Below are 142,080 nucleotides of genomic sequence, written 5' to 3' on the forward strand. Positions count from 1 at the left end.
GAAGTGTTTCAGGTTGAGCCATTGATTCAATCAAGCGACAAACTGGTTTAATGATTCTACCAAAACGTGTGGTAAGTCCCTGATCCATGTCCACTTTTCAGGTTCAAGAGAACGAAAACTGTGTGACAGGAAAGCAGCAAGGGAGTCTGGGGAGGCCCCATCACCAGCCAACCCACCAAGGTCAGAAGCACCCATCATAGGAGGGGTTTGCTGAATGCTATCTATGCCTGGGTCCGCAGCGGACTGCTGATGGTCATCACACTCACCAATGCGGGAGATGGAATCCACAGTACAGGCGGCGGTAGCTCCTGCCATTACCAGTGGTGAGGCATACTTGCTGGTGGATGGTGCCTTTCATCTCCATGTCTGACAGAACCTCTCTCAACTTATGATAGTGAGCCATGGCACTCTGCGATACAGAAAGGATGGTCGTCAGTGAGGTGCATACGATGGAGATATTACCATATAACAAAAAAAGCCTGACGCGCAGTTGTGCAAAACTTGACAAAACAATGAAATCTGGGGGGAACGAGATTAAAGTAGCCTAATGAAAACATCATGGAAAAGAAAAGAAAACATAGATGTCTCCTCTTAATTAAAACAGGCTGTAAAACACATCAGTTGCTCAACAAAACTCTGGCTGAAAACTACCATTAAGCCAATATCACTGGAAAGAAAATGTGTGCATCTCAGTACTATAATCTCTGCTGAAATTCAGAGATTTGGCTGATGCCAGTTGATTGGAAAGCATTTAACAGTACAACTCCATAAGGACCCAAAGTGTACTGCAGAAACAACCCAAAATATCCCAAGGCAAAGAAATGGGATATTCTTAAATGTTCAAACCAATCACATGATTTGAGGCCAACAGAGCTCCTCTTCAGTTACTAAAAACAAAACTGAAGGCAGAGACACACACACACACACACACAAACAAGCCCAAAAGTCCAGCAGAGCATTTAGACTTCAGTCAGCCACTGACTGCCAAGGATTTTCATCAACATTTTAAACACAATGATTTCACTTAAAATCATATCAGGGTGTCCAGGTACTTTTGAGCCTCTGAAATTGGGGGACAGTGCATGAAATCGGCTGTTGTTTCTGAACGGTTAATGCACTTTGTGAAAGTCCTGGAATTAAAGGAAGAAGTGTGACAGCTTAATGAGGGACATTCCATCTGTTGCTGCTTCCTGTATTTTTGAATGAAACAGACACCACGAGGTGCAGAAAGTGAAACAAAACACATCACTTTTTCTTTCTCTTCCAACCCACGGTCTGCTTTTCACAGAACACGTTATCACTTTGTCCATTTTTAATTTTTATTTTTGTCAAAAGACAAGCCGAGACCAGCATGAGCACTCTGAACCAGCAGTATGATGAGAAGGTCCGTCCCCTCATCAACCTCATTGACTCTCTCCGCTCTCTCGGTGTAGAGAAGGACCTGGCGCTGCCTGCTATCGCTGTGATTGGAGACCAAAGCTCGGGGAAGAGCTCTGTGTTGGAGGCGCTGTCCGGGGTGGCACTGCCGAGAGGCAGCGGTGAGTTGTCTTTTTTCCAGCTCAGAACCTTTCCGTACATTAGAAGTGTCAAAGTGAAGCATACAATGGAACTGTATGAGGAATCAAGGCTGGCAGAGAGGTGGGGGTGGTGCAGGGCACGGATGAGGCAGCAAAACACATTCTTTGGCGACTAGCCTGTTCCTTAAAATCTATATTTAATGATTTATTAATTTAATGACAGCTTACTCATTTTATTTTGACGTGACCATTCCATGACTTTGTTTTATTTTTTGAATTTTTTTAATGTACTCAATGGGAATTTTAAACTAAAATTACAAATTTGACACATTTTCAGCTGAAGTGTTGCTGGTCATCCATAGAAACAAACATGGGATCAAAAGATCAATCATGTCTGCGTTATAAAATGTGGCACACAGAGGAAAAACTGACACTGTCACATCCTGGGTTGGAGCCAATTCTGTTTCTTCTTTTAAATAATGGATTTTTGGGGGGTTCTTTTTCTTTGTGTGTGTGTGTGTGTGTGTGTGTGTGTGTGTGCGTGCGTGCGTGCGTGCGTGCAAGTTCAGTTATAGAGGAGGGTGGTTGGTCTGGGTTTGGGGACTATTTCCTATAAAACAAAGTTTCGAACAAGTCAAAGGAGGGAAGGAACTGGAGAGCACAGAAAATAACTGAAATAGATGGATTCTCCCCTGATCTTGTGAGAATCAAAATGTCTGTAAAGCAGAGTTACTCAAACATAGCATTACACTCCAACTAGAAAAAAAAAACTTGTTTCAATCTCTTACAATTCAGTTAAAATCTGAAATCATTTATTAATTTGTCCAAAACAATGAGCAACGGTCAGAGAAATTGTCTGACACTCAGTGTTTTAAAACACAGGTATTGTGACAAGATGTCCACTGGAACTGAAGATGACAAAAACAAAGGAAGGAGAGGCGTGGTATGGAAAGATAAGCTACCGCGACTTTGAAGAAAAGATAAAAGAGCCTGCAGTCGTCGAAAAAATGATTCGAGAAGGTGAGTCTACATAATTCTTTCATGTCACTACTAAAAACCACGTAAAACGTGGAAGCACAAAGTAGGCAAGTTCAATCTGTTGCTTAGGCATACGTGACATCATATTCTCTCTTTAGCTCAACTTAAATTGATCGGGAATGAGGTGGGGATCAGCAGTGAGCTCATCAGTCTGGAGATTGCCTCCCCGGATGTTCCAGACCTTACTCTCATCGACCTGCCTGGCATTGCCCGGGTGGCTGTAGGTGGGCAGTCGGCAGACATTGGTGATAAGGTATGATACCTTAGTCTCCCTCACAATTTTAAGGCCATTTCTTTGGTAGAAATTTCATCCAATGAAACACAAACCCAGAGTTTGATAGGTTACTAATAGTGTTAAAAAGGGACAACACTGACACACCAGTGTGACTGCTGGTTTTTGGTATTATATGTATTTATTGTTATGAGTTTGCTACTTTATCTGGACATTCGTGCTTACATCAGTTAGTTGGTTGTATAGTTCATAACTGCATTTATGCAATTTATGAAATAATATTTTTAATCTTTATACTTTATTTTGAATGGATACTTTCAGATTAAAACTATGATCCAGACGGTCATCAGTAAACAAGAAACTATCAACCTGGTGGTTGTTCCGTGCAACGTGGACATTGCAACTACAGAGGCTTTGAATATGGCTAAGCTGGTGGATCCTGATGGAGAGAGGACTTTGGGTAAGCAAGTGTCTCTCTTAAGTCATTTAGTTTCTTCACTGTGGATTCTGTTTCTGCTGCCAAGTGATTAACATCATATGGATGCAGTGAACCACAAACGCAACACATCAGCCTGGAAGTTGGAGAAGGGCCACAGATTGCTCTTCCACACAGGCAATCACCCCATGCACATTTCCAAAGTTGTGGCCAAATCACTTTAGTACAAGTTGTAGTGGTCATGGCAAAGCCCTGTTGGTAATTCAATAGAAAAACTGGGCAGAAAAGAAAAAATTGGTATAAAAAACTGAACCTACAAATTTGAGTCAGCAGTTTGACCCAGTTTCTGAGTGCCTTTTCATGGTGAGGGAAACTGTAATCACTGACACCTTGATGTTCTTTGAAATTTCTCCGTATGAAAGACCTACATTTAAGTGTTATGAGGGTCTGTCTCTCTTAAATATTAATTGCCCTTTTCAAGCCATTTTTGTAAAGGGGGTTGTAAGTAATCCAGAAAAGTGGGAAGAACTGTTCTGGAATGTACATTATTTTCAGTTTTGGTTAACTTTACCTTCTTTTTTTTTTAACATGTCCTTTCTAAACTTTGTACCATTTCAAACTATTTATTGGACTTGAACAACTTGAAATTTCTTCTGCACACTGATATCTGTGGCAATGTTTGAATATGAACATCTCAAGAACTTTTAAAGATAAAAGCATAAATGAATGGAGTGACAGCTTTATTAAACAATTTGAAGGTAACTGACATTAAAATAAAAGAAACAAAACCTTAAATAAACACTGCATTCTTGGTGGATTTTAACTGACTGAGTACAAGCAATCACTGCCAGACAAACATGTCCAGTAATGTGAAACGCTGCATTTAAATGTACTTTGTCAAAATGGCTGTACATTTCTGTCATCCACTGGATTTCTTTTGCAAACATCTGTGATCATGTTAAAGATCCCTTTCCTGCTGAGCAAACAATGTTGGCAACATTTGATGACTGGCACCAAGCTCTGACTGCAGCTTGCAGTGATCAATACAAATTATCAGTCTTCTCATAAGGTGGGAAATCCAACACTATCTCTCACTGTCAGGTGTCTTGACTAAACCTGACCTGGTGGACAAAGGCACAGAAGAGAACGTGGTTAAAATTGTCCATAATGAAGTCATCCCGCTGAAGAAGGGCTACATGGTGGTCAAATGCAGGGGTCAGAAGGAGATCACAGAGAAGGTTTCACTTTCTGAAGCACTAAAAAATGAGGAAGCCTTCTTCGAAGAGCATGCCCATTTCCAGTAAGTTTGCTCTTTTTGGAAATTATGCAAACAAGTGTTTGTGGTGTGTTAGGCTGTGTTGCTTATACTCTAACCTTTTGTTTGTGCTGTAGGACTCTCTTTGATGAGGGTCAGGCCACTGTTCCTAACCTGGCAGAAAAACTCACTCTTGAACTGGTGCATCATATTCAGGTGAGTACTTATTACTGTTTTACCTTTGTAGGTCACTGGGGAGAGCTTTAACCCACTCCAGCTTTGATGTGATTTGTCCATGTGATTTGTAGAAATCTCTGCCACGGCTTGATGAGCAGACACAGAAGAAACTGGAACAGACTCAGGAAAAGCTAAAAAAATTCAGGACTGGACCCCCATCTGATGCAACTGAAAGACAAAAGTTTCTCAGTGATGTGAGTAAAAGAGTAAGCAAAATCAATACGAGCTTCTGGAAACACACGTCCTGTTCATTTAATTGAACCTGTTCTATCGTAGCTTGTGTTAGCATTCGCACAGGATGCTATCAGTCTGACCAAAGGTGAAGAATTTAAATGTGGATACAACTCCAGCATCTTTTTCACAATCAGAAATAAGTTTGAAGCATGGGAGAAAATCATAAAAGACTCTGGATCATCATGTAAGTCAATTAACAACTTTTTCATTCATCAGTTTTTAAGATTCCCTCTGTTGCTTACAAGCTACTACATAAAGTAACTCTAACATTTAAAGTAAAAAACAAATTACTGTCATTAAAAAAACATATTTTACATCTTCACTTAACTTTCATTGCACTGCAGTCAAAGAGCACATTCTGAGAGAAGAGTCTCAGTTTGAGCGCATGTACCGTGGAAGAGAACTGCCATTGTTTGTGAGCTACAGTACTTTTGAGTCCATAATCCAGAAGCAGATCAAACAGCTGGAGGAGCCTGCTATCCAGAAAATCAAGGAAGTGTCAGGCATGTTTTTGTTTTTTTTCTCATAATACTTGAATCTTACTTTGCAGGTAATCTTTCATTTGGTACATTTTTTGACTAACTTATTATCGTTTTATTGCTTTTAGAGGTTGTGAGGAAAGAGCTGTTTGAACTGGCACAAAACAGCTTTGTGGGCTTTCCGAACCTCATCAATACAGCGAAGGTATCGTCTTCTTTATAATGTATTGCTGTGCACATATTACTAAACACTAATGAATATTTATTGACATTTTTTGTGTGATTTAGATGAACATTGAAACCATCAGGAATGAAAGGGAAGAGGAAGCAAAGTTCATTCTGGGGATGCAGTTTAAGATGGAGATGCTTGTTTACACTCAGGACAGCAAATACATCACGGAGATAAAAAATGGAATTGCCAAAAATGGCCAGTTGTACTTTGGTGGGATGACCTCGAAGGAGATGATGAGACATTTTGAAGCATATTACAATGTAAATGTCACTCAATTGCTTTTTTAATGCTTTTGTTTAAAGCATGTGATTCATTGTATCCACATGTATCCCATTGAAATAGTTGACTTTAGTTTTTTTTTTTTAACATATCAAGAAAAGCAAACACTGAAACCTCTTTGAGAAAAAATAATACCTAAAACTTACATCTTTTATATTTAATCACACTTTTAGATCCATAAAATAAGATCTATTATTTTATGGTGTGATTAAATATGCCTAGAGTGATCTGAAATATTTTTTGATAATTACATGTAATTTGCAATAAAACCTTAAGGAACGTTTTAATAAGCACACTAGAAAATGTCTCAAATTCAGTCCTAAAGCAGTGAGCTCTTTAGTACATCTTATTTTTGTCTTCTCTGCTTACAGATTGCTGGTCAGCGTCTTGCTGACCAGATCCCCCTGGTGATCCGGTATCAGATGCTGCAGGAGTTTGCCAGCGAGCTGCAGAGTAAGATGCTGGACACATTTACGGACAAGGAAAGAAAAGAGTACCTGCTTGAAGAGGATAGTGGCACAAAAAATAAAAGAGAAGATCTTAAGATGCGCCTTGAGCGTCTCTCAAGAGCTCACATTCTGCTGTCTGACTTTCAAAACTTTCAACCAGATTCCTAACCTGGCAGCACAAAGCACGAGGTTGGACCTCACTGCAATCTCTCCAAGTATTACTAGAATTGAAAGGGTTGAGTTTTGCACCTATAATCATTTATAAGAAACACTGAAGAAATAGGAATATTTCTATACAGGTATCATAAAAAACAGATACAGTTGCACAAGGAAGTCTTAAGTGCTAGAAGAAGAAAAACAGAAAAACAACACACATCCAGGGTTTTCAGATTTCTGCTCAACTAAATCAGAATCTGTGTTTTGGACAGGAATATTTTTGCATTATTATGTGCTCTGTATCTTCATGTGTTTTATCATCTGTTATAGGTTTCCTATTCATCTTCAGTTGTATTAAATACAAAAATTAATAAAATGCAGTGAAACAATAAAACTGATGTTTCTGACAGTATTCATTTTTGCTGAGGCTCCACATAACTGCACTGAACCACAGCTGTGTACATACAGATGTCACATTGCTTCTGGACAAAAATCAGGCCATGCAGTCAAAGGAACTCTGTAAACTTCAATAATGTGGTCATGTTCCTAGAATCGATAAACATGAACTAAAAAAAGTCTGAATTAGCCGTCATCTTTCAAGATAAAGTGTCACATTCCCTCTTGACATCTGATTTTCCTCTAACTTTGACCCATTCCCTTAGTGGCTGGTTGAACCCTTACATAGTGAAACTTGGCTGAAATGTATTACAAACGCTTGTGTGCAGTGATTTATGCACAGCTTTTGAGGACTCTGACCACACTAAACTATTTTACAAACGCAAATTTCAAATTTGAATACATAGTGATCCCTCACGCTTTTACAATAGCCCATAAAGGTTAGTATTTAAACTACATGAGCTGCTGCGTTTCTAACACTATTTATTGAAAATTTCTCTCTCTGTTGTAAAGTCAAACAAAACTGGCAAATTAAAGTAAATCTAGACCACACCAGCCTCTTTTATCCAGTATAGCCTCATAAAATCAGACAGCTGTGACATTAACCAAAAACACCAAGATGTACCAGAATAACAGGAAGAGTATATGTAACCGGTGTGTTCCTGCATTATGTCTGACAATGAAAGGTAAAAAGAAACACTTCCAAGTAAATAACTTGCCCGCACCAGCTCCTCTCCCACGTGAGAATTGTAGAAAAGGGGAGAGGCCAAAGGGGTACCTCAAATTTATAGGGTTGAACCAAAGAAGAAGAAAGGGATGAGGAAGGGCTCTAACTTATAATCAACATAACTACAGGCTTAGAGGTCCTAAAAGTCAGGTATACCAGGGACAGCTTGGGGTTTCGAACACATTTTGTGTAATTATAACAATATGTCATTTATGACCTGATTACATTCACCCCTCAAGAATTACATAAAATCGTGAACACACACACACACACAAATACAAAAAATATATGTATAAATACACCCACATTAACAAATAACACATGTGATAATAATAACAATACATGTGATGTCAAACAAATTCACATCACATATACAATGAATTAGATCAGCAACATAAGTACCTCCAAAGATTATAAATGATCTGAGACCTGCTCGGCGTCTAGAAAGGTCCCAGGACACACTATAGACAAAATGAGGTGCAGTTTACACCACACAAAACAGACCATAATATCTATGGGCATCACCATAAAGCAATCAGACCTCACAGAGGTGCAGACAACTCTGTGATGTGATTTTCCTTTTCCAAAAACAATACCAATTGGCAACATACAGTAATAAACAAATTCACACATCAATAACCGCTGCTCGAACAGGTTCAAGCCCAAGAAGTGTTTCAGGTTGAGCCATTGATTCAATCAAGCAACAAACTGGTTTAATGATTCTACCAAAACGTGTGGTAAGTCCCTGATCCATGTCCACTTTTCAGGTTCAAGAGAACGAAAACTGTGTGACAGGAAAGCAGCAAGGGAGTCTGGGGAGGCCCCATCACCAGCCAACCCACCAAGGTCAGAAGCACCCATCATAGGAGGGGTTTGCTGAATGCTATCTATGCCTGGGTCCGCAGCGGACTGCTGATGGTCATCACACTCACCAATGCGGGAGATGGAATCCACAGTACAGGCGGCGGTAGCTCCTGCCATTACCAGTGGTGAGGCATACTTGCTGGTGGATGGTGCCTTTCATCTCCATGTCTGACAGCACCTCTCTCAACTTATGATAGTGAGCCATGGCACTCTGCGATACAGAAAGGATGGTCGTCAGTGAGGTGCATACGATGGAGATATTACCATATAACAAAAAAAGCCTGACGCGCAGTTGTGCAAAACTTGACAAAACAATGAAATCTGGGGGGAACGAGATTAAAGTAGCCTAATGAAAACATCATGGAAAAGAAAAGAAAACATAGATGTCTCCTCTTAATTAAAACAGGCTGTAAAACACATCAGTTGCTCAACAAAACTCTGGCTGAAAACTACCATTAAGCCAATATCACTGGAAAGAAAATGTGTGCATCTCAGTACTATAATCTCTGCTGAAATTCAGAGATTTGGCTGATGCCAGTTGATTGGAAAGCATTTAACAGTACAACTCCATAAGGACCCAAAGTGTACTGCAGAAACAACCCAAAATATCCCAAGGCAAAGAAATGGGATATTCTTAAATGTTCAAACCAATCACATGATTTGAGGCCAACAGAGCTCCTCTTCAGTTACTAAAAACAAAACTGAAGGCAGAGACACACACACACACACACAAACAAGCCCAAAAGTCCAGCAGAGCATTTAGACTTCAGTCAGCCACTGACTGCCAAGGATTTTCATCAACATTTTAAACACAATGATTTCACTTAAAATCATATCAGGGTGTCCAGGTACTTTTGAGCCTCTGAAATTGGGGGACAGTGCATGAAATCGGCTGTTGTTTCTGAACGGTTAATGCACTTTGTGAAAGTCCTGGAATTAAAGGAAGAAGTGTGACAGCTTAATGAGGGACATTCCATCTGTTGCTGCTTCCTGTATTTTTGAATGAAACAGACACCACGAGGTGCAGAAAGTGAAACAAAACACATCACTTTTTCTTTCTCTTCCAACCCACGGTCTGCTTTTCACAGAACACGTTATCACTTTGTCCATTTTTAATTTTTATTTTTGTCAAAAGACAAGCCGAGACCAGCATGAGCACTCTGAACCAGCAGTATGATGAGAAGGTCCGTCCCCTCATCGACCTCATTGACTCTCTCCGCTCTCTCGGTGTAGAGAAGGACCTGGCGCTGCCTGCTATCGCTGTGATTGGAGACCAAAGCTCGGGGAAGAGCTCTGTGTTGGAGGCGCTGTCCGGGGTGGCACTGCCGAGAGGCAGCGGTGAGTTGTCTTTTTTCCAGCTCAGAACCTTTCCGTACATTAGAAGTGTCAAAGTGAAGCATACAATGGAACTGTGTGAGTAATCAAGGCTGGCAGAGAGGTGGGGGTGGTGCAGGGCACGGATGAGGCAGCAAAACACATTCTTTGGCGACTAGCCTGTTCCTTAAAATCTATATTTAATGATTTATTAATTTAATGACAGCTTACTCATTTTATTTTGACGTGACCATTCCATGACTTTGTTTTATTTTTTGAATTTTTTTCATGTACTCAATGGGAATTTTAAACTAAAATTACAAATTTGACACATTTTCAGCTGAAGTGTTGCTGGTCATCCATAGAAACAAACATGGGATCAAAAGATCAATCATGTCTGCGTTATAAAATGTGGCACACAGAGGAAAAACTGACAGACTGTCACATCCTGGGTTGGAGCCAATTCTGTTTCTTCTTTTAAATAATGGATTTTTGGGGGGTTCTTTTTCTTTGTGTGTGTGTGTGTGTGTGTGTGTGTGCGTGCGTGCGTGCGTGCGTGCAAGTTCAGTTATAGAGGAGGGTGGTTGGTCTGGGTTTGGGGACTATTTCCTATAAAACAAAGTTTCGAACAAGTCAAAGGAGGGAAGGAACTGGAGAGCACAGAAAATAACTGAAATAGATGGATTCTCCCCTGATCTTGTGAGAATCAAAATGTCTGTAAAGCAGAGTTACTCAAACATAGCATTACACTCCAACTAGAAAAAAAAACTTGTTTCAATCTCTTACAATTCAGTTAAAATCTGAAATCGTTCATTAATTTGTCCAAAACAATGAGCAACGGTCAGAGAAATTGTCTGACACTCAGTGTTTTAAAACACAGGTATTGTGACAAGATGTCCACTGGAACTGAAGATGACAAAAACAAAGGAAGGAGAGGCGTGGTATGGAAAGATAAGCTACCGCGACTTTGAAGAAAAGATAAAAGAGCCTGCAGTCGTCGAAAAAATGATTCGAGAAGGTGAGTCTACATAATTCTTTCATGTCACTACTAAAAACCACGTAAAACGTGGAAGCACAAAGTAGGCAAGTTCAATCTGTTGCTTAGGCATACGTGACATCATATTCTCTCTTTAGCTCAACTTAAATTGATCGGGAATGAGGTGGGGATCAGCAGTGAGCTCATCAGTCTGGAGATTGCCTCCCCGGATGTTCCAGACCTTACTCTCATCGACCTGCCTGGCATTGCCCGGGTGGCTGTAGGTGGGCAGTCGGCAGACATTGGTGATAAGGTATGATACCTTAGTCTCCCTCACAATTTTAAGGCCATTTCTTTGGTAGAAATTTCATCCAATGAAACACAAACCCAGAGTTTGATAGTCATTGTCATGTTACTAATAGTGTTAAAAAGGGACAACACTGACACACCAGTGTGACTGCTGGTTTTTGGTATTATATGCATTTATTGTTATGAGTTTGCTACTTTATCTGGACATTCGTGCTTACATCAGTTAGTTGGTTGTATAGTTCATAACTGCATTTATGCAATTTATGAAAAAATATTTTTAATCTTTATACTTTATTTTGAATGGATACTTTCAGATTAAAACTATGATCCAGACGGTCATCAGTAAACAAGAAACTATCAACCTGGTGGTTGTTCCATGCAACGTGGACATTGCAACTACAGAGGCTTTGAATATGGCTAAGCTGGTGGATCCTGATGGAGAGAGGACTTTGGGTAAGCAAGTGTCTCTCTTAAGTCATTTAGTTTCTTTACTGTGGATTCTGTTTCTGCTGCCAAGTGATTAACATCATATGGATGCAGTGAACCACAAACGCAACACATCAGCCTGGAAGTTGGAGAAGGGCCACAGATTGCTCTTCCACACAGGCAATCACCCCATGCACATTTCCAAAGTTGTGGCCAAATCACTTTAGTACAAGTTGTAGTGGTCATGGCAAAGCCCTGTTGGTAATTCAATAGAAAATTTGCGCAGAAAAGAAAAAACTGGTATAAAAAACTGAGCCTACAAATTTGAGTCAGCAGTTTGACCCAGTTTCTGAGTGCCTTTTCATGGTGAGGGAAACTGTAATCACTGACACCTTGACGTTCTTTGAAATTTCTCTGTACGAAAGACCTACATTTAAGTGTTATGATGGTCTGTCTCTCTTATATATTAATTGCCTTTTTCGAGCCATTTTTGTAGCAACACTACTTTCTGCAGTACAATACTGTTTAACTGATACTCACAAAGGTAAGGCACCACATTGTGTTCCAACGCTGCTTTTATGCAGACAGAGGGGGTTGTAAGTAATCCAGAAAAGTGGGAAGAACTGTTCTGGAATGTACATTATTTTCAGTTTTGGTTAACTTTACCTTCTTTTTTTTTTAACATGTCCTTTCTAAACTTTGTACCATTTCAAACTATTTATTGGACTTGAACAGCTTGAAATTTCTTCTGCACACTGATATCTGTGGCAATGTTTGAATATGAACATCTCAAGAACTTTTAAAGATAAAAGCATAAATGAATGGAGTGACAGCTTTATTAAACAATTTGAAGGTAACTGACATTAAAATAAAAGAAACAAAACCATAAATAAACACTGCATTCTTGGTGGATTTTAACTGACTGAGTACAAGCAATCACTGCCAGACAAACATGTCCAGTAATGTGAAACGCTGCATTTAAATGTACTTTGTCAAAATGTCTGTACATTTCTGACATCCACTGGATTTCTTTTGCAAACATCTGTGATCATGTTTTCCTGCTGAGTTAACAACTGTTGGCAACATTTGATGACTGGCACCAAGCTCTGACTGCAGCTTGCAGTGATCAATACAAATTATCAGTCTTCTCATAAGGTGGGGAATCCAACACTATCTCTCTCTGTCAGGTGTCTTGACTAAACCTGACCTGGTGGACAAAGGCACAGAAGAGAACGTGGTTAAAATTGCCCATAATGAAGTCATCCCGCTGAAGAAGGGCTACATGGTGGTCAAATGCAGGGGTCAGAAGGAGATCACAGAGAAGGTTTCACTTTCTGAAGCACTAAAAAATGAGGAAGCCTTCTTCGAAGAGCATGCCCATTTCCAGTAAGTTTGCTCTTTTTGGAAATTATGCAAACAAGTGTTTGTGGTGTGTTAGGCTGTGTTGCTTATACTCTAACCTTTTGTTTGTGCTGTAGGACTCTCTTTGATGAGGGTCAGGCCACTGTTCCTAACCTGGCAGAAAAACTCACTCTTGAACTGGTGCATCATATTCAGGTGAGTACTTATTACTGTTTTACCTTTGTAGGTCACTGGGGAGAGCTTTAACCCACTCCAGCTTTGATGTGATTTGTCCATGTGATTTGTAGAAATCTCTGCCACGGCTTGATGAGCAGACACAGAAGAAACTGGAACAGACTCAGGAAAAGCTAAAAAAATTCAGGACTGGACCCCCATCTGATGCAACTGAAAGACAAAAGTTTCTCAGTGATGTGAGTAAAAGAGTAAGCAAAATGAATAAGAGCTTCTGGAAAACACACGTTCTGTTCATTTAATTGAACCTGTTCTATCGTAGCTTGTGTTAGCATTCGCACAGGATGCTATCAGTCTGACCAAAGGTGAAGAATTTAAATGTGGATACAACTCCAGCATCTTTTTCACACTCAGAAATAAGTTTGAAGCATGGGAGAAAATCATAAAAGACTCTGGATCATCATGTAAGTCAATTAACAACTTTTTCATTCATCCGTTTTTAAGATTCCCTCTGTTGCTTACAAGCTACTATAAAGTAACTCTAACATTTAAAGTAAAAAACAAATTACTGTCATTAAAAAAACATATTTTACATATTCACTTAACTTTCATTGCACTGCAGTCAAAGAGCACATTCTGAGAGAAGAGTCTCAGTTTGAGCGCATGTACTGTGGAAGAGAACTGCCATTGTTTGTGAGCTACAGTACTTTTGAGTCCATAATCCAGAAGCAGATCAAACAGCTGGAGGAGCCTGCTATCCAGAAAATCAAGGAAGTGTCAGGCATGTTTTTGTTTTTGTTTTTTTTCTCATAATACTTGAATCTTACTTTGCAGGTAATCTTTCATTTGGTACATTTTTTTGACTAACTTATTATCGTTTGAATTGGCACAAAACAGCTTTGTGGGTTTTCCGAACCTCATCAATACAGCGAAGGTATCGTCTTTTTTTTTTCTTTTTTTTTTTTCGCCTGTCCCATTTGGTTCTTTAGCCATCAGAATTGTTGTCTGAAGACCAACAAGGATACCCAATGGATTTATTTTGCCAAATGGATCATCATGGCATTGCCGTATTGGTCCATTTGATCGACCTTTGTTTTTATTATTTATTTTATTTTCAGTTGTTACAGACGGGACAGACATGAGTGAGGGATAGGAAAGGGAGAAAGAAAGAGGAAGGAAAAGAAAAACAGAAGGGGAGAGGGACAGTGAGAAAGGGGGGAAGAAAAAATATCTCCGGGATCACCTGTTGAGAGAAAAAGAATAGAAAACAAGCAAAAAAAACAAAACAAAGCAACATACTATACACAACACCATCGCATTAATCTAGCTAAGTGTAAACAGCAGTAAATACTAAATATTGAATGTTGTTGTGCAGCACGCAGGACAGACAGCGCACAATGTGCTTTGAAGTAGCAGCCAAGAAAGGTGTGAGCAGCAAGTGTTAGCACGGCCCCTCCCGAGAACCCTCAATGTCTACATGGATTTAAAATTGAGAGGTGGGCACCGGCGCCAGAGGTAGGTTTGAATACACAGACCGTCTACTGGACGCCGTTAACGTACCCACCCTCAAGGCCCTATATATATATATATGTGTGTGTGTTATGAGAGTGTAAGTAATGTGGATGTCTAAGTTGTGAGATAAAATTGAGGCACAGGTGGCCAGAAGAGGACAGAGGGGGGGGGGAATGTCTCCCCTGCACCCTGGTGACACACCTGCACCCCAAAGCCCTACCTGTGTGGGTGGGTGTGGTGGAGCGGGAAGAGGGAGGCAGCCGGGGATGGGGAGGAAAAGAAGGGAGGGGAGGGTGTCCCTCCCTAGGGCCAGCTCCCCCGCTGACCCCAATATGCACCCCCGTCCTCCGGTATGCACCAAGGCAAGGGAGCCCAGGCCCATCCAGACCGGGGCCTACGGCAGCAGCACCGCCAAGCCCCACAGGACCCGGGGCAGCCCACCCCACCCCACCGCAGAGGAAACTGTACCCACCCCAACATTCAATCATCTCCCAGACTACACAAGACACAGACACCCAGGTTAAGTTTATTTTCCACCTCTCCTATGTCTCTCCCCCACCTGCAGAGTGGACTCCTGCAAAGATGGAACAACCTCCCTGCCGGTTCAAGAGCCCCCCGGTTAGGCCGATGCACAAGAGGCCCCCTGCGCCAGGGCTGAGCCCCCGTGCACCCACCCGCCCACAGGTATCGTCTTCTTTATAATGTATTGCTGTGCACATATTACTAAACGCTAATGAATATTTATTGACATTTTTTGTGTGATTTAGATGAACATTGAAACCATCAGGAATGAAAGGGAAGAGGAAGCAAAGTCCATTCTGGGGATGCAGTTTAAGATGGAGATGCTTGTTTACACTCAGGACAGCAAATACATCACGGAGATACAAAATGGAATTGCCAAAGAAGGCCAGTTGTACTTTGGTGGGATGACCTCGAAGGAGATAATGAGACATTTTGAAGCATATTACAATGTAAATGTCACTCAATTACTTTTTTAATGCTTTTGTTTAAAGCATGTGATTCATTGTATCCACCTAAAACTTACATCTTTTATATTTAATAATAATGGATTGCATTTATATAGCGCTTTTCAAGGCACCCAAAGCGCTTTACAATGCCACTAGTCATTCACTCTCACATTCACACACTGGTGGAGGCAAGTTGTGGTTGTAGCCACAGCTGCCCTGGGGCAGACTGACAGAAGCGAGGCTGCCATATCGCACCATCAGCCCCTCTGGCCAACACCAGTAGGCAGTAGGTTAAAGTGTCTTGCCCAAGGACACAACGACCAGGACAGAGAGTACGGGGATCAAACCAGCAACCTTCCGGTTACAGATGCGCTTCCCAACCCCCTGAGCCACGGTCGCCCATGAATCACACTTTTAGATCCATAAAATAAGATCTATTATTTTATGTTGTGATTAAATATGTCTAGAGTGATCTGAAATATTTTTCGATAATTACATGTAATTTGCAATAAAACCTTAAGGAACGTTTTAATAAGCACACTAGAAAATGTCTCAAATTCAGTCCTAAAGCAGTGAGCTCTTTAGTACATCTTATTTTTGTCTTCTCTGCTTACAGATTGCTGGTCAGCGTCTTGCTGACCAGATCCCCCTGGTGATCCGGTATCAGATGCTGCAGGAGTTTGCCAGCGAGCTGCAGAGTAAGATGCTGGACACATTTACAGACAAGGAAAGAAAAGAGTACCTGCTTGAAGAGGATAGTGGCACAAAAAATAAAAGAGAAGATCTTAAGATGCGCCATGAGCGTCTCTCACGAGCTCACATTCTGCTGTCTGAATTCAGTAGGAACACAACTTTAACTGAAGTCAACAACTTCAACTCAATGGAAAATTTTCTACCAAATTTCTAACCTGCCAGCACAAAGCACAAGGTCAGACCTGACTGCAATTTTTCCACGCGTTACTAGAATTGAAAGGGTTGGGGTTTGCACCAATAATCATTTATAAGAAACGCTAACCAAATAGGAATATTTCTATACAGGCATCAGAGAAAATAGAGACAGTTGCACCAGGAAGTCTTAAATACTAGAAAAGAAAAAAAGAAAAACAACACACATCCAGGTCTAAGGAGCTACGAAAGAAAAGCGTCTGGACCTCTCATCCAAGAAGCTTCTTCAGTTCTATGGTCTTCTACGGTGTGGAGTCCCAGATTTAAGCCCTGTGGAGACTCCACACCATTTGACCGTAGAACTGAAGAAGCTTCTCGGATGAGAGGTGAAACGTCTTCGAGCAACTTAAAGAAGTCCAGACGCTTTTCTCTGGATGACTGAGAACCTTCACAGACAACACACATCCAGAGTTTTCAGATTTCTGCTCAACTAAATCAGAATCTCTGTTTTGGACGGGAATATTTTTGCATTATTATGTACTCTGTGTGTTCATGTGCCGTGTCATCTATTTTAGGTTTCCTATTCATTTTCAGTTGGATTGTATGAATAAATAAGTAAATACAGTGAAACAATAAGCTGACGTTTCTGACAGTAGTCATCTTTGCTGAGGCTCCACATAACTGAACTGAACAAAAACGTACATACAGATGTCACATTGCATATGGAGAAAAATCAGGCCATGCAGTCAAATGAACTCTGTAAACCTCAATAATGTGGTCACGGTATTCTCTGAATGTTCCAAAGACCAATAAACATGAACTAGAAAACGTTTGAATTAGCCCTCATCTTCACATTCCCTCTTGACATCTGATTTCTTTACGACCTTGACCCATTCCATCAATGGCTGGTTGAACCCTTAAAATTGTGTATTCATCACCACCCTTAGCAGCAACAAATGCAATCAAGTTTTGCGAGAGCTAAAAACAACTCTTTTACAGTGCTGTGGAGCACAGTCATACTCCAAACTCCACTATGGCCAAAATCAATGAGCTGTCAAAGGACACCAGAAACAAAATTGTAGACCTGCACCAGGCTGGGAAGACTGAATCTGCAATAGGTAAGCAGCTTGGTGTGAAGAAATCAACTGTGGGAGCAAATATTAGAAAATGAAAGATATACAAGACCACTGATAATCTCCCTCAATCTGGCGCTCTACACAAGATCACGTGGGGTCAAAATGATCACAAGAACATTGAGCAAAAATCCCAGGACCACACAGGGGGACCTAGTGAATAACCTGCAGCGAGCTGGGACCAAAGTAACAAAGGCTACCATCAGTAACACACTACGCCGCCAGGGACTCAAATCCTGCAGTGCCAGACGTGTCCAGGCCCATCTGAAGTTTACTAGAGAACATTTGGATGATCCAGAAGACAATTAGGAGAACATGGTCAACCAAAATAGAAGTTTTTGGTAAAAACTCAAGTTTTCCCATAGATAAATCTGCCCAGCAACAGCCCCAAAACATCGCTGCTCTAGAGGAGATCTGCATGGAGGAATGGGCCAAAATACCAGCAACAGTGTGTGAAAACCTTGTGAAGACTTAGAGAAAACGTTTGACCTCTGTCATTCCAACAAAAGTATTGAGATGAACTTTTGTTACTTATTTCCACCATAATTTGCAAATTAATTCTTTAAAAATCAGACAATGTGATTCTGGATTTGTTTCTTTGCTCATTTTGTCTTTCATAGTTGAGGTATACCTGTATTGAAAATTACAGGCCTCTCTCATCTTTTTAAGTGGCAGAACTTGCACAATTTGCGGCCGACTAAATACTTTTTTGCCCCACTGTAAGTGTGACCAATATACACGAAAATAGAAACTCAGGAATGGGAAAAACACTTTTTCATACCACTGTTATTCCTCATGTTTTAAATTGGATATTAGATCTGTACATGTTACTTTTTTTTAATATTGTGAAGCATGTTGAAAAACAAACTAAGGCAGACTAGCTGTGTTATTTAAAGACTGCTTGAAAATAATCAGCAGTTTGGTGCATGACAAACAAGTTTCCTGTACTGTGATAGATTAACAGTCTTTTGGCCTGGTGCAGAGTGGTTGTGGTTTCATGGTCAGAGTTTGGTTACATTAAGTGTAGCAGAGATGAATTTGAAGTTAAACTGATGATGCTTACATTCATTCACTGAATCCCACCGTTTAACTACAGCATAAGCAGTCAGTGTGTAGAGGATGGAAATAGGCTAGGACGACTCATGAAACATCTGCTTACATATATTTTTTTTAATTTAAATTTTTTTTTTTCACAAATCATGGTCACAATACATAATGGAAACGTTGCCATTATACACAAAAAAACAAAAAACAAAAACAAACAAACAAACAAACAAACAAACAAAAAAAAGAAACCCCCCCCTCCCTCCCCACCCGAGGCTCATGTAAAGAGAAACAAAACAAAACAAACAAAAAAATGTATGTCACACATCTGGAAAATACGTTTTTATATAGTCAATAAATGGGTTCCAAGTCGCAGAGAATTTGTGTTGTGATGGGAGAACTCTGTATCTAAGTTTTTCCAGTGGTAAAAAGAAAAGCACTTCCTTTAACCATTGTATGTATGAAGGAGCCTTATCAGACTTCCAATGGAATAGAATAAGTCTACGGGCAAGCAATGTAGCAAATGCTATGGCATTTTCCTGAGATTGACTCATTTTGTATTGAGATGGCATAACTCCAAAAATGCCAATGCGGAAATCAAGCACTAAGTTCTGCGCACTGATATGAGATAATGCTTTAAATATATTTCCCCAGTAATTATCCAGGTTCGGACAAGACCACATCATGTGACCCTCATTTGCTGGATTATGTCCACACCTGGGACAGGCAGGATCGACTTCTGGGAAAAATTTTGAAAGCCTCTCTCTTGTATAATGAAGACGATGAAGAATTTTAAACTGAATTAAACCATGGCGAATGCAAAGGGAGGAAGTATGTATACGATTTAGACAAGATCTCCACTCATCATAAGATAAATCCACCCCAATGTCTTTTTCCCAATTATTTTTAGTTTTTTCCCAAGTAATAGGCCTTAAGCTCTGTATCAGTTTGTATATGACGGAGATTCTCCTTTTGCCAAAAGGATCTATTTCCAAAATGGTATCCACTTGATTTTTAGGAGGTAGGTACGGGAAAGAAGGAAACAATGTTTTTGCAAAACTTCGTATTTGCAAGTATCTAAACATATGTGAGGTTGGTATATTGTAATCTCTCATCAGAGCGTCAAAGGTGTTAAAAGTTTCTCCTGAAAATAAATTGTAAAAAAACTTCAAACCATTATTATGCCAAATTTGGAATGCTTTATCTGAAATGGAAGGCAGAAAAAAAGGGTTATAAGCAACAGGGAAAAAATTACTAACTTGTTGCAAACAGAAGTGCCTTCTGAATTGAAGCCATATTTTAATAGATGTTCTTACAACTGGATTTGTTATTTTCTGTTTTTGATTTAGAGCTAGGGATGAGGTTAGGAGGGGAAGTGGATTAGACATCAGTTCCATTTTTACCCAAGCCTCACCCTCGCTGTTCTCATAAACATATTTCCAGTGCAATAATTTGGAAATATTAGCCGCCCAGTAGTAAAAGATAAAATTTGGCAACCCTAGCCCACCAGCCTCTTTTGGTACTTCCAAATATGTTTTCTCTATTCTGGGATTTGAATTTTTCCAAATAAATGTTGCTATTAATCTGTCTAAATCTTTGAAACTTGATTTGGTTATAAAAACAGGAACCATTTGGAAAACATAGAGAAATTTTGATAAGACTGCCATTTTAACTATATTTATTCTGCCTGCCAATGAGATTGGAAGTGTTGCCCATTTTTTAAAATCTTGCAATGTTTGTTCTAACAAAGTGTCAAAATTATAAATCCGCAACTCGTTCATTGTGCTTGTTATATTTATTCCCAAATATTTAAACATTTCTTTTTCTAATTTAAAAGGGAAGGCAGAGAAATCTTGCTCTATGTTATTAATAGGGAACAGTAGGTTTTTTGAATAGTTCAATTTGTATCCAGATATGCATCCGAAGTGGTCTAATATCTTAAACAATTTAGGGATTGATGCCGTTGGATTAGATATATAAAGCAATAAATCATCTGCATACAATGATACTTTGTGCACTGTCCCGTCCCTAGAGATTCCGGCAACCTGACTGTCCTCCCTAAGAGCGACAGCTAAGGGTTCAGTTACTAAGTTGAGAAGATAGGGGGATAAACTACAGCCTTGCCTGCAGCCTCTGCCAAGCTGAAAAATGTCAGAGGTTACATTATTTGTCCTCACTGCTGCAACTGGAGAGGAATACAGTATTTTAATCCATTTTCGAAACAATGGGCCAAATTCAAATTTATTTAGGACCGCATGAAGATATGGCCATTCTATACGGTCGAAGGCCTTTTCTGCATCAAGAAAAATTATTATTTCTGATTTTTCTTTTGGTTCTGATGCATATAAAATATTAAATAGGCGGCGCATATTATAAAATGACTGTCGCCCTGGTATAAAGTCGGTTTGATCAGGATTAATAATTTTTGGCAGTATAAGATCAATTCTATTAGCTAAGATTTTTGTGAGAATTTTGTAATCGCAATTTAAGAGGCTCACCGGTCTGTAGGAGCTGCATTGTGAGGGATCCTTACCCTTTTTGTACAGCACAGAAATTCTGGCTTGTTTCATAGTATCTGGTAATTTCTCTTGAAAGAATATTTCCTGGTATACATCTTTGAGTATTGGTGCTAGTTTGTCTATAAACATTTTATATAGTTCAATAGGAAAACCATCAGGTCCCGGTGCCTTGTTACTTTGCATTGATTTAATTACTTCGACAATTTCACTAATGGTTATCTCTCTATCAATTTCTGTTCTGTCATTTACAGATATTTGTGGAATTGGTAATCTATCAAGCATTTCAGCAACCTTTTTTTCATCAACCGGATCTGAAGTATAAAGATTGGAATAGAACATTTTAAACTGGTCATTAATGGTTTTCGGATCGGACGTCTTTTCTCCAGAGGTTTTACAGATTTCAGAAATCATGTTAGCTGATATGGATTGCTTAATTTGATGTGCCAAAAGTTTTAAAGCTCTTTCCCCATGTTCATAGAACTTTTGCCTTGATTTGAAAAATAAACGTTCTGTTTGCTGAATGGACAGAATTTTATATTCTGAATTTAGTAATGATTTTCTCTTATAGAGGTCTGGTGTTGGATTTTCTGCATATAAGCCATCAATCTCTTTTATACTGTTGGCTAGGTTGTTCATTTGTTGTAAGTTTTGCTTTTTTTGAAATGAAACATATGAAATTATCTGGCCTCTAAGATAGGCCTTTAATGCCTCCCATACAACGGTCATCCCTTGGGTTTGATTTGTCTCTAAGAAAAACTGTATTTGCTCAGAGACCATTTTTTTAAATGAGTCTTTAGTTAGGAGTAAAGGATCAAGTCGCCAGGCCATTTTTTGACTTGAGCGTTCATAAAAATTTACATCTAATTGTACTGGACTATGGTCTGAAATAACAATAGAATTGTATTGGCAATCTAAAACCTTGGGAAGAGTTCTATTATCTACAACAAAAAAATCTATCCGTGAGTATGACCGGTGCACTGGTGAAAAAAAAGAGAATTGTTTAGATGTTGGATTTTTGTTCCTCCAGGGGTCAAAAAAAGCATAAGATTGCATAAAGGATTTTAGAACATTACCCGCTTTTGAAATTTTGCTATCAGGTTTAGGATTAGATCTGTCAAGTTGAGGATTAAGCACGCAGTTAAAGTCACCACCCAGAATCAAATGGGACTCTGTTAAATCTGGCAGGTGCTTTAAAAAGGTACAATAAAAATTTGGGTCGTCCCAGTTTGGTCAATATACATTTGCAAAAATTACTTGTTTCCCATACAACCTACCCTGTATAATAATATATCTCCCTCTGGTATCCGCCACAGTTGATAGTGGAATAAATGGAATCCCCTTCCTAATTAGAATAGCCACACCCCGTGATCTATCCTCAAATTTTGAGCTAAATATTTGGCTTATCCATGTTTTTTTTAGTTTAATTTGTTCACTTGATCGGAGGTGTGTTTCCTGCAGATATACAACGTCGGATCTCAATGATTTTAAATGAGTAAAAACCCTTGTGCGTTTAACCAGATTATTTATACCTTTAACATTCCAGCTTATAAAACGAAGCGGCAGATGACTTTGCGAGCTTGCCATTCAGGTACCAAAATGCAGGTGCAGAAAAAATATGTCCCAACCTCTGGAACCCCCCCCCCCCCTTTTTTGGGGGGGGGGAGAAAGAGAAGAAAGAAAAAAAAGGGGGGGGGAATAAATAAATAAAACGAGCCTCAAAACCCCATGCTGATCTACTATTATCCCTGAAATCGCAACCCTCCAGGCTAGGATAGCACAGTGACTAAACATACTGTTAACCCTCAAACAGCCCCTCACCTGGGCAAATATATAACATTTAATAACTAAACAAAACTCCAAAACGTATATTTTCCACTTTCCCCGTGTTTATTCTAATCAAATGCCCCAGAATAACAGCAATATCTCGAACATATCGAAAAATCGGAACAAAGGAGGAAGGCAGAGTATTCATAATAAATTAAATCAAAATCATTATACCTTCCGGCCTTTTTTGAGTATGGCCCAATTAATTACTTGACTTCTCCCCAACACCGACATAAAATTATGTCCCTTGAGTTCAAACAATCGCACATATGAAGTCCAATTTATCTCTTCTCACTCGGCTGTACCTCTCACGGCCGTAGTAAGTCTTTTTTGATAAAGTCTATTGCAGCCGCTGGGTCGGTGAAACGATTGTCCTGTCCCGTAGGTGAAGTGATGCGGAGAACAGCTGGAAACAAAAGTCCAAACTTAACGCCAGTGCAGCCTCGGAGCAAACGTTTTTTTTATTTTTTAATTCAGCTGTGTACATCTACACAGAGCAGCAGTAGCCCAGATCAGCTGATCACAGCCTGTCAAAAATCTACTGGAGTTCTCAATAGAAAGTTTTTGTGAGTTGTGATTCTTTTCCCTACACTCAGCCATTACAGACAGTTTTAGGGTTCCCACACATGCTCAATCCAATTTTAACCGTTTCTGGACTCATTTTCCTGTTTAGAGGAAAAGTCAACCTTCTACAATGTAGGCAAAAGAAAACAGAGCTTTTTTTCTTTCTCTTTTTAATCCTTCTTTTTCTTTGCTCATGTTCTGCTTACCTAATTCAAGCTGAATACCTATATTAGAATGAAAATTTAAAACTCTAAAGGATGTTAGCAGTTTACTACTGTAATTTGCATGTAATTGTGGGAAAATTCCATGAGATTACATTATTTTTACGGTAACTCACCGTACTCATGGAAACAGCTGTAAAGTACAGCAAATGTAACAATTGGTGATGTTACTGAGATTATACTATTACACCATCCGGATTTCTGTTGTTTTCTACTGTAGATCTAAGAGTAATTACTTAAATTCTCATTCAGAGTGTATTACTGTAAAATACATTCACTGTGAAAGTAGTATAACATATAAACTACAATATACAGCATAATTTTTAACTTAAGGAGTAAGTTGCAGCCACACTAAAATTTAATTCCTTGAACTGAATGGAACCTCATATATTAATAAATGTATTTGTTTATTCAAATAATGTGAAACATTATTAATACTATTAATTAATAGTATACTTGTAAGGTTAGTATTGTGATAAAGTCGAGTATATTTTAATTATACTCTTGTAGACATTATGACATTATGCTAGTACAATTATGGTGAACAAAAAGTACATCTAAAAATTAATTTCAAGAATACTGTTATGTACTAAAACGGGGGCCAATATAGTCACAAGAAACATTATTAGTATACATAGGTAAGGTATACTTAGGAAATATAATTGAAGTATGCTTATTTTTTGTATGGCCAGCAACAAAAACTAATGGCTACATTTAGAGTAATGTTTAAAAATGACTTCATTTAGCAGGGTGTTCCTTTTTTTCTCTTCTTATTCTTTCTTATACTGGACCTTCATTTGGTTTGTATAAGGTGGTACTTTTTAAGACACCTCTGCCTAACCACAGTGAACTAACCTAATAATATGCTCTGCTATTTTACACAAGTTAAGGTGTCACATCCATGAAACCTACACCACTAACCAGCATCAGTACTACAACTTCACTCTCAAAATTAATAAATTCTGGGACAAGCAGAAATTGTATTTTTAGCGGTGCATTTTGTTGCAGGCCAGACTGCTATTAAATGCACTCTCCTAAAGAAATAATTCCTTTGTAGCACCACTTCGTCTTGGTTCAGAAGAGATGTCCTGATATACGTGATAATGTCACACATTATCACAGTTTAGCGCGTTGGGTTGTTTTTTTAAAGCGATTGTTACGTTTTTAAAGCTTTTTAATGCGACAGGTGCGACAGCCGACACCACACCTTCACCTGACGTACAACGTGACGTATGACGCACACGTCGGGTATTCACTTTCTAAACAACAATGGGGATAGAAAATATTGCTCGAGTGGTTAATGCTCCTTTCGCTGGTTGCCAACCACCATTAAATAACAACAAGAAGAAAATATTGATCTGCTTTAGTTTAAGTTTAGCTCTTAGTTTTGCACGTTTAAGCCGCAATTCAGACTCAAACAAAGCTGCAAAGCAGGAGAACAACATGACCATCAACTATTCTGTGCCACAGATCCAGTTCGCTGCAGCACAGAGTGATGATGAGACCGTTAACATGTGCAACTTAGAAGTAGTCAGAGGTAACTGGATGTTCAATCGGGTTAAATGCAAGGTTGATTGGATTATATCTGAAGATCATTCGTGATAACTCTGCTAGACTCCAAATTGCTCATCCATGCAGGAGTATCTTAAAATTAAATGAAACCACTTAACACTTTTTCCCTAAAACGGACTGACATGGGACACATTAAAGTTGGATCGGAACCAGCTAATCAGTCTGAAGGTAAGTGTTTTGTTTTTTTTCACTTATTCGAGAGAAGTCCGAAATGCGTTCTTATTACCGTTTGTTTTGACTTTTAAACTACCATACCAGGATATTTTTATTCAAATGCTAAGACAAAATGTCAATATCTATGAATGTGGAGACTCAAAAGACTAGTTAGGTAATAGTTGCCGATGGATTTATGAGACTTGATAGAAACTTAGACGTTTGCAACAGGTGAATCGGTGAACTACCGAGGTTGCGCCCAAATGCTTAAAGCTGTTAGCTGGTCAGTGTTTTCAGGTGTGCTTGTACTACCTGTACGGTGCGGAGTGCTGACTAAGTCATGTTAAACCCATTAAAGCGTCGAGCTCAAATATCTTTTCATTATTGTGCACTGTTCTCTTGTCGGCACACATTTTCTGTTTATTGAAGCCTTTTGTGAATAATTTTGATCATGTAAAAACTGGGAATTGGTCCCTATTGACAATACTCTTATTTTTTGCATTGCATATGTCATTTAGGAAAGGTAATTGGTCACTGAACTTTTTGCAACTATGTGTATTCCTAAATTTTGTGGCTTCAGTGCACGCAAATTTATATTGTTCAGTTTGCATGTTAAAAGCCTGCCAAGCACCCTAAGGCTGATTATGCTTGGTAAGAAGTCATTTATAAAATAGAGCTGATTAGACCATATTAAAATTCCTGTTTGGCACAGGAGCTTTTCGTGGACACAGGTATCCAGTCTCTGTTTTGTTAGCTCAAATTTCTGTAATTTCCTTTATAAACCAAGGTTGTTGGACATGTGTCTCAGTGAATCCAGCAAAGTAACAATATCAAATTTCACATTACATATTACTGATCAACATAGTAGTCTAGCTACACCAACAGCAGAAATACTGAAGTCAATACTGTAAAGTTTAACAGCAGCACAAACTATAAACTCCAAAATAACCATACGGTTGATTCATCTCCAGTAATTTAATTGGGCTGACTCTTTGTTAGGTGTGTTTAATGTGCAGAATAATTCCCAATTATGTACAATTATAATACGTTAAAACAGACTTATGTACATAAGGCCATTAATAATTAACTGTACATAGCTATTTGCTTTATGACTATCTAGACAATGTGAAGAAGTGAAGTATTGAAATTATTTTATGTTGCATAATGACAATGACAATGACAATGTTGCCCCTATACATTTAAGGACAAAGTTCAATGACCACCACCTGCTGGATGGTGAGTGCAGAGGGGCGTGTAATTGTTGAGCTGGACAAAGAGAACATCTTTGCTGATGCAATGTCAGTCTTCTTTGGTTCATTCTATGTATTGAACCTGGAATACCAGGAGTCAGTGTGTGCAAGGTTTTTTGTAAGGATACACCCTGAAGAGGGAACAAAATGTACCTCCAAGGTTGGGACAAGCAGAAAGACTGGGACCACTGTGAAGCGAAAGGTTGTTCACATTAACCCTCATGTCACAACTTTCCCCGAGCGGCTTACTGAATTTGAGTGGAGAACTTCAAATTAGGTAACTGTTTTTGCCATTTTTAGTGAATTCCTTGTATAATTTAAGTGACCAATGTGTTGTTACCTGTGTCTCCACAGATGATCCATGGCCCATGCTTTCTGGACATTTACACAAGATGAACAACAATGAAGACAAGCTCTCTTGCCATCTTGCAAGACGCTGTCTCTGTCCAATAGGTTTTTTGAGTGCAACAGTTTTGTTTTGTTTTTCTTCTTTTACCCGTTTGTTAAAAATTATTTCAGCTACTTACACTTTAATTGTCACATGTATTGGCTCACCCTACAAATCAATGAACTCAGTCCACAAAGCAAGATCAGGGTTCAGTGCAGGCCAGTCAAGTTCCTTCACACCACACACGCTCATACATGTCGTTTTGGACCCTGTTTTGTGCATTGATTTGGTGGTGTGAGACAGTATTTTGAACAAAGTGTATATAAAGGCAGAAGTGTGGGGCTTGATATTATATTCATTACAATTCAGTTTGTTTGTATGGTGCCAACAAAATGAATGCCAAGGCACTTCACATTGTAGGTTTAAGACCCTACAAAATATAACTAAGAAAACCCAACACTTGAGCATATGTTATCTGCCATGATATGGATATGACATAATATCGTTATTGTTTGTACAACCATCTGAGAAAATAATGTATTACATGGTTTAGTAAAAACAAATGCTTCCTCAATGAAAATATGTTTTCAGTTTTCAGTTGGAAATGTGTATTTCAGCAGGGAAAAATCAGAATTGAAATAAAGTGGTGTAAAGCACATGAATTATATTTTGTATCTATCTATCTATCTATCTATCTATCTATCTATCTATCTATCTATCTATCTATCTATCTATCTATCTATCTATCTATCTATCTATCTATCTATCTATCTATCTATCTATCTATCTATCTATCTATCTATCTATCTATCTATCTATCTATCTATCTATCTATCTATCTATCTATCTATCTATCTATCTATCTATCTATCTATCTTTTTTGGAATCCTCCAGTCTCTTACAGTATGTTACTGTTAACTGAAATTACGGTAAATTACGACCTGTTAAACAGTAAATGACCGCCTGTTGGGACACGGTGTCCTCTAGCAGCCAGAGATGAATATTTTTGGTACTGATGATGCGTGATAACGGTAAGTTACTGGTTAATATATTGCAGTTTATTACCTTGCAGCGGGCTTACAGTGACATACCGTGAATAAACGGTAGTATACCAATTTCTTAATCACAGTATGATGTTACTTTGACGTAATTTACGACATAACGACATAACGGTATCTCACTGGCATCACTGTCGCCAGTGAGATACCGTAAAAAAGGCTACGGTGCGTTACCATAATTTGTCCAAGAGTATTATACCACACCAGCAAAAAACGGTATCATCCTGCAGAACAGTAAGCTACCGTAACACGGCGTCACGGTTTGACGCTGGCAACAGTGACGCCAGTATGTTACCGTAAAGTGGCGATGAAAAGTCTAACAGTGCAGTACTTCAACTTTTGCTCAAGTATTTTTAACACTTGTATATATACTGAACACCTGGTCAGATGTGTTCTTTTGCCACCTCTGACCAGTCTGCTGTGGTGAAAAGAAAGCTGAACAAGGCTATCGATCAATATCTGTCACTGATTTACGTCTTATAGTAATAGGGTGAGGAGCCTCGTCATTTGGAAGGGACTCAGAGCAGAGTTGCAACTCCTACACATTAAAATAGCCTGTTGAATTGGTTCAAGCATATTTGGGTCCGTTCTGGACACCACATAGATGAGGTGCTTTGGGCATGAGGGGACACACAAGTACACACTGGAGAGATTATGTCTTTGGGCTGGCTTGGGAGTGTCTTGATGTCTCTGTTATGACTGCTATGTTTAAATTTAGTGAAAAAATAATATGAATAAAATCAGTGAGTGTACATTTACAAAGAGTGTATTTTTTTAAATGATTAACAACTGTTTTTTTCTGCTTCCTCCCTCAGATTGCTGGTGGCCAAGTTGATGGCTGATGGAACCCCACTGGTGATTTATGCTGCAAGAGTCATCCAGCAATCCTACTGCAGAGCGAGATACTACAGATGCTTCAGGACAAGGAAAAGTTGGAGTTGTTGCTGATGGAGGATTCTGACACTTGCACCAAGAGGGCTGCTCTGCAGAGTCGCTTCAAGGTTTAGATGTGGAGGCTTTGCAGTTAGTGGTGATGGGAAGATGTATTATATGTACTATAAAATGGAGTCTTTTCATTCACATTCATTAAGATAATAAATCTGAGGCCATCAGTCCAAAATGTTACATATCTGTTCTTTGCTTAAACAGGAAATAGACCTAATAATAGACCTATAAGAGCTCATAGGTGCTATATATAGGTTATAATATATAGGTTTATGCTTAGATTATTTCCTTGCAGGAACTTAAACTGAATCACATTTTGTTGAAACTGTTTAAACTACACATTATCTAAATGAGTTTAAATAAAGAGTCTTTTTTGTTGTAATTTACCAGTCCGTCTTAATTGTATCTGTAATATTACTTAATTGAACAATCTGACTTCTTTATTTATTTTTTTGAAGAATTTTTAAAATGATCAGCTCATACTAAATTGCTCTACTTTCTTTTGGCTGAGATATAATGTTTATCTGTTCCAACTCCAAACAAAATTAAGTAAATCACTGAGATTCTATTTATATTATTGTATCTGCTTTCATCTCTCATGCACTTGTTGAAATACTGGAAACTTTTTAACTATTCAAACACTTGTGCACTTTAGCTCCCCCTTGTGGTTTTACACAAATTTAAAATACAATATTATCAGGACCTTGGTCTTTCAAAGAAGGTTAACTTGGATTTTGGATTCTGTGAAACCATCACTTTGCATTGATTAGACTGTTTATGTGCCTACTATATGAGAAGCTCTAAAGAAAATATCAGTGCCGCATAGATGCAAAACTGTGGTTCGGGAAAATTTAGCAGCTATTATTATATGTTAGTTTAAGCTAAACTCCTGAGAGTGTGTATTCACGTTGTACCAGATACTGATCCTAAAAAAATTGTGTTTTTTTAGGTTTGTTTATTTGCCATCTTTAAGTGATGACAGTAGGGGCAAGAAATTATCTGTATTGTTTTTTTCTCTACTAAGAAGCACATCTCTGCACTGAAATGTTTTGTCTTTGTCAAATCTGAAGTGGTGTTTGCCCCGCATCAGGCTGGTCACCCCCCCCCCCCCCCCCCCCCCTCCGGCGACCCTGATAATGATAAGCAGAAGAGGATGGATGGATATGAAATGTCCACTGTGTGTTTAAATCAAGTGTAAAAAAAACAAACAAAAAAACAAAACACGTACATATCATGCGTGCACATTACTATGTCCTGCTTCGTGTGGACACTGTGATATGCAGTTTCCTGATGTCCCAAATCACATTTCCCACACAGCTGCTGCAAAAACCAAAGATGTTGTCCCTTTTCAGCTTTAGAAAGTACAACCAATGAGTGATGTATTGATTTGAGGCAGTTCAAGTATTTATTTGAAAATCACCACAGCCATTTAACTTTAAATAGTAGCCTTTGTCAGTCAATTATCAATTATCATTTCATGATTGATCAATGATTGATCTGTTATAAATAATACAAAAGATGGATATGACATCATTCACTGTTTTGTGATTTCCCATTTTGACCCCTCAAGCTGAGCATCATGTCTGCTGACATCAGTTACATAGTTTCAACACCATGGGCATGGGCTTTCTTGTTTCCCTCTACGGAGGACTATAATACAGAAACGGAACATTGTGCCAAAGTAAATACCTCTGAAACTGATTAAGGTATCAAACTCATCAGCAAAGCATTTACTGAAGTTAGAAATCATGAGCTTCACTGTACTTCTCTCATAGATTTACACACACGCATACATACATCGAGAGAAAAACATGCTCAGGATAAGACTTAAGAATAAGTATTTTTCCTCTTCCGTGGACAGGATGCTGGATGACCCAAATCACTTTGGTTTAGCAACGGGAACTTTGCGTTTTGCCCAGCTTAAGGCTATCTCCCGTGATCTTGCAAGAAGTAGGGTAAAGTAACAGGAGAAATGAAAGAAATGAAACCTAACCGAACTCACTTAATTGCTGATTTAGGAAAAAATAATTAAAGTGAAGAATTGTAATGCCGCTAGGATAGGCTCCAAACCCCCTTATGCAAAAACCTGAAAAGGATAAGTGGAAGAGGATGGATGGACTCTATGTGCACACTGCACAGTCAAATAACCGCGAGTTAAAGAAAGTATCACTTTAAGAAGAAGCTGCCTCCTCTCCGTATGTTGGAATAAACAATGCGACAACAGGTGCGAAGAAACGAAACTTATAGCAAACTCTTTTCCGGGCTTTTCCGGGTTAAACCAACAATTTTGATAGAGCAGGTTACAGTTCACACTGTCATTTTTACCTTTTCTACAAAATCATTTTTCAGGAGACAAACATTAGCTACCATGAACTCTTTGAACCAGCAGTATGAGGAAAAGGTCCGTCCCTGCATTGACCTCATTGATAAACTCCGCTCTCTTGGTGTAGAGAAGGACCTGGCGCTGCCTGCTATCGCCGTGATAGGGGACCAAAGCTCGGGGAAGAGCTCTGTGTTGGAGGCGCTGTCCGGGGTGGCACTGCCGAGAGGAGTTGGTAAGAAGACACTTATTTCCAGCTGAGCAAACTCACTGTTCATTAGAATCGTGAGTCCAGTATATAAGTAATCCTTTCATACCTTACTTAAATAATATACCAAGGGCGTAGATTTGGCATGGACGGAAGGGACATGTCCCCACCAATATCCAGCGATTATTGAATTGTCCCCACCAATAATTTGTTCTCTTCGAGTAAAGAAAAACAAAACCGATAGAAATTAAAAAAAAAAAAACCGATCTGTCAACGTCTCATTCACCCAGCGGTGCAGAAAGAGTTAAATTACGTTCTCTGCTGGAATCCTACGTCATGTGACAAATATGGCCAATGTGACTGGCTGTGCCTTTCAAGGAGCTCTGTTTAGTTTTAGCAGCGGCAATCCTGCGCTGCGAGGAGGAGAGGAGGATGGCAGCAAAAAGAACCTGGATATAAGAAAGTATTTTTCAAAGAAACCTGTAAGTCACTTAAAGTCAAGTTCACTCATAAAATCTGCTGTCCATCATAATAACGTTACAGGCTGTGCAAGGCAATACATGCCAACCCTCCCGTTTTTTCTCGGACAATCCCGAATTTCAGTGTCCCTCTTATTACTCTTTCTGGGTTGCAAAATAAACTTTTTTTAAAAAAATTGCAGGCGAGAATGTAGCTGTGCAAACTTCAAATATCTGAACCGGGGAGAACAGCAAACTCCCAGCACATCGTTTTAGGCTTTGGCCCACATCAGTCTAAAATTGTATGTAACCATGAATAACGTGTTGCCATGTCCACCAGGAGAGACTGGACAGTATAGATGTAAAACAAATAATCTCAAATTATCTCAGTTAACGAGAGGAGCAGGCATGTGTTTGGCTCCTTCACATAGTAGACATTGAGTTGTTGTGTGGGGCACCAGTAGTCCATGTCTGTTGCTGTAACAGTAGTTCATGTTTAGAGTAAAACATCCCAGCTCACTGACTTGATCGGAACAATAGTGCCTAAAATGTTGCATAATTTTGCTAAGAGATCTGTTACTTTGTGGTAATCTTAGATGAGTAGTTTTATGGACAAAAACCACCAGGTCATTCAGTGTTCCCTTAGTGCTAATGTATAAGAGATGTTGGTGTAGTATAACTGAAGTAATGTTGTTAAGTCCTTAAAGTCATATTCTTTTATTGTCATGACTGTATTTGAAGCTATTTTTATTTTTGTATGATATCTAATTTATATGGAATATGGTTGAAGTAAACTAAAGTATAAAATACTTAGTCAGTCATTTGTTTAATAGTAACTTAACATTATATAATTCACATATAAAACTATGAATTATAATTTTAAATGGTTTAAAAGCATGTAGAATAGCATATGTTGGCAAGTATATTTCTCCTTTTTTTATCAAGAAGCAAAGACAAAAAGGAAAAAAAGAAACAGGGCAGGGTTCGGTGGCTGAATCATCCGTCCCCACCAATGCCAAAACCAAATCTACGCCCTTGTATATACACTACCGGTCAAATGTTTTAGAACACCCTAATTTTTCCAGTTATTATTTGTAATACAAGTCGTTCAAGTCCAATGAATCGTTTGAAATGGCACAAACGTTAGAAAGGCCAGAGGTTAAAAAAGTTAATGTTACCCAAAAATGAAAAAAAAAAGTACATTTTAGAATTATATGTTACTCTGCCGAAATGGTGGGCCAACTCATCTCCCGTGCAACATATTTATTGGCCTTACCAAAAGAAAGTGTCTTTGAGTATAAAATAAAATGGGGGGTGGCTATTTTCATGTCTTTATCTTTATCATAGTGCCACATATACAAAAAGGCCTTTTTCAGGGAACACAAAATGGGTTAACAATTTAAAGATGTTCTGCAGCAATGGAAGTAGATCAAGTCTTGAAAGCTGGTGCTACTAATTCCTACAGGTGTTCCATCTTTTCTGGATTACTTACAATCCCCTCTGTCTGCATAAGGGCAGTGTTGGAACACACTGTGGTACCATACTGTTATAGCCCGTCTCGGGGTGGCCAGACCATAAGGGTGGTCCATCCCCGTCTGACCCCAAGCAGCACATCACACAATTAGTACAGTTTGATGGTGATTTATTTACAATGAGTGGATTTAAAACAAAGGAAAGGAGCGGACTATAACTTTGGGGTGGACCTAACAAAAAAACAACAAACAAAAGGAGCCTATCTCAAGGATATATCAAACTTGCCTACTCAAAAGAATTAAACCAAACGACAGGAACTTACCTCCCCAACTAACAAAAACATGAGAAAACTGTAATCAAAGAAAAAGGCAGTCCACCCCTACATGCTCCTGTGTAAAACAAACATCACTAGACAGGTAACATAAAGTCTGCCAGTTATGATGGGCCGTCCATGGCGGTGTCATCAAATACGGTGTCTCCCGGTAGTTAGCCAATCCGCAGGAACTGTCACACCTGCACACTTAAATTTGCATATGAGAAACAACATTACGACAGCAGTCGTAACACATACCCTCGTGAGCATCAGTTGAACAGTATTGTACTGCAGAGAGTAGTTTATTGTTCCAAAAAAGGCAATTAATAATGGAAGAGAGACAAGCCATCATAACAGTTAAAAATGCACAGAGAAATTGCAAAGAAAGTCAAGGTGTCAGTGACTACAGTTTCCTTCACCATCAAAAGGCACTCAGAAACTGGGGCAAATGCTGAAAGGAAGAGGTCTGGCTCACCCAAAGCCACAACTGAATCAGAGGATTTTGGTTTGGCTGTTATATCTGCCAAAGGTGGCTACTTTGGTGAGTCAAAAGTTTAGAATACGTTTTAGTCTATAAATTGATTCCATTATTTCTTTTTTTTTTAACTGAAGTTGCTTATTTGTACAATGCTTTCATTTCAGGGTGCAATGAGACATTAAACTGCATCATTTTCAATAAAAACTGGAAAAATTGGGGTGTTCTAAAACTTTTGACCGGTAGTGTATATACATTTGAAATCCCTTACCTTTGTTTAATTGGCGTTATTTCTCTGTTCAAATTCAACTTGTAACAACTTGTTCAAATCAAATCCTTACAGTACTACCTGACCACTGGTCTTATCCTGGCATGGGCTCTGACGTGGTTCTATAGAAGTGCGTTTGAATATATTTGGATAAGCCGAGACAAATGTGGGGCTGGCTGGATAAATTTCAGTTTCTGTTTCTGTTTTCTTAGTTTCTGTTTTCATTCTTGTTGCTTAGAGTCTTGGTCTATTTGAGTTTCTGTTTCTGGGACCTTCACTGTTTCCCTCTCTGTCTTGTTTCATTTAGGTTCCTTTGCCCTCCCTTGTTTCCTTTTCTTTCTCATCTTGTTTATTGAATAATTTCCTCTGTTTATTTTCCAGTTACAGTGTATCTGCAAAGTATTCACAGCACTTCACTTGTTCCACATTTTTGTTATGTTCATTCTTATTCACCTTAGTCTGCACACAACACCCCATAATAACAAAGAAAGAAAAGTTTACTTGAGATTCAATCTCTACAGACCTCCAAACATCGCCTTCAGATTAGCTCAAGAACAGAAAGTGAAAGTTTCATGGAATGGGTTTAGCTGGCTGAGCAGCTACATGCAAACCTCACATCATCAAGCATAATGTAAAGAGTCAGATGCATGGGTATAAACCACTGGACTCTAGAGTAGTGGAGACGTGTTCTCTTCAGGAAGAATGGTCAAAAATTCCCGTAAATCCAATCTTAAACCTTGTGGAAAGCCTTCCCAGAGGAGTTGAAGCAGCAAAGGGTGGGCCAACATCATGTTTAACCCGATGGATTAAGAATTAGATATTCATATGTACCTGCAGACACATAAGAAAATGTGTTTGGCAATATAGTATAATGACTGCTTTTTTATGAGCTTATCAAATACTCTGGGTATTCACTCAAATGTTTTCCTCTCTGTCTCACCATTCACTCATAAAAAACACAGGTATTGTGACAAGATGTCCACTAGAACTGAAGATGACAAGAAAGAAGAAAGGAGAGGCGTGGTATGGAAATATAAGCTACCGTGACTATAAAGAAGAGCTAAAAAAGCCTTCACTTGTGGAGAAAAAGATTCGGGAAGGTACAGCGTGAAGTATTCTTAAATCTCACTGTTATTGATGGAGGCAGAAGATAGGCTAGTTGAACTTATTGTTTAGGTGTGACTCAAACCAAATCCTCTTTTCAGCACAAGATAAACTGGTGGGGAATGGGAATGGGATCAGCAATGACCTCATCAGTCTGGAGATTGCTTCCCCTGATGTCCCAGATCTGACACTCATCGACCTGCCTGGCATCACCAGGGTGGCTGTCAGTGGACAATCAGAGGACATTGGTGAACAGGTAGCATTTGGAGCTCTGGTGGTAGAATGCATCAAGTCAGATTAAAACACAGCTCAATTCATCCCTGTTACATGTTTGCTGTTTTACTTTTGATTTTTAGAAAAGCAAGAAAGACCCCATCATAAATATATGCATGATTGCTATCACTACAGCCCACAGAACACTATCCAAACCACAGCTCAATAATATAATCGTATGATATATTTCTCTTGTGAAAAAATGAAAAGTATGGCTGCGATCTTTTATGGGTATTGCATTCATTCACAACTTGATTTGAACAATCCTAATTTGGGCACTCCATTTCGTAGATTGATATTGGTTAGTTACAAGCTAATACTTTCAGATAAAACATCTGATCCAGAATAACATCAGAAAACAAGAAACCATCAGCTTGGTGGTTGTTCCATGCAACGTGGACATTGCAACCACAGAGGCTTTGAGGATGGCACAGCAGGTGGATCCTGAAGGAGAGAGGACGTTGGGTAACTAAAACTGATTTTAAAAAGCGCCACCTGGCTTATAAGCAAATGTCTCTCTTAGGTCATTTGTTCTCTATCCACTGAATAAATATAGTTACTATGTATGCTTACTGCATACATTTATCATGTTGGTTCTGTTTTCACTGGTGAGGAAACTGTTGAATCTTATTTAATCTTTTTATTAGTTTGTCACAAGTTTGTTGCAGGTTGTATATAGTGCTTTGAGTACTCCGTGAGAATAGAAAAGCGCTATATAAGAATCAGTCCATTTACCATTTACAATGTGAGCAATATTTAATGGCTGGCACCAAGCTCTGACTGGAGCTCATTAATGATTACTATCATCATCATTATCCAGCTGGTTTTCTCATAAGGTGGGGAATCCAACACTATCTCTCTCTGTCAGGTATCTTGACTAAACCTGACCTGGTGGACAAAGGCACAGAAGAGAACGTGGTTAAAATTGTCCATAATGAAGTCATCCCGCTGAAGAAGGGCTACATGGTGGTCAAATGCAGGGGTCAGAAGGAGATCACAGAGAAGGTTTCACTTTCTGAAGCACTAAAAAATGAGGAAGCCTTCTTCGAAGAGCATACCCATTTCCAGTAAGTTTGCTCTTTTTGGAAATTATGCAAACAAGTGTTTGAGGTGTGTTAGGCTGTGTTGCTTATACTCTAACCTTTTGTTTGTGCTGTAGGACTCTCTTTGATGAGGGTCAGGCCACTGTTCCTAAACTGGCAGAAAAACTCACTCTTGAACTGGTGCATCATATTCAGGTGAGTACTTATTACTGTTTTACCTTTGTAGGTCACTGGGGAGAGCTTTAACCCACTCCAGCTTTGATGTGACTTGTCCATGTGATTTGTAGAAATCTCTGCCACGGCTTGATGAGCAGATACAAAAGAAACTTAAACAAACTCGGGCAAACCTGGACAAATTAAGCAATGGACCCCCATCTGATGCAATTGAGAGACTTGGTTTCCTCATTGATGTAAGTTCACCAGTTTTTTAGGAGACAAAAAAATGCCAGCTGCAGGTTTTGCACCTCCTAAACAAAAGTGTAAGAAAAATGAATATGAGCTTCTGGAAACAACATGTCCTGTTCTTTGAAACCATTCCTTCTTAGAGAGTGTCAGCATTCACACAGGATGCTATCAGTCTCACCAAAGGTGAAGAATTAAAATGTGGATACAAGTCCAGCATCTTTTCCATACTGAGAGGTCAGTTTGCAGTATGGAAGGAAGCCATAGAGACCTCTGGAACAAATTGTAAGTTCATTTAAAACTTGTTAATTAGTTACCTCTAATATACCTACTGTTAAAAGATGAAATTATTAATACTATTATTTTTTCCCACCACAACTACAACCATATTATAGTCAACTGGAATATTCAGAGAGAGGTTTCTCAATATGAACGAAAGTACCGTGGAAGAGAGCTCCCAGGGTTTATAAACTACAAGACGTTTGAGGCCATGATCCAGGAACAGATCAAACAGCTGGAGGAGCCTGCTGTCCAGAAACTCAAAGATGTGTCAGGCATGTTTTTTATGATACCGCAATCATTGAAAGTCATCACAGAACATCTTACTTTGCAGGTATTCTTTCATTTTCTAATTTTATATATCGATAATTTTCTCTTTTTAGAGCTTGTGAAGAAGGAGCTCTTTGAGTTGGCACAGAGCAGCCTGGTTGGCTTTCCTAACCTCATCAGAACAGCAATGGTAACATCTCCTTTGCTGCTTGCTGTATATTTATTACTAAACACTGATAAATATGTACTGACATTTTCTGTGTGATTTAGCTGAAGATTGAAGACATCAGAACTAAACGGGAAGCTGAAGCAGAGGCCATACTGAGGATGCAGTTTCAGATGGAGCTGATCGTTTACACTCAGGACACAACATACAGCCAGATGTTAGCAAAGAGGAAGAGGGAAGAAAAAGAGGAGGCTGTAAATTCCCTGGTGAACAACAATAGCAGTGGGGCCACCCTGAAAGAGATGCTGAAACACCTTAAATCCTATTACAAAGTAAATGTTACTGAAACTCTGTTTTTTATGTTTGCATTTAAAAACATGATATAGTACATAAACTCTTGCCATGTCAAAAAATACATCCCACTGAAGTTTTCAATATAAGAGAAAAAGTAGACTCTTTGAAACAGTGACTACAGATAAGCAACAACAAAAAGAAAAGAACAAAACTAAAACTAAAGCTGAAATTTAGAATTTATACAGTTAAATGAAATGAACACCTGTTCTATTTATGACACAGTCACATAAAGCAACAAACAGGAAATTTGGGTTAGAGCCTGAATTTGCTCACTGCCCCAACAAATTCAGCTTGATGGGACAAAAATGGGCCACAAAGTAGAAACAAATCCAGTTTATCTGCCCATGGACATCGGTACAGAAGCAAATCTCTTACTTAGAGATGTTTGGCCTCAGTAACAGTAACAATGTTAGTTTGTTCCGCCTAATAATTTATTAATACAGAATAAATGTTTTAATGTCTTCTCAAAGCCAGGTCCAAATTCAGGTCTGACAGTATTAGAGACACCAACAATATTTTTGTGATGGCGGCACATGAAGGATTTAGCTTTTTAGCGCATCCCTATTATCTGCTGGGAGGGTGGTTTTAGTCTTTGTTTTATTTTGTTTTAAGAATATTACTCAACTTTATTAAGTCTTAGTCTAGTATGACTTTTTTTCTGTTTTTCCTTAGATGTGAACACAATGGTTACAAAATATCGAAATGTTCTATTATTTTGTTCACAGCTAATAATTTAATACAAAACAACAACCATGTTCAAATTCTGACATATTACAGACCGTAACAAACAAAAGCTTTTTACATCCTTATTTCTGTCTTCTCCACTCACAGATTGCTGGTCAGCGTCTTGCTGACCAGATCCCCCTGGTGATCCGCTATCAGATGCTGCAGCAGTTTGCCAACCAGCTGCAGAGGGAGATGCTGCAGATGCTTCAGGATAAGGAGAGAAAAGAGTCCCTACTTCAAGAGGACATTGGGACAAAAATTCAAAGGGAACAACTTCAGAACGGCCTTAAACGCCTCTCAAACGGCCGCCTTTTGTTGACTGAGTTTAGTATGAACACATTCAACTTCAGCTCAGCACAAGGGCAAAGCTTAAAACCAGATTTCTAACCTGACAAACAAAATGATGGACGTCACTTCATAGAATCATAGAAATATTTCTCCAGCATTCGCTTTGCTATACATTTTGAGTGCCTTTATTATAGATTGTAATTGTTTAGTGTGTGTGTACATGTATATATATATATAATATACCATCTTAAAGGATCATACGCATGTATGTTGCTGTTGCAGAAGGATATTTTTTGTTTATTAAAAAGGTTTTGAGTGTTAGAAAGATCACTGGTAATAGTATGCACTCCATGTGCTATTTTGTTATATTGTGTGTTACAGTTTGCGTATACATTAACGGGGGAAATGAATAACTAAAATAAAGTGAGACATATACTAAAAGGCTGAATTTTTTGAAAGTGACATTTTTTTCTGCAGAAATATGATCAGAATGTATTAAAAGAACATTTCTCAACAACAGATTCATCTTCAAACTGGTACAGCCCCCAAATAAATGAGATTAGTTATACCACTGTACAAAAAATGGAAACAGATACCAATTCACAATGACAGGCTTGGTATTATTTGCCTTCCACCCTCTAACCTTTGTGCCATCCTTAAAGTTTTTTGGTCATATGAATGAAACTGTTGCCAGAAATTATGGGGAGGATAAAGTTGTTCTGAGCCCCCTTTTTAAAAATATTTTCTACTCATTAAAACATCACCATGAACTACATAATGTTAATAAAATATGCAGCAAAAGCTAGATAGAAAACAATACCTTAAATCCTGACAAGTGGCCTGACCCTCAAATGCCTCAGAGTGGTTATTCCACTGCCTACGGTTCTCTTAATCCTTTACTTTGCAAAGGTGAACTGAAAACCAAGCATGTGTTGGACATTATCCTTTACTTCTACTCAAAAAGAACAAATTGTGTTTACAGCTGTAATCAGTCTGCAGTTTTTGTTACTTTCAATACCTTGAAAACTGAATCTTGTCCTTCAGTGCAGTTGCCATACATAAAACAAGAGACCAACATTTCCTAACGCATGTTTATGTTCATGGTTTCAGGATTTTGTGCATTTGTGTGACTTACTGGAGCTGACACAATATCTGCACAATAAACATGTGATTCCAAAACCCTGCAGGTTTTTCTGGTTTGGTGACAATCTATTTCAGTAGATGTTTACGATTACAAACTCAGATCCCAACTTTAATTTATGCTGCATTTATATTATTTCAGGATGAGATCAGTTATTAATTTGAGAAATAAAACTTTGGATTTATCTATTTCAGTTGCATTTGACTCAAAATAATTGGTTTATTTTTTATGAGAGCCAAGAATCTTTTTTCTCCTTTTTTGTGTATTTCCATGGTATTGCTAAATGACATAATATTAGTGTACTTCAGTTTGCTTTGCAACATTTTTCACAAAAACATCATTCAGCATCACATCAATACCTGGTTTAAGAACTCTAAAACATATTGGAGCATTGTACATTTAAGCTTTAAATTTCCAGTCTAGTATTTGAAAATAATCTCCTGTTCTCTCTTACTTACATTTTTGTCTTCTGTATGCCCCCAAATATAAAAACTTACACATTTATGCATCTGGCTACCTGTTATCGGGCAAAGATTGAAGCCATTAAACAGGAAAACAAGGCCACTGCTGAATCAATGCTGAGAACTGAGTTCAAGATGAAGCTTCTTGTTTATTCTTAGAACAGGACCTACAGCAGCAAGAAAGAGGAGGACGAAGAAGAAGGCAATCAGAATAATGAATTTAGAGAATGTACACAATGTGTATTTTAGTTTGCTTCTTTTTTTAAAGCTTTTCATAACTCTCTAACTTTGCTCCTTTGCAATCTCACCTCGCACGGCTCGTGAAAGCCTATGCATTCCTGGTGGAGGTCTAGACATTGACGTGCTGCAGTCTGTGGTATCAGTTGATGTGGAGACCTATCACATGTACTGCAACATGTGGTCAAAAAATAAAAAAATAAAAAAAAACCACCTAATATCCAGTACAACTACAATAAGATCTATTATAGGTTACATACCATGTTTATGAGATATGCTTTGTTTAATTCCTTCCAGCTAAAAATCGAAAAAACATTGTTGGTGCTTCATGGCAAGCAAAAATCATATACAAATAATTTTGTCCATATTTGTTAAAGTTATTTTAAGTTAAGTTACAGCCTGTGGGTAGAAACTTTTATTGAGGCTGCTTTTGACCTGATCGACCTGTAAGGAGGGTAAAAAGTGAGTGTCCAGGGTGCGAGGGGTCCTTGATGATGATGCTGGCATTCGCTCGAGTCTGCCAGCATAAGTGTCTCTGAGGGGAGTGAAGCACCAGTTGCCCACTCTGCCACCCTCACTACCCACTGCAGTTTTCTCTTGACCTCCACAGTACAGCAGTTGAACCAGAGTGTACAGCAGTAGGTCAGAGGGCTTTTGATGGTGGAGCTGTAGAAGTTGATTAGCAGTTTTTCGGGTAATTGTGCCTGACGCAACTTCCTGAGAAAGTAAAGCCTTTGTTGTGCTTTTCCTACCTGGTGGGAAATGTTTATGGACTAGGTAAGGTCGGCTGAGATATGGACACTGAGGAACTTAAAGCTTTCTACCTTTTCTACTTCCTCCCTGTCAATGTAGAGGGAGGAGTGCTCAGATCGCTTTGTTCTTCTTGAGTCGATTACTATCTCCTTGGTCTTGGCTGTGTTCAGATGTAGGTTGTTGTTGTCACACTATCACTTCAGATGCTCTCTGTAGACTAAATCTTTGTACTCGATTTTATAATGGTGTTACTGGTATGAATTGGAGAACAGTCATGGGTAAAAAGTGAATATAACAGGGGACTGAGAACACATCCCTGTGGAACGCCTACATTCAGAATGAGGGTGGAGGTGGTGTGCTCTCCCATCCTGACGTTCTAGGGTCTATCGCTCAGGAAATCCAAAATCCAGGTGCACAAAGAGCGGAGTCCTCAGTTCCTTAGTTTTTTAACCAGTTGTGGGGTTGAACTGTAATGAAAGCAGAGATGAAGTTCACAAACAGCATTCTCACATAAGTGTTACGGCTGTCCAGATGTGTGAGGCTAAACGTACTAAACCCCTTAAAATAGTAAAACTTATACTGAAGTAAAAATCTGAGATTAATGAAATAGTACAAAAATAATATACAATCTGGTCCTACTGAAGGCAGGAGAAACGAAAGAGTAGGAAACAAAACCTGTATTATACTTTCGATTTAGCCCAGTCTCCATCAGTGCCTGCTCTATCTTTAACATATACATCCGGCATGTGACCGCTAGGTCTCCAGAGAGTCTTCTGCCTTTTTGTTTTCTGCAGCGTAAACTGTTGGCTAACGTTCATCATCGCTCAGTTTGACACGCCTTATTAAATGCATGCTCCGTCACTGAAACGACGGGATGGGCCAGTCTCTCTCTCATCATTTTTACACACCTGTAACGTACACGAAACTGAGGGAAAACGAAACTTACAGCCAGGCTGACGATTTCAGAACTTCTCCGGTTCAGTCCGTCTTCTTCCGACACAACAGCTCACAAGCCACAGCGACTTTGTCACTTTAATTTTAGCTGCATTCATTTGTTCTTTCGGGGAGAAAAGCAATCACCATCATGAGCACTCTGAACCAGCAGTACGAGGAGAAAGTCCGACCCTGCATCGACCTCATTGACTCTCTCCGCTCTCTCGGTGTAGAGAAGGACCTGGCGCTGCCTGCTATCGCCGTGATTGGAGACCAAAGCTCGGGGAAGAGCTCTGTGTTGGAGGCGCTGTCCGGGGTGGCACTGCCGAGAGGCAGCGGTGAGTAAGAAAGAAGTAAATAAGGAATAATTATAAAGGTTCAAATGAAGAAATAAAGGATAATAAGGGATTCTGAAGCAGCATTCAGAGATTTTTTTTAACCATGTCAAAAGACACACCGAGCTGATACATCATACTCCAGTGTAGACTGGGAATAATCAGGGAAATGAATAATCCTGGCTTTTAAAACGTTCACTCTGTTGTGCCTTCACTCAAGGTTCCAATATGCTTGAAACAAACTAGGTTTTGCAATGTCATCATGCAATGTGTTAGAGGTGGAAATAAAGAGCCACACTACAGCAATGGCCTCATTTACATTTGGAAACATTTATAATTGCTTCTCTTCCCTATTCATACTGTTACCAAATATTAAGATGTGCTATTGACAGAGTATCAAATAACTCTTGTGCTGTCTGACACAGACTACTGTTTTTCATAATTTCATCAGATTATCTTAAATTATTCCCCTCTTTTCTTATTCACATTTCATTAATCTAGGCATTGTAACAAGATGCCCTCTTGAACTCAAGATGAAGAGAAAGAAAGAAGGAGAAGAATGGACTGGAAGGATAAGTTACCAGGGCCACGAGGAGGAAATAGAAGATCCTACAACTGTGGATAAAAAGATTGAAGAAGGTACAATATACAAACACATAATTACTAAATCTGGTTGACTGAGCTACCGGATCTTTAAGGTTTCACTGATCAGTCCTGCAATCATTAGTTATATCATGTTATGTTTGTCTGTTTGTACCTTCAGCTCAAAATGAAATGGCTGGGGTCGGAGTGGGGATCAGCGATGAGCTCATCAGTCTGGAGATCGCTTCCCCTGATGTCCCGGACCTGACCCTCATCGACCTGCCCGGCATTGCCAGGGTGGCTGTAAAAGGACAGCCAGAGAACATCGGCGATCAGGTATCATAATTGAGGGTCCCCCTGAAAAACTTCATAGGGACTTCTTTGGTTTTCAAAGCACCTTAGGCAAATAACAGGTAAATAAGGCAGATGTGGTTTGCTCCATAAGTCTCTGGACGGTGACATTTTTGTAGTTTTGTCTCTGCACACTAACTACAATGCATATTAAGTCAAGCATACAAGTGCAGACTTTCAGTTTTAATTCAAGGAGTAAACAAAAGTATTGTTTAATAATTACAATCCCTCATTTTCAACGGTTCAAAAATAATTGGACAAACTAACATAATTTTAAATATAAGGATTATTTTTAATGCAAAGGTGAAAATTGTTTGCAGTCAATGACTGCCTGAATTCTAAAGGTTTGTGTGAGTTTAGGTTTAGATGGGTGTTTTCACTTTAAGAATAGGAAGTACCGTAGAAAGAACTACATGCATGGTGTGAATTTATGCTTTCAGATAAAAAGACTGATCCAGAAGTTTATCACAAAACAAGAAACCATCAGCTTGGTGGTTGTTCCGTGTAATGTGGACATTGCAACCACAGAGGCTTTGAAAATGGCGCAGCAGGTGGATCCTGAAGGAGAGAGGACTTTGGGTAAAAGGACCCCAGTTATAATGTTTCATAAAGCTATAAAACTTTATTCCACAATCATACTGGCTTCTTTTTTGAACATATTTGCAAACTGCAACTCAGTCTTGTAGATGTGACACGTCTAAGTTCACTTTAAAGTTGTCTTCTCTCTCTCATTATCTCCCTCTCTCACTCAGGTATCTTGACTAAGCCTGACCTGGTGGACAAAGGCACAGAAGAGAATGTGCTTGAAATTGTCCATAATGAAGTCATCCACCTGAATAAGGGCTACATGATTGTCAGGTGCAGGGGTCAGAAGGAGATCACAGAAAAAGTGTCTCTGACTGAAGCCCTAGAAAAAGAGGAGATGTTCTTCAAAGATCATCCCTATTTCCAGTAAGTTTTTTTGTTTTGTTTTGTTCTTTTTTTGTTGTAGGTTTGTTTGGGTGGGAATCATCTAGTAAAGTACTGAGAACCTGTTTTATTCTCGCTCCAGCACTCTTTACAGTGAAGGTCACGCCACTGTTCCTAAACTAGCTGAAAAACTCACCCTTGAGCTGGTGAATCACATTGAGGTGATTTTTTTTCTGATTTTGCGTTCTTATAACAAACATCCTGTACAACCGAGTGATTAGCTGTAAGGTGTGTGACCCTGCCGTTTGATTTACAGAGATCTCTGCCAAGACTGGAAGAGCAGATAGAGGATAAACTGGCTCAGACTCAGGCAGAGCTGGACAGATATGGTAACGGACCTCCTTCTGATATGGCTGAGAGACTCATCTTCCTCATCGATGTGAGCTTCCTTACCACCCATAACATTTATGTGACTACGTTCATTTCTGCTTAACAAACATCAAATACCTCTAACACGTGTGTGCTGCAGAAAGTGACCGCATTCACTCAGGATGCCATCAACCTGACTTCAGGAGAGGAGCTCAACTGTGGAGAGAGCTTGAATGTTTTTTCTACTCTCAGGCGAGAGTTTGGGAAGTGGAATGCCCACCTGGACCGCTCAGGACAAAACTGTGAGTCATTTTATTTTTACTGAGCTGGTGTATAGCAGTCCATTTTCACATCTCTGATGTATACCATTCGTGTTGCAGTTAACAGGAAAATTGAAAAAGAGGTGGAGGTATATGAAGACAAGTACCGTGGAAGAGAACTACCAGGTTTTATCAACTACAAGACCTTTGAGGTCATGGTGAAGGAGCAGATCAAACAGCTGGAAGAACCAGCTGTCAAGAAACTCAAGGACATAGCAGGTGATGTTACAGTCTAGGCAGTACATATTGGATAATGACTCACTTTTTGTCCTAGTTTTGTGATTTTCTGAGTAGATGCTACATTGAATAACCATCCAATGAGTTTTGATGCATTTGGCTAAATTTGAGCACACAGAATGCTTTTACATACCTCTGAATTTAGCCTGCTGCTTCAGACAGATATGAGATGGTCATATAGAGCAGCGTGTCAAATTCACAGTATACAGGTTCAGGCAAAAGTAGAGGCACTGCTGTGTTTTAACGGATTAGGTGGTGAACTTGAGACATTTCTATATAGAATGACTTTTGTTTCACAGCTTAATAAAACTTTGTTCCATAGATCTAATGGCTTATTTCCACATGTTTTTACTAAATGTAGATGTTTGCCAGATTTGGAATAAGCGGTCATGTATGCCTTCAATCTGAAAAGTGATCTCCACGGTTATAAAAACATTTTTCTTCACTGTTCAATGTTCAATGTTTTTAGTGCTGTCTATGTTTAACACTTACACTTACTACATTTTCTTGGTTTTGGCAAAGCAACTGACTTTGATATCTTGCACTTTTGCTTGTTGGACCTCTTTTTCTTTTTAATAATCCTCTCTCTAAAACTGAGGTTTGGCAGAAACGGAAACTATTGAAGTAGCCTGGATTACACAATAGATTTACCCAGAAATATGCTGCACCCATGATGCGATCACTTCAAGTTCAGTGGTTTTATTGTTTATATCTGTTTTCTCTAGATGCTATTAAAAGGGTGTTCCTACAGCTGGCCCAGAGAAGCTTCACTGGATTTCCTAACCTAATAAAAACAGCCAAGGTAGCAATCGTCTGAGTTTGCCTCTGTTTTACTGTTTAATCATTATCAGCACTATGTCAAAGTATCATTTTTGTCATTTTAAGAAATGTTCAGTCTGACTGAAAGTCTTTTTCCAGGCAAAGATCGAAGCCATTAAGCAGGATAAAGAGGCCACTGCTGAATCAACGCTAAGAACTCAGTTCAAGATGGAGCTGCTGGTTTACTCCCAGGACAGGACATACAGCAACAGCTTGAGTGAAAGCAAGCAAGAAGATGAGGAGGAGGAGGAACACAATCACAAAGGCAAGCTGCGGACACATGTGTACACCAAGGATAACCATGCTACACTTCAGGAACTGATGCTACACCTTAAATCATATTACAAAGTAAGTTTACTTTATGTTTAGCGGAAAAATATATGGACAAAATCAGTGAGCGTTTACACAGAGGCTATTTTTGAAATTATTCATAACTGTCTTTTCTATTTCCTCTTTCAGATTGCTGGGCAGCGTCTGGCTGATCAAATCCCACTGGTGATCCGCTACCACATGCTGCAAGAGGCTGCCATCCAGCTGCAGAGGGAGATGCTGCAGATGCTTCAAGACAAGGAAAAGTTGGAGTTCTTGCTGAAGGAGGATTCTGACATTGGCACCAAGAGGGCTGCTCTGCAGAATCGCGTCACACGCCTCATGAAGGCCCGTGCATACCTGGTCGAGTTCTAGATGTGAATGCTCTGCAGTCAGTGGTGCCAGGTGATGGGAGACCATTTATATGTACACATGTAGTGTAACATGTAGCACTCCATCCTAAATTATAAATGTCTTTTAGGGCTTAAGGGCTCTGTTAACTCTCTGGTTTACTAGTGTGAGTAAATTCTACTAAAGTGCTTTTTGTTCTTATTTGTTTAGATGATTTTGACATCACATCACATAAATTTGTTTAAATAAAGAGTTTTTTTCTAACTTGACCTTTCTGATTATATTTCAAGTGTCAGATACTTAATGACGTGTTCTAATTTCTGAGAATTCTATTTATTTAAAAAAAAAAAACATATCAAATCAAACTGAACTGCTCTGCTTCCGTTTGGCTGAGATGTTGAATTTATCCGTTTTAACTCAAAACCTGAGTAAATAACTGGGGTGGCTGTGACTCAGGAGGCAGAGCAGGTAAGTTGCTTAAAAGTGCTTTGATTATTCAGTAGAAAAACGAGATATAAGAACCAGTCCATTACCTTTACACTTTGTAACTACTTAAATAACTTTAGCTCCCTCTTGTGGTTTCCCACAGTAAATTAAAAACAGCAAAACAAAGTTATAATCCGAAAATTATTATAATATATTATTTAAGTTGAAGTAAACAGTTCTTTACTTCAACTTACATAAATGTAGATCAACAATGTTAATATGAATCTAAAATTTGGTGAATAAATTAAACAAAGCAGCTGTGGACAAGTCAGCTTTATTCAAAATACATTTTTAAAAAGTATCAGAGACAACAAAATCAATTAAAATCAAGTTGTTTTAAATTCAGGATCTCCACATATTCACTCTCCGTTCTCTGCAGGGCTCTCCTGACTGTTGTCGTCATTGTCTGATTTCTCATCGTCTAGAAAACAGAAAATTGATCAGCGAGGTGAGGTGACACCAAATGTGCTAAGATGCACACTTTAACAGCTACTGAGAATAAAAAGCACTCACTCTCAAGGGTCTGCTGAAGCTCCTGTATGGTACTGAGCAGCACATGGAACTGCTTCTTCCGCAACTCCAACTGAGTGGAACAAAAGCAAGATTTTAACAAGTAGGAATTTTTACTGCTAACTAAAAAATATTCAAAGTTAAAACTAAAGCATTTAAGAGATATTTTGGTTTTACCTTGGCATCCACATTCTCCTTAATGTGAGACAGCTGTTGGAGTTCTTTATCAAGTGCCTCAAGCTGCCTGCAAAGAACAAGGAACAAACAAAGAACACAAAAGCTGAAAGCACATACAGTTGTGGTCAAACGTTTGTAAAGAACATAATATCATGGCTCTCTCGAGTTTCCCGTTATTTCTACAACTCTGATTTTTCTCTGATAGAGTAATTGGATCAGATACTTCTTTGTCACAAAAAACATTCATGAAGTTTGGTTCTTTTATAACTATATTATGGGTTAACAGAAAAAAGTGATCACATCTGCTGGGTCAAAAATATACATACAGCGGTGCTAATATTTGGTTACATGTCCCTTAGCTATTTTCACTGCAACTAGACGCTTTTGGTAGCCATCCACAAGCTTCTGGTTGAATCTTTGACCACTCTTGACAGAATTGGTGCAGTTCAGTTAAATTTAATGGCTTTCTGACATCGTTTCTTCAGCATTGTCCACATGTTTTCAATGGGGTTTAAGTCAGGACTTTGGGAAGGCCATTCTAAAACCCTTATTCTAGCCTGATTTAGCCATTCCTTTACCACTTGTGATGTGTGTTTGGGATCATTGTCCTGGAACACTCAACTGCGCCCAAGACCCAACCTTTGGGCTGATGATTTTAGGTTATGTTGAAGAATGTGAAGGTAATCCTCCTTCTTCATTATCCCATTTACTCTCTGTAAAGCACCAGTTCCATTGGCAACAAAACAGCCCCACAGCATAATACTACCACCACCATGCTTGATGGTAGGCATGGTGTTCTTTGGGTTAAAGGCCTCACCTTTTCACCTCCAAACATATTGCTGGGCATTATGGCCAAAAAGCTTGATTTTTTGTTTCGTCTGACCACAGAACTTTCCTCCAGAAGGTCTTATCTTTGTCCATCAGCAGCAAACTTCCTTGAGCCTTAAGGTGCCGCTTTTGGAGCAAGGGCTTCCTTCTTGCACGGGAGCCTCTCAGTCCATGGAGATGCAAAACATGTTTGACTGTGGACAATGACACCTGTGTTCCACCAGCTTCTAATTCTTGGCAGATCTGCTTTTTGGTGATTCTCGGTTGACTCTTCATCCTCCTGACCAATTTTCTCTCAGCAGCAGGTGGTAGCTTGTGTTTTCTTCCTGATCGTGGCAGTGACAAAACAGTGCCATGCACTTGATACTTACAAACAATTGTTTGCACTGTTGCTCTTGGGACCTGTAGCTGCTTTGAAATGGCCCCAAGTGACTTTCCTGACTTGTTCAAGTCAATAATTCTCTTTTTCAGATCCATGCTGAGCGCCTTTGATTTCCCCATTGTACCATTTGTGGGCGTTTGTATCCAATGAGCCCTATTTAACTGGCCTCAGAGAAGTCTCAGCTGTATCACTCATAATCACTCACAAGAAGTTAAGAGGCCATGCTAAGAAGCTCATTTCACTGACAACATTCTAAGTCACCATAATTGCTAATTCATGTTGCTGTATGTATATTTTTGACCCAGCAGACGTGATCACTTTTTTCTGTTAACCCATAATATAGTCATAAGAGAACCAAACTTCATGAATGTTTTTTGTGACAAAGTAGTATCTGTTCCAATCACTCTATAGGAGAAAAATCAGAGTTGTAGAATTAACTGGAAACTTAAGAGAGCCATGATATTATGTTCTTTACAAGTGTATGTAAACTTTTGACCACAACTGTAAATTGGATGCATTTAATTTAATGCAAAGATCTGACTAGCCAGAAGGCAAGGACTGACTTACTTTAGTGTTTCATGTCGGTCTGGGTGCTGCTGGATAACCTTAGCTAGAGCATCATACTCTGGAAAAAGTAAGGAAAGAGAGAAGTTGGACAAGTTACATCTTATATACATAATGTACTGGTGAGTGAAACAGAGTTTTGTGAAGTAATAGAAGAATTTTAAGGTAATTTTATATTGTAATGGGAGCCAATGAAGTTCCTTCATCACTGGGGTAAAGTGGTCAAATTTCCACACACCAATAAGGACAGTAGCTGCTGCATTTTGAATCATCTAAAGACATCCTGATGATTGCAATAATCTGACAAACTTGACATAAACACATGGATCAAACACATGAGTCATTTTGAGATAAGAATTTTCTAACCTTTGATATATTTTTAAGTGATAGAAAGAAGTTCTGGTAACCTCACTCATGTGGTTATCAAAACTGAAACCACCAAGATGATGCCAAGGTCCCTGATTTGTAGGGGTGCAACGATACACAAAATTCACGGTTCGGTTCGGTTCGATACTTTGGTGTCACGGTTCGATATTTTTTCGATACAAAAAAAAATGTTCATGCTGTTTAATTTGTAATTTATTAAATTTTCACGGCACATTCTGCACCACATCTCTGTGCGTTCATCATTTGCTTGAAGCCAGCTAACCTCCTGCAACCACTTTTCCGAGAATACGAGCTTCTTTTGTGTTTCGGACTCCTTCTGACATTTCTTTGGAGGTGGAGGAACACCAAAGTAATTGCTTAAAGGAGCTTCTTCGACATCTTTAAGAGTTCTGAACAAATGTCTGTCCTCCTCCTGAAAATCTTATGGACGCAAACACGCGTTGCAACTTCTTATCTTGTGCGCGTTTTTTATTTTGACAGCGAATGCGCACCTGCGGACCACTTATGTGCAGCCCTGGTTATTTATCTCGTCATATTGCAGCCACGGAAATTCTTTTGTCCATGAAACCATAAAGCTGCACTTTCTTTTTGCCTTATAGTCTGATTTGTCATAACTTTTCCGTTTTGTGGTAAGCTTTTCTTTGGCTGTCACTTCTTCACCCTGACCTGTCTTATTTGGCTCAGCAGAACTAAAATATATATCCTGCTGCTTTTACACACGCACTCACATAACGCTCAGCGATTCTCTGCGCGATCAACCTCTCACATGTTTAAGCTGCAGGAGATTTCACTTGTCATGTTTGCATAGTAAGCTAACGATTGATAAGACGATGTCAGAGGAATTGGTGCGCAAATCATCATCACTCACCAATCAGTGCTGTCGCTCTCTATACACAGTTCGCGCGATTGCAAAGTGAAAGCAAAAAACAAGCGCAAATTCAAACGCGATTTCAATATGTCACATATTGACAGTGGCTCACCGATGCCAATGACATAATTACCCAGCTACATTTCCAAAAGAATGCAAAAGCATTGACATATATTTTTCCTTCCTACGATAGGCCGACGGGCAGGGCAGAGATAGATTTTGGTAGCGCAACTGGAAAGATCGCTAGCTGGGCTAGCGATTTTGCGAGCCCTGTATCTGATTGAGGAATCACTCATCTTTGGAAAAGAGTTTATTACAGAGAAATGGCTCTTTCCAAAATAAAAGCTATACTATACGCTTCTTCTGGGCTATATTCTCAGCAGCATATTAAACATATCAGGTCCCCATAAGGAGAATCATGTGTTAACGACTGTCTAAATGACTTGGGTAAAGTTTGTAGCATGCGTGCTTGTTGTTTTTGTCTGCTTCCACTTGTCTTTGCACTAGGATGATGTCGGTGTAAATGTGCAGTCATATTCGTTGTGTTCCCACTAGTGCTGTCAGCGTTAATCTGAAATGAGGTTAACGCCACAACACGGCAAATCTCCGTTAACGAGCTACCGCGGATCTCCCCGTGTGTGGGGCTGGACGGCCAACACGTTAACCAGCTAACTGCGCTAACACACTAGTTCCCACCCTTGCAATTGAGCATTGCTGGCACATCCAACATACTGTTTTACTTTAGTCCATGACGCGCTTACCTTCAGGGTCATACGTCACATGAAAACCAAAATAGTTCCAAACGCCACATCTGAATGAGGGTGGGGGAGGTTCAATTTGCCATGTTGCAACGAGAGCTTAGCTTCTGTCTGCTAGCTTGCCCTGCGCTCAGTGAATCTGCGTTAGACTACTCCGCCTAGGCTGCACTGTCGAGCGCAGATCCACTGAGCGCTCAACACAGACAGCATCGTCAGAAGGAAAGTTGATAAAATAAATTAAAAATGTTGTATTGTTCGATACATATGCGTACCGAACCGAAAGCACTGTATCGAATGGTTCAATATCGATACGAGTATCGTTGCACCCCTACTGATTTGCTCACTTTGTTTCAGAGAAACTATTTTTATGTCCCAGACTTTTGGGACCAACAAAAAGTGTTTTGGTTTGAGCTCTGTTCCGTTCTAAAAAGCTTTGAGACATCCAGCAGTTAATATCATCAACATAGCTCATTAGTTTTTGTGAACAGATGTTAGATCATCAGAGGAAAGTGATAAGTACAAACGTGCATCATCTGCATAACAATGGTAGGCTTTATTATGGTTCTTTAAGACAGCACCAAGTGGGAGCATGTAAAAGTTAAATAGTAATGGACCAAGGATAGACTCTTGAGGAACCTCTGATTAAATATGTATTTGTGCAGATCTAAAACTGCTAACTGAAACATTAAACTTCTAACATTTAGATATGATGAGAGCCAATCAAGAGCCCGACCTGTTAAACCAACTTTGTCCTGAAGCCTATGAATTTGAATCTCATGGTCAACTGTGTTGAAAGCAGCAGTGAGATCAAGAAAAACTTAAACTTTCAGGGAATCATTATTGATCCTCGAGTCTTTGATGACTTTAGTAAGAGCTGTTGCTGTGCCATGACTGGTTCTCAACCTTGATTGGTACTTATAAAAACTATGATTTGAAAGGTATTTATTCAGTTGTTTGTAAACTTTTTTTTCCCAAATGCTTTGCTGAAGAATGAAAGATTACAATTAAGGCTAGAATTATTAATGATCAATAGAGCCAGGTTGTTTTCTCTCGAGTAGCAGTGTGATTACAGCACATTTAAGGCAAACGGTGAAACACACATTTAAATAGTTTGGTGGGGATAGGGTCAAGTAAATAGGTGTAAGGCTTTAACTGATGTCAAGATCTTTAGAATTTACAGGTGAGAATTGACAACAGCTGGAGGTATAGCTTGTAGAAGGGGTACATAACAAAACGTGAGTCTTTTGTCAATAGGACAGCTGACTGAATAGCTTTCTTACCTTGGCGATTCTTCCGTATCCTCTTTGCCCTCTGAATTTCTTTTTTGCATTCTGCTATCTTCTCATGTGCAGATGCAATGTTTTGTTCTGTAGTATGGGGACAAATTAACGAGTTGGAAAAGCAGGTAATACAAAATGTGACTTGTAAACAGTTGCGAAGATAAACGGACAGTCTCACAAAACCCAGTCCTACCGATGTTGGAGTAGATTTTCTCATAATTCTCCATTTCCCGAAGATTCATGTCGTAAACCATCAACGTCTTCCCCATGGAAAATTCACACTGAGCCAGAATGCCCAGCATCCTCTGATACTGTGTGAATCTGAACAGAATTACAGCACTTTTTATGACTCACACCAAATTCTAGGCGATTTTAGAGAAATGCGTGGCAACCGAGTTGGGTATGTAGAGCTCGCTTACCCTTCCTCCTGGGTCCCGGGAGAGTTGCACCATTTCGTGAAACTCTTCAGGAGCAAATTGATTCGGCGGTCATCTCCGGCTCCATCACCGTCAATGAGAAGGCGTTTCCGTATAACTTCATCTGGAATACGGGCAAAATAACAGCCATTCAGGTACAGCAGGTAAAGAGAATACACCAGCTAACAAGGCTACTTGATGTTAGCTGTATCCAAAATAACCCCTGTCTCCATACACAACTGGTTCGTTTTTGACGGGTATGGGTATGTGCCTGGGTATAGTAGTATTTCTAAAGGTTTAGATAACTGTTACTACTCATAGGTGGTATGAATAGCTAATATAAATGAAGAGAACGGTTACTTACCATCTGTAACAGCCCCCATGTTTGTGTGGCGGCTTTGCAAAACTTTATTGAGCAGCAGGAAGTGTTCGGGCTCCTGCTCTTCTTCTGTGGTTTAGTCCTCGGTAGGCAAGCTAGTTTGAAGAATTACCGCCACCAACTGGACTGGAGTGGGCAAAAATAGATTGCCATTGGATATTTTATGAGACAAGTGAAACCTTTAGTTGGAAAAAAAATGCAGAGCGTTTTCTTTTTGATAAAACTTTATATGATGAGATTTTTTTTAACTTTGGGAAGAGCAGAACAACACGGAAGTATATTGTTAAAACCATGTTTTGGTGACGACATGATGACTGATGCCATTTATAGAGTCTCTTAATTTGTGTCATGAACCATCGCACTAAACTGATTTTTTTTTTTCAAACAGACGTATAGTTTTCTTATATGTTTTGGAATAAATTCTGCAAAGTGCTATAAGTGTGAGCTATTTTTTTTAATTAGCTTCCATATAATACTGTGCGAAACTCCTAAACCACCCCTCATTTATTTATATTGTGCTAGAGAAATGAGAAATTGCTACAGTTGTTTATTGAAATGTGTGCAAACATCCATGGAAATATAGTATATAAGGCAAACACTGAGTTTTACAACGCCAATTCCAATTTTACAATTGCAGTTGGCTTGTCTGTCAGTGTATGATTGCCTTTATTCTTCAAGATAGCCTGAACTCTCTAAGGTAAGGTTTCCTCTGAATTTCTTTAAGCAGTCTTCAGGAATAGTTCTCCAGGCTTCTTCAGAGCTCTTCTTTGGATGTTGGCTTCCTTTCTTTCTGTTCTCTGTCCAAATGATATCACACTGCGTCAATAATGTTGAGGTATGGACTCTGGGGAGGCCAGTGTAAGACATGATGGTGTTTCATTTTGTGTTTTTCTATCCAGGTATACTTTTCCTGCACTGAAAGTGTGTTTGGGATCAATGTCATGCCGGAAAAAAAAAAAGTTTGCCAATCAGACCCTTTCCATATGGTGGTGCATGGTGAATCAAAATTTGACAGTACTTTTATGTTTTCATATTTCCCTCGGTTTTAACAAGATTCTTGACACCACAGGCTGAAATGCAGCCCCAAACCATAACATTCTCCAATGTGTTTTACTGATGGCTGTAGGCACTCGCTGTTTTAACTCTCTCCTGGCCTCCTCCTTACATAGTGATGATTTGAACCAAAAATGTCAACTTTGGGTTCATGACTCCATAATATCCATGCCACTGCTTTTTCAATTCAGTTCTTGTGTAATTTGGCATATATCGTCTTATGTCAGGTCTTTGCAGTTTTTCCTATTTCTGCAGAACATGTCTCTTGTCCAGTTCTCTCTACTTTTTTAAGGACAGTGCACGTTTTGACACCCTGCAGCCATGTTCAAATTCCCAGAGACTGTTATTTGGGCAGGTAGTTTGAAGCATTCGCTGATATGAAAACTGCAAATAGAATCATCAATCAAACCTTGTAATAAAAAACTCCTTTAGGAGTGTGCTGACTTTGCCCCAAAACTAGGTTTTAACTCCCCCCCCCCCCCCCACCACCACCACCACCACCACCATTGCTTCTGTCATAGATTTTAGTTCAGGATTCTTTCATTCCCATATAATAGTTATCTCTGTTTTTGCCCGCAATTATTAGATAATCAATTTAAATCGTCTAAATCGAATTAAACATATGTTTGGTGAACATGTTGTAGTATTTTTTTATTTATTAATTTTTTTATATTGCAGGTGTTAATTGTCATGTTTCCCCCTATCACATATCTCCCTGCTTCATGCAATTGTAAATACTGCATTTCACAGGGGAATAAAATAAAATAATAAATAAATAAATAAAATCTCCTGGTGGAGAAGTTCGGCGGTGCCATGCAGTCATTGGTCAGTTCGCGCTTGCGTCGTGGCGCGGTGACGTTTTTCTCTGTCCCAGAATGCAGTCTGGTAAACAGACATGGAAGCACCAGGTGAAGACCTCCACAGAGGCTGAGCACTAAACTCGCTCTTTTCCACCGTCTTCTGTCTCCTTCACCCTGTGCATCCAGTTGATATACATCAGCCAGGTGTCAGACTTACGTCTACAGGATCCAGAGCCTTGGTAAGAGTGAAGTTGTTGTCGATATGTGACCGCGGCTAATGACTTCTGCTGGGCTGTCAGGCTGCTGTCAGCTTCCTCGCTGGCGCTAGTCATGGCTGGCTAACGTTAGCCAGCTAGCAGGCTAATGTTAGCCATCAGTGCTGTTTAGTAACGTTTGTACCAGTCACAGACCCACACTAGATTAAGCTTAATGTCACGACACAACGGCTTATAGACATTTGGTCTGTTTTCAAATACCGTATTTCCGGTGAAGGTTAATGTTGTCTTTTTTATTCAAAAATAATAATAACTACGATAGTGTAATTAGTGTCGAGTAGAAGTGGCAGCAATTCTAGCCAATACGAATTCTGGTTCCTGTGTTCTCTCTTATCTATGTGTCAGAGTTGCACCTGTCTGCCAATGACAACAACTGTTTTTCTAAAGAAGTGACATAATGCTGTGTTCTTCCACTCATGGCCTTTAACATACTCATTTCATAAAGTCAAAACCACAACCGAACTAAGGCTAAGCTACGGGTACTCGTATGTTTATATTCCGTAAGAATGTTATTAACATTGTTCTTAACCGGTATAGGCCTTTTCAGTGAATCTATATAAAGGTGGAAATCCAGGATAACCAGTTCCCCATTCCAGTCATTGTGATAATTGGATCATATCTTTTCTGTCTGAATCTCATTTTATTTCTCATGTTTTTATGAGCTTTTGTTATTTAGCCACCCAGTTGAGAAAGATAAAACAACAAAAAAGATTAAATAAATTAAGCAGATAACACAACAGATGACATCGGCTGCTGCCACCGTAAACATAATCTTACATGCTGGTCAGAAGTCAGTGTTACTGATGTTCAGATGATATATTAGTGTATTCAAGGCAATTTTTCTGATCTAATTATAAACATGTTATAAGCCCGTATTAATACTGTGACACCGTAGAGGCCAACGGCTATAATGGTGGCACTAGCTCTTTGCCACTTTATCAGTGTTGGCATTTATGACAAAGATGTGAGAATTGTCTTGTAGTATTGTTTGACAGCACATGCATACAGAATCAAATATAATACTAATATTTTAGTTCTGCTGAAACTTTTCCCTTCTGCATTGTCACAAGTCAGAATTTTTGTTGCTGTCGAAAGGTTAAATATCATGTTCCACAGACACCCATATGCCAGCGTTTACATAATACTCTGTAATTGTTTCCCACTCTAACTTATTGAAAGTTAACAGGAAAGTATTGACTTCTAGATGTCTATACATATAGATAGATAGTCTATATGTATTACGTGTTGTCAAATGTGAGAATAGCGCAGATAGTACTGTGGTGAATTTACACTGAGTGACTGTGTCCTGTGTCCTCAACCTTCCAGCCAGGCAGCTTGTTCACCTAAACCACACTAACTATTAACAATTAATAATCTTCTGCTGTGAGCTAGATGTGAGAAGAGAAAACACTGGACAGTCTCCCGACCTGACTCTTTGAACATTTTCCAGACTTGATGTGTGAAAATAGTTTCGGACTGCCACTTTTGCAGCAGTAAGATTCTTATTTTTCTTTCTGCTTTTGCTAAAAGTTGTTGTGTATATTAGCAATACACCTTTTTTTTTAGCACCAGTAATTCCTGGAATTTAGGTCGCCTGCAGTGAATATATTTTGATTTCATGCTCATTATAACACATTTTTGACATTAGATAACTTAAAGTTAAGAAGTGTGGTTTAGTTCTGACTGTATTTAGGTTGTAAGTTTTAAAGGGTTGCATCAAAACAAGCAAAGCAACATTCGATTAACAAATGTAAAGTTGGTGGAATCCATATGGTACAGTACACCACTGAATAAACAGCAATATGCCTTAAATGTATGAAGACAACAAAAATTATAAAAATGTCTACATGTCTTTAAAATGGATTCCTGTAGATGTATGTGTTGCTTTATGTTGACTAAGTTGATCACTAAGGGGGCAAGAATGAAAGTGTTTTTTTTTTTTTTTACACATAATTCAAAAATTCCACCTACTAACTATAGAAAGGAAAAGGTGTGGTATAGTTACATCTTCCCTCAATGCATGTCTGTGTATGTCTCCAGATTTCCTATCCAGTGTGTGTGTGCCAGCCAGGAATCACCCAAACTGATGTGGATCATCTGATTGAGTTTAAAGATAAATTCCTTGTTTCTTGTTTTGCCAAGGTAAGCTCTTGCTGCTGTTCATTTCAAAACTGTATTGACATGTGGTGGGTTTTTTGTTTCCTCATAACTGCAGAATAATCATACCTAGTCATGTAGTACTTCCATCACAACGGCCCAACACCGAATATAGTTTCTATTGTAAAGTATTCAGTATCAAGGAAGTGTTGCTTAATGAGACTACAGCATCAGTGAGTTGCATCTGAGGATATGCTTTATACTACTTGTTGTATTGGGCTTTAAGATTAGGTTTTTCTTTTTACTATATGCGTATGAATTGTTTGAATTTAAAAAAAAGACCAACAGTGCAGCTGCCCCTCAGTAAGTATCAAGGAAATTACAGAAATTGTGTAATTTCAAGACTTCTGTGTTGGACTACTTAATGTTACAGAGGTCTTCGTTATTACAGCATCTGTTCTCTGTATGTTGCTTAAAAGATCCAACATCAGCTGGCTGATCCAGCGCCCGCTAATCTGCTTTGTTCTGTTCTTTGAACTCACAATAGATTTTGATTAGACTCACTGGATTAAATCATCTGAGATGATTACACGCTTCTGCTGTGTTTGACCAAGTGGCAAATTTTGGGCTAGAAAATGAATCCAACATGGATGTGCTAGATAAATAAATGGCCATTTGAGACTGGCCCCAAAAGCAAGTCAATCTTTACAGGCTGTTATGTTAAAATGTCCAAGTAAATGACGGTAAGACATCTTTATAGCCTGGTACAAATAAACAATTTATGCCTCATAGACAGGTAAGCCTCTTTCATAATGCATGGTCACTTTGATTTGTCAGGTGTGTGGTACAGCCTAATCTAGACGTTTGTGGTTCAGTTTTGGTGAGTGAAATTCTAGTGTTTTATTAGTCTTTTACTTAGTAGCAATAAGCAGATATCTCTGTCTGTGTGCTCCATCTGCACAGCAGGGCTGTTCCTCGTAATACCAGTAAAAATCTTCATATGACATCAGCAATATAGCAACACCATGCATTTGCATCCTCCAGCATGCACAATAACAAAGAAAGGCCAGGCCTATCTGAGAGTGAGAACTGTATATCAGTCTCTGATGGTGATTTTAGTCCAGGTAGTTACAATCTATATGTCAGGAAAAGCAAACAGTGGATGAGGATTACTGATGTAGCTATGTTGTAGCTGGTACAAGGTCTCTTGGTGACAATATTGGTCAGGCTTTTGATGCTTTACAAGGTTAAGTTAATTGAGTTATTGTTAAATTAAGGTATTAAGCAGTTATTTTTATGATTTAAAATTTCTTTTGGCTAGCTTTGGTTTACATTTGGACTAGAGTGCTACTGTTGCTGGCACCTTGTTTCAACATATTAGCACTTTAATTAGGCAGTCTGTCATCAGTGACAGTAACTCATTAAAAAAGGGTGGAAAGTACTCTTTGTTTCGTTTAAAAAAAAAAAAAAATAATGGCACTGCGTGCAAACTGCAATAATTAAAAAGAAAAAAGTATTCAGTATTTTTTTTACAATGTCATAAATATTATCTCAGATTTCCTGGAAGTATTCTGAAATAATACTGAGTCCAGCTAGCTTTAGCTGATAACTTATCACTTTACCCTTTCATTCACCTATGGGAGTTTCTGTCTCTAAAAACAATAATGACATCATGATTGCTTGTTCCATCTTTATATACAGTCTTACAGTCTGGACATGGGTATTGATTCTGAAAACAAAGATAAACTCAAAAGCTTGATGCGACTTGAGGACCAGTGGGAGTGTTCAATTTTTCACCTTACTAGAGCAAAATCTTCTGTGAGAGGGCAATCTGGAATTAACTAAGAGTATTTACTTAAAGGTGATTTCATAAAAACGGCAAGAACATGAGGAGGGGGTCAAACTGAGATTGTTTTTGGTTTTTAAATGTGCTTACAGAGCAAAGTAAAGCATAAGGTAATGTAGCCAAGTAGAGTAGAAATGTCTGCTGTGAATCATGGTGTAAAACTGAAAGGGACAGGAAAAAAAAATCCTAAAGAACATAAAACTAGGGAAGACCAGCTGGGCTGGACTAGGCTCCAGTTGAAGAGTTGGCTCTCTACCAAAATATCAATCACCATATACTGGAGTGTATAGAAAGGGGAATCTCTTCCTTCAAGCCACAGGAAAGATGCAGCCGTTATGACCTCTTTCAGGTACAGTAAGCTTGACGTTCTTCTGTGTGTCAGAGGCATGTTGTCACTACCTTTGTGATTTTATTGCTTTTACTCAGCTACTAACATATGGTGCTAATAAGTTACATATGCAAATTATTTCCTCTCCAGTGAAGCAGTAGTTCTCTAAAATTAATGAGTGAGGGTACGTGAAAGGATGACGGTAATCACACAGTCCTCCTCCTCTTGAAATGCTCTTGTTATGATCAGTGCACTAATTGTTAACTGGTTCCTCCCACAAGAATGTCACAGCTATACTGGGCACAGTTCCTGAAACTACACTATTGCGATCATTTTGCTTTGACCTTACAGATATGATGCTATGGCAATAAAGGCAACAGATGTTTTGAAGAAATGAAAAATCTGAGGGCATGTCAAATAACTATATCCAGTTAAAACATTAAACCAACTGGCATCAAGGTTGTTAAATTGACATTATTGTAGTTTCAGTGTTTAAAAATGCTCTTCATCACAGTGTTTGAGCACACACACAGCCAGCATATTCAGGATGATGTTTTTAATTTGCATTTAAATACATGATGGTAAAATTGTACTTTCAAACAGATTTTTGAGATCACAATTTACTAGTACTGTTTTTTTTCCTTCCTTTGTTTGCTCATTTTGTCTTTTCTTTTATTTATTACCATTTTGTGCTAAAAGCAAAGAGAAGTTTTAAATGTACTTGAACTATTTAAGCTCTTCATCACACCGTGTGATCACCTGATTTATTTGACACAGCAGAACCCAATCAGCATTTGGTAGGTGATAGCAGTCAGGAAGACTGACACCAGTTGATACTGATGTTCATCTGATAATATCAGTGCATTCCTACACTAAACTCTGTACTTGAGAGGGCCAAGGCTTTTTGGAGTACTTGCCAAATTGGAGTAAGAATTTCAGGTAGAGGGGTAAAATGGGTACACAGCGTCCAACACTGCATGATTAATATTAAAGATGAAACGCCACAACAGATGAGATGTGCCATTTCTAAGTAATTTCAGTCAGTGTGTTACACCGTCTTTATAAGACATCTGTACTTTTCTAGGTTTTGTTTCTGGCAAGAATGTAAAAGGATCCCAGTTCTAGTTTTGTTTCTTTTTTTTCTCTCCTTGTTCAGCTTTACTTAGGCAAGCACATGCTGTCTGGGTAGAATGAGAAATGTTTCATTTTGAAAGTGAAAGTAAACTTGGTAGATTATAACAGACTTTGTAAATCTGAAATGCTTAGAAATTAAAAGGTTTGTGCATGTCATTCAAAAATCTCTGAAGTCTTGCATTAATACATCTTAGACACGTGTTTAATAGTAACATGACCCTGTCTTTATTTTAAATGGAATCTAATGTAACTGACCGTAATCCTTTTATACAAAGTCAATATCTCTAAATGTATTTCTCTCATATTTTTCAAAATATTGGGAAGCTAATGCATACATTCTAAACATAAAGCCATTATAATATAGTATTTCACTCATAAGTCACCAGTAGAAAGTCTATATATTGATATCAGCTTTATGGCTCTATTTCAGATGTTAAAGCTCACATTTTCTTAGTATGGGAAGAAAACAAAGAATCAATAATAAATTATAAATATGTTATGGTCAGTCATCTTCTAATGTCACACCCACAATTACTAAAAAAGTATTTAGTATATCTTACAACTGTTTATATGGAGTCAAATCTCAAAAGCGATCCTTATTAACTAATAACTTGTGCATTAAATTGGTATTATTACTGTTGTTGTTCATTTATAACCAATCACAAATTTGCCTCAAAGCACTGTATTTGATAGCATCGTTATTCTTAAGTATAGTTTACAATTATTAAATGTAATTTAAATTTCTAAATGATAGCTAGCGAGTGAGCCACAGCCAAGGGAACCAGCAACCTTCAGCTGAATCGCCAGCCGGCCTATTTATTCGACGTTAAACAGTATGTTGTGTAAGCTTTGTACTTGTAACGTCAAGTTACCACACAGGGCGATTTTTTTTTTCTGAGAGGCGGGTTTGCTGAAAACAACACGCGTATGCCCGTGTCAATCAGTATAAAAGTCCTCCTATCCCGAGCTCTACCAGCGCTGACTCTCGTGTTGTTACATTGTAGCGGAAAGAATGTCGGAAAGGGCCGAGGATGACGTCAGGGGGGAGCAGCGCCGAGCGGCCAGGCAGCAGCTGAAGCAGCAGCAGATCCAGCGGGGAGAAGGCTCCACAGCAATGGCGACTGTTGCAGAGCGGAGATCGTTGCCTAGTCCAGAAATAATGCTGGGACAGCCTTGGAGCAGCTGGGTCGACGCCGCCAAACTCCACGGCAACGACGGTGAGTTCCCCAGCGCGCCGTATGTTTGCGAGGAAGCGAGGTAGAGCGCGACAGTTGCCAGTCCTGTCTTTTTTTTTTTTTTTTTTTTTTTTTTTTTTGGCCGAGTGCATGCAGTTTTCGGTTGAATATGAAGAAACGCTACTGGTAGCAACAGCACGGGCAGGGAAGCAAGTGCAACTATTCATTTGTTGTTTCGGATCGCCTCATTTTTTAGGTGCTGAATCGGAGGAAAGTTTTAAAGACTTCGGGAAAAATCGAGAAGCCATGCGTTTGTGCAGAGAAGGTGAGTGGTTTTTTTTTCCTCTAGGGCCAAAGGTGTATTTTGGTTATGGGGGTTAACACGCATACATACATTCACTCACGCTAACATGGATTCAAACACTTTACTCGCGTCGTTCTGCAAAACTTATAGTAAAACAAGCGCACCCGGATATAATCAGTCAGACGTGTCGGTAATTCATGTGGTGACATTTGCACATGAACCTAAAATAACTTAATGATTAGCAACTTGGACTTGCTGACTAAAGTGATAATGCGTATTTCATTGGATGGTGTGGTTAAAGGACTTTGTTTCGCATCCATATTTCTCCCATTTTGCAAAACTTCCACCATGTTTCACATCTCTCCCCTTACCTTAAGACAACATTGATGTTTGTTGCTAAGAGAAATGCAAAGTATAAAGAAGTTAAAAAGTTACTTCGTAGGCATAGCTCTGATTTTTCAAAGCAAAAGCCAGCATAATAATGTTAAACTACTGCTGTTAAAAGAGCAAGTTGACTTTTTGTACAATATATTTAAGTTAAAATGTTAAGTTATGTTTTTGCTTACTTCAGTTTAACAACCAACATATGATGTTAACCAATGGTAATAGTTTTACTGTTTATTTAGAAAAATACTTAAAAATATTTATTTATTATTTATTGGCCTTTTAAACCACCAACAAGTATGCATGAGCTATTCATGTATGAAACATATAAAACCCTGAAAAGGATAAAAACAATCAACCAGGCTACACTGATTAAAATCTTGATATGACTGTTGTTCTGCTAGTAGGTGTGGTTATTCCAGGGTTAAAACATAGTAGGTTTAACTAATAAACTCTTGAAGGACAATTGTAAAATCATGTCAGAGGGCATCATCTTAAACAGCAGCTAAAACTCAATGTACAACACACACATTGCCTGGCTTCTGAGCTAGAGAGAGGTGTTTCAAAGCAGTTTGTACTGCAGTTTTATTTTTGGAAACACCTCGATTAGCTTTAGCTGATTGGTCCTGCTGGCAGGCCTTGATTTAGAATGAATTTCATCACAAAGGTAAATCGTTATAAAAGAAAAATTGCATTTTGTTTACTTAAGACTAATGTGATGCTTAAGTTTCCAAGCTGAAATATAACACGCCAGACCTCAAGATTGAAATAAGGATAAGTCTGCTGGCGAAATGAGCTGAGGACTAACCTGTTCATTTGAGGCACAAGTAAATCAAGTGATGAATCAACTTGGTCACTGTGGTGATTGTAAGCTTAGCTTGTTCTATGAAAGGCGTTATGCCGAGCTAATGATGTGCATTGTCTTGAGTTATTAATTAGGCAGTCTACTTAAAAGTGTATACCTATGGAGAGGACATGTTTGTTCTTGTGTTTTATACATTTCACCACGATGTAGTTACTTTCTAAAAAGGAATTTTATCTCCCGCTGATGGAGAAACAAGCAGGGCATGTCATGTATGACCTTGCTGTTAAGGAGCAGTTACTGCAGTAGGTAGGCCAACAAGATTAAAATGCATTCTTTTGTTTAAGCTTCTTTTCAGAACTAAATGTGGACTAAAAATAATAATCTCTGTTTTGAAATTGTTTTTACATGGATCATTTTGGTCAAGAGAAAACGGTGCTAATCAAGCAAAAACCGCAAGAAGCTCCTTTAGACGTCAACACCATCAATAATTCTCCGGCCAGCTATGAATCATTCGCTGTGGTGTGCTTAATCATCAAAAGAATTTAACAGGTTTCTGACCTAAGTGATTCACATTGTGAAGGCACAAATGTTAAATTTTAGTAGTTCGCATTCTCATCGTAGTTGTTAAAGCATTGATCGACATATTGGATGGACAGTATTTTGAAGTCATGTCACATACGCCTACGACGTAACCTATAAAAGTGGCAATTGCTGTTGCCAGCATTCGAACTTGCATGTGATGGGTTGTTATTTGCCTTGCGGTCGTGCCCTCTTGTTTTATATGTGGTACAAGCCATGATGGTGACAGATAAGACAGCTCGGACGTTTTTCCCTCCTTGGGTCAAACATATTTGTCTGTCAAGTTTTTCCACTTATTTGAACATTTCCTCACATCTATACTAATAGTTTCAGAAGTCTCCATCCAGGAATTTGCTAAAATCTGCGATTTCCTATATTGAGGCGATGATGATTATTCTGTCACTGATAAATTCAAAAACTGGAGTGAAAAAGTGCCCAGAAACACATTGGCCTGTTTACTACTGTCAACTCTTCCAATCACTGTAATTGTTGGCTGCATCAGTTTGACGTGCAGTTACATTTCTCAGGAAGTGATCATCAGGAAACGGTGTAGGTTACATCATGACATTGAAGATTTAAGACAGAAGTATAAATTCGTCTTAAGGCCCAGGGTTTGAGCCCTCACAGACTGATGATGTTACCTGTTTAGTGGTTGTGTGCGAGAGGTTGGGCACTCAAAATGGTATATACAGGAGTAGGACGGCAGGTTTGGGCTTACCATGTGATATTACATTGATGGCTCAAAAACATATTTGTTGTTTGGGGCATTTTATGTTACACTGTTTACTTTCTGCATGGCCAAGGCTGAGCCATTCATGTGAATTGAACATCTTCTCGGCAGTGGCTTTAAGAAGTACTAATTCACTTGCTTTTGACAAGCAGCAACAAAAAACGAACACCAGTATGAACAGGTGACGAATAGATGAACACATATAGCATTTGGTTCATGTTAGTGTTTTTTTTCCTCTTTCCTTCCTTTGTTTATTTACTTTTTTAATGTTTTCAGGCTTTCCCCCTTAACCCACAGTTTAACGTCACAACACTATGAACTGTGGGTAATTCCCTAAGGGAGTGTTTGCAGAAATGCAGTGTGAGCATAAAGGGCTCACAAAACCTGAGAGAGCCCTTGTGTGTTTGAGAGTTTAACAGTGAGACAGCCCTAAGGCCTCACTGTCTTAGTAGTAATGCACTTTGAAGTCGCACTTTGAATGAGTGTGGAGATTGGCGGTTCAGCCTCTCTTCGTTTTTGGCACAATAGTTTGTCCCACACTTGTGTCATCATTGCCTATCCAACTTTATTTGGTTTTCCTCCTTATGTGTTGAATAAAGGAGGGGGTTTATTGCAGACTGCTTCACAGAGGACTTATCTAATATTGCCTTTTTTGTGTGTGTGTGGTCAGCAGTGTGTCCTATGTGCTTGTTGCTATGATGCTCACATGCGTTGGGCAGATAAGGGAGTAGTTTGAGTAGGAAAATGAAGTAAGTCGTATGCTTGGTTAGCTACCAGCTTAAACCGAGTTAAACTCTTACGGGAGATAGTTAGATGCTGCTCTCTATCGCTGTCAACAAAACACAAAATGGTAGATTATGTCTCTGAAAATTTCTGTCCTGTGTAGAGTTCATGAAACTTGGAGAATCAGCGCCAACGTGCAATGGAGCGGTGTTGATGGTACGAGACGTAGGACACCACTAAGTCACTGTATCTTTTCATTTGTCAACCATTTAGAACATTTTTCTGCATAAAGGACAGAGACAAAATGCTCATCTGAATTCAAGGATGCGGGGTCAGTTGACATTTGGCTGTCATGAAACATGTCTTTATCATGTTGCGGCGTCTGTCAGTGACTGTTGTTTGTGTCATGGGGCTCATCAACACATGCTGCTCGTGGCAGAAGTTTGTCTTCATAGAAAGCTGTGTGTGCGCGTGCGTCTGGTAGGGGTATTACAAGTGGATGACTACATCGCTCTGCCATGACTCACCACCAGATTCCTCCTGTGGCGTTACTGCCATTCTACCACACGCAGATGAATAACATGCACGCACACAGATTGTAATAATGTATGGTACCGGATGACTGATGAATTCATCATTCTGTCATGCTGTTGATAAATTTTACAGTGGTGCTGTCACAGTCAGGGAAGCTGGGAAATGTAGTGCCACTGTCAGCCACAGGTCAGATGCAGCCAGCATGTGTGCTACTCAGCAGCAGCCAGAGCTGCTACGATTGCACCTAGATCGTTCATCACTGCCACGGATGGGGATGCTGAAATTAACTGGACTCTCATTCTCTTCCCCTGCCTCGTGCTCTCAGGCTCTCTTTTCCTCCTCCTTCAAGCGTATGTCCTTTGCTCACTGCCTCTTTGTCTCGCAGAGGCCTCAGACGGCTTCTCTGTTCGTTTACTGCGACTTTGTTCCCGTTTTGCGCTTTTTTTTCTTTCCTTTTGGCTTAAATTCACCGTTCTGTCTTATTTCTTGTCTAGAGTGACTTTCTTTCTCTCTGTCTTTAACACCTCATGTTTGAAAAAGAAGAAAATGGAGGTTGAGACGAGGGCAGACACAGTGGCGTTAGACCACTTTTGAAGTCGGACAGTTTTAGCAGTAAAGGCCATTTAGTGCTACGGCACTGAACGTGGAGTAGCAAAGCTGTATAGCATGTCTACTTTCATAGTTGAGCATCCCATTAGAAAAATACTAATGAAAAATACTGCACGTGAACTGCTGCAGCAGTTTGGAAACAAGTCTTGTTTGACCTTGCTATTGATCCAGTGAGGAAATGTGGTTGGATGCTGCAGTTCCTGTCCTGTTTCAGTAGATTTGAGAGAAAGGCAGTTTTAATGAAAAATACACAGGAAGTTATTGATTTGGCAAATATGTTTGCTCTCTCATTATATCTGCAATTTGCTACTTGGATAAGCAAATTGGGTATAGACAGAATAGAATTAAAGTAGATGCATTGAACATAGAAGTTGCCTACGCTAGCATTTAACTTTTGTTTTGATGGCTTGTCCTTTTGCAACTGGCAACGAGTGAATACTCCATGTCACATTTTACCACTCGTAATTCACATACCTTTGTCCATTAAGTGAGGATATTTTCCTTCCTCTTTGTAGCAAGCAGATACTTTTAAAGCAAGTCCATTGCTGTTGAAGGAGACACTTGGCAAAATAGCTTCAGACAATTGACACACATTAAGTAGCATTGGACTTGTCAATTCATCCACACACAATTGCCTCTGACCTCCTTGAGAGAGAATCTGCAGGTACATCTTTTATACGGTCTTTGCTTAGTGGCCCTCATCCCTTCAAGACTTGGCCAGTGATGTTTGGAGAACCCTTGACGGTCCTGGCGGAGTACATATTGGAGAGGGGCTCCACTTCTCTGCTCTTGTATCCTCTCCTCTGCTCATCTCATCATAACGCCCCAGGCAATCTCTTAATTAGCCTCCTTAATTAGGTGGTTTCTGGTTCTCTCCGCCAGGGTAAATTTTGATCACATTCTGCTGAGAAGCAGCACTTCCCTCTGATTCGCCTTGGAGTGCCTTTAAAGCGTGAGGTTTGTCATTGGGCAGAGGTTCTCCAGCTGAAGACACCTTTGCATTCTTGCTTTTTATGGTTTTCTTTGTATTTGCCTATTTACTATAGGGAAATTCTCGTTTTTACAGTTTTATCCAGGAAGAAATGCATCATGATCCATGATGTTGTGTGCGTCAGCATTTTAATTTTAACCCTAACCTCAAACCTCAAAACCTCAAACAAGCGTTGCGACCTGGGCAAGATTCAGAATTTCATTTGGACCTTTTGCAAAACTGCCCCTTCTCAGAATATCTGGTAGTTTCCTTTGGTAGCTCAGAGTAGGGCAAAAATGATAATCACGATTATTTTCACTGAAATTGAGATCTCAATTATTTGACGATATTTATTTAACAATAACAATGTATTGAATAATGGCTTTAAAGATTGTCAAAAAATAATATAAAATAGTGTGCAAATACTGATAACAGTGCAAATGTTTGCAATATAAAAAATAAATGAAAAATGTAAACATCTATGTTTAGTGAACTTTGCAGTGTTGCTCTGTGGTGCAGGTACGTAGCAAAGTTTACACACTATGTCTACTTGATCCACGTCTGACTCCGCGAACCCATAATGTTTCCACACCACTGAAGTTTTTTTTACCTCTCTTTTCAACCAACGGCAGTCACTCTCCTCTCCAAATAATTTCTGCTTAGCTTTCCGAGCTTCCCTCGGGTCCTCTTAATCAGCGGTCCCCAACCCCCGGGCCTCGTACCGGTCCGTGAGTCGTTTGGTACCGGGCCGCGAGAGTTGAGGCTCAGGTGTGAAATGTATAGTTTTCAGGGGTTTTATCGGTTTTCAGTGTGATTTTTGTTATCGTTTTTATCGTTTACTCGGTTTTCCTTGGTCTTTTCACGTGTGTTATGAATAAATTTTATTTTTTTCGGTACCGGTACTAGTTTTATTTTGTTGTATTTATCCGCGACACCTTAAAGGCCGGTCCATGAAAATATTGTCGGGCATAAACCGGTCCTTGGTGCAAAAAAGGTTGGGGACTGCTGCTCTTAATTGTTGTGACACATGTTCAAAATGTGAGGTGCGCTTGATTTGCCACACGGAACAGCGCGAGAGCAAAGCACGAGGGAGGGGCTAATAATCGGCTCAGTCATTTTTGAAAGCCCAGATCGTAATCGAGATTAAAATTCGATTAATTGAGCAGCCCTAGCTCAGAGTGTGGCATTCCAAACGGCAGACTTTCTTTGTTTCTTAATAACAACATAGAAAGCACTAAGGAAATGGCACCCACCTTATTAAACCTGATTCCTTAGTGATATCTCCTAATTATTGAGTCAGAAATGTTGCACGCTCTAAGCCAGTCCTGGGTTTGTTTATATCTTGGAAAGGCAACCTTTGGATTGGTGCTTATCACCAGTACTTGTTCTCCATGGTGAATAAGGGCTCATAAGTGATCTATATTTACAAATCACTCCTGGGTTGCATGTGTAGACTTTACTTGGCCAAACTGCTTTCCTGAGCTTGTTAATTTTTTAAAAATTCCTATAATGGGTTGTGTTACAAATTTATTTTGTCTAAGCTGTTGAACAAAAGCACAGTTTCCGAACTTTGCCTCTGTAAACCACCACAGTGGATTTCTAATAAAGCAGCACTGTGTGATATATTGTGTAGGCTCTTGCTACAGCAGTGCTTTACATAGTTCATCTATTTCAAAGGTTCAAAAGAAATTGGACAGTTAACTGATATGCAGTTTCATGGCCAGGTGTGGCCTGTTGTATCATTTTAAATTAAGAAGATAAAAGGTTGGAGTTGTTTTCAAGTGTTAAATTAGCATTTAGTAGTTGTTCATGAGTATTCTGACCAGCGAGGCATCATTTAGGAATGAATGTTGATAAGATTTTGTTCACACCTGCTTCAGTCTTTATCGGTTTCAGTTTTCTGTGTGCAGAAAAAGCAGGTTTACACAGGTTTTTATTATCTCAGTCACTAAACCAATACTGCCTCCCACTGTCTGTACTGGAGGACATTGAGGGTACAAAGGACCCCCTGACTCTTAAAGGCCAAACAGAGCAGTTTCTTCAGGTCACTGCCTTCAATGCAGATTAGTAGAACACAAGCCACTGCACACAGCCTCAATATGGAAAGTATGTAGCTCCAGAAGCACCTCAACTCTGGCTACTTTATAGGTTCTCTCACTGACTGGCTGAAAAGCAGATATTGACTTTAATGTATTATTTATAATCTGAAAATGTTATAATTATGTTAGTTTGTCCACTGAACTTTGAGACCGTGAAATGTAGGAGCTTTGTAAAAGAATATCTACCATTGCTAAATGGGTGGGGCAGTATTTTGTACCACTTGAATTTAACTTGAGTCTACATTTATGACACTGTGATTGCTAAATTTCCTTTTCTGATGCGATGGAGTAGAAAAGGACAATTCTGAAAATTATGGCCTTGTTCACACATTTATGGATCCTACTGTATGTGTTAGGCAATAATTCAGAATTGCTGTTAGGGCTCAGCCAAGAATGCATTTTCTTGTGGTCTGCTGCGTTTGTCTATTTACCCCTCGGCCCACTCCCCAACAAATGCACATTAAATATAAAACAAAGTAAGCAGTTGATGTTTGGTTGCACATTGAACATTGTGTATTTTGCAGAGTCTGCTGCCAACTATGGCATCGGTCATGCTTTTATTTATTCTCCTTGAGTTGAGCCCCATCTGCTTCTATCTTCCCGTTTACAGACATGTCCATATTTGGCCAGTGTCCCGCACAGGACGACTTCTACCTGGTGATGTGCAGCCACTGTGGTCAGGTAGTCAAGCCACAAGCCTTTCAAGCACACTTTGGTAAGTGATACACACGCACACACACGCCTTGATTTATCTATATATTCAGTTATTTTTTATGCAGCTGGGGTGCAGAGCTAGATTTCCTAGATTCAAGTAGTAGCAATAATCCACTACAACAAGGAGGTGGCTGTTACTGCAGATACTCAGCAAGGTTTGGGGATAAAGAATTGGGGGGACTCTATATCCATATACCCCCCCCCCCATACCAAGAGTAATGTGATGTTTCTTTGATTAACACACTCCTAGTAGTGCTTCTTCTCTCTGTGTACCCACCCACCCAGTTTTCTACTCCACTCAGTAGCCTATTTATTTACTGTTTGTGTGTTAAAAATTCCTGTGTTAATATTTGACAGGTCTCTCTCAAGTCTTTCCAGTAGTGGGCTGTTTTAACAGATACAGCTCAGATAAGATTTCTAGTACTGTTAAGACATTAAACTGGGGATGTTTCAATGGCCACTAAATACCTGGAAGTGCCTGGTGTTCTCTGAAGTGCAGCAGCAATTACACTTATCAAGGTCAACCACAAGAGGGAGGTATAGCAGCACATGGCTTCTAGGGTAAAACTGTCCTTGGAACTGTGTGAACATCACTCAGAGGCTTCTCCATCATTGTTAAACAGTATAGATATATGGGTGTGTCTGAAATACAGCCTCTATTTTGAGGTGTCAGGGGGTTTTGAAGGAACTGTAGATAAACACTGGATGGCAGTACCAAGTGTAAAGTAAAACAATCATTATCAGAACATGTGGCTTTACTTCATATACAGGGGTTGCTTTGTTAATGCAGACTGTGCTCGGCTTGGTCCATGGTGTAGAAGCACCCAGAAATTTACAGTGATTTCATCATGTTTCTTGATATTTGTTTTTTCAGCTGTTTGCTGCTGCTGATTCTTTGTGTGAACAGATTGTCTGTAGTGTGTTTATCATAATGAATGCACCAGTCTCTTTTTCGTCTTTTGCAACATCTTTAAGTTCTGTTCTCAAAATCAGGCGGTGAAGCTAAACCCAAAGATTCCCCATCACAGTAAATCTTCCGATTTGAGCCGCTGAATGCAAAGAATTACTTTTTTTTTAAAGAAGCTTTTAAACCATGCAATATCAAAATTATTTTTTAAACAAAGTTTCACTTAATGAGCTTATTGCATCAGCTGTAACCACACAGTCTAAATCTAAGTGAAACTCTGTAGCCATGTATGTGTGGCCATACAGAGCAGCAGTGCTCTTGCTGTGTTTTACCCCATGTCCTCTCTGTGATGTCATTATGGGAGGACCCCATGCAGCGTTAACGTGGGGAAAAGGCACTGATCTCAGCACCATTGAGATGGTCTCAATATGATATTAGCGTGCTTCTTTGAGCCCATCTGTCTCCCTTTAGGTGTCTGTGCTTCTCGGCTGAGGCTGAGCCCAGCAGGGGTGACACTCACCACGGAACGGGAAGCTCCTGCTTTGCCTGGCGTTTTATGCATTTGTTTATGAACTTGTCTAACAAAGACTCCTCAGAGATCGAGACATACAGAATTTTGCATTCAGTGTCTTGAGCTCAAATGGTAAAAGAAGGGAACCACGGTGGATTTGAGTTTCTTGTTAACTCAAGGTTTTAGTTTTACCTTCTTTTTAAAAAAAAAAAAATAGGTTACACTTTGTCTTTACTTAAACATGATGCCTGTGGAGTTTGTAGTAAGACCATTACACTTCTTGATTTTCTTTCTTTTTTTCACTTCTGCAGGCTGGGTTTCCCCCATGCCACTGAGCCAGCTGTTTGATAATATGAAACATGATATTAAGGCTCCTCCTATGTCTTGTGTCTGTCTGTCCTTTTTTTTTTTCCTTACCCTTTTTCCTCCCCTACATCAGTTATGACTACCATTGGTGCTGTTGTTGGCTTTTGTTGTTTTGTAGACAGAGCACCACTGTCTCACTTGGATATCTTGTTGTGAGTTTGTGTGCAGAGGTTCGCTGTTGACTGGGACAGGACAAGACAGTGAGAGGAAGTGGGAGGGAGGCAGTGAAAGAAAAGCTTTTGGGTTGTTTGGCTTCTTAGAAGTGGGAGGGGAAAATATCTGGAGTGTAGGTTGAATGGATGTGCAGGAGAGACCCCTGGTGTGGAGAGGGCACGCTTAAAAGCAATTTTTTCCCTTTTCTTTCAGAAAGCAGAAGTTTAAGAGTTAGGTGTGTGTGCGTGTGTGTGTGTTCTTGAAGAATATAGCTGAAGGCAAATGGGAGTGGTACCTTTTTTGAGCATTCGTATTCTTTGTAGCCACTCCACTTTTTTGTTACCTGATGACAGTGAGTTTTGTCCCACAACCCACTCCCCAGCTTTACCATATAGTTAGCTATAATCACACAAAATGGGACTAAATCAAAAGACAGTTGAGAGGTGACTGCACACATAAGCATGATTAGTTTGGGGCAGAGGGTCTAGGTGACCATACTTGGCAGAAGATCTTTCATGTTACTTTTCTTTCTTTCTTTCTTTCTTTCTTTCTTTAGACCATTTAAGAACCTTTGAAAAAAAGTTAAAATACTTTTTTCTATAATCCTGGTGGTTTTCCTTTGGCCAAAACCTCTTTCATGGAGGTGCCTGTTTTTATTTATTTATTAATCATGCAGGAAAAACACTGGTGACAGTAGCCAGCTGACACAGATTCTTGGTAGAAAATTACTAATGCTTCTGGTGCTGATGCACCTTTATCTCTCATTTTTTTAAGCATACAGTTATTTTCTGTCCTGTCTTTTGTTGCTGCTTCTCAGAGCTGACTGAGTGTTTAGTCAAATGTTTATTTGCCGTCTCTCTTCTGAAATTCTCGTTAGTCACCTTTGTCTGTCTTGTTTCTCTGTATGTGCAGCTGCTTTTGCTCACATGCAGCTTCCAGCAGGAGATTCTCTCCATGTCAGATGTTGATGCTGAAAATTCTCAGTTTGGTTTAGGTGAGGGAGCTCCCTGGATTGAGCGTGATCGAGGCAGGGCGTATGACACCCACGCTCACGTCTGTCAGTCTCTCTTTCTCTACATGTAATCAGAGCAGCAGGAGTGTATGTCGGTCTGTGTCACCCAGAGCGCCCACTATTTCTGTTAGAGAGCTGCTGCTTTTGCCAAGATTCAGATCTCTCTGCTTCATGCTTCCAGTCATTTCTGAATTAAAACAAAAATCCTTCATGATGTTTTTGTCTATCTTTTTCTTTTTAATTGTTTATGCAGTGGCAGCTAATCAACCTTAAACTATGAAGTGCTTGTGTAGTGGTGACATTGGGACAGCAGCTTTTGTTGTACGCTGTTACTAAAAATAGGATGTGATGTAATCTAAAAGTAGATCTGTAATTGTCTTGTGTAAATATGTAATTGGTGTAATTTGTGTTCACACAGAGTTTGTTCATCTTGGAAAGCAGTGTGCTTAAAGACAGCTAGTTTTGGATTTAAGCAGATGAGCACCCCCCCCCCCCCCCCCCCCCCCAAGTTCTATTTTTGTCCTGTCATCCACAACTAAGCATCACTCTAACCTTTTCTGCTGTCTTACTGACTTTCATCAGTTTGCACAGCAGCTGTTATAAGAAGCTCAGGCAAGAAAGAAAGCTCTTGACCTGTTGGCCAGTTCTATTTCAAGATGCAGCGGATGAATCACCAATACTTCTTATTAGCTGTTCAGCTAACATGCTCACAGCTGTTAGAGGGAGATTTTTAATGTTTCCATTTCTCTTTTTTTTATGAGTCACAACTATGTTTAGTCCTATAGTAGTGTTGGATTATAATTAGTGTGTTAACTATTATGTTTTAATGCCTTTCTGGTTCGTTTGTTATCATTTTAGAGAGAAGACACAGTTCGGCTAGCAAACCAGCGTCCACCTCGCCGTTTCCTGCGTCTGCCAGGAACCGGAGCAGCGGCAGTGGGATTGGGCCCGGGGTGGGCTCGGTGTCCGTAGCTGCAGTGGCTACCGGAGGCATCCTTGGTCGATCTTCAGCTGCTAGCTCAAGCTTACCCTCCTCTTCATTGTCGTCCTCCAATCCCAAACTTGTCAAACCAGCCAAAGAGAAGCTGCCAGGCGTTCAGCGAAGACCCCCCTTTGCCCCCTTCAGGATGAACCAGCCAGAAAAGATGTAAGTTTCACTCTGCACAGGTGCAGGGTTGTTACAACCACATTTCTGTCAGACATACTAAAGGCTAATTTAAAAAAAACAACAATTTTGAAATGGAGACTACTTGTAATAGTTTTTGTAGCAATACTAGTACTTGAAAATAAGGTACTACTACACTATTGATGGTTTATGTGGCAGTCAGAGCTATTTGCCTTTACTGCTTGTTTCTCGGTAGAAATCTGATTCAGTCATTTATACGCGAGTATTGATTTTGACCTTTTTCTTCTTTTGAAGGTGTTTGATATATAGCGGAACATATTAGTAGTGATTGTCCTCGCAGGGCCATCCATATGTCCACATCTGTCTCTTACCATACGCTTGTCACTGGCTCACTGTTTCTAACTCTCAGCTTCCTCCTCACCACCCTTTTCATCGCTGTCATCTTCTCTTCCAGCCTTCCAGCTGTCAAGATGGACAAGATGCATCCGAAGCCGGACACGCCAGCTAAGCCGGTGCAAGCTCCATCTGCCCCCGCCACCACCTCATCCTCCTCTACATCCTCCTCTAGCACCACTGTGAGCTCCAACACTACCGCCATCACGACCTCCTCATCAGCCCTAAAAGCAGGCCTTAACTGTCCCTCCATACCAAAGCCTCCATTACTGGCCCCAGGCCAGATTCCCAATGGCAAGGGCCACCTCACTGTCCTCTCGGAGAAGAAGCAGGACAGCAGCAGTGCGAGTAGCAGACGTCACGTTAACAAGAAAGTCACAGGTCAGCTGGAATGTGGAATGAGGGGGGACTAGTTACATTTTGTCAGTATTTAAAAGTCTCATACCGCATTACATGCTTAGCCTAAATGTTTTTGTTTTTTATAACCTTGCTTTTTAATCTATTAGACGAACCTCCCATAAGGTTCCTATTTTATTGCCTATGAAAGAGTGTAACTAGCAGACATCATTTCAGAATGTTGTCGGCAGCTTAAACAAAATGTCCCATACATTACCTTAGAGGGGAAAGGATTATGTAATGTTAATGTTTTGCATAACACAACTTGTCCCAAATTATAAAGGTAACAAATGTTTTTCTCCTCCCCCTTTGCTCTGCTATCAGAACGTGAGTTTAATCCAGATATCCACTGTGGCGTTATAGATGTGACATCTCGAAAACCCTGCACAAGATCCCTAACATGCAAGGTAACAAAGTCCCTGCTTTGCATGCTGCTACTGAGCTGTATAAATGCATTTATTTTTTTTTAAGAGAATTGGGCTGGTAATGCTCAGCAGTTTTTCTTGTTGTCAGCAATGAGGATCAAAGCACACTTGCTAGATTCACAAGATGATCTAACGTGTTCTTGACATACTTGTGGAGGCAGCAAGCTTCAAACCTCTGGATGAGCGTTTCCCACGGCAGCCACAGGCTGACAATTGAGGGCCGGTGTTTCTAGGACACATGCTGTCAGCTCAGATGGTTTGCCACAAAGAGGAGCACAGCGTAACTCTGAGGAGCCTGTAATGATGAACTCTACTGTGAAATATAGGAAACTACAATGTCTGTGTTTAATGAAACAGCACAATGCCGTCACTCGTTTTAATATAAGTGGAGCACTTTGGCATACAGTTCAATTATGTCGTATTATTCTATTTAATGTGTACAATATTACCTGAGTTATTCTTTGCATTTCAAAGGATGGTTGTGATTGATGTTGTAAAAATTTGTTAGAGCCAGAGCTGCCAAGTATAAACAGCAATAAAAAAAGGAAATTAAGAGCCGTTCTAAGGAGAACTCTCTCCACCTCTTACCATAATGAAAATTCTATTGACTTGATAATGTCTCAACAGACACATTCCTTAAGCCAGCGGAGGGCGGTGCCAGGCCGGAGGAAGCGCTTTGACACATTGCTGGCAGAGCACAAGAACAGAACAAGGGAGCGGGAGAGGGAGCGAGAACTCCACCAAAATCATTCCCAGCAAAACCCCCCTCTCAGGGACCCACACCCCTCTTCCCACCTCACCTCTGGCCATGATGCCCACCAGGTGGCTCATGGAAACGGCCCAGCCCTTGATGCCACTAAGCCTTTGCCAATTGGAAAGCCCAAATTTCACAGCCCTGGTCTTCCACGGTAATTGCTGTGCCACACTTTGATTTTTTGCTGTGCTTGTATTGTGCCTGTGTGTAGCTTTGCTCACACAGGCGTAAAACAGACAGTTTTAATTTGATTCAGCTTTGATGAATATGGTGAAAGTGACCGGGCACAATTTCTCTCCATTAGACTAAACAGCAGTCACGGAGGTGGTATTTCTGGAGACTCTGCAGCAGTCCACGAGTCGCTACACCATCCCCAAACGACCCCCGATGGCTTTTCTAGACCATCCAGTGATGAGGGAGAGAATGAGGAGCGTGAGGACAATGCTGAGAAACTGGACTGTCACTATTCAGGTTATCATCCACGACCGGCAGCTGTAAGTGCACTTTATCTGCTGTTACCCCCAAGGAACTTTCCTTTTTTTATTACACTGGTCAAGCCATTAAAGATTACAGTTCTCATCTGTTCTTCCCTTCTATTCCCAGTACTGTACTTTTGGGAGTCGACTGTTTGGGAGAGGCTATTATTCCTTTGACCGGCGATGGGACAAAGTGCGATGTACCATCACCACAATGATGGAAAAGCATGTCAACTCCCAAATGTGGAAGTAAGTCAGTCTTGGACTCATCCTTTTTTCCTTTTTTTTTTTTTTTTTTAAATTTATGAGTCAAATTAATAATTGGCTAATTTCTGATATTCTTTGCTTTAGGAAAATCCCCTTAGCCTTGGAGAACTCCTCCTCTGTTGCACCCACCCATAGGACAAGCACAAATTCCCACTGTAGCACTCCCTCTTCAGGCTTCCTGGGCCCTCCTGCCACCTTGCCCCAGACTCCTTACAGCCAATCCTACGAGGGCAAGTCAGTGCTCTCCTATGGGACCACCTTAAATGCCCGCAGCTCGCCGCAGGGTGGGGCTGAGCACCCGGCCTATGGCACCACACAAGCCCGACAAGTGTCTTCGTCGCCGCAGATGCCTTCAGCCCACTTGTCCTCATCCTCTTCTTCTTCAGCTCCTTCCCTAACCTCAGGCCGGGTGCCTAAGTCCCGTTCTTCTGGCAGCAGCACTACCAAATCGTCATCATCTTTTAAGCCCAAGGAGAGCTCGTCTGGCTCCTCCATAACCGTCATCCCCAACGCCACCAGTGGAGGAAGCACTGGAGCCAACAATACCAGTAGCGGCGCTAGCTTCAGCTCGGGGAAGAAGAGGAAGAACAGTTCTATCCTCTCTTCATCCCATGGCTCCACTGAATCTTCCTCTTCCAATGCCAACTTCTCTTCCTCCTCTTTTAAGAAGAACTGTGCAAATGTCGGCAGCTCAGGGAGCACCTACCACCACAGCTCATTAGGTCCTTCGTCCTCATCGTCATCCTCCTCCCATAGTGGGGTTCACAGTGTGGGGCTTAACTGTGGGCCTACTGTGCGAACAAACTCCCTTAGCCTCAAGGCCGAGCTCTCTGGCAGTTCCGCCGGTGGCTCCTCTGGGCCACCAGCACGAGGTCCTCCCTCGGGCAGCCCTGCAGAGTCCATCAAGCGTATGAGTGTGGTAATGAACAGCAGTGACTCAACCCTTTCCTTGGGACCTTTTGTCCACCACCAATCCTCATCTGACCACCACACCAGCTTTAGTCACCACTCCTCAGACGGGCGCCTGGAGGCCAAGAAGCGCAAAAGCTCTTCTGCCTCCAGTGTCGTAAATAGCGGAGGTGGGGAAGGTGGGCTCGGAGTAGGAGGTGGGGGGCCAGGACCAGGTAGACCCAAAGTGGCCAAGTCACCAGCCATTAACAACATCCATGGGAAGCATGGGCGGAGTATACCAGGGACACCGGGTCTACCCAACAACTCTCATTTACATCAGGTTGGTTTTTGAGACACATTCAGGATGTGTTTTTGTTTTCACTGATTGCATCTTGTGAAAGATTTTGTTTCTTTCTCAGTTCACTGCACTTAAAATTTGGGGATGTGGGTAATCTTAGGCTAAGGATGGATATTATTAAGATTTTAAGGATACTACATTAAACCATGATTACAGTTCCACATTTTTCAGATATATATTAGGTCATGGCAATTTTCTTATTCTGAGCACAGACTAATGAAAGTGTAGTGTATTACTTCAAAATAAATGAATAAAGTATGACTATGAACACCTCACAGTTCTGAGCTATCATGCACATAAACTGCATCCTCCAAGCAAAGTGCCCAAGTGGTATTCAGCCATAATCCTTTTTAAAAACTTTTTTCTTTTGTTTTTCATGTGAATTATCAAAATGAATGAAATGAAATATTAAAGAACCTGAAGGGCTGATATAAACTGAGTAAAGATGAGGAAATGAGGTATTCATAGTATTTGATATATAATGCCAAAAGTATCAGGTGATAAGACATTTCTGATTACATTCAATGATCTTGCCCGACATTTGAATCCCCCGATTTAAAAAAAAAGAAAAGAAAAAAAAAAGACATAATTGTTGCTAGAAATTAAAGCCTCATCTTAAACTACAAAACTAGTTTATAGACTAATGACTTTACAGCCATTTTAAGATGATGTTTTTCTCCTCTCCTTTTCCAGCCAAAGGCTCGTCCCTGACAGTGGTGTCCGGCTTCAGTGTATGAAACTGGCAGGCGGGCGGGAAATAATCCAGAGTGGTCCACATACTGCTCTGGAATGCATGAGGCCTTCTGAAATCAAATCCACATTACTCTCAGCTTCCCACAATCCTCAGGGTGGAGATAATTTGGACTGCCCAATGATGTATATGTGGTCCTTACCGTTTCTCCCAAAGCCATGTGTGTGTGAGGTGCGCGCAGGGGGAACTGAATGGGGGATAGCGTGGAGCGCCAGGGATCTAATGCGCAAGCCAAGGATCCCCCCCACGCCACTGTTGTCCCAGTATTCTGAGAGGTCTTCCTGTTTGGTCGGAGGAACAATTGCAACAGCCATCGGTCTCTTGTCCTGTAGTTCAAAGGTCATTGGGTTCAGGTTAAGGGCTGCTGCAACAAGCCGTCATGACACTGAGCAACTGGGGAGACAACGAGCAGATCTCTTCCGTGTTTGTTTAAAAAAAAAAGAAGAAGAAAAAAGACTGTGTGAGAGTGTGTGTGTGCTTATGTGTGCGTACGAGTAATGTTTTTTCTCATGTCAAATTCTGCTGGACTACTGGAATTTCCAACTTAATTACACCCCCAGCGCCTGATCTCAGAAGCCTTGCAAGCAAAGCAGTAGGAGAAGCAAACTGTTACTTGCAAAAACCTTAAGAAAAATACACACAATCACCTTGTTTCACTTCTTGTTAGTGTGATTCTCCCTGGCGACATGTTGAGTTACCTCGGGTAACATGCAGTAGCCTGAGACGAGCCCGTAGGGATGATCTGGTCACTTCTTTTATTACCCGGAATAATTATGCAAGTGTTACCTTTCTATGATTTCTTATGATCTTTTTACACTGAACTACAAAGGGGCTTTGTAGACCTGGTGAAGACGGTTGTGCTTTTAAATGTGAAAAGGACACCTGATGTGCCCATTCGATTGGATCTTTTGTCAGAGAGGGAGAGCTCGGTCTTGAGGAAGCCTGTTAATTTTCGGAATCTTTTCAGCGTGCAAAATGATAGCCACAGTAGACCTACCCCCAACTGTGAACAGCACTAAATAACTACTTTCTCCACAGGCACTGCTTTAGTTGTCCACAAAGCAAGCCAAAAAGCTGCTATCAGCTTTGCCAACTACTTTTATTTTATTTTATTTTTTTAAGTAAAAGGTGGGCAGTCTTGCTTATGAAGCGGTGATGGCGCATTTGTGGATTGAAGAAAATCTGTGCAAGCTGTATAACTATAGCCACAAGTTACTTATACCGCTGAGTGAATTCCACAGCTGTACGTGGGCAGATGTGAATTGTATTTTATTTTATTTTTAAACATAGGGAATCAGGTATGGTACGTCTTAACTGGAGCAAACTTGCACGTCACCTGTCTTCTGTGGGTATGATTGTCCCTCCTGTGTGTAACCACTACCCAAGCTCTGGACGTTACAGTTTGAATGCCTCACAGTAACACTATGTTCAGAAGAGATTTGTCACAGTAGACGAGGCATTGTACTCTTGTTCCGCTGTCAAAATAGTCTTAAATCAGGCAATACTTGCCCCACTCGTTGGGAAATAGCTTAGGTCAAGAGGTCTCGGGGACGAGTGTTACAGTGTGAGATTCATGGAGATGGCTTCACTGGATATAGATCTTAGATCTTTTGGCAACACCTGTTTTATGGAACCTCCACTGATGTCAATTAGTGTGGAAAACCTAGTAGACTTTTTTTTTTTTTTTTAAATCTTCAGTTAGCTTTTTTTTTTTCCTTGTAGCCTATGTATCAAACAAGTATTGAAGTATCCCTATTTGAGAAAACATATTTTGTTAACAAATTGTACATAGTTCAAATATGTATTTTTGCACAGGCATTTTTTTGTACACGCAGAATTTTTGGTACAATTTTGAAAACTCATTATTTATTTAGTAAAAAACAAAAAACAAAAAAAAGATAAAGTCAGAGAACATGACTATTTGAAGTGGTTCACTGCCAAGTCTATATAATGCAATATGCCTATATGTGGAAGCTGAAGCATCTCATGAATCGTGTACTGGGATCCTTTAGGGAAAGAAGTGTTGTCACTGTAGCATGTGTCTGTATGACAGGAAACCTTTATTCACTTTTCAAGGTCTCAATCACATGTGCTTTTACAACACATTTTATGTTGCCTACGAATTAACAAAATAAGTTACTCTGCGACCCAATTAGCCTGTGATTCTGCGATGTCGTGCAGGCTCGAAGCTGTGCCCCCGCTAACCATCTCTCGTGGACTCTTCAGTCGTAACACTATGTAAACCTTAAACACATTTCATGATTGAAACACGTTCTTTTATTCCAAAAAAAAGAAAAAAGAAAATAGGCTGAAGGGACTGCAGAAATTATTGCAAGGAATAGGAACATTTTTACGGTCCAACTGCTTGCGTCGTTGTTGCCAAACGAGTAATTTGAATCACAGCTTTTAAAGAACGCGTTGAGCAGCTCTTAAAAGAAATATCAAATTAAGAAAGTGCCTGAATTTGTTTCATCCCAACTGTTTGAGGACAGTATTCGTTGGGTTGTTTTTCCCTTACTTGAATGTTCAAAGTATTTAGGGGATTTGGCTTTAAGTCTGCCTCTGAACCCTAAATGTAGTGGAACTTGAGCTTGTCAGCTGCCCATTGCGAAACACTTCTGTTTTTGTTTTCCATTGAGATTTTCTTAGCATCGGTGTGTGGCCTAAGCCCCCTCCGGGTTATTAGGGTTTGTATTTAAAAACTTCACTTAAGTGTTTTGTTTACCCTCAATCTCTACTGACATCTCGACTTTGTTTCCAGTACAAGGAAACACTACGAGGATGTTTTCTTTCTTAGCACCGTAGACTTGGAATGTGAAAGTGAGAGAAAATACAGCTTGTCTGGGAAGAAAAAAATAAAACCACCATTCATACTATGTAAAAGCGTGTATAGATTTTTTTTATTTTTTTTTTTTGGTTTTGTTTTTGGGGTATACATTATCAGAATCATTTTCAGCTGGACTTATGTATTGGCTGCTATGTAATTCATGAACAAAACATAGGTTAGAATTAATATTTAAAGTAAAGATTGTATAGTATATTTGTTTTGTAACAAGTTTCTGTAAATAAAATAATTTATACTGCTATTTATAAGAAACGATGTGTCTGCCTCTTTCTTAAAACAAACAGGTGATGCAATGTCAACAGTTAAACAAGTTTTATTATGTACACAACAGAAGAGTTACTTTGACAAACAAAAGTCTCAGTATGCCAAAAAAGAATAATACAAGCCCCTTGCTTTAATGAAGATGGCGGCCTCCGTGGTTACATGTTAATAACTCTTGACAGCTTCTGGACTCGGTTGAGAAGCAAGTCGCCCTTCTTGATGGTCTCCTGGTACTGCCAGTTTTTGCTATCCGGTCTGCATGCAAGAACAGGACAACATTTTAGTGCTCTGGGAATTACTCGAAGTATTGTGGTTTCAATGAGTTTCATTACCTGTTAGTTTCCACAATTTCATTAACTTTGTCAATTTTACAGTGGAGGCGGCCAGCAGCTATGAATCGGGACAGTTCCCTGTGGGAAGGAGATGGGCATATGTTGCGTTAGACTGGACCAAAAAAACCCAACACCAGCATTCCCTAAAATCTGAACAGGGAATTTGGACAATTTTATTTTGACAAATGGTTTCTGTGAATTATTTAGGAACTTAATGGTGACACAAATGTCCAAGAAATACTACAAGAACCAACTGCTTCCCTGTACCTTTATCATATGTAACAGGCATTAGGACCAACTAAATATTTCTCATGGTCAAAATATTCCTCCAACACTGAAATGAAGGCTTGGCTCATTTTACTGGTTCACTGTGATGCAATTCTCAGACTGCTTTGGTAAAACCTCTTCTGAAAAGATAACTTAGAACGACTTAGAACAAGCCACCAGTAAAATTTTAGACAATTATTCTCAGTTATAGGTCTTCAGTTTTAGTGCTGCCTGATTTAAGGGCAACTTTTGATTCTGTGAACCACTCCCACCCTTTTAAAGAAACTTCAGTTTTATTGGCCGTTCTGGTTTAGATTTAAAATGGCTTCATTCATGTTGTTAATCAAGAATTCTTCGTATGGAGGATCAATCATGCAACAGCTATAGAATTAACTGGGGTGTCCCTCAAGGTTTAATTTTAGATCCCTTGTTTTTCTTTTTCTTTTTAAACAATCTTCAAATACTATCCCTACGAAATGTCATCAGGAAACATAGCATTAACTCCCACATTCATGCTGATAACACCCACTTTTACATGATGACCATCGGCCTATAGACTCCTAATTATATTCCTGAGCAGAAGTAATTCGGATTTAGTAAGTTTCCAATGTACCATCCTGATAACTGTTCTAGACAGATGGTCCAGTTTGAATGTAACAATTTAAAGCACAAGTTATTCCAAGACACTAAACCTCATCTATATACATATACATCTTTTCAAGCATGTATATTATGTGATATGTACTTTGTTTTCTGTTTACAGTGTAATTTGTGCTTACTTTATATTTACGTGTTCAAAATAAAACAATCAAAGCATACCAAGAAAAATAAACTTGCACACTCAAAGACCCACAGTTAAGTTTTTCAGTGTTGCCTTCTTGCTGTATTGGCACTCAATAATATTTTCCAAATCTTGCAGAGTTACATAGTATATGCACAGGTGTTTAAAAACAAACAAACTCACTGGTCAATGAACTCTGTGCTGACACCAAATGCCTCAGCCATGTATCCCAAGGTAAGAGATCGGTAGGACTCTAGCAGCTGGCTGTAAGCCTGAATCCTCATCTCCCTCACGTAGTAGCGGTAGTGTGGGGCAAAGAGCCAGTCCTTCTTCATCTCCTGCTCCACCGTGGCTGTGGCACAAAGTTTCACATTTAATATTTACGTTTTCAGAATATGGCAAAGCACCAACACAAGCATAGATAATGGCTGTAAGTACAGTCCCTTCGCATTCAGATGTTTTCTTGAGAATACACACACACAAACAACAACAACAACAAAAAAAACCTCACCCAGGGACTGAAAGAAGACTGAGTAACGGCACTCGTAGAGTGAGAAAAGGTACTGGCGAACAGAGGGCAGACTGTGGAGCACCTCTAAGATCTCTGCTCCCTTTATAACCTACAGAGAAACATATTTAGTACATTTACCAGCAGACATGTTGCCAAGTTACACATCTTGTGAGCAGACACAAGCCTCTCTCCTACCTTTTCACGTAGGTCAGGCCTCTTGAGCGCAATCATGCAAACATAAACGGTGTAGGTAACAAACGTCTTGTAGTCCATGAGTTCGTAGGAAGTGAAGGTGGAGACTGTGTCGAGGAAGAGCTCAGCAGCTTGCTTGAAATCCCTGATGGCCACACAGTACAGGCCCTGGTAAACCTTCAGACGATTTCTCCTGTCCCAGTCTCCCCCCTCCTCGATAAGGCTGCGGTGAACAGAGATGCGCAGACAGATGAGTATTAAATAGGGGGGGAAAAAGCGCCGACAGATTTGTTTCAGAACAAAGCTTTAAGAGCCTTTACCTCTTGGCTTTCTCCGAGTTGCGTGTGATGAGATCACTATCCATATAAAAGAGGCCAATCCTCAGGAGGTAGAAGACGATGTCTAGTCTGTGACCCAGAGCCACAGTTTTGTCATAAGTCTTCCTGAATGCAGTTAGGGCGCCCTCCTGTGGTGACATCAGACAAGATCAGGCAATAGCCAATCTGTTACTTTTTGTACATATAACTTTGAAGTGGGCAATTGTGATAACCTTCATGCAAACAGCTCTAAGAGAATAAAGAGAAACAAAATTAAAAACTGTCATTTCCAGCAATTTAACTGCTGTAAACTTAGTGTTGACATCAAAGGGAAATGTCAACCCCTTTGCTGTGATATCTGGGAACTCCAAGGAGCAGCTATTGTTGGAGAAATTCTGAAAACTAAACTTTATTCAATATGTTTTACCCAAAACACTTAGAAGCAGATATGTGTTGTAGAGTGTCAGAACTAAAAAGATATTCCAACATGCACAGGCATTAACAGTGTTCATTTTCCTACCTGGAAACTTGAATATTCTGACTGCTCTGAAAACATACCTTGTCTCCAATTCTGATGAGATACTCTGCCTTGGCCATCATCGCGTCTCGGATCTCACTCTCTCCCAGGTTCTTCTCTGCATCCTCCAGCACATCATCCAGGCGCTTCAGCTCCTCCTCGTTGGCCTTTTTCATTTTACTCAGCAGGTCACTATCCAGTTGCCACTTCAGCTCCTTGCACAGACTCTCGTAATACGGCGCCATATCTGAAACACAGAAAGCACGGTGGTGTAAATCGTGAAACATCGCTAACATGGCTAACTTATGTGACTGGAGTTTGTTTTAGAACTTTTATGCTATTTGTGGCTTTTTTGCTGCACTTTTTGAAACTTATTCTTTTTAAACTGAATTGCTTATTGCACTGTAGAGGCTGGTGAGAAACAGTATTTCGTTTCAGGCTGGGTAACACCAAAATGACAATAAACGTCTTGAGTCTTAACACGTAGCGTACACCTTTTACGTCTCATATTAACGAACCGGGAAAGGATTTTAACATGACATCGCAAAGGTTGTCACCTTAGCTTAAGGGAAATGTAAAGGCTTAAAATACTGCATAGTTAATGTAAACTCTCTAACTTGGTAATGCTATGCAAAATAGACTACACAGTGAGTTCCCCAGTTGACGTCTTCTGTTATCGTTAGCTAGCATGCTAACTTTCCTGCGCTGCCCGTCATTTATAAGTTATTATTTTATACATTAGTCACATCTATGGAGCATTTATGTGCCCAGTGTCTTGATGAAGAGACAAAATCGTGCACTATGAGACTCGTGTTTCCAATGAAACAGCTTTTACTGGATGAAATGCTAACTCACTGTTAGCTTTGATAGCGTCCATGAGCTCCGTCTTCACTTTAGCATCCTGTCGGTGACCGTCCATTGTGAGCAGGAACTTCAGCTGTGCTATCCTCAGGTCGGGGTTCTTGGGAAGACCCTCTTCCTCTAGATTCTCTAACGGCATTTTCGGGCTAAATTATATAAACAAATGAACAAACTCAAGCCTTTCTTTGAGTAGACAAAGCCTACAACTACTCGCCTTTACGCTAGTGAACGATGACTACGGAAAACACTGGATTCTGCTGTTTCCGCCGCAGCAGCTGTCAGCAAGGGGAGAAAAGAGCGGTGACAGACTGAAAGCTAACAAGAGACTTAGAGAAGTGCTGCCCTCTGTTGGAGATTAGTGTGAACAACGCCACTGTTAATGTGCGATTCGTTAATAATATATCTAAATATTAAAGCTATATACACCATTCTTGAAAGTACTGACCATTTTCATCACTGTATTCACAATTTTGCTCTCACTGTAAACAAAATCCAAGTCAAAGTCAGCTTTATTTAAAAAAAAAAAACCATGTGTACAGATCCTCCACAGGAATTTTAAATTGCAATGCTCCCACGGCCCTCAGTGTACACTAAAACAACATAAAGATAAAAAGATAAAAATAAAATAAAAGTCTAAAGCGGGTGCAATAGGTGTCCTGGAGGGAGGGAAAAGAAACACCCACGATCCTCTCCGCTGCTCTCACTTCTCGTTTTATCAGCATGTGTAGCTTCCACAAACAGGAAGGGATACAGTGTAAACGTGAATGGGTGTGTTGTCAAGTTATATTACTTGTTAAGGCAAATATCTAATCAGCAACAGCTCAAGATGGAAGAAAGGTGATTTAAGTGACTTTGGTCTTGTTCGTGCCAGACATCAGAGGAGAATGGCCAGACTTGTTCAAGCTGATAAATAAGCAACAGCATCTCAAATAACTACTCATTTCAACCAAGGTATGTGGAAGAGCTTAACAGTATGCACACTACACATACTGAAGTTTAAACACCACACGGGGTGCCACTCCAGTCAACCTAGAACTGGAAATCATCTGGTCTTCATTTCTGCTTCAACATTCAGATAGTAGGCTCAAAATCTGGGGTAAACAACATAAAAATGTGCATTTGGACATGGGCAGGACCCCTTAGTAACAAAAGAGCATTGTTTAAATGCCACAACCTACCTGCAAAATGGTACTGACCATGTCCATCCCTTTATGACCACAGTGTACCCATCTTCTGATGGTTGTTTCCAGAATCATCTCAAACTGAACATGACACAGTCACCAGATCAGGCCAACAGAGCACCTTTGGGGTTTAGTGAAACATCATAAAGTGAGCCTTCCTTTCACTACGACGTTTTCTCTGAAGCGCTCCTTTTCTCCAACTTTGCTGTTGGCTAAACTAGTGGCATTTAAGAGCATAAAAGAAAAACTTTATGCATGTTCTCATTACTAGGATATGTATTTATGTTGGTGTTTGGGCATATGGAAAATTGCATAATGATATTATGCCATTACCTGATGATTACTTAATACTGCATCTTAGAATTGTAATGGAAGCCCATTATGCAGGTTAGTTGTTGTCAGAGGTGGGCAGTAACGCGTTACAAGTAACGCGTCACTGTAATCCGATTACTTTTTTCAAGTAACGAGTAAAGTAAGGGATTACTATTGAAAAAACGGTAATTAGATTACCGTTACTTTCCCGTAGGAACGCTGTGTTACTGCATTACTAAAACCGTGATTTTTTTGCGAGAATGTCTCATGACAGTGACGTAAGCAAGTGCGACTTTCGACTGACCGCTGCGGCACACCTGCACCAGGGTAAACCTCCGACTACCCTACTCCTGCTTTACAGGTGAAAATAGAGCAACAGGACCGCTAGTCTTTGACTTTATTTATTTTCTGCGGTGTTTTACTTGCATCTATTTGAAAGAGTGAGTGTAAACACACACAAAAAAATTATTTTATCTGCTGGCATGTGCAGAAAATAGGTTTAAATATTAAACAAATTTCTTCCAGTCAGAGAATGTTGCATATAATTAAAATTTTGCTTGATGCATAAAGTTAAAAGACTAAAACTAATAAAACAAGTTTTAAAAAGGGACTTTTCCATTTGATTACATTTTGTATGATGGGTTATGTAGAAAAAGTAGAACTGGGCTGAAAGATTTATTGCTTAATCACCTATTCAGGTTGTAAATTGTGTTTTTAAAAAGTAACTAAGTAACTAAGTAATTAATTACTTTTGAAAATAAGTAATCAGTAAAGTAACGGGATGACTTTTTTGGGGAAGTAATCAGTAATTAGTTACTGATTACTTTTTTCAAGTAACTTGACCAACACTGGCTGTTGTTAGTTGTAAAGAAACGTGGGCCAAGAAAAAACTTTGTACAGGATCTGATTGCACAACAGTCACCATTTATGGACAAACAGAAAATAGCAGAAGCAACTAAAAAGCAAAAACTGAAGTTAGAAAGATTCCAAATTTTGGGAATTGTAACATTGTTTAATGTCATTGAGAGTTATTTATTTGCAAAGCATGTTTTTTCCACAGTCATTCAATCTTGTCCTGAAAGAAAAATTGTTTTTTTCCCTCATGTTTTTTGCTGTAGCTATACGTGGTCCTCATCACAACCTGGTCTCTGTTCTCGTTTCCTCTGCAAAGGATTTCCCACAGACAGTGATGGCTTTAAACTCCTCTGAGATCTCCAGCAAGGTCTTGCCTTTAGTCTCAGGCAAAAGGAAGAAGGTATAAAGACTACCCAGCATGCAGGCAGAGGCAAACAGCAAAAATAAGTACGAGCTGAGAGCATCCTGGGAAAGAAATGACATTCATGATTTCAACATAACATATAGATCCCTGTGGGTGTTATAGTGTAATGCGCTGCTTATTTTCAGTTTGGTCGTACGTACAATGAGGAATGGAAAGACCAGGCCCATCACTGCAAACATAAACCACTGCTGCAGCCCTGTGAGGACGAGTGATGCTATTCGATTAGACTGAATGAAGAGCTCACTGTTGAGCGTTGCTGTGGCTCCTCCTGTGAGAATCAGAGAAAGAACAGGGAATTGATTTTGTTATCTTTGCATATAGACACGTTTTCCATAACCGCTACAGGTGTGATGTACTGGATACTAAAAACGTTAAGCTACATATGTATAAGTGCTTTACCCTTACCAGGTCCTCCACAATAGAACATGATGAAGACAACCATCAAACTCACAGTAATGTATGGAACCCAGTAGCTGGAATCCTGTGTGAAAGACAGTTTTAAATGCATATATTTGATTTTGCATCAGATTAATTTCTATATTTCTGCCTTTTATCATCACAGCAGTGATAGCTTATACACATTTTCCCCTTTATGAAACAGGTCATCTTCAGTCATATTGCCAATATTGTTACTAGTGTACTTTCCAGTGAAGGCTACACAGACAGTTGTTGTCCCAACCGTCACAGACATATACACCTCCAGATGCAGGGAGAGGCCTACCTGTATCATGAAGGACCCCACTCATCAAGCACACACACTCTTTGTCCTGCTCCCCTCAGGCAGGAGGCTGAGGAGCATTAAATGCAAAACTACTAGACAGAGAAACAGCTTCATTCCAGAAGCTGTGAGACTTCTCAATGCATAAATGGACAAGAACTGTTATACTAATGATACTTTACTGACACCATCACTTTATAATGCTGGTCATCATGCCCTCTTGCTGCTAAAAGATTTATACCTATATTTCTATATTTATACTCCATACTGGTACTCAGGTTGTTGCACTCTACTTATATTGTATTATTTCATTACTTGCTATTTGTTAGTTGTGTTTTTTTAGTTTCTTCGTTATTCTGTTTCTTTTCGCTTCTATGGATAACCGGGACCGTGTGTACGTAATTTCATTCCACCTCATGTAAACATGTGTTGCAAATGAAAATAAAAGGGGAGAGGAGGGAAGTGACGGACAAGGTAAGCGACTCATGTTGTAACTGATGTCAGACGCCGGAGATTTTGGCGGAAAATTAAAGCGAATGGTAGTTTAGATTTGAAAATATTCCTTTAAGCTTCAGTATTACCAAATACACTTATCAATTGTCTTATAACTAACAACATTTGTCTAAATCATCTCCAACACCCTGGAGAACAACAGGGAGAGTTTGGAGGCTCTCCAAGATTACATTGATCAGTGCTTCCAGGATCTCGTGATGAAGAAGGTCCAGAGTGCAGCTTCCCCGGCCAAATCTGAGACGCCGTCGTCGAAAAGACTTCGCCCGGCAGATTCCCCCGGCACAACCTCGCCAGCCGGCAAAGATATTGTCGACATACTGGAGTCAATCGACCAACGATTGTCCAGTTTTGATGCAAGGCTGTCCTTGGTGGAGATTCTTCACCAGGAATTTAAATCCTTGCGAGAATCCCTGGAGTTCAGCCAGCAGCAGGTGGAAACGCTCGCTGCCACGCTAAGGGAATTGGTGAAATGTCCCACAGACAATGTTACTCAGCTAAAAAAATAAAAGAAACAGTTATTGATCTACAAGCTCGTAGCATGCGTGATAATCTGATATTTTCTGGTATTCCAGAAGCCGCTGGAGAGGACGCGGAGACTACAGTAAAAAGCTTCATGGCAGGGAATTAAAAGGAACTTCAGCATGAACGACCAGTTTCCCAAAGAGATCCTGGAACAACGCAGGGTCCTCATCCAGAAGGGCTCCCGCGCTGTCATTGCTGTGGATGGACAGCTCCACCGCAACCCCAACATCACTCCGTGGCTGTATTAACTTCACACCAGATATGAATCCGCTACACCCTTTCCCTATCCACTCACACTAACTTGCCTTAACATCTGTTTAACTTACTGGTATCAAATCGCATCTTAAGTGTGATATGATAGCAGAATTAACACCGTCACTCTCCGTCAATGGTTTGATTGGAATGTTTCTGTTTTTTTTCTTTTCCTTCTCGTTTTTTTCTCTCTTTTCCCCCCTCTTGTTTTTATGCTGCTCACCCTTGTCCTTGGTTTCTTTCTTTATTTCTTTCACTGCTTCGATCACCTGCTTCCACACTCATCCACAAACAACATCCTTTATTTCGACACATACGCACTGCACGATAACGCACAGTCATGCGCTCAACGGCAGCACATTTACATCAATCAGACAGCGCACACAGACCTACAGGATACACACACTTAAGCCAAGCCTACTCATATTAGTAAATATGCACACACATAGTCAGACTCAGGGAGCATCTCGCCACACATTTTTTCTCTCTCTCCTTCTCTTTATTTATGAACAAGTGATGTATTCTCTCCACCTGTCTAAGCGACACACACAGCATACACCCCTAGTTATACACAGACATCTATGGGTGCACTAAGGTTTGTTACATGGAATATAAATGGAGCTGGCTCCAGAGAAAAGAGGTTAAAAATATTTAACCAACTCAAAAAACTACAGGCAGATGTTTACAAGAGACCCACAGACCTCTTAGAGGTTCGAATGAACTTAAAACACCTGAGTTTCCTAATGTGTTCTCAGCTTGTTATAATTCTAGACAAAGGGGAGTAGCAATTCTAATACATAAAAATATTAATTCCACAGTACTCGATATAGTTATAGATCCAGAGGGCAGATTCTTAATCATTAAACTATCTATACTTGATAAAAAGCTATGTATTGTAAGTGTATATGGTCCAAATGTTGATGATCCCTCATTCTTTCACGTTTTTTTCAGTGCACTCTCTGAACACTTAGATGGCACACTTGTTCATGGAGGCGACCTCAACCTTGGACTAAATGAAGAAATGGATAGGCTCAATACAGCAGTCACTCAGCGTAATTGGCAATCCACAAATATAATCAAACAGTATATGAGCGACTTTGGTCTTTGCGATGCATGCCACTCCCTTCACCCCACCAGTAAGGAATATACTTTTTTTCTCACATGTTCATCACTCCTACTCTCGTCTGGATTATTTTTTAATCAGCAGCTCACTGCTGAGCGACATTTCAGACACTGAGATTCACCCTATAGCTGTCAGCGATCATGCCCCTGTATCTTTAACACTAATGCACAAGAATAATACTACGCCAAGTAAAAACTGGAGATTTAATACATCACTACTTAAAGATGAAGACTTTATTAAATATTTTAAAAAAGAGTGGACTTCATATTTAGACTATAATGACACTCCCGGAACATCAGCTTCTGTTCGATGGGAAGCAGGGAAAGCTGTGATGAGAGTTAAAATAATTTCTTTCTCATCACATAAAAAGAAAAAAGAAAACAAAAATATTCAGGAATTAGAAAAAAACATCAAATCAGTAGAAGAAGCCTACGCGTCCCACCAAGATCAGGAAACATTGAACAAAATACGCAAAACAAAACTAGAATTAAATGAGATAATTGATAAAAAAACAAAATTCTTAGTACAAAGACTACGCTTACAAAATTATGAACATGGTAATAAATCCGGTCAATTTCTAGCAAACCAGCTAACAATAAAGAAAAAACAATTATATGTGCTGTTCAAGATTCATCTGGGAACAAAATATATGACCCGAAACAAATAAACAACATTTTCAGGGATTTCTATAAAACGTTGTATTCACCACAAATAAACCCATCTAAAAAGGAAATTGATCAGTTTTTGGACAACATAACTCTTCCAAAATTATTAGACACTCAAGCAATGGCATTGGATTCGCCACTGACATCAGGTGAACTCCAGGAAGCCCTGATAAGTATGCCCAATAATAAGGCTCCAGGTCCAGACGGCTTTCCTGCAGAATTCTACAAAGAATTCTGGACGATTCTAGCACCAGTTTTCTACAGAACGTTGCTGGAAATCAAAGAAAAGGGCAGACTTCCATCAAATATGAATTCTGCAAACATTAATCTCCTGCTAAAACCAGGCAAAGACCCTGTATATCCCTCAAGCTATCGTCCAATATCCCTTATAAATGTAGACCTTAAAATAATCTGCAAAGCTATCTCAAAGAGACTGGAGAAAATAACCCCCCTCTTAATTCATCCTGACCAAACTGGTTTCATAAAAGGTAGGCACTCATCAACAAATACACGTAGATTACTTAATTTGATAGACTACTCATACAGTAAAAACCTTGAAACTACAATATTTTCTTTAGATGCAGAAAAAGCATTTGACAGAGTTAACTGGAAATTTCTATTTGCAACTTTACACAAATTTGGTTTTGGATCCTCTTTCATTAACTGGTTAAAAATATTATATAATTCCCCAACAGCTTGTGTCAGAACAAATGACCAGATGTGCTCCAGCTTCTGTCTCCTGAGGGGCACCAGGCAGGGATGTCCACTCTCCCCTTCACTGTTTGCAATTTTTATTGAACCACTAGCAGAAGCAATTAGACAGAATTCAGTAATTAAGGGCATAAAATGCAAGAACATGGAACATAAAATCAGCCTTTATGCGGATGATGTGTTACTCTTTCTCCAAAATTCACAAACCAATATCTCTGGGGTGATTGAATTGATAAAGTCTTTTGCAAGAATATCAAATTACTCAATTAACTGGTCAAAATCTACAGTCCTTCCGATTAATTGCTCCTTCCATAATTCCTCTTCTACACCACTGCAATCGGGAAACATAAAATATTTAGGTATTAATGTTTCTCCCAAGCTTGCAGATCTAACTAAATTAAACCATATCCCACTTTTTAAAGAAAGTAGAAGGTGATCTGGCTAGGTGGAAATATCTACCCATATCACTTATGGGAAGGGTTGCCGCTATAAAAATGATGGTCTTACCAAAAATAAATTATTTATTCTCAGTGATCCCAACTAAACCGCCACAAGATTGGTTCAGATCTCTAGATTCATGTATGTCCAAATTCCTTTGGAAAAATAAACCCCCACGTATAAGCTTAAAAACACTACAAAAGACCAAGGATAAAGGAGGATTAGAACTACCTAACTTTCAGCACTACTTCTTAGCCAACAGGCTTCAATTTATCTCAGGATGGCTAAAACATACCCTCTTAGATGAACCTTGGCTAGATGTAGAACAAGCACTTTGCAATAATCTAGAGATTTCAGATCTACCATTTATCAGCTCAAACATCCAACGACATGAATGCGTCAAAAGCATCAGCTCTTCTCTGACAGCATGGTGGGAGTTTCTAAAATTGACGGAGTCTTCATTAATTCCATGCAAACGTACACCTATCTGGAACAACCCTGACATATTACAAAACAATAATATGATAAACTTTTCAGATTGGAGTGGTAAAGGAATCAAATATTTAGAACATATACTAGAAGGAACAGAATTTATTTAATTTGACAGACTAGTTACACAATATGGGATCAACAAGAAAAGATTTTTAGAATATCAACAAATTAAATCCATAGTAAAAAAAGAAATTTAAACCGGGTCAAGTTGAACTACAAACACCACCAAGTGTGGTTCAATTTCTTACTCTTAAAACCCCCAAATTACTATCCAAAATATACAGAATGCTTTCTAAAACGGATAAATCAATGTCACTTCCTATTGCAAAATGGGAAGCGGATTTATCAGTTAACTTAGACCAAAACTTCTGGTCTCAGATTTGCTTAAAAACCTTTCATCTAATTAGAAATCCCAGTCTTCAATTAATTCAATACAAAATACTACATAGAGTGCACTATACAGGTCATCGGATGTTCAAGATGGGTTATACGTCTACCAACAACTGCTCACACTGTCAAACCAATACACCGGACAATTATATCCACGCTCTTTGGTTCTGTCCACCAGTTCAGAAGTTTTGGCGCGAGATATGTGAAGACTTATCAAAGTGTCTGAAATGTAACATTCCAACTTCCCCTTTAGTGTGTTTGTTGGGCAGCTTAGATAATGTCACTACAGATAACAATATAGCCCATATGGTTTTCACTGCCCTATGCATAGCTAAGAAAACAGTCCTCATGAACTGGAAAAATAAAAATAATCTTAATTCTAACCAATATAGAAATTATCTATTAGATTACATTAGTCTCGATACAGCCTCTGCCACCACATCAGATCAATTGCTCTGGGCTCCTTTGATTAGCTCCATCACCTAGTGGGGGTGGGGGGTCATAGTTTGGTCCCACCTTCACTGTTGTGATTGGTGTGGGGGTAGGGACATGCTTGGGGCGTCGGGGGGTTCCCCAGGAGCATCTTCCTTGGGGGGCTCAACCCGGGGTAGCGGTCATGGCCTATTAAGGGCTCTGTTGGCTCTTAGGTGACGGTGTCCTCGTGGCTGCGTGCAGCGGGGCTAGGGGAGGGTCTGTGCTGACGGACGTGGGTTACTGACCTGGTAGCCTGGCTGCCCCTGGGTGGGTCCGGGATGGGCGTGAGGTTCTGGGGGCGCTCCGTCTCTGGGCTGGGGCCCTGGCCGAGCCTCGGGGTCTTGGGTCCTGGTTAGTATGTTGCTGGGGTTTTGGGCGGGTGGGTGTATGGGGTCCGGCCCTGGCACAGGGTGCCGCCAGTGCATCGAGCCACCTGCGGGGCTCTTCAACTGGTGGGAGAGGTTGTTACACCTTGCAGGAGCTCTCGTCTATTCAGGAACCCACTCTGCAGGAGGGGGAGATACAGGAGAGGTGGAGGAAGATCTCAGCCTGGGCGTCTATTGTCTTGTGTAGTCTGGAAGATGAGTGGATGACGGGGTGGGTGCAGTTTTCTCTGTGGTGGGGTCAGGTGGGCTGTCCCAGGCTCTGCGGGGCCGGACGGCGCTGCTGTTCTGGGCCTACTGGGGTCAGCGGGGAGGGGTCACTTGCCCCTCCCTTCCTTCCCTCCCCATCTCCAGCTGCCTCCCTCCTCCCGCTCCACCACGATCACCCACACATGCAGGGCCTTGGGGTAAAGGTGTGTCACCAGGGTGCAGTGGAGGCATCCCCCCCTCTGTCCCCTTCTGGCTGCCTGTGCCTCAATTTTATCTCACAACTTAGACATTCACATTACTCACACTCTCATAACACATACATATAGGATCTTGGGGGTGGGCACGCTACACGGACTCCAAATTACCATCAGGGTGTACACCTCACCCCTGGCGTCGTTGCCCACCTCTCAATTTTAAATACACGTAGACACTGAGGGCTATCAGGAGGGGCTATGCGCTTACCTGCTGCTCTCTGGCAGGTAGCTCCATGCCCTCCTGGGTTTTAAATGCACCTTAGAACACATATGCATCAACACTACATATGAGCGGGCGGAGGGAGGTTTGGAGTCTTCTCACAACCCCGTTCTCTGCGACCTGCTGGAGCGGGGGGGCCAGGAGGAGGAGTTGGCCATCCAACTGGGTCTGGAATGTGGGGCCTCCCTGCTGCTGCGGAGTCGGGGCGGTCTGCTTCTCCCCACCGCAGGGAAAAGGGTAACACCACCTGGGTGTGGGTGCAGTTTCCCCCTCCAGGGGCAAGGGTACCTAGACCCGGTTCTTAGAGTACGCTTGGGGAGTGTGATTGTGTGTACAGTGTCTCTCTATGTCTGTCTCCACGTTGGTTGAGTGTTGAGTAATTGCATATGAGAACATGAGGGTGGGAATGGATGTTTGTTTCTGTGTGTGCCTGTTTGTCTGTGTCTATATATCAGGTTGGGCATCAGACACCACCTCTCTGGGGACATCTCAGGCCCTCTAAGGTATGGAGGCCTATCTCCCCCCACCACTTCCCCTGCCGGTGGCAGACGCCCTCAGACATCGGTGCGTTGGTGGTTCTTTGTGTCCGGGGATGGGCGCCCAGGTACACACCGGCTCACTCCTTGGTGGCTGCTTATCGGGGCCTGGAGCCTGGGGCTCACTAGGGCCACTTTGGGGGGTGGGGTGCCCTCGGCCTCTCGGCCTGGGGCTCGGTCACTCTGGCACAGCTGGCTGCCGGCGGAGCTCATGGGCACGTCACTGCAACCCCCTTGGCTTCTGCTCCGCGGCTGCTGAGTGACCCCTCATTTGGGACTCTCCTCAGCTCTTTCTGGGATAGTGGCGCGATTGCCCCTCTGTTGGTCTTCCTTGGTCTCTTGTGTTCTGCGGGCCTCTGGGTGTCTGGAGTCTTGATCTCCTCCATACCTGCTTCATGCCCTGGAGGACGGGGCTGTGGCTCCCCACACCCTCTAACAGATCATTACATGTAGGAACCTTTTAAAAACAAGCGCGTTCATGCTCACAGGTGTACTCACGGGTGCTCACACACACAAACTACACCCTTTTTGGCTCCTACTTCAAAGCACACTGTGCGCTGTCGCATGTTTAATATTTAGTATTTACTGGTATATTCCCATATATCATCGTGATGTTGTTTATTGTATTGCTCTCGTTTACTTCTGCTTGTTTTCTTTTTTCTTTCTCAACAGGTGATCCAGGTGATTGATATATATTGAAATGAATGAAATATATTGAATGAAATATATATATTTTTTGTCTGCTTATTTAGTTGTTTTTTGTTTTTTTGCCCTTTATCCCCGTCCCTCTTCTCCGCTGTTTTTTCCCCCTCTTCCTTTCTAACTTTTCTTTTCCTCATTCAAGTCTTTCCCGTATCTAGCAAGTGAAAATAAAAAATGGATAAAATAAACAATAAAAGGTGAATCAAATAGACCATTACGGCAAGGCTGGGATGGTCAATTTGGTAAAGTATATCCGTTGGGCATCTTTCTTTGCCTTTAGACAATAATTCTGATGGCAAAAGAAGCAAATGGGACAGGCAAAAAAAAAAAAAAAAAAAAAGAGCAAATGAAAATAAAACTTCCTTGATCCTTGATCTTGACGAGTAGAAACGGTGTCATCTGTGATTTTCCAGTCTTTAGGTTTTGTTTATGTGCCTCCCTGTGTTACGTGTTATGCCCACTCTGTGCCTTCCTGTGCCAACGTTTCAGGTCTCTGTGTTCTCTGTCTTCTTTGTTATCCTTGCTTCTGTGTTCTTGTATTTCCTGTTTTACTTTGAAAGTCCGTGTCCTATGTCAGTGTATTCTGTTTTGCTTCTTCCCTGTCTCATCACTTCTAATTAGGTTCAGCTGTATCTCCCTCCTATTCAATTTAATTCAATTCAATTTTATTTATATTGCACCAAATTACAACAACAGTCAACTCAAGGAACATCCTGTTTGCATTTCCATCGTCACCTTGTGTGTATTTATTGTGTGTGCTTCCCTTTGTCCCTTGTTGGTCCGTCTGCTTGTTTTCTTCCATGTTGCCTCTGTATTTCTTCCGTCAGCTTTACCCGCATTTCCTGGTCTCTCTTTTCTGGCCTCTGGTTTCCGCCCTCAGGTTATATGTTTATGCATAGTTTTTCCCAGTTTAGGTTTTGCTTAGTTTTCTCTGTTCCACCTGTTTGTAGTTTTTGTTCAGCTGTCCATAAAGGCTCATTTTTTGTTATCATCCACCCTCGTCTCCGTTTGCCTGCACTTGGGTCCTCAATCTCTTCACACACCTGACATTTGTTGTCTTTAACAAATCAACTGTTTTTGTTTTGCTTTGTTTACATTGCTTTTACTTTTATTAATATTATGTTGCCCACCACTGGTAATGGTTTACCTGCAGGTTGAGTGTGACAGTGACAAAAATCCAGCAAGCAGACATGACACCGTAACCGCCGAACACCAACGGTCTTCTCCCTGTGAGGTCAATGAGAAGACCCTGAAATTGAGGAAGGGAGAAAATAATGACAGACTTGTCATAAGGAGATTGTCTCTAATAGTGGAAATGAAAGGATGTATACACTTAAAATGCTCATTTACACAGATGAGCTCAGGCACAGACTGAGTGTTTGCTTACACAGGTGAGCGAGGTGAGAATTTCAGCCACTCCAAGACCGAGAGTGATATAGCGGATCTTCTTCTTTGGTATACCTGCCTCCAGGAAGATGTCATAAGTAAAGGTACTAATCTGGGAACAAAAGAGGCACTATTAGGCTATAAACAGTCAGCATGAAATCTGATTTATATATTAGTCTATTCTGTTGATAGAAACTTGATATGGAAGGAACAATGAAGTCTCATACATACAGATATCAATAGATATATTGATCTGTAGTTATACAGATATATCATGTATGCATGTGTGTGAACCTCCAAAAGTCACAAAATTGTTGTAATGTATCATTTTGCAATTTAGCAATCCTATATCATATTGTATCATATGGTATTATACTAATACTATATGGTATTGTTCATACTGTAGACATGCCCGACAGCTGGTTGCAACAGTAGATGATGGAGATGGTGATGACCTGCCACCGGACAGTCCTGTCTCTCAGCAGCTGCAGAAGGCTCACTGGTGGGGCTGCTTCAATGGCTGCCTGCTCAGTCAACATCTCATCCATTTCTTGTTGGTAGTCACCTTGGCCCCACAGACTCTGGAGAGCTGAAACCAGAAAATCCCAAATCACGGAGGGGATAAGAACTGAAAAATGTGCAACTTTGCTCAAATACAAAACACACAGGGACTGATTGACTTGTAATTTCGCAAGACTATCATTTATCTTTAACTAGTATGTGTTTGTAGAACACATTTTCATAAACATCTGGGGTCGTGTTTGATACATAAACTGCGCAAAGCTACTAACCTTTTTTGCATGCCTTATCATCACCTTTCTCTATGAGTAAATATCTTGGCGTCTCAGGAAAAAAAGGCAACATCACAATCTGAACAAAGGAGAAAGTGCAGCGACACTAAGGAGAATGTTCCACGTGTCCTCGTGGCCAAGGATCTCGCTGAAAAATCAAAATGAAATGTTGTGTTTAATTTCTAATCTATTGTCATAATATGCTGCAGTAGCTTTTGACAATGGGTTAAAGCCCATTTTACTTTTTCATATCAACTTCAGGTGCTTACCTTAACCCAAACGTCTGTCCAGACACTTTCCCGAGTGACATAAAAGTGGCTGAGGTCAGAGTCACCATCCCTCTTATCTTTCTGGGTGAAATCTCCCCAAGATATATTAAGTGAGCGTTCATTCCCAAGCCTGCAGGTCACATAAGGCAAGCATGGTGAGTATAGGTGATGAAAACATATTAATAAGGAGTCTGTAGAATATGGCAACTTACCTGCTGAGTAACCAAACAGAAATCTTGCCACAATGATCATTTCGAAAGAGTTGACATTTTTACTTGCCAGCATGAATCCTGCTGCAAGAACAGCAATGAAGCTGTTGCAGATCATTGCCTTTTTTCTGAAGAAGGAAAACTCATCACTTCAGGTCTCCTTAGGCTATACAGCTTGGTACAACATCTGTCTTCATACTCACCTTCCCAGCAAGTCTGAGATAAATTTGACACCGATGGCACCTAAGAGTCCCCCGACAGCAAACGTGGAAACAATAAGAGACCAGATCATTGTGACCGTCTGTGGATGTGGAGGCTCTCTGTATCTGTCATACCAGCTGCTGTTGATGAAGCGCTGGATGTACTGTGGAGATAAATCTAAACTGTTATTAAATGTGATCCAGATAATCGAGACAGAATGGAGAAGAAATGATAGAGGCGACGTGTCTCACCGGCGAAGGAGAACTCAGTCCAGTGATATGGAAGCCGACCTGAAAGCTTCCTCCTAATCCCAAAACAAGGATGAGGAATAGAGCGTTGCCATGGGTCTGAAGTAAAGGAGAGAAATCCGATGAATCACTTTTATAAATGTGTTTACTATCACCTGTAAAGATGCTGCCTATATTTTTAAAGTCACAGTCAAACTTTTGGAGAACGGGTATTAACAAAGATTTCAAACGTGTTTAAATGAGTGAGAAAATCTAGATTTTAAAATTGGATTTACTGATTTTTTTTTTAAACACAAGTTGTGAATAAAACAAAGATTAGATTAGACTTAGGTTTACCCTGTCTGATTAATAAACTGTAACTGTTTCATTTCTAGATGTAGCTGTGTCTGAAAATTCACAGAAAAACAATAATGATCACCTTTTTTTTAATCTTTTCATGATCACACCTAAGTCATGGATTGTAATCATGTAAATTTTAGCTCAGTGTCATGTTAGTTGTACCAGCGAAATAGTTTAATAATTGAGAGAGTAGTGTGACTCAGCTGAAACTGTGGTTTAGATAACTCCCCTGAGTTCAGGAAATAAAAAATTTGTAAAAATAAATAAGTAAAATTGAAAAGAAAATTACCAGCATTACGCATAACATTAGACATGTGCAATGTGACAGATTTGTCACGAAACATTTTAACAGAAACGTAAATTTTTTTTATACATTTATATATATATATACTATATTTAAAATCCACATGTACATATTTACAATACATATATTAACTTTTATGGCGCAAATATAAGAAGAATCTTACCAGCTGCTGAAACAAAGTTTCCATTCTCTTGATACACGGACCTTAACAGCACATATGTCCTAACAGTGGGGACACAGTTTAGTGTTTCACCCTGCTTATTATTAACTTTTCAGAAATAAAGTAACTTGGTGTCATCACACCACCCTGACAATCACTGGATCATTTCTAACTTGCAGCTATTTCAGACTGAAAACAATATAAACTGAATGAGTTCACAGTCACACGCAAGCTAATGTATAGATTTAACCATAATGTCAAATAAGGACATTATCAGTACATTTTGTGCACAACACTGGTGCTGCATATGTTTTTATAAGTGATTCGTCCTATTGCCAGTAGCTTGATTTATGTTTTTCTCTCTGTTCCTGTTTCTTCCTATTCTTCTTATTTAAATCACGTGGAAAGATAAACTCTATTATTATCAGACCAGCAGAGTTTAGACGTAGACTAAGAACTGTGGCTGTCTATGAACATTTGAAAAAGGAATACACTCAATAAATAAAAGCAAACACTGCTAGCTATGATTAGCACTGGAAAAACTGTTGAATCTCCATCCTATAGAAGAAGAAATTACTTTTGGGTCTTCCTGTAATAATAACAGGCCACAATGGTAGGTAGCGTTGCGCACTTTGACACAATCCCAAAGAGATCCGTATATCCTCCTAGAATCAATGCTGGGAGCTTTTACATGTTAGTTACATGTGTACACTACTACACTATGGAGCAAATGTTGAATCTCCAGCTTATACTTAAGCAGTTTGTATTTTTCATTTTAAAATCTACAGTTTTGTGTCAACTAACAAGCAGATTTGTCATCTGCATTTACATTTAAAAAAATCCAGGTAGCCAAAATGTGCAAAATATTCTTTAAGGCAGGCTGACATTGTGACTGACATGTTGGTTTTCTATGAGTTTGCAGTGTCTCACACTTTCATAGTCAGACTCAGCCACTCAATCTATTATGCCTGGTTTCAAAGCACCAATATGGCTACTTCATGATGTCCATCCTTTATGTACAGTCTACAGCTGGCATATGAATACTTCAATGACATTACCTGTCACAATAGTTGCATGGTGGTGGCTGTAGCTCAGGTGGTGGAGCGGTCGCCTGCTAATCGGAAGCTTGGTGGTGCGATCCCTCCAGTCTGCATGCCAAATATCCTTGGGCATGAGAGCCACCCCAAGCTGGTCTCCAATGCTTCTATCAGATGATAAATAGCAAGAGTTTAGAAAAAAAAGTGCTTTTGTGAATGAGGCAAGTCCATTTACCACTACCATTTGAATTTTAATGAAATACTCCATCATGGACTATTGAAACAAGACGCTGCAGCTCATTACAGGAATAGATTCTTTAGTTATTTAGCAAAAGATTTTGGAGATTAGTGTGAACAACGCCACTGTTATTGTGCGATTCGTTAATAATATATCTAAATATTAAAGCTATATACACCATTCTTGAAAGCACTGACCATTTTCATAACTGTATTCAAAGTTTTGCTCTCACTGTAAACAAAATCCAAGTCAAAGTCAAAGTCAGCTTTATTTAAAAAAAAACAACAACACGTGTACAGATCCTCCACAGGAATTTTAAATTGCAATGCTCCCACGGCCCTCAGTGTACACTAAAACAACATAAAGATAAAAAGCTAAAAATGAAATAAAAGTCTAAAGCGGGTGCAATAGGTGTCCTGGAGGGAGGGAAAAGAAACACCCACGATCCTCTCCGCTGCTCTCACTTCTCGTTTTATCAGCACGTGTAGCTTCCACAAACAGGAAGGGATACAGTGTAAACGTGAATGGGTGTGTTGTCAAGTTATATTACTTGTTAAGGCAAATATCTAATCAGCAACAGCTCAAGATGGAAGAAAGGTAATTTAAGTGACTTTGGTCTTGTTCGTGCCAGACATCAGAGGAGAATGGCCAGACTTGTTCAAGCTGATAAACAAGCAACAGCATCTCAAATAAACTACTCATTTCAACCAAGGTATGTGGAAGAGCTTAACAGTATGCACACTACACATACTGAAGTTTAAACACCACACGGGGTGCCACTCCAGTCAACTTAGAACAGGAAATCACCTGGTCTTCATTTCTGCTTCAACATTCAGATAGTAGGCTCAAAATCTGGTGTAAACAACATAAAAATGTGCATTTGGACATGGGCAGGACCCCTTAGTAACAAAAGAGCATTGTTTAAATGCCACAACCTACCTGCAAAATGGTACTGACCATGTCCATCCCTTTATGACCAGTGTACCCATCTTGTTCTCATTACTAGGATATGTATTTATGTTGGTGTTTGGGCATATGGAAAATTGCATAATGATATTATGCCATTACCTGATGATTACTGTGGAGATGAGAATATTATTTTACTGTTACTATTCATAACTATTATCATTACTGTTGTATTACTTATCATTTATCATTATCATTTCATCAGAGCATTTATTGAAGCTGTTGATGTTACATTAAAGTCTGTATTTCAGCTGTTAGCTCAATTACATAATAATCTTTCATTGCAGGTGCAACTGTAATCATGTTATACACATATTGCATTTTTGTGCTAATTAAAGAGTTGAAGCTCGGTCAGTTAATTGATAATGGTCTGAAGCTTCGGTCAGCGCGATGTCTGGCCGATCTATTGATTAATTTAAGGTGACCCAAGCTAAGGAAAGGATTGCATACATGCTTACAATACACCATATATAACCTGTAAACAGAATACAGGCCTGTGTGCACTCAGCAGCCTGCTTTATTGGAGTCTGCCTGGTAACAGATGACTCAGAATGGGTCATGCACTGAGGTCAAGACACATAGGCTGCCTGTACACATACACAGGATCTAGACTTGTTTTGCTTGAAACTGCGAAGTTGTTTTACCTGCATATGTGACAGTTTAGTTCCACAGATATGTGAAGTGCAGTAAATGAAATAACAGGAAGCATCTGGCAGTGACGGAGGAACAGAGGAAGGAACTGTTCTTTTTTAGAATGTGTCCAAGCTTGGAATTACTGGAACTGATGCATGTTTATTATCTGCTATGACGCATGTTGCTCGTCATCAACTATGTTATATATATGACTGCTCATTTATTGTTCGGAGAAGATCGATGCTATTTTGGGTGATTGTGCTCGGCTTCCCACATATATGTGTGTAAATAAAATCATTGTTTTGATGCACAATGGACCTCCAGTCGTTTGTATTTTACCTCAAATCAAGAATCAGGATATTACTTAATACTGCATCTTAGAATTGTAATTGAAGCCCATTATGCAGGTTAGTTGTTGTTAGTTGTAAAGCAACGTGGGCCAAGAAAAAACTTCGTAAAGTATCTGATTGTCCATAAATGGTGACTGTTGTGCAAACAGAAAATAGCAGAAGCAACTAAAAAGCAAAAATTGAAGTTGGAAAGATTCCAAATTTTGGGAATTGTAAAATTGTTTAATGTCATTGTGAGTCATTTATTTACAAAGCATGTTTTTTCCACAGTCATTCAATCTTGTCCTGAAAGAAAAATTGTTTTTTTCCCTCATGTTTTTTGCTGTAGCTATACGTGGTCCTCATCACAACCTGGTCTCTGTTCTCGTTTCCCCTGCAAAGGATTTCCCACAGACAGTGATGGCTTTAAACTCCTCTGAGATCTCCAGCAAGGTCTTGCCTTTAGTCTCAGGCAAAAGAAAGAAGGTATAAAGACTACCCAGCATGCAGGCAGAGGCAAACAGCAAAAATAAGTACGAGCTGAGAGCATCCTGGGAAAGAAACGACATTCATGATTTCAGCATAACATATAGATCCCTGTGGGTGTTATAGTGTAATGCGCTGCTTATTTTCAGTTTGGTCATACGTACAATGAGGAATGGAAAGACCAGGCCCATCACTGCAAGCATAAACCACCGCTGCAGCCCTGTGAGGACGAGTGATGCTATTCGATTAGACTGAATGAAGAGCTCACTGTTGAGCGTTGCTGTGGCTCCTCCTGTGAGAATCAGAGAAAGAACAGGGAATTGATTTTGTTATCTTTGCATATAGACACGTTTTCCATAACCGCTACAGGTGTGATGTACTGGATACTAAAAACGTTAAGCTACATATGTATAAGTGCTTTACCCTTACCAGGTCCTCCACAATAGAACATGATGAAGACAACCATCAAACTCACAGTAATGTATGGAACCCAGTAGCTGGAATCCTGTGTGAAAGACAGTTTTAAATGCATATATTTGATTTTGCATCAGATTAATTTCTATATTTCTGCCTTTTATCATCACAGCAGTGATAGCTTATACACATTTTCCCCTTTATGAAACAGGTCATCTTCAGTCATATTGCCAATATTGTTACTAGTGTACTTTCCAGTGAAGGCCACACAGACAGTTGTTGTCCCAACTGTCACAGACATATACACCTCCAGATGCAGGGAGAGGCCTACCTGTATCATGAAGGACCCCACTCATCAAGCACACACACTCTTTGTCCTGCTCCCCTCAGGCAGGAGGCTGAGGAGCATTAAATGCAAAACTACTAGACAGAGAAACAGCTTCATTCCAGAAGCTGTGAGACTTCTCAATGCATAAATGGACAAGAACTGTTATACTAATGATACTTTACTGACACCATCACTTTATTAATGCTGGTCATCATGCCCTCTTGCTACTAAAAGATTTATACCTATATTTCTATATTTATACTCCATACTGGTACTCAGGTTGTTGCACTCTACTTATATTGTATTATTTCATTACTTGCTATTTGTTAGTTGTGGTTTTTTAGTTTCTTCGTTATTCTGTTTCTTTTCGCTTCTATGGATAACCGGGACCGTGTGTACGTAATTTCATTCCACCTCATGTAAACATGTGTTGCAAATGAAAATAAAACTTCCTTGATCCTTGATCTTGACGAGTAGAAACGGTGTCATCTGTGATTTTCCAGTCTTTAGGTTTTGTTTATGTGCCTCCCCTGTGTTACGTGTTATGCCCACTCTGTGCCTTCCTGTGCCAACGTTTCAGGTCTCTGTGTTCTCTGTCTTCTTTGTTATCCTTGCTTCTGTGCTCTTGTATTTCCTGTTTTACTTTGAAAGTCCGTGTCCTATGTCAGTGTATTCTGTTTTGCTTCTTCCCTGTCTCATCACTTCTAATTAGGTTCAGCTGTATCTCCCTCCTATTCAATTTAATTCAATTCAATTTTATTTATATTGCACCAAATTACAACAACAGTCAACTCAAGGAACATCCTGTTTGCATTTCCATCGTTACCTTGTGTGTATTTATTGTGTGTGCTTCCCTTTGTCCCTTGTTGGTCCGTCTGCTTGTTTTCTTCCATGTTGCCTCTGTATTTCTTCCATCAGCTTTACCCGCATTTCCTGGTCTCTCTTTTCTGGCCTCTGGTTTCCGCCCTCAGGTTATATGTTTATGCATAGTTTTTCCCAGTTTAGGTTTTGCTTAGTTTTCTCTGTTCCACTTGTTTGTAGTTTTTGTTCAGCTGTCCATAAAGGCTCATTTTTTGTTATCATCCACCCTCGTCTCCATTTGCCTGCACTTGGGTCCTCAGTCTCTTCACACACCTGACATTTGTTGTCTTTAACAAATCAACTGTTTTTGTTTTGCTTTGTTTACATTGCTTTTACTTTTATTAATATTATGTTGCCCACCACTGGTAATGGTTTACCTGCAGGTTGAGTGTGACAGTGACAAAAATCCAGCAAGCAGACATGACACCGTAACCGCCGAACAGCAATGGTCTTCTCCCTGTGAGGTCAATGAGAAGACCCTGAAATTGAGGAAGGGAGAAAATAATGACAGACTTGTCATAAGGAGATTGTCTCTAATAGTGGAAATAAAAGGATGTATACACTTAAAATGCTCATTTACACAGATGAGCTCAGGCACAGACTGAGTGCTTGCTTACACAGGTGAGCGAGGTGAGAATTTCAGCCACTCCAAGACCGAGAGTGATATAGCGGATCTTCTTCTTTGGTATACCTGCCTCCAGGAAGATGTCATAAGTAAAGGTACTAATCTGGGAACAAAAGAGGCACTATTAGGCTATAAACAGTCAGCATGAAATCTGATTTATATATTAGTCTATTCTGTTGATAGAAACTTGATATGGAAGGAACAATGAAGTCTCATACATACAGATATCAATAGATATATTGATCTGTAGTTATACAGATATATCATGTATGCATGTGTGTGAACCTCCAAAAGTCACAAAATTGTTGTAATGTATCATTGTGCAATTTAGCAATCCTATATCATATTGTATCATATGGTATTATACTAATACTATATGGTATTGTTCATACTGTAGACATGCCCGACAGCTGGTTGCAACAGTAGATGATGGAGATGGTGATGACCTGCCACCGGACAGTCCTGTCTCTCAGCAGCTGCAGAAGGCTCACTGGTGGGGCTGCTTCAATGGCTGCCTGCTCAGTCAACATCTCATCCATTTCTTGTTGGTAGTCACCTTGGCCCCACAGACTCTGGAGAGCTGAAACCAGAAAATCCCAAATCACGGAGGGGATAAGAACTGAAAAATGTGCAACTTTGCTCAAAACACACAGGGACTGATTGACTTGTAATTTCACAAGACTATCATTTATCTTTAACTAGTATGTGTTTGTAGAACACATTTTCATAAACATCTGGGGTCGTGTTTGATACATAAACTGCGCAAAGCTACTAACCTTTTTTGCATGCCTTATCATCACCTTTCTCTATGAGTAAATATCTTGGCGTCTCAGGAAAAAAAGGCAACATCACAATCTGAACAAAGGAGAAAAGTGCAGCGACACTAAGGAGAATGTTCCACGTGTCCTCGCGGCCAAGGATCTCGCTGAAAAATCAAAATGAAATGTTGTGTTTAATTTCTAATCTATTGTCATAATATGCTGCAGTAGCTTTTGACAATGGGTTAAAGCCCATTTTACTTTTTCATATCAACTTCAGGTGCTTACCTTAACCCAAACGTCTGTGCAGACACTTTCCCGAGTGACATAAAAGTGGCTGAGGTCAGAGTCACCATCCCTCTTATCTTTCTGGGTGAAATCTCCCCAAGATATATTAAGTGAGTGTTCATTCCCAAGCCTGCAGGTCACATAAGGCAAGCATGGTGAGTATAGGTGATGAAAACATATTAATAAGGAGTCTGTAGAATATGGCAACTTACCTGCTGAGTAACCAAACAGAAATCTTGCCACAATGATCATTTCGAAAGAGTTGACATTTTTACTTGCCAGCATGAATCCTGCTGCAAGAACAGCAATGAAGCTGTTGCAGATCATTGCCTTTTTTCTGAAGAAGGAAAACTCATCACTTCAGGTCTCCTTAGGCTATACAGCTTGGTACAACATCTGTCTTCATACTCACCTTCCCAGCAAGTCTGAGATAAATTTGACACTGATGGCACCTAAGAGTCCCCCGACAGCAAACGTGGAAACAATAAGAGACCAGATCATTGTGACCGTCTGTGGATGTGGAGGCTCTCTGTATCTGTCATACCAGCTGCTGTTGATGAAGCGCTGGATGTACTGTGGAGATAAATCTAAACTGTTATTAAATGTGATCCAGATAATCGAGACAGAATGGAGAAGAAATGATAGAGGCGACGTGTCTCACCGGCGAAGGAGAACTCAGTCCAGTGATATGGAAGCCGACCTGAAAGCTTCCTCCTAATCCCAAAACAAGGATGAGGAATAGAGCGTTGCCATGGGTCTGAAGTAAAGGAGAGAAATCCGATGAATCACTTTTATAAATGTGTTTACTATCACCTGTAAAGATGCTGCCTATATTTTTAAAGTCACAGTCAAACTTTTGGAGAACGGGTATTAACAAAGATTTCAAACGTGTTTAAATGAGTGAGAAAATCTAGATTTTAAAATTGGATTTACTGATTTTTTTTTTAAACACAAGTTGTGAATAAAACAAAGATTAGATTAGACTTAGGTTTACCCTGTCTGATTAATAAACTGTAACTGTTTCATTTCTAGATGTAGCTGTGTCTGAAAATTCACAGAAAAACAATAATGATCACCTTTTTTTTAATCTTTTCATGATCACACCTAAGTCATGGATTGTAATCATGTAAATTTTAGCTCAGTGTCATGTTAGTTGTACCAGCGAAATAGTTTAATAATTGAGAGAGTAGTGTGACTCAGCTGAAACTGTGGTTTAGATAACTCCCCTGAGTTCAGGAAATAAAAAATTTGTAAAAAATAAATAAGTAAAATTGAAAAAGAAAATTACCAGCATTACGCATAAAATTAGACATGTGCAATGTGACAGATTTGTCACGAAACATTTTAACAGAAACGTAAATTTTTTTTATACATTTATATATATATATACTATATTTAAAATCCACATGTACATATTTACAATACATATATTAACTTTTATGGCGCAAATATAAGAAGAATCTTACCAGCTGCTGAAACAAAGTTTCCATTCTCTTGATACACGGACCTTAACAGCACATATGTCCTAACAGTGGGGACACAGTTTAGTGTTTCACCCTGCTTATTATTAACTTTTCAGAAATAAAGTAACTTGGTGTCATCACACCACCCTGACAATCACTGGATCATTTCTAACTTGCAGCTATTTCAGACTGAAAACAATATAAACTGAATGAGTTCACAGTCACACGCAAGCTAATGTATAGATTTAACCATAATGTCAAATAAGGACATTATCAGTACATTTTGTGCACAACACTGGTGCTGCATATGTTTTTATAAGTGATTCGTCCTATTGCCAGTAGCTTGATTTATGTTTTTCTCTCTGTTCCTGTTTCTTCCTATTCTTCTTATTTAAATCACGTGGAAAGATAAACTCTATTATTATCAGACCAGCAGAGTTTAGACGTAGACTAAGAACTGTGGCTGTCTATGAACATTTGAAAAAGGAATACACTCAATAAATAAAAGCAAACACTGCTAGCTATGATTAGCACTGGAAAAACTGTTGAATCTCCATCCTATAGAAGAAGAAATTACTTTTGGGTCTTCCTGTAATAATAACAGGCCACAATGGTAGGTAGCGTTGCGCACTTTGACACAATCCCAAAGAGATCCGTATATCCTCCTAGAATCAATGCTGGGAGCTTTTACATGTTAGTTACATGTGTACACCACTACACTATGGAGCAAATGTTGAATCTCCAGCTTATACTTAAGCAGTTTGTATTTTTCATTTTAAAATCTACAGTTTTGTGTCAACTAACAAGCAGATTTGTCATCTGCATTTACATTTAAAAAAATCCAGGTAGCCAAAATGTGCAAAATATTCTTTAAGGCAGGCTGACATTGTGACTGACATGTTGGTTTTCTATGAGTTTGCAGTGTCTCACACTTTCATAGTCAGACTCAGCCACTCAATCTATTATGCCTGGTTTCAAAGCACCAATATGGCTACTTCATGATGTCCATCCTTTATGTACAGTCTACAGCTGGCATATGAATACTTCAATGACATTACCTGTCACAATAGTTGCATGGTGGTGGCTGTAGCTCAGGTGGTGGAGCGGTCGCCTGCTAATCGGAAGCTTGGTGGTGCGATCCCTCCAGTCTGCATGCCAAATATCCTTGGGCATGAGAGCCACCCCAAGCTGGTCTCCAATGCTTCTATCAGATGATAAATAGCAAGAGTTTAGAAAAAAAAGTGCTTTTGTGAATGAGGCAAGTCCATTTACCACTACCATTTGAATTTTAATGAAATACTCCATCATGGACTATTGAAACAAGACGCTGCAGCTCATTACAGGAATAGATTCTTTAGTTATTTAGCAAAAGATTTTGGAGATTAGTGTGAACAACGCCACTGTTATTGTGCGATTCGTTAATAATATATCTAAATATTAAAGCTATATACACCATTCTTGAAAGCACTGACCATTTTCATAACTGTATTCAAAGTTTTGCTCTCACTGTAAACAAAATCCAAGTCAAAGTCAAAGTCAGCTTTATTTAAAAAAAAACAACAACACGTGTACAGATCCTCCACAGGAATTTTAAATTGCAATGCTCCCACGGCCCTCAGTGTACACTAAAACAACATAAAGATAAAAAGCTAAAAATGAAATAAAAGTCTAAAGCGGGTGCAATAGGTGTCCTGGAGGGAGGGAAAAGAAACACCCACGATCCTCTCCGCTGCTCTCACTTCTCGTTTTATCAGCACGTGTAGCTTCCACAAACAGGAAGGGATACAGTGTAAACGTGAATGGGTGTGTTGTCAAGTTATATTACTTGTTAAGGCAAATATCTAATCAGCAACAGCTCAAGATGGAAGAAAGGTAATTTAAGTGACTTTGGTCTTGTTCGTGCCAGACATCAGAGGAGAATGGCCAGACTTGTTCAAGCTGATAAACAAGCAACAGCATCTCAAATAACTACTCATTTCAACCAAGGTATGTGGAAGAGCTTAACAGTATGCACACTACACATACTGAAGTTTAAACACCACACGGGGTGCCACTCCAGTCAACTTAGAACAGGAAATCACCTGGTCTTCATTTCTGCTTCAACATTCAGATAGTAGGCTCAAAATCTGGTGTAAACAACATAAAAATGTGCATTTGGACATGGGCAGGACCCCTTAGTAACAAAAGAGCATTGTTTAAATGCCACAACCTACCTGCAAAATGGTACTGACCATGTCCATCCCTTTATGACCAGTGTACCCATCTTGTTCTCATTACTAGGATATGTATTTATGTTGGTGTTTGGGCATATGGAAAATTGCATAATGATATTATGCCATTACCTGATGATTACTGTGGAGATGAGAATATTATTTTACTGTTACTATTCATAACTATTATCATTACTGTTGTATTACTTATCATTTATCATTATCATTTCATCAGAGCATTTATTGAAGCTGTTGATGTTACATTAAAGTCTGTATTTCAGCTGTTAGCTCAATTACATAATAATCTTTCATTGCAGGTGCAACTGTAATCATGTTATACACATATTGCATTTTTGTGCTAATTAAAGAGTTGAAGCTCGGTCAGTTAATTGATAATGGTCTGAAGCTTCGGTCAGCGCGATGTCTGGCCGATCTATTGATTAATTTAAGGTGACCCAAGCTAAGGAAAGGATTGCATACATGCTTACAATACACCATATATAACCTGTAAACAGAATACAGGCCTGTGTGCACTCAGCAGCCTGCTTTATTGGAGTCTGCCTGGTAACAGATGACTCAGAATGGGTCATGCACTGAGGTCAAGACACATAGGCTGCCTGTACACATACACAGGATCTAGACTTGTTTTGCTTGAAACTGCGAAGTTGTTTTACCTGCATATGTGACAGTTTAGTTCCACAGATATGTGAAGTGCAGTAAATGAAATAACAGGAAGCATCTGGCAGTGACGGAGGAACAGAGGAAGGAACTGTTCTTTTTTAGAATGTGTCCAAGCTTGGAATTACTGGAACTGATGCATGTTTATTATCTGCTATGACGCATGTTGCTCGTCATCAACTATGTTATATATATGACTGCTCATTTATTGTTCGGAGAAGATCGATGCTATTTTGGGTGATTGTGCTCGGCTTCCCACATATATGTGTGTAAATAAAATCATTGTTTTGATGCACAATGGACCTCCAGTCGTTTGTATTTTACCTCAAATCAAGAATCAGGATATTACTTAATACTGCATCTTAGAATTATAATTGAAGCCCATTATGCAGGTTAGTTGTTGTTAGTTGTAAAGCAACGTGGGCCAAGAAAAAACTTCGTAAAGTATCTGATTGTCCATAAATGGTGACTGTTGTGCAAACAGAAAATAGCAGAAGCAACTAAAAAGCAAAAATTGAAGTTGGAAAGATTCCAAATTTTGGGAATTGTAAAATTGTTTAATGTCATTGTGAGTCATTTATTTACAAAGCATGTTTTTTCCACAGTCATTCAATCTTGTCCTGAAAGAAAAATTGTTTTTTTCCCTCGTGTTTTTTGCTGTAGCTATACGTGGTCCTCATCACAACCTGGTCTCTGTTCTCGTTTCCCCTGCAAAGGATTTCCCACAGACAGTGATGGCTTTAAACTCCTCTGAGATCTCCAGCAAGGTCTTGCCTTTAGTCTCAGGCAAAAGAAAGAAGGTATAAAGACTACCCAGCATGCAGGCAGAGGCAAACAGCAAAAATAAGTATGAGCCGAGAGCATCCTGGGAAAGAAACGACATTCATGATTTCAGCATAACATATAGATCCCTGTGGGTGTTATAGTGTAATGCGCTGCTTATTTTCAGTTTGGTCATACGTACAATGAGGAATGGAAAGACCAGGCCCATCACTGCAAGCATAAACCACCGCTGCAGCCCTGTGAGGACGAGTGATGCCATTCGATTAGACTGAATGAAGAGCTCACTGTTGAGCGTTGGTGTGGCTCCTCCTGTGAGAATCAGAGAAAGAACAGGGAATTGATTTTGTTATCTTTGCATATAGACACGTTTTCCATAACTGCTACAGGTGTGATGTACTGGATACTAAAAACGTTAAGCTACATATGTATAAGTGCTTTACCCTTACCAGGTCCTCCACAATAGAACATGATGAAGACAACCATCAAACTCACAGTAATGTATGGAACCCAGTAGCTGGAATCCTGTGTGAAAGACAGTTTTAAATGCATATATTTGATTTTGCATCAGATTAATTTCTATATTTCTGCCTTTTATCATCACAGCAGTGATAGCTTATACACATTTTCCCCTTTATGAAACAGGTCATCTTCAGTCATATTGCCAATATTGTTACTAGTGTACTTTCCAGTGAAGGCCACACAGACAGTTGTTGTCCCAACCGTCACAGACATATACACCTCCAGATGCAGGAAGAGGCCTACCTGTATCATGAAGGACCCCACTCATCAAGCACACACACTCTTTGTCCTGCTCCCCTCAGGCAGGAGGCTGAGGAGCATTAAATGCAAAACTACTAGACAGAGAAACAGCTTCATTCCAGAAGCTGTGAGACTTCTCAATGCATAAATGGACAAGAACTGTTATACTAATGATACTTTACTGACACCATCACTTTATTAATGCTGGTCATCATGCCCTCTTGCTGCTAAAAGATTTATACCTATATTTCTATATTTATACTCCATACTGGTACTCAGGTTGTTGCACTCTACTTATATTGTATTATTTCATTACTTGCTATTTGTTAGTTGTGTTTTTTTAGTTTCTTCGTTATTCTGTTTCTTTTCGCTTCTATGGATAACCGGGACCGTGTGTACGTAATTTCATTCCACCTCATGTAAACATGTGTTGCAAATGAAAATAAAACTTCCTTGATCCTTGATCTTGACGAGTAGAAACGGTGTCATCTGTGATTTTCCAGTCTTTAGGTTTTGTTTATGTGCCTCCCCTGTGTTACGTGTTATGCCCACTCTGTGCCTTCCTGTGCCAACGTTTCAGGTCTCTGTGTTCTCTGTCTTCTTTGTTATCCTTGCTTCTCTGTTCTTGTATTTCCTGTTTTACTTTGAAAGTCCGTGTCCTATGTCAGTGTATTCTGTTTTGCTTCTTCCCTGTCTCATCACTTCTAATTAGGTTCAGCTGTATCTCCCTCCTATTCAATTTAATTCAATTCAATTTTATTTATATTGCACCAAATTACAACAACAGTCAACTCAAGGAACATCCTGTTTGCATTTCCATCGTTACCTTGTGTGTATTTATTGTGTGTGCTTCCCTTTGTCCCTTGTTGGTCCGTCTGCTTGTTTTCTTCCATGTTGCCTCTGTATTTCTTCCATCAGCTTTACCCGCATTTCCTGGTCTCTCTTTTCTGGCCTCTGGTTTCCGCCCTCAGGTTATATGTTTATGCATAGTTTTTCCCAGTTTAGGTTTTGCTTAGTTTTCTCTGTTCCACTTGTTTGTAGTTTTTGTTCAGCTGTCCATAAAGGCTCATTTTTTGTTATCATCCACCCTCGTCTCCATTTGCCTGCACTTGGGTCCTCAGTCTCTTCACACACCTGACATTTGTTGTCTTTAACAAATCAACTGTTTTTGTTTTGCTTTGTTTACATTGCTTTTACTTTTATTAATATTATGTTGCCCACCACTGGTAATGGTTTACCTGCAGGTTGAGTGTGACAGTGACAAAAATCCAGCAAGCAGACATGACACCGTAACCGCCGAACAGCAATGGTCTTCTCCCTGTGAGGTCAATGAGAAGACCCTGAAATTGAGGAAGGGAGAAAATAATGACAGACTTGTCATAAGGAGATTGTCTCTAATAGTGGAAATGAAAGGATGTATACACTTAAAATGCTCATTTACACAGATGAGCTCAGGCACAGACTGAGTGCTTGCTTACACAGGTGAGCGAGGTGAGAATTTCAGCCACTCCAAGACCGAGAGTTATATAGCGGATCTTCTTCTTTGGTATACCTGCCTCCAGGAAGATGTCATAAGTAAAGGTACTAATCTGGGAACAAAAGAGGCACTATTAGGCTATAAACAGTCAGCATGAAATCTGATTTATATATTAGTCTATTCTGTTGATAGAAACTTGATATGGAAGGAACAATGAAGTCTCATACATACAGATATCAATAGATATATTGATCTGTAGTTATACAGATATATCATGTATGCATGTGTGTGAACCTCCAAAAGTCACAAAATTGTTGTAATGTATCATTGTGCAATTTAGCAATCCTATATCATATTGTATCATATGGTATTATACTAATACTATATGGTATTGTTCATACTGTAGACATGCCCGACAGCTGGTTGCAACAGTAGATGATGGAGATGGTGATGACCTGCCACCGGACAGTCCTGTCTCTCAGCAGCTGCAGAAGGCTCACTGGTGGGGCTGCTTCAATGGCTGCCTGCTCAGTCAACATCTCATCCATTTCTTGTTGGTAGTCACCTTGGCCCCACAGACTCTGGAGAGCTGAAACCAGAAAATCCCAAATCACGGAGGGGATAAGAACTGAAAAATGTGCAACTTTGCTCAAAACACACAGGGACTGATTGACTTGTAATTTCACAAGACTATCATTTATCTTTAACTAGTATGTGTTTGTAGAACACATTTTCATAAACATCTGGGGTCGTGTTTGATACATAAACTGCGCAAAGCTACTAACCTTTTTTGCATGCCTTATCATCACCTTTCTCTATGAGTAAATATCTTGGCGTCTCAGGAAAAAAAGGCAACATCACAATCTGAACAAAGGAGAAAAGTGCAGCGACACTAAGGAGAATGTTCCACGTGTCCTCGTGGCCAAGGATCTCGCTGAAAAATCAAAATGAAATGTTGTGTTTAATTTCTAATCTATTGTCATAATATGCTGCAGTAGCTTTTGACAATGGGTTAAAGCCCATTTTACTTTTTCATATCAACTTCAGGTGCTTACCTTAACCCAAACGTCTGTGCAGACACTTTCCCGAGTGACATAAAAGTGGCTGAGGTCAGAGTCACCATCCCTCTTATCTTTCTGGGTGAAATCTCCCCAAGATATATTAAGTGAGCGTTCATTCCCAAGCCTGCAGGTCACATAAGGCAAGCATGGTGAGTATAGGTGATGAAAACATATTAATAAGGAGTCTGTAGAATATGGCAACTTACCTGCTGAGTAACCAAACAGAAATCTTGCCACAATGATCATTTCGAAAGAGTTGACATTTTTACTTGCCAGCATGAATCCTGCTGCAAGAACAGCAATGAAGCTGTTGCAGATCATTGCCTTTTTTCTGAAGAAGGAAAACTCATCACTTCAGGTCTCCTTAGGCTATACAGCTTGGTACAACATCTGTCTTCATACTCACCTTCCCAGCAAGTCTGAGATAAATTTGACACTGATGGCACCTAAGAGTCCCCCGACAGCAAACGTGGAAACAATAAGAGACCAGATCATTGTGACCGTCTGTGGATGTGGAGGCTCTCTGTATCTGTCATACCAGCTGCTGTTGATGAAGCGCTGGATGTACTGTGGAGATAAATCTAAACTGTTATTAAATGTGATCCAGATAATCGAGACAGAATGGAGAAGAAATGATAGAGGCGACGTGTCTCACCGGCGAAGGAGAACTCAGTCCAGTGATATGGAAGCCGACCTGAAAGCTTCCTCCTAATCCCAAAACAAGGATGAGGAATAGAGCGTTGCCATGGGTCTGAAGTAAAGGAGAGAAATCCGATGAATCACTTTTATAAATGTGTTTACTATCACCTGTAAAGATGCTGCCTATATTTTTAAAGTCACAGTCAAACTTTTGGAGAACGGGTATTAACAAAGATTTCAAACGTGTTTAAATGAGTGAGAAAATCTAGATTTTAAAATTGGATTTACTGATTTTTTTTTTAAACACAAGTTGTGAATAAAACAAAGATTAGATTAGACTTAGGTTTACCCTGTCTGATTAATAAACTGTAACTGTTTCATTTCTAGATGTAGCTGTGTCTGAAAATTCACAGAAAAACAATAATGATCACCTTTTTTTTAATCTTTTCATGATCACACCTAAGTCATGGATTGTAATCATGTAAATTTTAGCTCAGTGTCATGTTAGTTGTACCAGCGAAATAGTTTAATAATTGAGAGAGTAGTGTGACTCAGCTGAAACTGTGGTTTAGATAACTCCCCTGAGTTCAGGAAATAAAAAATTTGTAAAAAATAAATAAGTAAAATTGAAAAAGAAAATTACCAGCATTACGCATAAAATTAGACATGTGCAATGTGACAGATTTGTCACGAAACATTTTAACAGAAACGTAATTTTTTTTATACATTTATATATATATATACTATATTTAAAATCCACATGTACATATTTACAATACATATATTAACTTTTATGGCGCAAATATAAGAAAAATCTTACATGCTGCTGAAACAAAGTTTCCATTCTCTTGATACACGGACCTTAACAGCACATATGTCCTAACAGTGGGGACACAGTTCAGTGTTTCACCCTGCTTATTATTAACTTTTCAGAAATAAAGTAACTTGGTGTCATCACACCACCCTGACAATCACTGGATCATTTCTAACTTGCAGCTATTTCAGACTGAAAACAATATAAACTGAATGAGTTCACAGTCACACGCAAGCTAATGTATAGATTTAACCATAATGTCAAATAAGGACATTATCAGTACATTTTGTGCACAACACTGGTGCTGCATATGTTTTTATAAGTGATTCGTCCTATTGCCAGTAGCTTGATTTATGTTTTTCTCTCTGTTCCTGTTTCTTCCTATTCTTCTTATTTAAATCACGTGGAAAGATAAACTCTATTATTATCAGACCAGCAGAGTTTAGACGTAGACTAAGAACTGTGGCTGTCTATGAACATTTGAAAAAGGAATACACTCAATAAATAAAAGCAAACACTGCTAGCTATGATTAGCACTGGAAAAACTGTTGAATCTCCATCCTATAGAAGAAGAAATTACTTTTGGGTCTTCCTGTAATAATAACAGGCCACAATGGTAGGTAGCGTTGCGCACTTTGACACAATCCCAAAGAGATCCGTATATCCTCCTAGAATCAATGCTGGGTGGGAGCTTTTACATGTTAGTTACATGTGTACACTACTACACTATGGAGCAAATGTTGAATCTCCAGCTTATACTTAAGCAGTTTGTATTTTTCATTTTAAAATCTACAGTTTTGTGTCAACTAACAAGCAGATTTGTCATCTGCATTTACATTTAAAAAAATCCAGGTAGCCAAAATGTGCAAAATATTCTTTAAGGCAGGCTGACATTGTGACTGACATGTTGGTTTTCTATGAGTTTGCAGTGTCTCACACTTTCATAGTCAGACTCAGCCACTCAATCTATTATGCCTGGTTTCAAAGCACCAATATGGCTACTTCATGATGTCCATCCTTTATGTACAGTCTACAGCTGGCATATGAATACTTCAATGACATTACCTGTCACAATAGTTGCATGGTGGTGGCTGTAGCTCAGGTGGTGGAGCGGTCGCCTGCTAATCGGAAGCTTGGTGGTGCGATCCCTCCAGTCTGCATGCCAAATATCCTTGGGCATGAGAGCCACCCCAAGCTGGTCTCCAATGCTTCTATCAGATGATAAATAGCAAGAGTTTAGAAAAAAAAAGTGCTTTTGTGAATGAGGCAAGTCCATTTACCACTACCATTTGAATTTTAATGAAATACTCCATCATGGACTATTGAAACAAGACGCTGCAGCTCATTACAGGAATAGATTCTTTAGTTATTTAGCAAAAAATTTTATGTTATATCCTGTAATGTTAAAGTACAGTTTTTAACAACATTTACATATCATATTAGTAATTAATTCTTATTTAAACTTGCAAAAAAACAAACCCCAAAACAAAAGCCATCAGTGCAATCCAGCTATTATTCAATATCGTATCATGGCTCCAGCAATAAGTCATCCAATACTTTTCTCAGTCCACTGAGGCATAAATGATTGAAAGATGCACCACAAAGTCTTACACAATGTTCAAACATTTTTTGTTCTGTTGGTCACTGTTACGTCCCTCTGCAGCCCCTAATCTCTTCAGTGGGTTCAGCTGTTGCTAATTGACCACACCTAGTCAGGTGTGGATAAAAGGATACCTGAGGCAGCTGTGATGCTGTGATTTTGTTTCCACGGGCTTCTTTAGACACGTCAATTTGTGTCAAACTTGCTATCAGGCTTGGCTGGGTTTGTACACCTCAGAGTATATATAATATAACCTCAAAGGGACTATTTTGTTAAAAAGAAACTTCAGCTGCTTTGACAATAAGAGACACTTAGGATAAAAGTAGTTTGTTTTTTGTTTTGTTTTTGTTTTTTTGAAGAAAGAAGAGCCATATACAGCAACAGCTCTTGGTGTTATGGCAGTGTGTTAAGTGCAGCAAGCATAATAGCATCCAGACTATTTTGTCCTTTTCTTATATGTTTTGTCCTTTTTTCTGTTTCTGATTGAAGACAGTGATCATATTGTTTTTACATGTGGCTCTGCTGCCACCAACAGATCAAGAATTGAGGCATTTTTATGCATGATACTTTTGACCACATGCTGTATAACCAAGATGGACATGACCTCCTGGTCTGAAAAAAACCTTCCTCTGGTCGCAATTTATAGAAGTCTATTATAAAACCACCAACCTCATTTTGGCTTCTCCCTTATTCACAAGTGGTCGCCACAGTTGGTAGCTCCCCATATTTAATTTGGCAGATTTCAATGATGGATGCCCTTCCTGACACAACCCCAGGTATATTTGTCTCTCTCTGGGGTTGGATTAGGGATCTTTCGTCTGTTGGTCAAATGTGTAAGTTGTTAAAATGTCAATTATGGCTAAAGTAGTAAAATATATGATAAAACAGGATATGCTCCAGGGTTTGTGATCGACAGGTTGCTATTCATACTGTATGTCTGTGATTTTTCTAAACTTTATATGCCACGTAAAGATCAAGAGAAACTTATTCATGCATTCATCACTTCAAAACTAGATTATTGTAACTCTCTTTACTTGGGCATCCAATCTTCCCTCCTTCAGCTATTGCAGTTGGTCCAAAATGCTGCAGCATGTCTCTTAACTGGCACTAGAAGGTATGAATCTTATTGTTTACTTATAAAATCCTAAATAATATGGCACCTGATTACTTAGCGGATCTCCTCTGTCTGTTCTCCTAAGAGAGCAGTAAGATCATCGGGTCAACTGCTCTTAGTGCAACCTAGGTCTCGGCTGAAGACCAGAGGAGACCGTGACTTTGCCATTGCCGCACCTAAATTATGGAATAATCTTCCTCTTGACATTCGCGCATCAGATTCTATTCAATCTTTTACATCATGTCTAAAAACATACTTGTTTAACCTGGCATTCAAGGCTAATTAGTGTGATTTTCATCTGGCTCTAGAGCAGGGCGATATGACCAAAAATATTTATCACGATATACATTTGAAAATTTGCGATAACGATATAACTGACGATATAATTGACACGAGACAAAATACTTTACAACTCCTCAACTTTATTAGTGCAAAAAACCCCATCGATGTATTTTCCCTGAAACAAGCAGCTGTTTTTTATGTGCATTAAAGTTATATAAAAAATGAACAGTGCAAATGCAAATTCCTTGCTGACAGTTTAACCAAAAGGCATTTCCAGTGGAAACTGGCCGACATATCCTCAGCATAACCATGTATAATATCCACACAACTTAAAAAGAGGTTATACACACACAATACGGTAATATTATGTTGAAGCACAGTAGGTATCACTCCGCGAGGCTCCGCCTACGATAGCCGTAATACTCTGACAATCCATCAAGCGGTGCGGCTTCGTAGCTTAGCAAAGTCGTACTGAAACATTTGACAGATTTTCGAGCGCCGTGTACATAAAATCGTTAAGAGGTCAGTAAACACAACCAGAGTTCATACATAAGGCACACGGGATTATAAGGGGCACTGTCGACTTTCAGAAAAATCAAAGGATTGATTTTAAGTGTGCCGTATTTTCCAAACAACACGGTAATAATGACGGCCCGCTAGCATGCGCTACCAAAAATAGTGCTTTGTTGTGTATCTGACGAAAGCTAAACCAGTTCCACACCACTGAAGTTGCAGCATTTTTACAAACCAGTTCTGGTTCATTGTTTCATTCAACGATCCACTTTCGCTCTTCTCATTCTGCCTCGCCGCCATGTGCGTATGTAAACAAAGGCACTGCGCATGCGTGTTTTACCCATATTCTATCGCCATATTTCATTTTCTTATCGTTGCCTAACATTATACCGGTATTACCGTGAACGGTATGATATGGCCCAGCCCTATCTGGCTCTGCATTTATATCATGTAATTACTTTATATCTGTAATTTATATTTTATATTGTGATTTTATCTGTATCATGGTTTTACTGGAAAGCACTTTAGTGTACTTTGGTCTTTAAATGTGCTATACAAATAAATTTGATATGATATGATACGATACGATATGATACGATACGATATGACATGAGATCCCGTTTCAAGAAATGAGGCTTCATGATTGAAGGATTTATATTAATTAATGAATTAATTACTTAATTTATTTGTTTTTACATTAGACATTCTATTAGTCCCTGAATCGGCCCAGGTTAAACAAATAGCTCTTTCTGTATTACTGATCTACTACATCACATGCACATTTATTACACTAATTCATTAAAAACAAATAATTAAAACTGGAAATGAAAAATACATAATTTATTCAATGCTATAAATGAAATGAATTGACCTTTAATGAATGTATTATATATTTAATAAAATAATTATTTCCATTTTTTATTAATAACACATTAGATGAATTATTTGATGACATATTTATTGAATTGATCTTGGCACTCTTGGCTCTCCATACTTATTAGTTTACAGCCATAAGGACTTTTATTGATTTGGATGCATCCTTCTTCCTTTGGTTCCTTTTAGCTTTATTGAGAAGTTTTAAGAACAACACAGGTTGTGATGTCAGTTTATATGATGTGACCTCCATAATGGATTTTTTTTAAAAGTCCTAATAAAAATCTAACATTTCACAATGTTTTGTGACTCTTCATCAGAACCTGAAGCTGTTTAAAATCAGTGGTGAATCTGCCCAACAGGAGCTAATTTCCATAAATATTTTATGTGACTGATATTAAATTTGGCGGCCACTGATCCATTGATTGATTGATTGATTGATTGGTAATTTATTTCAACATGTGAACAATATACAAGTACATTTAGAAAAGAAAATAAGAGAGAAAAAAATACTATACAAATTACATACAAACCCCCCCCATCTGATTCATTTACATGTTGAAAGGGAGTGGGAAGAAGTAAACACTTATTTAATCCCACCCCTTTGCCATAAATTATCAGTTAATATTTAGTCAGCTTCCTTACTGATATAATTTGTAATAAAAATAGTGAACAGATTTCTGATATACTATATACTATAATATCACATCATGAGGTTTTTTGTTTGTTTGTTTGTTTTTTTAAATAGAGACATTCACTTAATTTAAATATTTTCCTTTTCTTTATAGTTCGAGAAGATCAGATTTTTATAACTCTTTTTGAACAGTTTTATGTTTGGACATTGCTTTAATTCCATATTCAGACTGTTCCTGTCAGGGTTCCTGGGTCGGTGACCCAGTGTTTTCAGTTTTGTCACATTTAGGTTATGTTGCCACATCAATGCTTTCACTTCCTGTTTTTCCCCGTGTCAGCTTGTCTCTCGTGTCATTAGTCAGATTATGTTCAGCCCTGTACTCACCTGTTTCCAATCATTGTCATCATTCAACCTGTGTATTTAAGTTCCTCGGTTTCACCAGTTCTCTGTCGTGTCATTGATGTTACGTTGTCGTTTGTTCAGTCAGTCAGTCAGCCAGCCATTCATTCATTCAGCCATTCAGCCATTCAGCCAGCCATTCAGTCCTTCATTCATTCAGTCGTCCAGCCAGCCATTTTCTACCTCTGTTCTGTTTGTTCACTCCATCGCAATAAACACCAACCTTCACCTAACTATCCACGAGTCCTGCGTTTGGGTCACTTCCTCGCCTCCACTCAGCAACCCCTGACAGAATGACACGACCCGTGCCAAGAAGACACGCTTTTGACCCAATGGACTCGGACCTTTTCGAGCGGCAGGACGCAGCGCTCTCCGTTTGGGCGGAGAAGCTCAGGTGGAAACAGCGGCTCTTCTCAGAGAGGGAGCACGTCTTTGAGGGGACTCGTCTGGCTCTGGGCGGGCCTCGGAGACGCCGCGGTCCTCCACCTGCTGCCTCGCCTGCATCGGAGCATTCGCCGCGGAGAGTGGGCGTCACGGGCCAAGCTTCGGCCTTTTGCTCTCCCGCCGCTCCGCTCCTCGCTCGCCCGCCAGCCATTTCACTCACCGGCTCTTCCACTTCGCCACGGCACAGCGGCTATGCCTCCAACCTCGGCTCAACGGAGGTTCCCGCGCCAGAGGCTCAGTTGTTTACCCCGCCCGCTTCCTCTTCCCGGAGAAAGCGGCGCACACGCCGTCACGAATCTGACTATTTTCAGCAACTCCCGGTGGTGAGTTCCACTGACTGTTTTCCACATCCTTCATCTGATTATTCACGTAAAACGCATAATAGACTCATTTATGATTCATGGGGAGTTTCCCTCCTAGACGAGGATGTGGACTGGGAAGAGTTTTTCTGCTCTGCTCCCCCAAAGACTAAATAGTGGTGGCAGAAGGACCAGCATAATCCCTGAGAAACTTGGCAGGATCACCCACCCAGTCATTATTTCCACCCCTATCAGTAAGCCTACACCCAAACCTGTGCCAGCTCCCAGGACAAGGGCAGCTGTGACCCAGTCTACCTCCACACCCGTCCCTGTTTCTCAGGTGGGGGTGACTGGTGTCCAGCCACCTCCCGTGCCTGTCCCAGCGCCCAGGCTGAGGGCAGCCAGAACCCAGCCTGACTTCCCTGGAGGCTTGGAAGAGCGAACCGGTCCACCTACTACTTCACCTCTTCGTCCACCTCCTGATCCAGCTTTTCACGCCCTTGCACTATCACTGGTTAGGCTAGCTGAGGTGTCCCCTGCTCAGGCACCAGCTTTATTAGCCCAGGCTGCAGTTTTGTCCCCTTCAGTAACCCAGTCATTAGCTCAGCCATTAGCCTCGCCCACCTCTGTTCATCCCTTAGCTTCCCCACTCCAGTCAGTTCCCAGTCAGTTCCCTCGCCTGCTGTTCAGCTTCCACTCCAGTCAGTTCCCTCGCCTGCTGTTCAGCTTCCACTCCAGTCAGTTCCCTCGCCTGCTGTTCAGCTTCCACTCCAGTCAGTTCCCTCGCCTGCTGTTCAGCTTCCACTCCAGTCAGTTCCCTCGCCTGCTGTTCAGCTTCCACTCCAGTCAGTTCCCTCGCCTGCTGTTCAGCTTCCACTCCAGTCAGTTCCCTCGCCTGCTGTTCAGCTTCCACTCCAGTCAGTTCCCTCGCCTGCTGTTCAGCTTCCACTCCAGTCAGTTCCCTCGCCTGCTGTTCAGCTTCCACTCCAGTCAGTTCCCTCGCCTGCTGTTCAGCTTCCACTCCAGTCAGTTCCCTCGCCTGCTGTTCAGCTTCCACTCCAGTCAGTTCCGTCGCCTGCTGTTCAGCTTCCACTCCAGTCAGTTCCGTCGCCTGCTGTTCAGCTTCCACTCCAGTCAGTTCAGTCGCCTGCTGTTCAGCTTCCACTCCAGTCAGTTCAGTCGCCTGCTGTTCAGCTTCCACTCCAGTCAGTTCAGTCGCCTGCTGTTCAGCTTCCACTCCAGTCAGTTCAGTCGCCTGCTGTTCAGCTTCCACTCCAGTCAGTTCAGTCGCCTGCTGTTCAGCTTCCACTCCAGTCAGTTCAGTCGCCTGCTGTTCAGCTTCCACTCCAGTCAGTTCAGTCGCCTGCTGTTCAGCTTCCACTCCAGTCAGTTCAGTCGCCTGCTGTTCAGCTTCCACTCCAGTCAGTTCAGTCGCCTGCTGTTCAGCTTCCACTCCAGTCAGTTCAGTCGCCTGCTGTTCAGCTTCCACTCCAGTCAGTTCAGTCGCCTGCTGTTCAGCTTCCACTCCAGTCAGTTCAGTCGCCTGCTGTTCAGCTTCCACTCCAGTCAGTTCAGTCGCCTGCTGTTCAGCTTCCACTCCAGTCAGTTCAGTCGCCTGCTGTTCAGCTTCCACTCCAGTCAGTTCAGTCGCCTGCTGTTCAGCTTCCACTCCAGTCAGTTCAGTCGCCTGCTGTTCAGCTTCCACTCCAGTCAGTTCAGTCGCCTGCTGTTCAGCTTCCACTCCAGTCAGTTCAGTCGCCTGCTGTTCAGCTTCCACTCCAGTCAGTTCAGTCGCCTGCTGTTCAGCTTCCACTCCAGTCAGTTCAGTCACTCATCCACCACCCTGTTCAGTTCCCGGACCTGCAGCCACAGCACCCAGAGCCAGCTGTGAGCTCTCCCGCTCTCCAGCCAGGGGCTTCCGCGCCCGCTGGCCCTAAAGCTGTGGCTCCGTCACCCCCGGCTCCCGTGCCGTCGCCTGGTCCAGCCTCAGCCTCGGCGTCAGCCTCTGCTTCGTCTGGTCCTGCGGCTGCCGCGCCGTCGCCCCAGCCACGTTCTGGACGTCATCGCCGGCGCGGCCGTCCACCGCCGCCGCCTTCCCTGCGGCCGCCCACCGGACCAGCTCAGGGGCTACCGCCGCCTTCCTCGGGGCCGCCCACCTGAACTGTCTCTGTGTGGACTCCGTCCCTCCGTCCTGGGCCCCCTCCACCCGCCCTGTTCTGGTCTTTTTCTCTTTTGGCCGTCGGGTGCCGGTGTTCTGACAAACCATCCTACTTTGGCAAAACGTCCTACCCGTAGGATAATTTTACGGTGTCCTCTGACAAACCATCCTACTTTGGCAAAACGTCCTACCCGTAGGATAATTTTACGCTGCCATATGACAAACTGCCCTACTTTGGCAAAATGTCCTACTGTACATAATTTATGCACATTTCTGCTGCCAAACAATAATTCCAGCACTAATTTAAGTAGGTATGATGGTTTGCCACTTAACTTTGCCCATCAGAGTATGTTTGTAGCTGATATTCATAAAGCCAGTACGGTTTGACACTTCTTTTTACCCATTAAAGTGTGCTTGTAGGTCACATTCACAAAGGTAGCATGTTTTGGCACGTGATTTTTCCCGTCAGAATTATGCTTCTTGCTCTTATTAACAAAGGTAGCATGTTTTGGCACGTAATTCTTCCCGTCAGACTATGCTTGTAGTTTTTAATAACAAAGGTAGCATGTTTTGGCACGTAATTTTTCCCGTCAGAATTATGCTTCTTGCGCTTATTAACAAAGGTAGCATGTTTTGGCACGTAATTTTTCCCGTCAGAATTATGCTTCTTGCGCTTATTAACAAAGGTAGCATGTTTTGGCACGTAATTTTTCCCGTCAGAATTATGCTTCTTGCTCTTATTAACAAAGGTAGCATGTTTTGGCACGTAATTCCTCCTGTCAGACTATGCTTCTAGTTTATAATAACAAAGGTAGCATGTTTTGGCACGTAATTTTTCCCGTCAGAATTATGCTTCTTGCGCTTATTAACAAAGGTAGCATGTTTTGGCACGTAATTCCTCCTGTCAGACTATGCTTCTAGTTTATAATAACAAAGGTAGCATGGTTTGGCACTTGTTTGTAGAAGCAGTCAGCATGCCAAGGTGCTTAAGTTATACAGCTGTCACCATTGAAGTGATTGGAACACCTGACTATATAAACTTTGACAATGAACTCACTCCATTATAGTTACAGTATATATTTACTGAATATATTTACAGATACATATATTTGACATTTATAGATCCAACAGAACACAGGGAGAAAGAACTGAAAAAGAAACAGTGTACAAATTATGCACATTTGTCGCACAGGTAGTTCACCAGGCTGCTGTCATAATGAGCACATCCAAAATGTGCCCATCTGGAACAAAACTCGCACTGCACCTGAAGAGGGAGAACGGGGGGGTGTAAGTGTGTTAACCAACATTATGAATTTGATGAGAAAATAATTACTACAGTGGCTTCCAAAAGTATTCGGCCCCCTTGAACTTTTCCACATTTTGTCAGATTGCATTCACAAACGTGAATCAATTTTATTGGAATTCCACGTGAAAGACCAATGTCTCTACCAGTCTCTAGCTGGTAGAGACATACCCTAAAAGACTGACAGCTGTAATTGCAGATAAAGGTGGTTCTATAAAGTATTGACTCAGGGGGCTGAATAATTACGCACACCCCACTTTTCAGTTATTTATTTGTAAAAATTGTTTGGAATCATGTATGATTGTTGTTCCACTTCTCACGTGTACACCACTTTGTATTGGTCTTTCATGTGGAATTCCAATTAAAATTGATTTGTGTTTGTGGCTGTAATGTGACAGAATGTGGAAAAGTTCAAGGGGGCCGAATACTATTGCAAGCTACTGTATATTGCATTTGTGGTTTATTTGTTTTACCATTTCAATCATACTGGACTCAGGATCGGCTTCCAGCATGGAACAAACCACACAGTAGTCATCAGCATTACCTAGAAACACACTGGCGTTCAACCTAACAGTTTTTAAACAAAACTGAAAGTGCTATTGCAATACAAAAGCACATGACTCTACTTACTTTGATGTTCTAGCAGTTCGCAAGCAATTTCAGTGCGGTGCAGCCCAATGGCTTCTGGAGTGGACAGCACCCTAGTAACCTCTCCACTCAGAAGGTAGTGTTCGGCAAACTGTAAAACATGTTACAGTAATTGCAATTGATTAACTTAATTCTAGTTAAATACAATAAATACAATTAAATACAATTGCTTATTAAATACCTTCAACACTAAAACTCCACAACTGCTGGAGTCCATCTGCTTGTTGTGTGGCAGAGTCTCCATTTTCCAATCCACTCGGGACTCTTCCTTTCCTTTCATCTTCAGAAAATTCCTAATAAAAATAAAACAAGTTTTTAAAATGTAGCCAGCATTTAGCTCTAAATAAAAAGAAAAAAAAACCCTCACAAACAAAACAACCCAAAACAGATAATTAATGAATGATGAATACCTCCAGTTACGCATAACTTTCCTTTCATAACAACCTTCATTTCCAAGAGGGTCTAACAGCAGTACAGATTGTGAGGAGATTTTGACAACCTAAAATAAAAATTGTATTTAGTAGAATATGTGTATTACACTCACTTAAGTAAACATAATCAATTGTAAGCATTTTCAAAATAAGAATATGCTGCTAAAAAGAACAGTAAAGCAAAAAGAGAAAAAACACATGAGGTGTGAACATGTACCACAAGGATCCAGTGTGCACCAGAGTTCAGTGGGCACAACCAAATGTCCTCAGCCGGAAACAACATCTGTGGAATATTTTTAAGTTTATAAAGGTTTAGATTTATTTACATAACATACACTATATAACCAATATAACATCTACATTACCTTGCTGACACATTTAAACTTCCCAGAAAACAGAGAGGTTGCAACAACGCAAGACAACTGATACACGGGTTTCTGAAAAATGCAAGATTTTTATTTTTTAAAAGATTACAAAATTGTTTAAAATACTTTTGTGAAATAACCGGCATATGTTCTTACTTGCCTTTTGTTTCCCAATGAGGCAGTGCAGGTATGCATCAATGACCTGTTTGGATTAAAAGATTATTTTTACAGACCACCACTAGGACCAAAAATGATTACTTCACTTACCTCATCAGAAAGCCACCCACTGTCCTCCAGTGTGCGAAAAGAAGAGTCATACAATTTGTATGGCCCAACAACTGCCTCCACACGCCCGGTGTCTTTTGCAGCCCAAAGCCACTTCACTAAAAAACAAAATATGATAAGTTTCTTTAGTAATAACAGTTGCCATTTGAAAATCACGGTCAATGGCCAACGGGCCACAAGCAGACAAGGGCCAACGGGCCACAAGCAGACAAGGGCCAACGGGCCACAAGCAGACAAGGGCCAACGGGCCACAAGCAGACAAGGGCCAACGGGCCACAAGCAGACAAGGGCCAACGGGCCACAAGCAGACAAGGGCCAACGGGCCAACAAAATAAACATGCCAGAGGGGAGTGGCTTTATGTAAATCAGAAATTAGCCAAAATTGGACCAACAGGTCAAAATTAGCAAGAGGGGAGAAAAAAATAAAACATTCTATCCATTCGACTAGCCAAACTGGCAACAATTGACCAACCGGTCAGAATGAGATTTTTAGCTATGCCACCTTTTTCTTGCGTGCTGGGTTTCTGGGGGGTCACTGGTACAAGCTCTTCTGGTGCTTGGACTGATTTTACCTGAGCTATTTTTGGCGCAAACTGAATGACAGAGGATCTGTTATTTTGCAGCGCTTCATAATGATGCTGAGGACTGCAAGGCCACATCTCAGAAGATGGGCTACTCTCAACAGGTTCAGTTGGAGTTGAGACTTGGACAGGGTGGCTTCTTCTATAGGGTTTAATGTGGTCAATACTGTATAGACTTTTTAAAGTATTTCCCTCAGCATTTTCAGTCTAACACATTTTCCACTGAATTCATCAATTGTGTAGGGACCTGTAAAATCCGGTTCAAGTCTTCCTCCTTTTCGCCCACGTTTCCTCATATTTAGAAGCAGAATTTGATCCCCTACATTGTACACAACATTTTTGTACTTTTTCAGGGCCCGCTTGGCGTATGCAACCTTTTGCTTGTCTTGTGACTTCGCAATGTTTTCTTGTGCAGTTTCATTAACTGCATGTTGTGCTTCACTTTCAGACTGTACATAGTCACTGTACCTTTTGTCGTCTGGCAGAATGATGTTGGAAATCTAAAATTTTGTAGATATTAGCAATTAAAACAAGATGATATCATATTCATAAAGACATTACTGGGTTTTTTTCTTAAATGGTTTCAATTCTTAGTTCTAACATAGAATTTGACAAACACTCACCGGCACTTGAGCAGGCACTTCTGATGGAAATACTGCCTCTCTTCCATACATCAGAAAAAAAGGTGAGTATTTTGTTGTGGTGTGTACTTTTGACCGCAGTGAAAACAGGGTGGGATCTAGATACAGATCCCAGTTATTCTGCTGGTCATTCACCATTTTTCGGAGGGCTCTAAATGCAGGCATAGAAATATGTAAAGACAGTAATGAAAGTTTAATTAGAAGTAAAGAAATTAATAAATTATTAAGTAACAATTAAGTTTGAATAACATAAGTAATGTTATTAAAAACTGATAGATAAAAATTAGGCATACCTTTTTATGTTGTCATTGGTCTTTTCATCTAGACCATTGGTCTGTGGATGGTATGCTGCTGTGACACTTCTTTCAATTTGCAATAACTTGCAAAGATCAGAGTTGAGCTTCAACAGATAAGGACAAGGTTCTTATACTTCTTATACAAGCACACAAGAAAAAATCTTTGACCCCAGTGAAGTAAAGTTAAAAAACGTAACTGAAAATTATTTAACACTTACTTCATTCACAAACTCTCTGCCTTGGTCTGACAAAATCCTTTTGGGGCAGCCATGTCTATATATAATGGAGCACAAGTGCTGGGCTACCTCAGATGCAGATTTTGTTTTTAATGGGAAAGCTTCGACCCATTTTGAAAAGTAGTCAGTTGCAGTAAGTATATACTGGAAGCCGCTTGAAGTTTTAGGAAGAGGTCCAGTAAGATCTATACCAATAAGTTCCCACACTTCAGACACCTATCAAGGACAAATTAATAATTTGAATAACAATTTGTATAATGTACACATTAACATTGATGGTTAAAATTAGTTAACCCTCCTGCCTTTATGAATATGAGCTACAAGCATAGTTTGATGGGTAAACGTGGCATAATATTTACCTGAATACACTGCAACGGTTGCACAGCAGTCAGTGGTTTCCCAACTTTTTGACATTGGTCACATTCCAGAATCTTTAAGGTAAAAATATTTATGGAGTTCACGTAAATGTTCAACATTCTCATTTGTGAAAAAAAAACAAACAAAACACTTAATGACATATTCTCTAACGAACAAACAATTTAGCAACAATACTTTGTGTGCATCTTCAAATCTCTGCCAGGCCTACAGGTTATTACTGTAATATCACTAATTAACCATATTTATTTATATTTTACAAGTGTACAGTTTCTCTTTTAACTGATATCAAAAAAATTATCTTAGCTTATTTTAAACACTATTTAACAACAGTACAAACAGTTAATACATACCCATGTTTTAATGTCAACTGTCATACCAAACCAGTAAAATCTGGAACACACTGCATTTAGCGTTTTGTGTGTGCCAGTGTGTCCTCCAATTGGAGATGAATGAAACTCATGAAATATCTTCCTGGCATCATCCATGGTTTTTACTACTCTTCTTGTTCCAACAAAGAGTTCTCCATCTGCAGTAAAACAATATATATTTAGAAATTAATTTAACCACATATATGAGTTGTTAGTATTAACAATAAATTACTGACCCTTTTGTTTGAATTTTGAGGCATATCTTCTGAGGTTTTGCCTCTGAGCCTTGTCATATCCTGAAGGGTAGGAGCCCGCAGAAATGAACGCGTAAATCTCTTCCCACTTCTTCTCCATATCTACGAATGTAAGCAAACATTTTCTTATGAGCTTCAATATGTGCAGTTAACAATGCAAATAATTTAACTTATTAAATAACGACATTACCGAAACAGCCTTAAAACACCGAAGCTGCGGACTCAAAAGTGTTGTGCAAATACCACGTGTCCAGTAACTTGACAGCAGACTTCACCGAAGCTGCAAATTCGACAGTTGTGCAGAAAGCAGATAGCGACTTCACTTTAATATTGACAAACAATCACAAAGGCTTAAAAAAAAATCAAGTATCAACGTCAATAAAAAGTACTAATGCTTACTACTTACCTATTCTCCTGCAAATATGACAACGGGGTAGCGTAAAATCACAGCCGGATACGCTTAGCTTGCCTTTTTGTGTTGTGCGCATGCGCGCACATGCTCAGGAACAACGGGTAGGACGGTTTGCGGGGTAGGAGAAATTCCCAGAACACCGGCCTTTGAAGGGGGGGGGGGGGGGGGGGGGGGGGGTACTGTCAGGGTTCCTGGGTCGGTGACCCAGTGTTTTCAGTTTTGTCACATTTAGGTTATGTTGCCACATCAATGCTTTCACTTCCTGTTTTTCCCCGTGTCAGCTTGTCTCTCGTGTCATTAGTCAGATTATGTTCAGCCCTGTACTCACCTGTTTCCAATCATTGTCATCATTCAACCTGTGTATTTAAGTTCCTCGGTTTCACCAGTTCTGTCGTGTCATTGATGTTACGTTGTCGTTTGTTCAGCCAGCCAGTCAGTCAGTCAGTCCTTCATTCATTCAGTCGTCCAGTCGTCCAGCCAGCCTTTTCCTACCTCTGTTCTGTTTGTTCACTCCATCGCAATAAACACCAACCTTCACCTAACTATCCACGAGTCCTGCGTTTGGGTCACTTCCTCGCCTCCACTCAGCAACCCCTGACAGTTCCATAGTTTCACTCAATGAACAGAAACACAAAAGCCTTTTCTTGTAGTACATACCTTCATTGTTTTGAAGTTACAAAAACCCCTTAAATTATAACTTCCTCCTTTAAAAAAAAACATACTCAGAATATTACCTGGCAGTTCTTTATTTTTTGCTCTGAATATAATTTGTGCTGTTTGGAATATCACTAGATCGTCAAATTTCAATATTTCAGACTGCAAAAATAGTGAGTTTGTATGTTCCCTATAACCTGCATTGTGGATGATTCGAATTGCTTTTTTTTTTTTTTTTTTGAAGAGTAGAAAGTAAAAAGGGACATTGTTATTAAAAAAAAATTACAGATGAATTAGCTAACACAGCAACAACCAAAAGCACAGAGCGAACAACTACTCTTTTTAACATGATATGTTGATTTTATTATTATTAGTATTTCTAACCCATTTTGAACAGAAAAAATCAGAATAACCTTCTACACATTTTATTGGGCAAGATTTGACTTCATTTTTTATTATATTTTCATCACTGTCCTTGTTCTTATTATTGCATATTAAATCAAATTGAATGCCTGGTCTGTGAGTTTTCCTCACCTCCGTTGGGCTCTTTGAGTGGCTGTGTATGGCTGGTTATGATGATGTACATAACAAGTCTCTTCTTCCTTATCACAAACCAACAGCTGCTAGCAGCCACGGGGTCTTCATTAGCTGTTAATAACACTCTGCCCACAGTTCAGCACTCTGGGGGTCCACGTTGTGATTGGCAGTATCCTGGCTTGGCTGATCATTCTGAAACGATACCATGCTGTGCTTTGATAACAACGAGGGAGGAGTAATTAAACAAGTGGAGCAATCTTTGTTAACATTTCTTACTTGCAGAGCTATTTTGAAATATTCACGTCAGCAGGTGGCGATATTAGCTTTCTGCTGGGAGGCAGTAACTCGACAGAGCATGCACACAAGCACACTAGTAAAAGCGCTATACAAATACAGGCCATTTACCATTTACACCAACCCAGTGCAGTTACTGTAGCCCAGAGCAAACAGGACAAATGAACTAAATCTTGTTTTCATAGATGCTTAAATTGAGGTAAATAAAGGCTTTACATATCTATTATCGTTTGTCATTATAGTTAATTAGTAAATAAATATTTCAGACATTTTTGACCCATTGATCACAGAGAATTCTCACTGTTCATCAGCACATGTCAAATTCTCCACTTGCAACTGTTTCCTCTGTGTCTGTTTCTTTCTGAGATGTGTGGAGTTCAAAACGTACCTTGGCCACTTAGTGATACAGTGTGCCTCTTTTGATGTTTTGACCGTGGTGTTTTTGCCTATAACTTCATTGAAATTCAAAATGGTACATTCACATACATCAGTCTTATTCATATTACGTATCTAATGGGGGAAAAAAGAAGAGAAAGCTTTTCATGGTTTACACTTAAGCATTAAACATTAAGTAAATCCTCCTCCAGCAGAGCAACAATGCAAATTGAAGAAGGGGTGAAATGAGGGCCATCGTTCAGCCATCACTCCGCCTGGTAACACTGAGCTCACAGACAGTACTGCAAATCAGAGTAGAGTGAACACAGCTGCATGTGTTACAGATTAAATGAATCATTGTCTTATAAGTCTCAAGATTTTGGGACAAGCTGGTTTCTCCAGGTTTGTTCTCTCTGAACCATGTGGGTAGATTTATTAACCTCCTAGGACCCTCCGTCCACATATGTGGACATCACATTCTTGGTTATTTAGACCCAAATACTCAATTTTGCTCTACAAGGGCCTGAAATCCACTTACGAGGACATTATACTGCTACTGTTCTATTGAAATTTTTAAACGAATATCCTCATTTGTGGCTCTCATTTTCCTTAGAAACAAAAATTGGACAAAATAAATAAATAAATCCGGTAATTCTTTGTTTTTACATTCATCAGGCCCCAACCAGCCCAAATATCAAAGAGAAATTAAAAATGTATGCCATGGAAGAGTTCGGGTGTTAGGAGGTTAAATGACACAATGCTTTTTAGTGCACGGCCTGAACAAAAAACATTCCACCTGATATTACTGACCATTGTGTGTGATGATTATCTACTTTTTCTAAGTGGAAGAGAATGAGGAGCAGATGTCAGGGGAATTAGCAGGTCATACTGATACCAGTCTCTCGCTTTACCGAAGTACAGCTTCAGTTTGTGTAAACAAAAGCTGCTCAACAACTGTGTACAAGAAGCTTTTCACTTTACAAATAGTGTCAGACTGCAGTTGTAACACTTGCTTGCTCTGTCCTTGCAATAAGGTCATTAACAATTAAAAAAAAACCCCACATAGTTTGTTGTTCATAGTCAAGCACATTGATGGACTTTTTTTAATGCATACAATGGCAGTGAATGTATTGCATAGTGGAAAATATGGGAAATTTTGATGGATGTTGTGTCTGCATTAATTAAATGAAAAATGTATTTCTATTTAACGTTTATTCAACTTATTTTTATATTTGCTAATCTAATGTCATTGTCTTTTTCTTTTACAATGATGATAAAGAACCCTGAATCTTGTATCCAGTTTACACCTGAGGTTGTCCAGATTGGCCATTTCTGCGATAAAATCTGCAATGTCGGCAGAGACTTGCCACCAGACTACACATTTAGAGGATAGTTTAAAAAGCACATTTTGCGGTGAACCACTCTGGACTGCCTTCCCCTTCATGGTCTCGTCCCACTGGTGGAGCGAGCTCATCAGCTAGTATTTATTTCGCCAACTGCCATTTACATGCAGTGCGTAGAAAGCGGCAGTGTTTGTCTGAAAAGGGGCTTTCCTAGCTCCAAGACCACCTATGCTTCAGATACAGCTGAAGGCCTAATCAGTCTATCCATCATCTGGGCTAAACAGAGACAGAAAAAGATGTGGGTAATAGGAAAATGAAGAGAGAAAGGGCAGTGAAGAGATGAACACAAGCATTGAGCTTAAATTGTGTTGATGCAGGATGCATTAAGTGTTGCTTTCAGAGGGAACTTCCTACAGGTGGCATGCAGATGGGATCCCTCCTGGGAATTATGCTTCTTAATGAGTCACAGTGGTGAAAAGGGGTAGAGTGAGCTGATACCATGAGCTCATTGGCAGTGCAGCACTAAAATACCCAGCATGCTGTTCTCCATTATGGCGGGGTTCCCCTCCGAGCTGTTGGATCTGCAGATTAATCCAAACCTGGCAGCATTTCACTGCGCCACGTGTCATACTAAGCAAACACTGAAAATGAAAGATTATTTTGTCTCACTGTGGCTGAATGACAACAATAAGGCCTAATGACGGCCCCCACAGAGGCCTTTTATGGGCTCTAATTAATAGTACAGTGCGTGTCATGAGTCCTATTTACAGCGCTCTTTAAAAACTTGCCGTCAAGTCTATTAGAACAAGGAATTAGTTTGAGAAGTGAAGGCAATCCGGATATAAAGTCTTGACCAGCCACACTTGAAGCCAGTGGAAAGGACAAAGGTCACACAGCCTTAAGTGGGTGAGAATGAATTCTGAGATTAGCAGGTTTAGTCAAGGTCTACAAGTCTAATGCTGGCCTGTGACACTTTGGAGCTCCTTAAATTAGAGGAGCAAGGAACTTGTTGGAGATAATTCAATTTGGGTGTGGTAGCCATGTTTTCTTGGTGAGTAGAGCAGAGAAAAGACAGATGGACAGCAGGGTTACTGTCACATGATATTAGCACATCCACTTTGTGAGAGAAGTGACCCTGTCACACAGGAGAGTGAGGCTGAACAGAAACGACTGCGAGAGTCATAGATCAGGGTAGAAATGTGCTGTAGAATAATCATAGAAGAGACCGTATGCATCAGCAGTGGCCTCCCCCACCATCGCGACAGCAAGAACAGGAGTCCACAGAGCACTGATGTGGTGTTCAGACTCACTAAATCCTAATTCTGAGTATTACAACACACCACAGGCCAACCCAAAAAGTCCTAACTAATCCAGAGCTGTGGCATGAAGGGGACAGGCAGGTGGTTTTAATGTGGCTGATCTGTTTAAAAGCTACTACGGTCTCAGAATACGGGGATTCACAATCCACTGGACAGGAAAAAAACTTCCCGAACAACATAACAAATCTTCTAAACTTGATTTTCAGTCATTTGAGAAAGTGATTTTTGGCACAGTGATAACTGTATTTATGCATTCTTTCCACACTAATTGAACACACATGATAGAGCTGTAGGAGAGTAGCTGTCTGGTAAGGCCTCAGTCAGACTTGTCACGCGTCTCCTATTCAGCAAGGCCAGTGAACATGTGTGCGCATGTGTATGTGCTTGGAGTTTGTATCTACTTGCGTGCCAGCGATAGCGAGCTTGTTGCGTGTGCATGTGCGATAGCACGCGGTTGGCATTCTTCATTTGTAAATAACTGAATCAAGCTATTTTAGTTTGCTCAGAGTGCAGCTGTAATTTGCAGCCATTCTGCTCTTAAGGACCGATAATTACAGCTTTTAGAGTCTCCTAAAACAACTCCAACTGTTTCAACCCATGACAGCCATGCATCTGAGCCTACACACACACACACACACACACACACACACACACACACACACACACACACACACACACACACACACACACACAACACACACACACACACGTCTGGTTGTTAATGAAACTGTTGCATTTTCTAAATGAAGTGGCTTTTAAGGCACAAATACAACATGAGGACTACTAGGATGCATGTATTACAAGGGCATTTTTTTCTTGTCAAACCTTTATCGAACATTTTGTAAATTTACTGTGTGGCAGACAAAAAAAGAAGAGTAGAGCTGGGATTAGACAGAAATTTGTACTCCTTTTCAAATAGGGCATTTGTAGTCCCAGATGTTATTAATCTAAGTTTGTATGTAATAACTGAAATGTACACCTGCTCAAACAAAATAAGAGGGTAAATAAAAATGCTTTTCATCCACATGATCTGGAGAACATTATTGTTCAAGACTAACAATGTCAGTCATGATCACGAAACGATTAAACCTCTTCTTCATGACACCTAGTTCGACTATCACCAGACTGTAACTTCTTTGTACAGTGAAGACACCTAACCGCTCATGGCTCTAAATTACACGCTTGGCTGACAATATGACTGTCACAACTGGAAGCATCCAAACCACTCGAGGATTATCTCCCCACCATCCGCTATCTTGAATACGGCACAGCGCGGGAAGCATATGGCTGCAATCTGTGGCACCCTTCAGTGTACGGCTTCCATTTGCTTTTAATTAAACACTTGGAGACTCCCCACACACACACACACACACACACACACACACACACACATACGGGTGAGGGACTAATAAAGAAACAAACTAATATGGGCAAGCAGTGATGATGTAAGGGAAGCTCGTGTTTCAAGAGCAATAATATTCACGTTATTGAAGGCAGACCAAAGACTGACTCTCACTGTATGTCTCAGTACCTTTTAAGTAAAAGGATTTGAGTGACAGACACCCCAATGATATACAGTCTGCAACATGAACGCTTAAAGCAGCAAAGTCCACATTTACTGGCCAGGCCATCAGCAGCAGTCAGACATAATGTGACTCATGTTTTTGCAGCTGGCTTTGCGGTATAATGACAGACTAATTCAGGTCCATTCCTTCCTGTCTATGAGTTATCTGCACATCCCCAAGTAAACACGAAAGCTGAGCTACACGCCTTATTGTCTGAGTTCAGGTGAGGCAAACATACTAATGTGACCATTATGCCAACAACATTAGAGCTTCAATGGATCAGGAGACTGGCGTTTGCACACCTTGTTCCAAGTGTGTATGTGTGTGTGTGTGTGTGAGGGGAGGGGTGGGGTGGGATTATGGGACTAGCAGCAGTAATCCCCAGACCACATGGACATTATCAATCCAATTTACAGTATGACTTTGCTTAACACTTTCCAATACCACCTGCTCTACTGTACAAATAATTAACCCTCCTGTGCATGTCTTGTTGTTTCTATTACCATTTTAAATCTTTTCTCTTTAGTCAGAGTATTCAAAAAGTAAAATACTTTTGACATTGCAGATTTGTTTTGAATTTCAGTGGACTTAAGATGAAATAAAAACTGTCAGAGCATCCATCAAGATGTTGCCAGGAAATCTAATGAACAGGTTTTCAAGCATGGCTGAAGAATCTTACTTGGCTTGAGTCAGCAAGTTTCCCTCCTTAGTACCATTTCTCTGGAGGTGGCCACAGTTTGGGGGGGGGGGGTTGTAATTGGAAATCCCCCCGTAGTGCTCATTAGCAAGCAAATATACATCATGTGATATGTACTCCAAATTGCTCATTTCATGTAGCACCTTGTGTTCCTCTGCTTGGTAATTCATGAGGTATGGCACTAGTTACCTTAACAAAGTACAAAAACAAATGCAAAGTAAAGTAAAATCCATCCATCTTCTTCCATTTATCCAATTCAGAGTGGAAGGGGGCTTATTCCAGTTGCCATAGGCCAAGAGGCAGGGTAACCCTAGGCCGATCAGTTAGAGAGCACACATAGAGACAGAAAACCATTCACACCTACAGCAAAGTCAGAATCACCACATGTGTGTTCACCACAATCTCTGGGTCTTCAGCCAGCCATAAGAAGAATTTAGCTTAGTATTCTTACTACAAACATCATGGCAAAAATGAGGAGACACATAAAGAGGAAGGCAAAGGGAATGATACAAAGCATGAGGGTGTAAAGAGTATATTGTGGACTGGCTTTCAGTTGGTAAGAGAGCTTTACACAGGATGTACGATGGATGTCGAGTTGGCCTTGCCTTTGGATTAGTAAAATATTAGCCAGTGAACCATATCTTGTGTTGTCGCAGTTGTTTGATGTTCGGCTGCGTTGGTGATCGCTTACTAGCCAAGTTTTTAATCTTGAGCTAAATTAGCCCATTTCAACAAGTGCCTTTGATGATGCTAGCAGACTTGCTACATTGGTACATCTGCTCCTGTTGGCTTGTAGTGCCGCACCTTGGCTTCTAAAGATGTGTTTGCTATCAACTTGTGCACATGCACTGCTGTCCTTCATGTCCTTTAACATTATAGCCAATAAAACATTATTCAAAGTTTACCATGTTAAACTATTTCAGTATGTTCTGATGTTAATAAGACACCAGGGAATGATTGGCCCTAGAAATGGCCCACATGTGCAGCTTTCTTTTGGGCTCTCAATCAGGGCGAGTCGGGCTGCCTCAACATGGCCACAGGTTCACATAATATGGGCCAGATGTCAGGTGCATTGTGACATTTGGGCCATATTTGCCCCTGAATGAGACGCAGATGTTGTAAGAATTCCAAATTAGA

At 39.9% G+C, this 142,080-nt stretch overlaps 10 protein-coding genes, 1 long non-coding RNA gene and 1 pseudogene across 16 annotated transcripts; 6 read left to right on the forward strand and 6 right to left on the reverse strand.

Moving 5' to 3' along the window:
* The first annotated feature begins 1,137 nt into the window (after positions 1-1,137).
* On the forward strand, positions 1,138-7,595 carry LOC146518933 (interferon-induced GTP-binding protein Mx-like). Its single transcript, XM_085159400.1, has 12 exons — positions 1,138-1,538; positions 2,400-2,537; positions 2,654-2,808; positions 3,109-3,247; positions 4,325-4,523; positions 4,616-4,694; positions 4,787-4,909; positions 4,992-5,133; positions 5,294-5,452; positions 5,557-5,633; positions 5,717-5,920; positions 6,311-7,595. Exons 1-12 carry the CDS (start codon positions 1,352-1,354, stop codon positions 6,554-6,556), a joined length of 1,848 nt encoding a protein of 615 aa, XP_085015526.1. The 5' UTR covers positions 1,138-1,351; the 3' UTR covers positions 6,557-7,595.
* Positions 7,596-9,575: 1,980 nt separating this feature from the next.
* On the forward strand, positions 9,576-18,881 carry LOC146518934 (interferon-induced GTP-binding protein Mx-like). Its single transcript, XM_085159403.1, has 12 exons — positions 9,576-9,869; positions 10,726-10,863; positions 10,980-11,134; positions 11,445-11,583; positions 12,744-12,942; positions 13,035-13,113; positions 13,206-13,328; positions 13,412-13,553; positions 13,712-13,872; positions 13,943-14,023; positions 15,369-15,572; positions 16,186-18,881. The coding sequence occupies exons 1-12, from the start codon at positions 9,683-9,685 to the stop codon at positions 16,474-16,476; spliced, it is 1,899 nt and encodes a 632-aa protein (XP_085015529.1). The 5' UTR covers positions 9,576-9,682; the 3' UTR covers positions 16,477-18,881.
* Positions 18,882-26,661: 7,780 nt separating this feature from the next.
* On the forward strand, positions 26,662-29,523 carry LOC146518935 (uncharacterized). Its single transcript, XR_014874081.1, has 3 exons — positions 26,662-27,011; positions 27,089-28,153; positions 28,996-29,523. It is a non-coding gene; the product is annotated as an uncharacterized LOC146518935 (long non-coding RNA).
* A 1,806-nt stretch (positions 29,524-31,329) lies between these two features.
* Positions 31,330-40,796, forward strand: LOC146518936 (interferon-induced GTP-binding protein Mx-like). Its single transcript, XM_085159397.1, has 12 exons — positions 31,330-31,680; positions 35,603-35,740; positions 35,846-36,000; positions 36,344-36,482; positions 36,886-37,084; positions 37,177-37,255; positions 37,348-37,470; positions 37,606-37,747; positions 37,858-38,016; positions 38,125-38,201; positions 38,282-38,509; positions 39,363-40,796. Exons 1-12 carry the CDS (start codon positions 31,338-31,340, stop codon positions 39,642-39,644), a joined length of 2,064 nt encoding a protein of 687 aa, XP_085015523.1. The 5' UTR covers positions 31,330-31,337; the 3' UTR covers positions 39,645-40,796.
* A 2,046-nt stretch (positions 40,797-42,842) lies between these two features.
* LOC146518937 (interferon-induced GTP-binding protein Mx-like) lies at positions 42,843-47,916 on the forward strand. The gene is made up of 12 exons (XM_085159399.1): positions 42,843-43,408; positions 43,907-44,044; positions 44,169-44,323; positions 44,779-44,917; positions 45,091-45,289; positions 45,390-45,468; positions 45,564-45,686; positions 45,777-45,918; positions 45,997-46,155; positions 46,899-46,975; positions 47,092-47,340; positions 47,452-47,916. The coding sequence occupies exons 1-12, from the start codon at positions 43,222-43,224 to the stop codon at positions 47,674-47,676; spliced, it is 1,872 nt and encodes a 623-aa protein (XP_085015525.1). The 5' UTR covers positions 42,843-43,221; the 3' UTR covers positions 47,677-47,916.
* Positions 47,917-48,396: 480 nt separating this feature from the next.
* On the reverse strand, positions 48,397-54,805 carry thoc7 (THO complex 7). The gene is made up of 8 exons (XM_085159401.1): positions 54,673-54,805; positions 54,312-54,432; positions 54,086-54,213; positions 53,893-53,979; positions 50,603-50,660; positions 48,826-48,892; positions 48,652-48,721; positions 48,397-48,559 (listed from the first exon to the last, which is right to left on the reverse strand). The coding sequence occupies exons 1-8, from the start codon at positions 54,689-54,691 to the stop codon at positions 48,498-48,500; spliced, it is 612 nt and encodes a 203-aa protein (XP_085015527.1). The 5' UTR covers positions 54,692-54,805; the 3' UTR covers positions 48,397-48,497.
* Positions 54,806-56,600: 1,795 nt separating this feature from the next.
* atxn7 (ataxin 7) lies at positions 56,601-83,729 on the forward strand. Of its 5 annotated transcripts, XM_085159933.1 has the most exons (14): positions 56,601-56,779; positions 58,208-58,308; positions 58,856-58,957; positions 63,225-63,437; positions 63,652-63,720; positions 71,743-71,847; positions 75,654-75,942; positions 76,376-76,695; positions 77,035-77,117; positions 77,763-78,043; positions 78,194-78,383; positions 78,493-78,614; positions 78,717-79,863; positions 80,575-83,729. In XM_085159933.1, exons 4-14 carry the CDS (start codon positions 63,233-63,235, stop codon positions 80,590-80,592), a joined length of 2,829 nt encoding a protein of 942 aa, XP_085016059.1. In that variant the 5' UTR covers positions 56,601-56,779; positions 58,208-58,308; positions 58,856-58,957; positions 63,225-63,232; the 3' UTR covers positions 80,593-83,729. The 5 variants fall into 5 exon arrangements, with proteins under 5 accessions (XP_085016059.1, XP_085016056.1, XP_085016055.1 ...); XM_085159930.1 differs by having other exon boundaries at positions 56,601-58,308; XM_085159929.1 differs by lacking the exon at positions 58,208-58,308.
* A 45-nt stretch (positions 83,730-83,774) lies between these two features.
* psmd6 (proteasome 26S subunit, non-ATPase 6) lies at positions 83,775-87,795 on the reverse strand. The gene is made up of 8 exons (XM_085159935.1): positions 87,511-87,795; positions 86,697-86,902; positions 86,142-86,287; positions 85,825-86,044; positions 85,630-85,738; positions 85,302-85,470; positions 84,071-84,148; positions 83,775-83,993 (listed from the first exon to the last, which is right to left on the reverse strand). Exons 1-8 carry the CDS (start codon positions 87,653-87,655, stop codon positions 83,897-83,899), a joined length of 1,170 nt encoding a protein of 389 aa, XP_085016061.1. The 5' UTR covers positions 87,656-87,795; the 3' UTR covers positions 83,775-83,896.
* A 2,062-nt stretch (positions 87,796-89,857) lies between these two features.
* Positions 89,858-104,754, reverse strand: LOC146518941 (solute carrier family 2, facilitated glucose transporter member 9-like; annotated as a pseudogene).
* A 39-nt stretch (positions 104,755-104,793) lies between these two features.
* On the reverse strand, positions 104,794-110,649 carry LOC146518942 (solute carrier family 2, facilitated glucose transporter member 9-like). Its single transcript, XM_085160530.1, has 11 exons — positions 110,423-110,649; positions 110,174-110,334; positions 109,974-110,098; positions 109,762-109,891; positions 109,492-109,640; positions 109,108-109,295; positions 108,708-108,818; positions 108,468-108,569; positions 106,917-106,992; positions 106,652-106,779; positions 104,794-106,552 (listed from the first exon to the last, which is right to left on the reverse strand). Exons 2-11 carry the CDS (start codon positions 110,260-110,262, stop codon positions 106,367-106,369), a joined length of 1,284 nt encoding a protein of 427 aa, XP_085016656.1. The 5' UTR covers positions 110,263-110,334; positions 110,423-110,649; the 3' UTR covers positions 104,794-106,366.
* A 3,849-nt stretch (positions 110,650-114,498) lies between these two features.
* On the reverse strand, positions 114,499-119,075 carry slc2a9l1 (solute carrier family 2 member 9, like 1; the record flags this gene model as incomplete). The annotated part of the gene is made up of 11 exons (XM_085159379.1): positions 114,499-114,977; positions 115,077-115,204; positions 115,342-115,417; positions 116,893-116,994; positions 117,133-117,243; positions 117,533-117,720; positions 117,917-118,065; positions 118,187-118,316; positions 118,399-118,523; positions 118,599-118,759; positions 118,848-119,075. Coding segments are annotated over 11 exons (1,584 nt in total), but the record flags the coding sequence as incomplete, so codon positions are not given.
* Positions 119,076-128,060: 8,985 nt separating this feature from the next.
* Positions 128,061-130,839, reverse strand: LOC146518944 (sentrin-specific protease 1-like). Of its 2 annotated transcripts, XM_085158951.1 has the most exons (7): positions 130,709-130,839; positions 130,561-130,626; positions 130,323-130,411; positions 130,094-130,205; positions 129,895-130,003; positions 129,738-129,808; positions 128,063-129,225 (listed from the first exon to the last, which is right to left on the reverse strand). In XM_085158951.1, exons 2-7 carry the CDS (start codon positions 130,624-130,626, stop codon positions 129,133-129,135), a joined length of 540 nt encoding a protein of 179 aa, XP_085015077.1. In that variant the 5' UTR covers positions 130,709-130,839; the 3' UTR covers positions 128,063-129,132. The 2 variants fall into 2 exon arrangements, with proteins under 2 accessions (XP_085015078.1, XP_085015077.1); XM_085158952.1 differs by lacking the exon at positions 129,738-129,808 and having other exon boundaries at positions 128,061-129,225.
* Between the last annotated feature and the right edge of the window lie 11,241 nt (positions 130,840-142,080).

The sequence above is a fragment of the Neolamprologus multifasciatus genome, chromosome 5 (genome assembly GCF_963576455.1).
Source record: "Neolamprologus multifasciatus chromosome 5, fNeoMul1.2, whole genome shotgun sequence".
Lineage (NCBI taxonomy): Eukaryota > Metazoa > Chordata > Actinopteri > Cichliformes > Cichlidae > Neolamprologus > Neolamprologus multifasciatus.

Coding starts and splice junctions, on each gene's coding strand:
- thoc7 (XM_085159401.1), bottom strand. Junction 48,893..50,602: donor GACCGACATGAAACACTAAA/GTAAGTCAGTCC, acceptor TGTTCTTTGCAG/GCAGCTTGAGGCACTTGATA. Junction 48,560..48,651: donor GCTTCAGCAGACCCTTGAGA/GTGAGTGCTTTT, acceptor TCTGTTTTCTAG/ACGATGAGAAATCAGACAAT.
- LOC146518944 (XM_085158951.1), bottom strand. CDS start 130,626: ATGTTGTTTCCGGCTGAGGACATTTGGTTGTGCCCACTGAACTCTGGT. Junction 130,206..130,322: donor AAAGTTATGCGTAACTGGAG/GTATTCATCATT, acceptor TATTTTTATTAG/GAATTTTCTGAAGATGAAAG. Junction 130,004..130,093: donor GTGGAGTTTTAGTGTTGAAG/GTATTTAATAAG, acceptor CATGTTTTACAG/TTTGCCGAACACTACCTTCT.
- LOC146518933 (XM_085159400.1), top strand. CDS start 1,352: ATGAGCACTCTGAACCAGCAGTATGATGAGAAGGTCCGTCCCCTCATC. Junction 2,538..2,653: donor CGAAAAAATGATTCGAGAAG/GTGAGTCTACAT, acceptor TTCTCTCTTTAG/CTCAACTTAAATTGATCGGG. Junction 4,910..4,991: donor GACAAAAGTTTCTCAGTGAT/GTGAGTAAAAGA, acceptor GTTCTATCGTAG/CTTGTGTTAGCATTCGCACA.
- LOC146518936 (XM_085159397.1), top strand. CDS start 31,338: ATGCGACAACAGGTGCGAAGAAACGAAACTTATAGCAAACTCTTTTCC. Junction 37,748..37,857: donor AGAGACCTCTGGAACAAATT/GTAAGTTCATTT, acceptor ACCATATTATAG/TCAACTGGAATATTCAGAGA. Junction 38,017..38,124: donor GAAACTCAAAGATGTGTCAG/GCATGTTTTTTA, acceptor TTCTCTTTTTAG/AGCTTGTGAAGAAGGAGCTC.
- psmd6 (XM_085159935.1), bottom strand. CDS start 87,655: ATGCCGTTAGAGAATCTAGAGGAAGAGGGTCTTCCCAAGAACCCCGAC. Junction 85,471..85,629: donor AGTCTTCTTTCAGTCCCTGG/GTGAGGTTTTTT, acceptor TTTGTGCCACAG/CCACGGTGGAGCAGGAGATG. Junction 84,149..85,301: donor AGCACAGAGTTCATTGACCA/GTGAGTTTGTTT, acceptor TCCTTCCCACAG/GGAACTGTCCCGATTCATAG.
- LOC146518937 (XM_085159399.1), top strand. CDS start 43,222: ATGAGCACTCTGAACCAGCAGTACGAGGAGAAAGTCCGACCCTGCATC. Junction 45,290..45,389: donor AAAGATCATCCCTATTTCCA/GTAAGTTTTTTT, acceptor TTCTCGCTCCAG/CACTCTTTACAGTGAAGGTC. Junction 46,976..47,091: donor ACCTAATAAAAACAGCCAAG/GTAGCAATCGTC, acceptor GTCTTTTTCCAG/GCAAAGATCGAAGCCATTAA.
- LOC146518934 (XM_085159403.1), top strand. CDS start 9,683: ATGAGCACTCTGAACCAGCAGTATGATGAGAAGGTCCGTCCCCTCATC. Junction 11,584..12,743: donor TGATGGAGAGAGGACTTTGG/GTAAGCAAGTGT, acceptor TCTCTCTGTCAG/GTGTCTTGACTAAACCTGAC. Junction 13,873..13,942: donor AAATCAAGGAAGTGTCAGGC/ATGTTTTTGTTT, acceptor TTCATTTGGTAC/ATTTTTTTGACTAACTTATT.
- atxn7 (XM_085159932.1), top strand. CDS start 63,233: ATGTCGGAAAGGGCCGAGGATGACGTCAGGGGGGAGCAGCGCCGAGCG. Junction 63,721..71,742: donor CATGCGTTTGTGCAGAGAAG/GTGAGTGGTTTT, acceptor TCCCGTTTACAG/ACATGTCCATATTTGGCCAG. Junction 78,044..78,193: donor CACAGCCCTGGTCTTCCACG/GTAATTGCTGTG, acceptor TCTCTCCATTAG/ACTAAACAGCAGTCACGGAG.
- LOC146518942 (XM_085160530.1), bottom strand. CDS start 110,262: ATGATCTGGTCTCTTATTGTTTCCACGTTTGCTGTCGGGGGACTCTTA. Junction 109,892..109,973: donor TCTGTTTGGTTACTCAGCAG/GTAAGTTGCCAT, acceptor TGTGACCTGCAG/GCTTGGGAATGAACACTCAC. Junction 108,819..109,107: donor AGCTGTCGGGCATGTCTACA/GTATGAACAATA, acceptor TTTTGTTCCCAG/ATTAGTACCTTTACTTATGA.